Source organism: Lytechinus pictus, chromosome 2, assembly GCF_037042905.1.
Source record: "Lytechinus pictus isolate F3 Inbred chromosome 2, Lp3.0, whole genome shotgun sequence".
NCBI lineage: Eukaryota > Metazoa > Echinodermata > Echinoidea > Temnopleuroida > Toxopneustidae > Lytechinus > Lytechinus pictus.
Window position 1 is genome coordinate 33,819,477 of NC_087246.1, and position 136,187 is coordinate 33,955,663.

At 36.7% G+C, this 136,187-nt stretch overlaps 7 protein-coding genes across 9 annotated transcripts; 2 read left to right on the forward strand and 5 right to left on the reverse strand.

The window, feature by feature from the left end:
- The first annotated feature begins 376 nt into the window (after positions 1-376).
- Positions 377-35,365, forward strand: LOC129281135 (uncharacterized). The gene is made up of 14 exons (XM_064115510.1): positions 377-413; positions 5,983-6,149; positions 19,271-19,341; positions 20,113-20,363; positions 21,420-21,617; positions 23,039-23,144; positions 23,759-23,887; positions 24,249-24,295; positions 25,111-25,257; positions 25,754-25,814; positions 26,787-26,926; positions 27,239-28,620; positions 29,135-29,290; positions 29,889-35,365. Exons 2-14 carry the CDS (start codon positions 5,999-6,001, stop codon positions 30,332-30,334), a joined length of 3,285 nt encoding a protein of 1,094 aa, XP_063971580.1. The 5' UTR covers positions 377-413; positions 5,983-5,998; the 3' UTR covers positions 30,335-35,365.
- A 4,368-nt stretch (positions 35,366-39,733) lies between these two features.
- On the reverse strand, positions 39,734-53,655 carry LOC129254366 (uncharacterized). Of its 2 annotated transcripts, XM_064115512.1 has the most exons (6): positions 53,515-53,655; positions 50,028-50,072; positions 46,038-46,219; positions 45,131-45,251; positions 43,785-43,985; positions 39,734-43,156 (listed from the first exon to the last, which is right to left on the reverse strand). In XM_064115512.1, exons 3-6 carry the CDS (start codon positions 46,188-46,190, stop codon positions 42,912-42,914), a joined length of 720 nt encoding a protein of 239 aa, XP_063971582.1. In that variant the 5' UTR covers positions 46,191-46,219; positions 50,028-50,072; positions 53,515-53,655; the 3' UTR covers positions 39,734-42,911. The 2 variants fall into 2 exon arrangements, with proteins under 2 accessions (XP_063971582.1, XP_054748803.2); XM_054892828.2 differs by lacking the exon at positions 50,028-50,072 and having other exon boundaries at positions 53,515-53,654.
- A 4,325-nt stretch (positions 53,656-57,980) lies between these two features.
- Positions 57,981-73,332, forward strand: LOC129254365 (uncharacterized). Of its 2 annotated transcripts, XR_010297870.1 has the most exons (6): positions 57,981-58,156; positions 66,637-66,791; positions 67,389-67,506; positions 69,034-69,156; positions 69,618-70,851; positions 71,026-72,098. XR_010297870.1 is itself a non-coding variant. In XM_054892827.2 (5 exons), the coding sequence occupies exons 1-5, from the start codon at positions 58,138-58,140 to the stop codon at positions 69,842-69,844; spliced, it is 642 nt and encodes a 213-aa protein (XP_054748802.2). In that variant the 5' UTR covers positions 57,995-58,137; the 3' UTR covers positions 69,845-73,332. The 2 variants fall into 2 exon arrangements, 1 of the variants encoding a protein (XP_054748802.2); XM_054892827.2 differs by having other exon boundaries at positions 57,995-58,156; positions 69,618-73,332.
- Positions 73,333-103,042: 29,710 nt separating this feature from the next.
- On the reverse strand, positions 103,043-104,838 carry LOC135153216 (uncharacterized). The gene is made up of 3 exons (XM_064095610.1): positions 104,784-104,838; positions 103,881-104,251; positions 103,043-103,378 (listed from the first exon to the last, which is right to left on the reverse strand). The coding sequence occupies exons 1-3, from the start codon at positions 104,836-104,838 to the stop codon at positions 103,043-103,045; spliced, it is 762 nt and encodes a 253-aa protein (XP_063951680.1).
- Positions 104,839-104,872: 34 nt separating this feature from the next.
- Positions 104,873-105,385, reverse strand: LOC135153217 (histone-lysine N-methyltransferase, H3 lysine-79 specific-like). The gene has a single exon (XM_064095611.1). The coding sequence runs from the start codon at positions 105,383-105,385 to the stop codon at positions 104,873-104,875; it is 513 nt and encodes a 170-aa protein (XP_063951681.1).
- A 14,296-nt stretch (positions 105,386-119,681) lies between these two features.
- LOC129281119 (glutamic acid-rich protein-like) lies at positions 119,682-121,879 on the reverse strand. The gene is made up of 3 exons (XM_064095612.1): positions 121,514-121,879; positions 120,622-121,011; positions 119,682-120,107 (listed from the first exon to the last, which is right to left on the reverse strand). The coding sequence occupies exons 1-3, from the start codon at positions 121,877-121,879 to the stop codon at positions 119,682-119,684; spliced, it is 1,182 nt and encodes a 393-aa protein (XP_063951682.1).
- Positions 121,880-125,667: 3,788 nt separating this feature from the next.
- Positions 125,668-129,198, reverse strand: LOC135153218 (zinc finger BED domain-containing protein 4-like). Its single transcript, XM_064095613.1, has 3 exons — positions 128,950-129,198; positions 127,264-128,087; positions 125,668-126,712 (listed from the first exon to the last, which is right to left on the reverse strand). Exons 1-3 carry the CDS (start codon positions 129,196-129,198, stop codon positions 126,109-126,111), a joined length of 1,677 nt encoding a protein of 558 aa, XP_063951683.1. The 3' UTR covers positions 125,668-126,108.
- Between the last annotated feature and the right edge of the window lie 6,989 nt (positions 129,199-136,187).

Sequence of the window (136,187 nt, forward strand, 5' to 3'; positions counted from 1 at the left end):
GATTAAGGGTGAAATATGATTGTGTTCTTATATATTGTCGGATATTTTTTTATTGATTAGCAATTATCATTGGCTTGTGGAATTAAAATCAATTGTGACTTGCCTTAATTCTACATGTAGCTGCTTATAAAGTTGTAGGTAACTTCACCAACAGCTGAACAGCTCCCTGTTCTCCTTGGTTGGAAATGGATTGAAGGTAGTTCTGATGTGAAAATAATCTGGGGAAATTCTTGACAAATTACCTTTTCTGTGATATGAATGTGATTACTGATCCGTGGTTCAATCAAATCAGTGGAGGATGAGAAATAAAATGATTTTTTGTTGTCATTATTAAATGATTTTCTCAATTTTTTCTCTTTTCTTTCTCTTTAGGACAATGACGATGAAGCTGAAGAAAGACTAAAGAGAGGATGGTAAGAATACAGATTACATTTTTATTTTTTTGATAAAGGCTGTTTCTAATCCATACTAACAAGTTTTTCAAAGGCATTTAAAAGATAATACCATGGGGGTGTTCAAGTGATTTTTCTGTCACTTGTGAAAATAACATCTAAAACACAACCATTAAAAACAGTGAAATTTGTGTTTTGGGACTTTGTTTTTAATTTTGCAGAACCACAGTCACTTGATCAAGATATCTTAAACATCACAATTCATCTAAAAAATATTTTCCCCTTATAGACACATGAATTGCATTCACTCCAAGTTGACCTACATACATACTCCCTGGGTCAAACTCACTTCTCTGTAATGCACATGCACGCAGTTGGTGTGGTTGAATACATAGAATCAGCATAGATTGAAATCAATTAAATGTTTTCCCACAGTAACCATTTTTTTTTTTCATTTTTTATCCAGGATTAACACCAAAAATTGTTAATAGATTTATTTCGGATTCGTGTTTGTGATTGAAAAAAATCCATTGATCACACCAATAGCATATTAAAGTGAGTTCCATTCGTATTGTAACAAAAATATTGCATACTTGTATTTGACTCACCGTGCTTCTGAATGTCAACGGCCGGATCAATTTCTTATGAGCGACGGCGAATGATATACACTCCCACTCTATTTACATTTGCATAGTGATAAAATGGTTGTTTATTTGAAATTAATCTTTGCTCTTCCTGATTGAAATTGTTGCTTGTTCGGTCAGAGAGAGAGAGAGAGAAAAAAAAGACCACTCTCAAGAAGTTCTCTCGCACCCTTCTGATCACAAAAATAGGCATTAATTACAAGAACTTGTGCAGGCCGCAAAATATATACCTGAATGCACATCCACGTGAACAAGGTAACATTTTCACTCTGGAATTACTTATAACGGATGCGGACTCTTCTTGCATCTTGTAATTTGCTTTCACACTACAAATTTTCCTTTGACCTTATTTGAAGAATCCTTGCAAAATTCTTGTAGTTTTTAAAAAGTACCTATAATTTGAGGATGTTTCCTTTCAGGGAATTTGCCCATCTTTCAAGGGTTGATTTTAATAACTCAACTCTCAAATTGCGATTGATTGATTGATCTAGATTTGTGTATTTCAGAGATAGAGAAGTGAAATTGAATCAACACCCTTGTGTTTCTGTGATCAGGAGGTGTGTGTTCAAGAACCCATACCCTCTGTAATGTGTGTTGACTTTGACAATTTTCTCATTGTACTTTCTAAAGCTGGTTTACTGGAAACCGGTTCAGTTTGACAGATCACTTTGCTAGCGTTCCCATTTGATTACCCGAAAGTGGTTTTCAAAACCACTTCACGTAAAGCGGTCTAGTTGCTATGAGAACACTCTCATTGGGGTGACATGTTTTATGCGAAATTTGACAAAACAGCAGCGTAGGCATTCCACATACAGTGTGTGGAGTAGTGTGCTCATAATGTGCGAAGATCGCTTCCCGAAGAACGGTTGTGTCCTCACTTGCGCTAAGACCAGTTTAACGAGGCAATGCAATCTTAAAAACTACATCGCGATGTGGTTTTCCGAACTGGTTTGGAAGATGGCTTCCAAGACCGCTTTGACCATTCTTATTACTCGTTAAACTAGTTTCCACTGAACTAGTTTCCAGTAAACTAGTTTTAGGGCAGTATCGAGAATGGGGTCTTTGTGTGGAGAGGGTTTTGGAAAGTGCTTCCATGTGCATGATGACTATTCAATATTTGTATGAGCTGGGTAAAAGACTCACATATTTGCAGTTATTTGACTCGTGTTTTAAGCCTATCTTTTATAAAGAATAAATAACTGTATGAAGTATCATGAAACCATTGCAAAGTTTAATGCAAATACACATCTATAAAAAAAAAATGTGGACAGAGTGGTAATGTATGTATTAGTACATTGAACCGATGCTGGAACTAGATTTCGGTCTGTTGATCAGGAAATGAAATGTCAACTCATATTTCAGTTTTATAAAACAATTAAAAGCAGGAAATGCTTCCTTAATGGGTCAGATGCATAAAAAGTAGCAATTGCTTTTGCTTGATTCCATATGCTTAAAAATGAGCGAGCAAATGCTTTTGCTAGTAAGTTTAAGCAACCGCTAACTGACTACTAGCATTTTCTTGACGATTAAACTATTAAGCGTATACATAAAGCAAACATTTCACTTGTGCGTTTAAGCACTTGCTTGGTTTTTTTTTCAAGCTCCGTCAGAGCAGCTTGAGCGTTTGCTTGATCAGGGCGTTCATGTTTATGCACCTGAGAGAGAACCCCGAGGTGTACAGTAGCCTGCTTGTACATGTTTTCTTCCTAGTAAGTGCAAACCAAATGCCAAATATATCAATTTATCAAAAAGAAACAAGTTAGTTCTACACCACGTCCAAGGAAAAGATGTTATATGAAAGAAGCGGTAATTTGCACTGCCATACCTTTGCGCTCGAGTCCTGCCTTTTCTGTGAGTCTTGTTCGCACCAGCGTGACGTCGCTATTGTCCAAACCGCTAGCAATTGCTTTCTGAAGGCCAGAAAAGGGTTCAGGCACTAGCAAAGGGTTATGCGTATGAAATAAAGCAATTGCTGAAGCATTTTCTTTTGCTTGCCAGCAATTGCTACTTTTTATGCATCTGACCCATCATTACACCAAAACTTTAGTTAATGTTACCAGAGTTCTCTATTCTTATTGGAAAATATGAAATACTCTATGGTATGTTCTGTCAAAAACACCAAATAAGAAGCTTTGAGACATGTATTGTAGGCTATAGTCCTTTACGGTTAGGTGGTTTTAAATCAGTGATAAAATAAGAGAAACATCAATAAAATTTTGGTGAAAATCTACCAAAGAACAGGTAAAGAATTTTTATTTGATGATGTCACATATGCAAGCAGATCTTCCATATCACATAGAATACACTAATTTTTGCCTACATTTTTATTCATATTTTTCTCTCAGTTTTACTTTTATAATAATTATACATGTAAACTTGAGATCAGGACGTATTTCCTCTTGAATGTTGTGGATAAACATTGTAGATCATTCTACATCACATGGATATATTAAATGCGACACAGGGTGGCTACGTCACGTCACGCACTAGATGTAGCTGTTGTCAACCTCGTTTGAGCAGCATGCCAGAGGTGTTTGCCATGGCAACGGGGTGTGTACATTGCTAGTGAATGATTGACGATACACCAAGTTATACCATTTTAATTAAAAGAATTGGGTTACGTGATTGTCCTCTTCATTCAAAAGTGGGCTTGTAATCTTTATATAATGGCTCTACTCCATTTTAAAGGGATGGAATTTTTTTTGTTTGGAATTTTGGATTATACATCGAGAGAGGAGAATCGGGAGGATAAGAGGAGAGAGAGAAACAGAATGAAAGAGAGAGAAGAGAAGAGAGATGTTGTATCACAAATTTCATACATTTTCAGGATTGAAAATGCAGTTTTGTACTTGTTACTAAATAAATAGCAGGAAATGTACATGTAAATTACTTTAAAAAGTAGCAAAACAGGATTGTTTAACATGTACGCCTTTCAGGGTTTTACATGATTATGTTGTAGTTTATTCATTTCAGTTTAATCACTTAACCTCCCTGGAAATAAGCATAACAAAGAAGTACCAACTCTTTGAAAATGCTTAGTCTATCAACTTAGCCTTCAATGATGAAATATAAAACACAAATTTAATCATCTTAGAGGCTGTTCTCACTACGTTCCTAAAACTAGTTTACTGGAAACTAGTTTAACGCGTAGTGAGAATGGTCAAAGCGGTCTTGGAAGCGATCTTCCAAACCAGTTTGGAAAACCACCTCGCGATGTAGTTTTCAAGATCGCTTTGCCTCGTTAAACTGGTTTTAGCGTAAGTGAGGACACAACCGTTCTTCGGGAAGCGATCTTCGCACATTTTGAGCGCGCTACTCCACACGACAGGTGTAGAATGCCTATGCTGCGGTTTCGAATTTCGCGCGAAATGTGTCACCCCACTGAGAGCGTTTCCACAGCAACAAGAGCGCTTTACGTGAAGTGATTTTGAAAACCACTTTCGTGTGATCAAGTGGGAACGCTAGCAAAGCGATCTTTCAAAGTGGTTTCCTGAATTGGTTTCCAGTAAACTAGTTTTCGAAAGCGTAATGAGAACGGCCTCTATTACAGACAAGAGGGTGTATCATATCAGGGTTATATGAAGTCAATGTGGTTTGCTTTAAGAGTAAAACTAATGAAATTAGAATATGGTAGCAATGTTTATTTATATTAGTTTGTGTTGCTATGGAATTGAACATGACACTTATTTAGAGAAGGCCAACATAAAAGGATACAATGCCAGATATCATTATATGCCATGACAAAATGTGCATGTACCTTATTTTATGTCAGATTTTAGTCATCTCTATTATAGTCAACTACTGTACCTCAATAGAAAAGGCGATATCCGTATATAGGAGTTGCCAGGGCAACTCAATTTTGCTGACAAGTGACACAGTCTGTATTGCATCATTAATGATTGAGGATTTACACTGTACTGTTACACTTCCTCTTGATAAACTGATTGGAAATGTATCACTTTTCACAGACTACACTAAGCTACATAAATGACTTAATTGTAATAAATTATCAGGTGGATGAATTAGGAAGTAGACATTGATATAGTGTAAGCGAACAATATTAGTTAAATTTTCTGGAGAGATAACTCTTGGCAAGTATACTAGAAATAAATTGATTTGATAATAAATGACTTAGCAATGATTACTATTATTGTCGTTTTCTGTTCAGTTTAGTTGTTATAGTTTCTGAGGTCACACAATCGCAACAGTAGTGTATCTGTCGTGTGCTTGAACTTACCATATTGTTGCTATCTATAGATCAAGAATTTTTCATGTCACCCCAGCCAGATATCAGACATATTCACGTTTTTATGACCAGAGTATATTTGACAACAATAAGCACGTACTAGACATTGTCATATACAAGGTCGTATAGAAAACTATCGGAACATCCTCCACAGTCATAAGACACAGTCATTTTACTTGTATGTCTAAGACACTGTTCTCACTACCATCCTTAAACAAGTTTACTGGAAACTAGTAACATGTAATGAGAGTGGTCAAAGCAGTCTTGGAAGGGAGCCTCCAAACTGGTTCAGAAAACCTCCTTGCGATGTAGTTTTCAAGATCGCTTTGCCTCGTTACACTGGTTTTAGTGTAAGTGAGGACACAACCGTTCTCCAGGAAGCGATCTTTGCACATTTTGAGCGCCACACACTGTGTGTAGGATGCCTACGCTGCGGTTATGATTTTCGCACGAAACGTGTCACCCTGCTGAGAGCGTTCCTGTAGCAACAAGACCGCTTTACGTGAAGTGATTTTGAAAACCACTTTCAGGTGATCAAATGGGAATGCTAGCAGAGCGATCTTCCAAACTGGTTTCCTGAACCGGTTTCCAGTAAACTAGTTTTAGAACGTCTAATGAGAACAGAGTCAAATAGACACTAATGCACAATGCAGGTGTCACATTAAATCTCTTTTCTCTTTTTCTTTCTCTTCCACCACAGTGAGAGCTTCTTCGCCATGAAGGGTGCAGCCATGGTTCTCCCACACTCCAAAGATTCCAAAAGGCCCATCAAGAAACACCCAGGTTCGGCCCACCCTTCCACAAGTCATCCCGCTGTCCCTGTCGACCTTGACCTCATCCCCTCCGGGCCCCCGCTGCCAGAAGCTCGTAAGACACACGCCGCCGCTCAGAGTCATATTCAGAAATTATCTTGGGACACACGTTTTCAGATTCATATTTTATATTTTTTTCGGCCATGAAATATTTTTGGTGCCGTCTGTTCATTTGCATCTTCTATGGTTGTGATGATGGTTGATGTGGTGTTTGAATGGCTGTTTGAGTTTGGAACATTTCACATCACAATGGCAGAAAGTCATCAGGTTTTTATCTTCCTATCACCTTATACTTGCTTTTACCTCTACTAATATACCGGTAGTCCATCCCTATGTGTTTTGACTAATTTACTTTTGAATCAGGGGAAAATGTCTTTTATCTATTTAGGGGATATTTGTTCTAAGCCTGATGGTAATTAATAGGGGCGATTTTTATTTCTTGGGCTAAAATAGCACTCCATATTTTTATCTTATAATTGTTTGCCCATTTTGAATTATTTGGTACCACAGAGAACTTGCATATCACTAAAAAAGGAATGATTTTTACCATCTTTTCACTCTTCTCCTTTTCGCTGAGGTGCAATGGTTCTATGCATTTGGTCTTGGATTTTGTTACATCTATCAATATTTTTTTTGTTTTTTCATGATTGATAAAATAAATAAAGTCAAGTATATAATCCGTCTCTTCATTGGAATGCTATCAGGCAGGCCTAAATAAAATATAACAGATTAATTTAATTTTAGGTGAAACCTTTATTGTTTTGATACTTTATACTAATAATCTAGGGTTGATTTTGTAATTTACCATTATGAATTGAGAAATTGATGAATACCATTAATAAACAAACTGTTATATTTCTTTTTATCAAATATACCTCTCAGAGATGTTAATGATCAATGGCTAAGTAAATGAGTACATGTAGGCCTTAATTAATCAATGAAATAGGAGTAGTACATGATATAAATTGATGAATGACAAATTCTACAGTTAAAGTTTAAGAAGTGTGGAATAATTGAAATTGATACTGATAATAACTGTAGTTTTAGAAACAAATATTTTTAATCTTAAACTACATGATTCATAGCTCCCCTGGTCGTTTGATGAATCTGTACATTAACTGTGAAATGTTCCTCGTTCAAACATGATTGCCGTAACACAAGAGTAACTAATACCATCCACCCATATTAACTGTTGCCCAACTTATATCAAACTTACAAGCATGGGGTTTATGTTAACTGTCTAACTTTTCCCAAATTCTTCACCTGAAGTTTTTTCCATAATGTCTTCATCTGCGTTTCTACATCGCTTGCAGATTTTTACAAAGTTTTATATTTCAATAATAATCATGCTTTTATATATTTTTTTATTTTGTTAATTTTGATTTACATGTTACAATTCAAGCAGCACTTTAAATCAAGCAAGTAAATCATGCATTGCTTATTGCTCCGACATTGTATCATATCAATGGCAGTAAAATTTTATTTATTTGGGCAATTAAGTGATACTCATATTCTACAGGATGATACACATGGGGGGATGAGTTATTTATTTCATATAGCCTTCCCCCACACACTTTTGATTTGACCACTTATGTTATTTACAGCATACTAGTAGGAAATAATCCAGGTTGACTCTTATTTATTTTTTTGCCTCTTTGCAGCCCAAATCACCTCCAACATTCACAGCATCGCTATTGGTTATGACCCTCTTGGTGGAATTGCCCTAATCTGCCACAATTTATCGTTTTTGTTCTTCATTTTCTGAATTTCTATTTACCTCCTGATATAAAAATAATATCCATGATTAGTTAAGAAAAGGCCCCAAACTTAACAAGAAAATAGCCCTTGAAAACAAGGGATTATTTACCCCATGTAATTAATTTCTCCTTTGTATGTTATTTGATGTAAATTCCATCAAATGCATTTTTGCCCGAAAAGTTTAAATGAGTTGCCTTAACATTCAATGTATTATCAGACGCATAAGCTTCAGTGAGAAAAGTATTTTTACTTTTCAAAGATTGGAATTTGGGGGATTTATAGGTAGATGCAATGGCACAAAATAAAAATTGGAAACAAATAACTCGATTCAATTTTCTTTGATGGATTTCATCAAAATCTTCATTGTAATGTTTCTTTCATTTCTACTGCTATTAAAGGACAAGTCCACCCCCAATTAAAAGATGATTTGAATAAAAGAGGGAAAACTCAAATAAGCATAACACTGAAAATTTCTTCAAAAATTAGATGTAAAATAAGAAAGTTATTACATTTCAAACTTTTGCTTAATTTCACAAAACAATTATGGGAACATCCTGGTCACTATGAAAATGAGACGACTGGTGACATCAACCATTCACTATTTTGTATTTCATTATATGGAATATGAAATATTTTGATTTTCTCCACATTGTCATGTGAAGTAAAGTTTAATTCCTCCCTGAACATAATAAAAAACAAAACAAAGAAATTGTGAGAGACGTCATCAACTCTTTCATTTGCATATAACTGTTTTGTGAAAAATAAGCGAAACTTTAACGAGTCATAACTTTCGTATTTTACATGTACATCTGACTTTGATGAAATTTTCAGCATTATACTTGTTTGATTTTTCTCGACTTTATGTCAATAAACTTTCTTTTTATGATACCATTTGATGTGTGTTTATAATAGAGGCTAAAGGGAACGATCATATAGACTGGTATCTAGTTATTTTTAAATCTTTGGACCCCACTGCTTGTAAAGTTTGATATGAGTGTAAGATGCCTACAATGATAGACAAAAGAGAGAAGTTAAAAAAAAGCTATGATTTTGAATAAATTAACATCATAATGCTATTTGTATATTTGTTATAAACCATATATAACAAACCATCGCAAAATAACTAATGACTCGGCTGCAGTGTTGTTGCAATTGAGCTTGTAGTCTCTGATCCATGCTCTTTGTATTTTATTTTCATCTCATCTCTTGCATGTACTGACACCAATTATTTTTTTTATTTTAAGAATCAATTCATGGACTTATTTGAGGGAAAATAAAAAAGTAATTAATGAGGTTCACAGAGGTATGTTTATTTCCATGGGAACGTATGTATGTTGCGGTTTTACAATTTCCTTGACCAAGGCAATTTGTTAGAATCCTTGGGTGAGGTATTAGTCATCAGTACTATGTCCTTTGAATAGGATGTAAAACCACTGACCTTTAGGTTGCTTTAACAAGTGCTGATACTTTCTGCAGCATGCAGTTAAATAGTTTGGTGACATTTTTTTTTTAAACAGTAAAATCCCAGCAGAGCTTTTAATGAAGGCACGTACCACAAATTATTAATCAAATTTTTGCAGACGGACATAAATTTGTTGAATTTAAGCCAAATGGAAAGGAAATTATCACCCTCCTCACCAATATTGTTTGAATTAATTCTTTATGTAATATAAATGCAAGAGATTGAGAAGAAAAAGATAAACAAAGACTGGATCTGAGGCTAATGGGAGCTGTGCTTGAGGAGGAGATTTGCTTGCCATTTACATTGATCTTCAGTAATAGCATGGGATCAGTGAAAATGGTAGCATGATGTTGTATTGTTATCATTTGTGCATGTTGAACAAAAAAGCCAAGCAGCCAGACTGAACATATTTCTCTAAAAGCCATATTATGTAATTTAATTTTTTTTCTTGATATTATTGATTTATGTGGATATTTTTCTTTGATGTGTATACCAGAGCTGCCAAGTAGTACGATTTTTCCGTATTTAGTACGTTTTTGCAACCAAAATACGGCAGTACGTTTTTTCTTTAAAAAATACGTTTTTTTGTATTTAAAAAAAAAAAAAAAAAAAAAAACATTTTTTTTTTTTTTTTTTTTTTTTTTTTACAAAATTGAAATTTATTGAGAAAAATCATCTCAATTTCATAAAACGTACATAAATATGGTTATTAGATCAATGTAATTTCAGGTAACTTGTTTTTTTTTTTCAATCATTTTGTAAAAACCAGGGCGAGATATACACAAGTTTCAATGTTTTTTTTTTTTCATCTGCAAGAGCAGTGCACATTTTAGCTTGCATGCAGCTTGAGCTCCGTGATGGGCGAGTGCGCCAAGCATTTTATTATGAAATACACTTTTTTGGGGAAAAATACAAAATATTTATCTCACACGGTAAAAATACTGATTTTTTTGTCATAATACTGATTTTGGGGGATAAGAATACTGAAAATGCAAAATACAACTTGGCAGCTCTGGTATACACACAGCAAGGTTTCCTTTTAGTTGAAAATTGTCACCTCTCTTGGAAATTAATGCCCTAGAGGATTATTATCGAATTTGGTTTATAACATTTGTTGATGTTTGGATTCTAATTCAAGTTTATTGGTGGTGTTTTGGGAAATGGTTTGACTTGGTGTGTAAAAAAATATAAATTCCATGATCATGAAGATCATCTGTTTGTAACACTAACGTTATGCTTATTTGCTCAGAATTTATGTTTTTATATTGTGCCCCAGGAAATGAAACCGTACAAATACTAAATGTAATTCATACTTGCATACCCAGTGCATTTGGATCCCATGCTGATGTTGAAATGATAAAAAGCTGGGCATAGATGATTAATTGCTTTCTGCCATCTTCGTTCATTGCCAAATGTACTATTATAAAAGCAAACAAAGTGATTGCTTATCTGATTTGGTTTCTGTTTTTGTTCAGTAGATGACAGGCAATTTTCAATTGTAATCCATGCAGACTTCAGTTTAGAATTGCAGAGGGAAAGTTGTTTGGTCTTGTATTTGATAATGTTAGAGATTAAGATGTTTTTTATGAGCTTGTTTGTGTTTTATGCATGCAGCTGTCCAAAGGTTAATCACTTTCTAAAGGGCATGTTTGCTTTATTTATTTTCTGTTTATTTTGATATTTATTTTTAAAGCCATTTAAACATTTTTTGTTGTTTCATAAAAAAAATTGCATGGCTAATGATGGTATATATGAGTATTTTTTAATTCATTTTTTATTTATTTATTATTTGTTTAAATTTAGTTTAATTATAGTTAATTTAATTTGATGTAATTTAATTTTTTTATTTTTTCATTTATTAATAATCTTATTTTCTTTTTGAAGGGGATCTGCTTGGTGATCATTGTTCGTAAGGTTCACTATTCATAATAGAGGAGTGATGTTTGTGCAATATGCAGTCATGTCACACATTTTTAAAACATAGTCCTTGAAAACAGTGATCCTTGTGAACAGTTTGCCATTTCTTTTATCATTCAACATTGTTATATTTCAATGAAATATGTACTGCACACTTTTCTAGTATATTTGATTTGTGACTTAAAATTATTTTGAATTGGTAAAAGTTTTTTCCACAATGTATGACACAGGAGATTGATTGACAGACCACTAAATAGACTGATAGCAGGACAGATTGACAAAAAGAATGAATTTGAGAGAGTGAGAGGGGGGAGACAAAAAAAATAGTGTGGGGGAGGAGAAATAAGGGGGTAGGTGCAAGAACAATTTCAATAGATATTATCATCTATTTATTGTCATATTAACGTTTAAAGATGATTGCAAATTTTTATTGTTTATATTCAGTTTTAAAACTAAGAATTTTGAAAAAGCCAATATATCAGATAGTGTACGACAGATATGAAAAAAAAAGCGTAAAGTTACTCTAGTTGATTATGGAACAATCTCCTAAACATCCTGTCATATACATTGCAGCTCCCTATTCATTTCACAGGTGAAAAAGCAGGCCAGGGCTCAACATTAGCATTGGCCCTGGGCAAACAAAAATGAGAGTCGGGCCACAGAAATTCTGTAAAAGCCCACACTTGGAGGCCCGGTTGGGCTACCAAAGTTTTGATTAAATTGTTATGTTTTCTATTGTTTTAGGGCCACTAAATTGTTGTTACAGGCCACCCCAAAAAAAGAAATTGATGATTTTGGTGGACTGATTGGGCCACCAGGAAAAAAAGTAAGTGCGGAGCCTTGGAAAGAGTGAAACCCATAAGTACCACACTTGTTACATGTGCTTTATCAGAGCTGCCAAGTAGTACGATTTTTTTTTTTTTTACAAAATCGAAATTTATTGAGAAAAATCATCTCTATATGACTCTATTTCATAAAACGTACACAAATATGGTTATTAGATCAATGTAATTTCAGGTAACTTGTTTTTTTTTTCAATCATTTTGTAAAAACCAGGGTGAGATATACACAAGTTTCAATGTTTTTTTTTTCATCTGCAAGAGCAGTGCACATTTTAGCTTGCATGCAGCTTGAGCGCCGTGATGGGCGAGTGCGCCAAGCATTTTATTATGAAATACACTTTTTTGGGGAAAAATACAAAATATTTATCTCACACGGTAAAAATACTGATTTTTTTGTCAAAATACTGATTTTGGGGGATAAGAATACTGAAAATGCAAAATACAACTTGGCGGCTCTGCTTTATACAACTCTTCCTTTAATTTTCCCTTTCATTCAATCAGGTCATTATATTGCTATTTTTCACACATGGAGGTGTTCCTTTTAATTGGAAAATGGCTCCATAATTATCTCCAACAATAATACATGATGATTTTAGGAGGTTTCGGTATTGAATATCCAGGTTGTGTCATCTGTGCAGTAAATGCTTGTAACAGCTGTTAATTGATTTTCTTTCAATTAAGTGTCTTTGTTCTAGATACTGTCTCTGAACTAATTGATTTTAATTGAGCTCTCACATTATGAAGGAAGTTGAGTAACATTTTGGTTTATTTGCTGGGGGAGTGGGGGTTGTCATTTTGGTATGTTGCCTGCTTTATTGAAGCTTACGAAGTCTGATTATTTTAATTTTTTCTTGAACGTGTACAAGTATTTCATAGTATTCAATTACTCTAATGGATTGTATGATGTTCTTCAATAGTTGGAGAAAAGAAGCCTCAATTACCATGATGATTCTCATGTGGAAAGTTAGTTCTGACTTCTGTAATAGATCAGGAATTAAGGCAGAATTATGTTGCATTTAATAAGCTTTTGGTAATTTTAAGTAGAACCAGTGGGATTTCCGTTCATGCGCTAATATTACTGCAATTTGTTTGCACATTAATGTGGGAAGCTTCCTCCAGAACTGACCTGAGAATAAGAATCTGGTAGTTGATATGTTATCATTTTAATTATTTTTCTTGCAAAAAATGTCATATTAAAACTCAGGTGGAATTTCTTGCTTGGATATTTTCATGAAATTCAGACAATATGGCCCATATTCTGAAGTCAGGTTTAACTTTAGACCATGGTCTAACTCTGTGCTAAAATTATGGGAAACCAAACGTTTCAAATTTTGTTTACAGTGAATGCTTCTTATTTATCCTGTGCTCTTGTCTAATTCTTTAATGGTGATTCCAACTGTCATACATATCCTTCCCAGGAGTTCATAATGTTTTGGGAGTCAAATGAGCCGATATATTGAACCTCAACTTAAAACCAGAGTTTAGATTAAACCCGACTTCAGAATACGGGCCTATGTGACCATGTTGACTCAGTTTAATGGAAATTATCCTTCAGTACCTGCTACTCATCATAGGGTGTGTTAGATAGAACATACCGTTATTATAAAAGGACGTTGATGCGAGGTTGATTGAAACGGGAGCAATTTGCCCAGAATGCCATGTAATAATCCATGGTTTCCATGGAGATGGGATGAGATGTAAGAGGGGGAAGGATGGATGTGGAAACATCTAGGGGAGCATTTCATGAAACAACATAGTCAGCGATTTTCACTTATTGTTATAAGCTACTGAAATCCTTGCATCTGATTGGCATAGAACAAATTAGTCATTAAAAATCACAGAGTATTTGCTTCATTTTCCGCTAGAGGATTGGAATAGTAGTAGTGCATTTAAGAGGAGGGATGGGTTATGAGAATAGTGATTAGTTTAATATGGTAATATGGCAGTATTCTATTCCGAAGATTTTACCATGTGACTTCTCGATTGCAATTAGAATAGCTGGACAATGATAGTGTAATATTCTGCTTCTAGCATTTAATACATCGGAATATCTCTGAGTGCTTTACAGATATATATCATTATCCTGGTCATCAGAATCAATCTGGTTTACCCTAACACAATATCTGCACTTTCACCTCTCACTATAGGGAGCTTTTCAGCAAGAGTTTGTAACTCAAATGCTAGGCATACTACATTAGCATTCGCATCCTATCGGGTGTCCATTTAATACCTGGGTGGAGAGTGGCATTCTGATTTTACAATAAAGAAACGTGCAAGATATGTGTTTGAAAGGCCTCAATCAGGAAAATTATTATACGACAGGCAGGGGCAGTAAATTTCATTTTTTGGCGAGATTCTAAATTTCCCCCTGAAGTTCCCACTTGTTTAGAGGAAGCTTCAGACCATAGGTCCCAATCTGCTGTAAGCAGGGGTGTACGCCTGGAAACTAGAGACAATGCAAGGTTTGTAAATGTAATCGGAGGCTGGGGCTGGGGTTTATAATCGGCAACAACTGAAATAGCTCATCTGTCACTAAAGCATTTGTCATATGCCTAACTCATCCATTTTGCACAGCTAAATAAAGATTCTGCAGAGAAGTGTTGACATCTTTGAAGTAAACCAAGTAAAATGTTTATCTATTTAAATACACAAGGTAAGCAATCAATTAGGCTTATCCTTATCCTCTGTGAGGAATAAAAAAAAATTAAGAGACAAAGTTTTAAAAATGAGATGAATAGATAGTCTCGTCTCCGAGGAAAAGTGTTTTTTTTTGCTCTTCTGTTGAGGTGATGATGAGTTAATATGGGTCTTGAGTGTTTCCTATAATTTTTCATTTCCCACACGGAGGAATTTTGAAAATTCTGAAAGAGGGGTAAAAACCATTTAAATCAATCTCAATCTTGCGTACTTAGTTAAAAATCGAAGTATATTATGGATGAGCAATTATGAATCAATCTGCCTCATGCGGAGCCAGTCTAAGCGTGTGTTCATTTGATTTTCTAAGGCTAAAGTCACAATATTTGCAACTCAAATGTAAACTCTTCTGGTTAGCATTCAATTAAATTTCAACACTACTCCCTCTTTTAGAGTCTACCCACTATGTATCACAGAGAATAAGCAAGTTTGACCCATTTAATAAGAAGAGTTCATCTCACTTAGCATGTGATGTTTAAACATAGAGACGGTCCACAGAAGAGATTTCTTTGGTGTTAATTGTTTTTTTAAGACTTCAGTTCTTCTACACAATAACCATCAAGATGGCAACTTTTTGTCAGTATTTTGTGATTGCATTTGGTTTTCTTTTTTTTTACTGACACAAATTAGCTGGATTGCAGCTGCGGTTTCAGCTTCTGAGGTAAAAAGTATTGATTGAGCAAAGCCTCTCATGTTCTACAGACAAGTGAGTGTTGTTGAGTCAACCGATCACTAAAACTCTCATCAGAATGAGTTAAATAACAGATGATAACGTCTCTTACTCTCTTTATCTAAGGAGCTCTATCACTAGTTTTCCTATCATTATTCATTCGTTAGCACTTACCTCGAGGTATTGACGCCGATGAGCCATGTTCCATTTTTAGCTTTCACCTGAGTAGATTACTGTAGTGCATGGGGGTTATTAACCAAACGACCTTTTAATTTCGAGGGACCAAGTTTATCGAGGAAGAGTGTGGTTGTTATAGTACCATTGAAGAAAGAGATTGTATCAAATGTGTATTGATGCTTTGTTTTGTGTTTATCGGAACCATTGTTAATAAGACTTAATAAAAACAGTTAATATAACATTAATATAACTTACTAAAGGCAGTATTCAAGAAATCAAAATCATCATTCCAGCTACAATTCTAATCATAATTGCAAATTCTTATTTTAAGATAGGAACTAATTGGCAGATGTACATGTTTCCACTCAGCAATCTTAAATGTTTATTTTTTTATTTTTTTATTTTTTATAGATAATTGATAATTTCCATTTCTCTACCTGACAGCTTTCTTATATTGTTGATTATCTACAAAGTGATACAGTACACCTTTTATTCTGTCATGAGCAAACGTGACTGAACATGGATTGATGTATAGATATTTTAGTTATTAATGACACCCTTTACCCTCTCAATCTGCATTTTATTATCAAATATTCAGTTTTTTGGTCCAAGAATCTTCCCTTTTAATGTGAAATGGTCCCGGAGGGGCCACTTCCATTGACGAGTGGATACCATGCGCGACCAAGGGGTCTTGAAAAGCACCCTAAACACGTATTTTCCATATTCTGAAAATGCACCCCTTAACAAGTATTGGCGTGTGAAACTATACCCTTAACAAGTATTGGAAACAAATACTATTGGCAAGTATTCCCTGAAATGAACCCCTAAACAAGTAAAGCGATGTTTTATTGTTGTCACGGGTCCGTCGGTCGTCGGTTTTACCTTTACACACCATTATTATGATTAGTACGGCCCCACCTTCCACACCTCGCGCAAATCGGACTCTAAACACATGTTTGGGCAAAAAGGACATCCTTTATAAAACATTTTGATTTTGTTTTATCATCCCCGCATATTTGACCCCAAACACGTATATTTTTCCGAGCGAAATAGATACCCTTTTTTCAATATTTTTGTGTTTTTGACACCCTTATCACGTTACGTACGTAACGTGCCCTATCTTGAAAAAGACATCCTTTTTACGTGTTTTTTTGGTCGCGCATGGTATCCACTCGTCAATGTAAGTGGCCCCCCCGGGGAAATGGTGGAAGTATGTGGTTTGATAATTTGTAATCTACGGTCTTCATAGTCTGTTTGAATATATGTTTCTTCTCCTGCCATTTGATCATGGACTTACAAAAAGTTTGATTCACCTCATTTCTAGGGGGTGGGAGGCATGGTCTTTAAGGAGTGGTAGACGTAGGTATGGGCAGTATTTATCAATGTTACTTTAACACTGCCTTCTAGCTTTAATGAAATAATTTTCATAATCTCTTTCCTTGCATTGTTACAGGTGAAAGAATAAGGGGGATTTTCCCTTTTGCTGATCACCTTATCTTTCAATCTCTTTTCAGCAGTCTCTCTTCCTGTTGACTAAAATATTTGTCTTTGTTATATTATATCTTGCTTTATGAAACACCTCCATGTTTTAGTCTTTTTTTTAGGACAAAATAGATATTTTTTTACCTGATTGCAATATGATAATGCATACCTCATCTGAGTGTTTTCATTTAGCAGTAAAAAAAAAACTATTAATGTGCAAAAAATTGTATGTTTTCTAAAAGTAAATCAAAAGAATAACATACATGTTTGGAATGGTTTTAAAGTAGACCAGAATGCATAGCTATAAATAGTTAAAAGAGGAAAGGCAGACAAAATAGCAATAAAACATAATGAAAAAAAAAGAACAGTAAGATTTAAAGATTGGACAGTAGCCTTTCATAGTTTTATTCAAATTTTGTTTGATAAAGTTTCATTGAATTTAAATCAGTTTTGGAATTTAGAATTTCTTATATCACAGTGAGCCACATTTGTCTCACAATTTCTTAATTTTTAAGAGATGTTGATTTCTCACCTTTTAAAAAGAAAATACATGTTTTGGGAGCTGAATTTCATTATATTATTCAACTCAAGCCTTATTTATAAATGAAACTGAAGCTCTTAAACACTCTTACATGAGCATCTCTAGAGAAATTGTGCCACCTTATTCGAAACAGGATATGGGTGAAGAGATCCTCTTCAACTTTATAATCAGAAGATCGTCGGCTCCGTGCTCTGGTATGTTCATAAATTTGAATTTATTGGCTTGCTATTGACCCATGAACACTTGACCATTCCACTTGAACCAAAGGCCATTAGTTATTGCCTCTCAGTTTGTATGATAAAAGTTATGACAGATACTCTGTGCAGATGCCAAGGCTTTAAACTTCAAGTGGCTCTTCAGTTTAAAAAAACAATATTTACTTTTAAACAAATTAAGATGAAATAGTTTTGAATTATCTTAGATACATCTATGGGGAATATGAAATTGATTTTTGTTTGTAGAGACTTGTTCTTTAGTAACAGTATGGATTATGATATAGTTAAGAATTTTCATAATGAGATTGAGAGAGTAAGGATAGGGGGCTGGGGTGGGAGAGGGGATGAAAAAGTGTGAGAAAGTGAGAGAGGGAGGAGTTGGATTCAGAGACTGACTGACAAGGATAAAGTTAAAGACATGCAGAGACAGACAGACAAAGAGATAGCGTTGGACATATGGAAATATCACGTAATTGCAAGGATCAGCGGGGAGATTTTTTTTTGGGGGGGGGGGATGGGGTTGGGTCATGATGCACAGAAGTCGCTGTGAGTGACATGCCATTCGTGTACCTCATTTTGTGCTCACTCGCATTCAATGAAAACAGCTGTGCATCATCAATTCATACTTCAGATCGCTCTCTCCTCCAAATTTGGTTGTCCAACCCCTCTAAAGGAAGAGGGGAGAAAGTTCTTCACAACTGCTGAGGCACAAGGAATCTCCCTTTTGAATAAGTGTACATCAGGGTATTATATCATTTGATTCTACTTTGTAAAGGGGAATCCAGCCTTGGCCATAAAATGTTGTGTTGGGAAGGAGAAAAATAAACTTAACAGAATGGTGAAAGTTTGAAAGAAATCGGACAAGCAATAAGAAAGTTATAGCTGTTTTAAAATTGAGATCTGTAAGACCATGTAGATTTCAAATTGGCAACTGGGTAAGTAAATTATGACAAGGGGCAAGGACAACTTTCCCATAGGCCATGTACTTTATTATCAGGGATTTGTGGTTTTCTCCTAAGTATCCATTCCCCTTGGGCAGTAATCTAAATATAACCCAGGTAGTATATTATTTAATGTCCTCATGAAAGAAAAATATAATTTGAAATAAAACTTTTGGGAAAAATGACATTTCAGCCATAATATGTATTGGAGTACATGGAAGAGTAGTCCTTGCCTTACATCACTATGCCATCCCATATGCGGCCAATTTGAAGTCTCCATGAGTATAGTGATTACCAATATTTACAACTTTTAAAAATTCATAACTTTCTTGTTGTTTGTCCAATAATGTTCAAACTTTCACCTATCAACTTGTCTGATTTTTCTTTTTCTTATAAAAACAAGTTTTTATTTGGGTTGGATTCCCCTTTAAGCATTGAGCATCATTACTAATGAGTGGTATGATTTCTGTGTTGTAGTGGTCGGTGAACTCCAGCTTCATCTACAATGTATCTTCTGGATCCTGAGACAGGAGGACACCATCAAAATGGTAAGTGTCCTCAGTGCCCTCTAACACAAAGCGTAATCATTGATTGTCGTTTTTTTTAAATTTTTTATAATTGATTGCATTATTTGCAATCTGGCGTACATGTCAACTAATGATCAATTGTCAAAGCTTGATGTTTGGGGGCCCGGGGCTCTGTTGTACAACATTTCGTAATCGCACATACCGTCCAATCAAATTTGCAGTTGTATTTTCATATTGTTCATCTTACCAACAATCAACCAATGAAAATTGTTGATTGAAACTTCCAATTGATTGCAGATATTTGTGTTAGTTATTAGTAATCATAAGTTAGCAAATATTTTGTAAAAAGTGTACATTTGTCTCATGGACATTTATGAAGCAGTAAAAGCTATGTCTTTTTTAGCTTTTTGTGCATAGGTACTTTGTCAGATAATGTGAAATTATTCATAGAAATACAGGGAAATTATAGCAGAATGAAATCACTGTTTAAAGTGCCAGAGTAAATGGTGTTTATTCCACAAACATCAAATGTGTGACTTGATACTGATGAGTGTATGAGAGTATATTCATATTTCCCAATATTCTTTACTATTTTCAACTTAGAACTAAAGACAATAGAATGGGATGCCAAAGGCTTTTGCGGGGAGTTAAATAATCTAAATATATTCCCGGCTTGCCCCCAGTTAGAAAGATTGCATATTTGATCTAAAAAATGCAATATCATAAAAAATCGAAAAATCCCTATTTCAATTTCATCCCTTCCATCTCATCTCCCTCCTCCCCCCATTACAGGCTGTAAGGCTTGAGTCCTCTTCAGACAACTTCATCCGTTACATGGTCCTGGTGTCCTGCTTGGACACCCATCAGAACACCGAAGAGACCATCATCCTTGGTGTTGATATTATCCAGGACAAGGCTACCATTGGATTGGTTCTACCCATCTGGGCCGATAGCATCATCCACATGGGTGGGGATGGTGGCTTCTCTGTGACGACGGGAGAGAAGATCAACGTCTTCAAGCCAGTGTCTATACAGGCCATGTGGTAAGCAGAGACCTTTGATGACCTTGTACCTTGAGGACTTTGCTTCAAATCCTTCATCTTGGTGCTGTAGCGTAAAGCGTAATGATTGCGTAGATGTTTTTGTGATTGATCATACAAAATAAACAGTGCGGTCAATCATAGAACTCAGCCCAATAATCAATTGCTAAGCTTCATGTTAATAGCCCCTGAAAGTATTTAGCTCCCACCTTTTTTGAAAAACAGACCCCTTTTGAGCAAGCGCTATCTTGACCAAAGCCACAAAATATGCTCGAATGATTACCACACTTCCACAAGTTAAACAAGAGCGATTTATGGAGTTCATCATGCTTGTCAACGCATGGTCTTATTGCATCAATCGGTTACTATAGTAAAATAGCTCACCATCCAATCAGAATCAAGGTTCTAAAGTAAATGTACCATCAGTGGTAAGCTTTTAATATCCTTCATTCAATTCCTGGAGAGAAGCAGCTTTTTCAGAACTACTCTATTCTTTTATAATAGACCAGTTTGGATTTACAGTCAACTTCTTATTTTGAAAAAAAAGTTGTCATTTACCTATCTAGAGCTGCTACCCTCTGTTATACAAAAAAAAAGCATATGAAGAGTATTTTCCAAATCAAGTACATTTCCCAGTAGGAACATAGTTTTCTGCCTAATAAATTGAATTAATTTGTCTCTTTAATAGTTATCTTACATACCCATCTTATCATGATCAGTTGCTTTTTTTGCCTTAGGGTGGGTGACTCTTTAGAGCTTTTCTTAGGTTATCATGTAGGGTGACAACACTTGATGGAATAATCATCTTAGAAGGGGAGGGGTGTTGTTTCATGTCTATTTCGAACAATAAAATATGGATTTTCTTCATCATCTTTCATCAGTATATTGTAGAGTTCACAACCGTTTAAACCTCATCTCTTAATGTCTTTTCCTCTCTTTGGCCTCTCTGCTTTGACCTTCCTCCCTCTCTCTCTTGTTCTCTCTCTTCCTCTCTCCTCTTTCCATCTTGGTCCCCCTCCTCTTCCCCCCCCCTTCTCCATCTGCCCCCATCCCTATCAGGTCCGCATTGCAGGCCCTGTACAGGGCGTGTGACTTGGCTAGAGCGCACAACTACTTCATTGGAGGCCTTCATATGACCTGGATAGGCTATTACCAAAGCAGCATCTCCTCACCTTACTACTGCCTCAAGGAATGGGAGTACTTACCAGACGTGATATCACCACAGAGTGATGAGATAAACTACCTCTACAACAGAGAGTGAGTCGAACAGCCGCCATTTCGTCTGTGTCCCTTTGAAGGCATTCTTGATCCCTTTGATATAATGACAATAATATTAATAATGATAATGATGAATAAGATTTGTAAAGTAATGTGTCTATTGAATGGTAATACTAGTACTTACCAGACATGATTGCACCACAGAGTGATGAGATAAACTACCTCTACAACAGCCGCTATTTTGTCTGTGTCCCTTTGAAGGCTCTTTTTAAAGGTCAAGTCCACCCCAGAGAAATGTTGATTTGAATAAATAGAGAAAAATCAAACAAGCATTATGCTGAAAATTTCATCAAAATCGGATGTAAAATAAGAAAGTTATGACATTTTAAAGTTTTGCTTATTTTTCACAAAACAGTGATATGCACAACTCAGTGACATGCAAATAAGGCAGTCGATGATGTCCCTCACTCACTATTTCTTTTGTTTTCTATTGTTTGAATTATACAATATTTCATTTTTTACAGATTTGACAATAAGGACCAACTTGATTGGAACATATAGTATTTAACAATGGTAATTGCACATGTTCAGGGAGGAATTAATCGTTGTTTCACACGACAACAGGGAGAAAATTGGAATATTTCATATTTCACATAATAAAATACAAAAGAAATAGTGAGTGAGTGATGTCATCAGTCTCCTCATTTGCATACCGACAAGGATGTGAATATAACTGTTTTGTGAAATTAAGCGAAACTTTAAAATATCATAACTTTCTTATTTTACATCCGATTTTGATGAAATTTTCAGTGGTGTGCTTGTTGGATTTTTCTCTTTTTATTCGAATCAACTTTCTGTTGGGGTGGACTTGTCCTTTAAATCTTTGATATGAAGATAAATCAAATAATGAATAGGATTTGTAAAGTTAATGTATCAGTTGAATGGTCATACTTATCAGACATGATATCACCACAGATTGATGAATTAAACAACTTCTACAACAGAGAGTGAGTCGAACAGCCGCCATTTTGTCTGTGTCCCTTTGAAGGCATTCTTGACCCCTATGGTACAATGATGATATCAATAATGATAATTAATAGGATTTTTAAAGAAGCATACTGTATCTAATGAATATAGATATTTACCAGACATAATTTTACCAGAGTAAAGAGATGAAATTCTTCAATAACACAGGGTGTGTCAAGGGCTGCTATTTTTTGTCCCTTTGGAGGCATTCTTGACCCCTATGGTAATAAAAATGATAATGAATAAGATTTGTAAAGTCATTAATCATAATGGCTGGTAGGATTCAATATTTAAATGATGAGAACTTGTTAGCTTCATAGCTGTATGAGACTGCAGTGTTTGTAAAACCTGCCACTCCCCCCCATCCTTGCATACATGTATCTATAGTTGTTAACTATCTCCTTTAATTCTTTCTCTGTTTTTGAACTTTCTAGTGGAAGGTACTGTCCTACAGAAGATGAGCTGACCAGAAGATTTATATTCGTCAAGTTAAAAGAAGTTATGATCCAATGTGACCTTGAATCCGTTACCTCAAGAATGGTAAGAATACACAATGATTGTTTTTATTCTGGGCCCCGTCTTACAAAGAGTTGCGATTGATCCGATTAACCACAACTATGGACGGCCAGCAACATCAACATCTAAAATGAAAGTTTGTTCAAAAGACTTTCTGGATATAATGTATATTCATACATTCATTGTTTTCTTGAAAAGTCAGTGTGATTCCCTTTAGGAGATTGTGCAAATTTCCTGTAGAAAAAAAAATGGTATGAATGGAATTCCATCCAGTTGAGAATGATTGGATCAATCATAACTCTTTGTAAGATGGGGCCCCTTTTAATCTAGGATTAATCCTAGGAGTCATCAATTTGCCAAACTAATAAGTCCATCTTGTTCGTTGATTAGGACCAGTATAAGTGGACAAAGTATCACTCTAAGGGCTTACTTTTTTTTATTTCATGGGAGTTCAAAGTGAGAGAAATATTCTGGTCTTCATAAATTGGAACTAATTGCAACTAATCCCTGAAGAGTCAAAAATAGTTCTTTATTTTTTTTAAATGTGACAAACATCATTTTTCCTTCTTTCTCTCATTCTTCCTTCACTCACTGATTCTGTTCCTCCTTTCTCTCCTCTCTTCTCTGTGTTCTTACAGGTCAGGAGTAGTCTGGAAAGAGAGATAGGCAAAGACTTGAAGGAGTACAAGCAATTCATCGATAAACAGATCCTTCTTATCTATGGCCAACTAGACTCTGCTACAAAGATATTTGATCATATATACTTGGTAAGTATCATTACCTGAAAGGGGTACACAGAGTGAAATACATACAGTAAAATCAGACAAGTAAAATGCCACAAATTGAAAATGATGAAAATATATATTTTTTTTTTTAATTTGTGTTTTACACTATTTCAAAGAAATGATTCAATGTATGCTGTCATGAATATGCAGTGAGTGATGTCATGTCTCCAGTCTTCACATTCATGTTTCTTATTTTATGAAATGTTATGGTAGGCTTCATGCACCTTCCAAATATGATTTAATAAATATCTATTTCCCTAACCAGGTCTGTATTGAAATCAACATTCATTTAATTCCTAGTATACTTATTTTTCATAATTACTTTTTTTTCTTCAATTTTCAGGGTTCTGAGTGGAATGCCACTGATCTAGATGAATTAGAGGAGCATGGGTAGGTTATTTGTTTTCTATTTATATATTTCACTATTTTCCTTGTTGGATTTTACTGATTTCAAGTCCCAAGTTTGTCACATTATAAGTTTGCAACAGTTTGAAGAACAAATTTTTAGCAAACTTTAACATTTACAAATTTTGAGATAATCATTGTACTGTGTAATTTGATTTTTATGAAGTATTTACAATGATGTAGCAATTTGGGTATTACTCTCCCCAACAGTAAATAAAAATATCTGTGAGTAATACCTGAAATAATTTATTAACCATTCTTTATCATAGCTTGGAATAAATACTCGCAAACAAAATACATTCATCTAGATTGAACATCTAAATCTCAGTACATTCTAGCAATTTTTACTGCGTTACTGCCATTACACAGATGTAGCGTGTGATGTAATGGGGGTATTAATTCTGAATTTCAATTTTGATTTCGATTTCAGTTGAGTTTTTTTAATTTCAATTTCCTCCCAGAATGTTTTCAGTATTAAAATGTGCGCCTGTTTGATGTGGATGAGAACCCCTTGAATCACTGAATGCAACCTACAATTTGAATTTGAATTTGAAATTGAATTTGAATTTGAATTTGCATTTGAATTTGAATTTGCATTTGCATTTGAATTTGAATTTGCCTTTGACTTTGACTTTGCATTTTAATTTGAATTTGCATTTGAATTTGAATTTGCCTTTGACTTTGACTTTGCATTTGAATTTGCTTTGCATTTGAATTTGAATTTGCATTTGCATTTGAATTTGAATTTGAATATAGAGTTTCAACTGATCAGTATCAAATGTTTGTGTATCTTTCAACAGAGTTGGTTATATCTTGAACATCACCAAAGAATGTGACAACTTCTTCCCGGAGCGTTTCCAGTATTACAACGTGCGCCTGTTTGATGACGTGGAAGAGAACCTCTTGAATCACTGGAATGCCACCTACAAATTTCTCTCTAAAGCCAAGTGAGTCTCTCTTTCACAGTTGTGGGGTCTGATTCACAAAGTTATTTTTAAAGTTATGATTGACTTTACGAATGAAAGCCACATGCTTGTTTGCTACACTAGCCTCTTTAATCATTTTGATTGGCATCGGTTATTATATGTGACCTGTTTCCTGAAACTTGTTACAATTGCACATTTGCAATAACAGTTTTAAGCTACTGAAATCAATCGATTTGATTTGATTGGTCACCACATGATAAAAAGTTAATATTTCCTGAACAGGGACTATCTTCCTACTTCTAATTGTGCCAAATGACACTGTATTGAACCGAATAGCAGTTTACAGGGGCTCTTATCTAATTCACGAGGGTTATTATTGGCATGGGGGAGGGGTGAATCACCCTTAACCCCTGTATATTTGTTTTTGCCTGGTCACCATCTAATTCTGGTTGGACACATACTAAGTGCACGAGGAGTAACTGCAACATTGATGTCTTTGTGGTTTTCTAATTTACAGAGAGGCAGGCTCAAAAGCTTTGGTCCATTGTAAGATGGGTATTAGTCGATCTGCTTCTACGGTAAGCACCATGTTACATATTCATTACAATTGACAGCTAATGACAGCACTGGCGGATCCAGGGGGGGGGGGCACAGCCGGCCCGTGCCCCCTGCCCCCCATTTTAGAGGCAAAATTCAAATTTGTAATGTAAAAATGCGGTTAAAACACAAGTGTGCCCTCCCCCCTTTTGAAAGTGAAGACCCTTTTTTTTTTGCTTGTCAAATTTTTCCTCAGGAAAATGTGCCCCCCCCCCCCCATGGAAAATCCTGGATCCACCCCTGAATGACAGGGTTCTATTTCACAAAGAATTAAAGGGAAATTTCACCCTCGCGTAAAGTTGGTGTTGATTAAAGCAGAAAAACAAAAGGGTACATATCACCGTTTTATGATCATTTTGTCTCGCCTGAACAAAGTTTGGCACAGACCTACATGTAGTAATCATTTTTTCCTGTTGGTCGGTTAGTCTATAAGTCTGATGGTCTGTTAAAATTTTTTGAAGTTTTTGTTCAACTTGCTTTCATTTCTTTATTTTTTCATCAATTATGTTCATACTTGATACATATAATCCTTGGGTAATACCACATGTGTTCATGAGGATGATGGGGTTAAAGGTCATCTAGAGGTTAAAAGGTCAAGTTTTTGTGCAACTTGTTTTCATTTCATCTCAAAGTGATTTCAAAGGCTGTTAATAATGTACCTAATAAAACTGATAATACCAACATGTTTACATAGTACATATCACTTGCCAAATGCTTCACAATGTGCAGAGAACTGATTGCTATGCAATCACCAAACTGATAACCAAACTGACTCAATTATTGCAAAGATCATGCGCATGGGACGATGCCCACATTGCCAGCAAGACGATGTCAGCAAAAGAGGTCATTGAAGAGTAATGCCGTGCAGTGAACCATTATTTTTTTTTTATAGATAACTCGTAATATAATTATTTCTATCTTTTCCCCTTTTTTGTTCATCTTTGATTCGCCAGGTGATAGCGTATGCCATGAAGGAGTATGGAATGACTTTGGAAGATGCTTTGGCCTTGGTCAAAGCCAAGCGATCTATCATCAGACCTAATGAAGCCTTCATGAAGCAGCTACAGGTCTATGAAGGTATCCTAGAAGCAAGGTTAGTCTCAAGTAGTTTGGCCAATTTCAGTCCTTTAGGGACTACATGCATTTCAAAGTTTGACTTGGAGTCACTTCGGCAATACAGAAACTAGCACTATTCATTATTGCACTTTCCCTCATAAAACTACATCCCAATTTTTAAGAAGAATTGGTTAAAGGAAAATTGATTGGGGGATTGACTACTTAAATTTGTACTTACATATTTGATTTTAATGTTTTGTCAGTTTGTAGCTCGCCATTCATTTACACCATAAAATTTTTTCTGTAAGTAGATACTTGTTCATATTTATGTATTTTTGTCTTCCTCTAGCCGTCAGAGACACAGGATGTTTCGGTGTAAATCTGAAAGTTCTCTTAGCCGTAGTGAATCTGCTGAGTGCCTGACAAGTGGCAAGCCTCTAGACTCTGGCTCTACTGAAGAACTCGCACCCCGTGGTATACCCAGAAACAAGTCCTTCTCTGTCAAAGAGAGAAAGAAAAAGCTAGAGGAGCTGGAGTCTCCCGAGGGGGCAGTCGGAGGAGGTCCTTCATTTTTCATTGGACCTGATCCTACTCATCTCGGAGCAGGCAAATATGTGGTGGGCACCAGTGAGCCACGCTGCAAGGGTGCTGTTGGTGAGGACACGGGTGACAGCGATTGTGACGACATCCAGGTCTTGGTTCCCCCTACGGTCAGACCAAGTTCCATTGTGAAACTGCAGAAGGAAGGGGCACTAGCCTCAGGGACAGTCCCTTTTGTCGTTGCAACTGAACCTGAAGTGATGCCATTGACAGTACTTCCTTCCAATGAGCCACCAGTTAGTTGTGAGGTGGTCGACACAGTGGAAGGCTCCAGCATGGAAGATACTATGCTGAATACAAACAACAATAGTGCAAATGAACTTTCATTGGACGGCTCCGAGGGGGAAGCGTACCAGAAGATATGTGTGAAGTCTAAGATTACAGAAATTGAGAGTAGCGTGATGGGTGCAGTGGATTCAACAAAGGAAGGTGAGGATGGAGAGGAAAGTGAAGTAGAAGCCTACAAAAGGGAGTCCATTCCTTGGAATCCTGGAACAGTACTACGGCAGAAACAGGAGTTGGAGGAGAAGATGAGGGACGGGAGTCCGACATCGTCTATGTCGATGAAGTTTGATGGCGAGGTAGAGGAAGGAGGGGAAGAAGAGAAATTGGACAGTCAAGTTGTTTCAATTGTTGATGAGCTGGCCTCATCTGCGGCAGGAAGCATGCAAGGTTGCTCTACGGCTTCACCAGAAACAAACCATAAAATCAGAAATGTAAATAGGACTGATAATGGACAGTGCGAAAAGCCACAAGATTGTAGTGTGGACAATGCAGAAAATTCCTCAGCGCCTATGGATACAGCTGAAGCAACAGGCGAGCATAGATCGTCCGTCTACACCACTTCTGGTGAAGAGATCCAGCTCTCGATGGGCTTGGTGGAGCGACATAAGAGAGAATTTGAGCAGAAGAAAGCAGCAGAGGTTCTGCAGCAGGATACAGAGACTGATGCTGCAGTGGACAGTGCAGCGGCTTCACCCAGCCGTGATAGGAGCAGTCCTCAAGTGTGTGATTCCATTTTGGAAGAAGGAATGGAGGTTGATGAGGGAGTCTATCCAGACGAAGGAAGTCGCTGGAAGGTTGGAGACGTGAGGAGGCACACTATGGAACTTGAAGAGAGAATGGAGCTGGGTAAGTCATTTGATAGACTGGGGGACATTTCGCAAAGCTTTTTGTAAGTTTCCCTTTACAAATGACTGGTGACCCTTTCTTGTGCTAAAAAATATCTTGTCACGTCTTCCAGTTGTGCGTATAATAAACCACCATGGGCCTGTATTCATAAAACCTGAATAAGTATAATTATCTCCTAATTACATAGACCACAGTACACAAGTACATGGTTACTAGACTAATTTGTTAAATTTTAATTAATATGGGTCCTATTTGATACCAGTAAAAAAATTTTATGCATATATTTTTCAAGTGATGGCCGATTTTGACAACCTGAAGGCTTTCCAGAGTTTGTCAGACATAGCAACAAGCTATGTTAGCAAACTGGATTCCAAACATTTCAGCTTATCTATTATTAACAAGTTTCAGGGATTCTTTTTGCACAGGTGGATACTAAAGCAGATGTGACGGCATATAACCAAAATGGTTTTGATAAGTCGTTCTAATGATTTACTGGTTTTATTTCAACTCACAGCATCCTCGCCCAGCCCCACCAAGATATCGGCATTCCGGCTTGATCGCGATGGAGATGACCAATCGGGGCTGACCACGGAGGAGTTGAAGAATATCCAAGAGATGGACATTCCTGTGAGATCGTCTAGTCCTGTAGGTGCAGCCCTCGAGAAGCAAGGTGAGTACAGTCCCGTCAGGTGCCACGAGCGTAAACATTTTCCCATAGACGCGTCTGTTAAAATAGCACTCTAGAAAAATTCATAAAAAAATAAGGGTGAAGTTAGTGGGACTAATGTTTTGCAACCAGTTGGTAGGAAATGTATTTGATTTTTCATATCTGACCAGAAAAGGATATGTTGACTGGCTCATTTTGAAAATAGATCAAAATAATAAGAAAAAAAGAAAAAATATCTCTTTTATCACCTAAAACAGTAAACTAACCCTAATTCTTCCGCCAGTCAAATAGTTCCAAAAGCTAAGTGAATATGTCTTCCCCATTTGGAAAAAGGAAGTTCAGATGGCGAATCATGTGCATACACTTTTGTCAATCAGCTGTATCAAATAAAAATCTTGGGAATGTGTTGGGTCAAATGAATATCTTTTGTAATAAGGCTTATTTTACTCTATTATCGAACTCTATTATGTAAATATATCAGAAATTCATTTTTTTCTTGATGGAATTTAAATCATATCAAAATATTGAAATGAAGGATATTATTTTGCCTACAAATTTCATCCAAAATTTTTTTCTGAATGCTTTTCCTTTGTTTTAACAGAGGAATCAGAAGGCATGACAGGCGTTGCTGAACACGTCCATAAGTTAGAACTCAAAAGGTGTCGTTCCATAGCAAAGATGTCAAATGAGAAATTCAAAGCTCTGAGATCATCTATTGGAGTGACTGATGAGAAAAAGCCTGTCGCCAAACCTAGCTCGTCCGTAGAAGCTGCATGCAAGTCAGTGGAAGATGGACCTCTAGTTGAACTGAATCCAGACATGGTTAGACTCTTTACCAGTCACTTAGGAGAAGGGGCTACACTTGACGAAAAAGCCAAGGAAGAGAGGAAAACGCGCAAGAGCGAATCGGACAAGGAATCCACCAGCTCCTCACCGTCAAAGGTCAAATCGCAGCATGGCCCCTCCCATCCGTTGAACAAGCTAGCACGAGGGGGCGGAGGAGGGCGGGGCACAAGTGGACGAGGGAAATTTTATAGTACCATGTGATATCATTGTCTTCCATCCGTTGATCAAAAGTGCTCTGTTCAAGTGTGTGTCTTACAGTGTAGCTCTTTCGTGTAGATTCCTTTTGATTAGCTTTATGCTGTAAAAATCAATGTGTGAATACAGTATTGAAGCTCTTTCTTCTGGAAATGGGGGGGGGGTGTAGCAGAAATAAGGTAGCATGAATTGGTTTGGAGTCATGCACAATGTTTGTGAATGTTAAGAAATCAATTATGAATTGGTTTCTGTCCTTCTGCCATTTTCTCCTCTTTTGATACTTATAGGATGCAAACCAAGCTTAAGATTAGCATCAATACACTCAATATTTTAAGAAACCAAGTTCTGAATTTTCGTCCATTATTCATCAAAGTAATAATTCAGATTTAATTTTATTATCGTTGACTCATGCATACCGGTAGTCTCCCTTAAAAACAGATTCCAACCAACATGGTTTCACAAAATGCTTACAATGTTTGATTCTTTTATAGCACATGACACATAACTAAGATTGTCCTTATCACTGAGGAGAAAATATGTTGGGCTTATTGGCTAAATAGATTGTTAGACTCAACTATTTGTGAAGCACCCTCAATCTTCCTTGGATCTCCTACGTCTCAACACAATACACCAAAGAGTACCAACATTATGCATTACCCTATTTTCACCGTTGTTTCTTATTCGACAATAACATGTGGTGGTGTTTCATGAAGAGAACTTCTTGTGGGAAATTTTATAGGTTTTATTCATACATATTCCGTATGAATCAGTCCCTGGATCTTCTTGTTGTTCCCTTCTTTCATCATTTACTTCTTCTTTCTCTTCTTCCTCCTCCTTTCCCTTCTTCTTCTTTAGCTCCTTCTTTCACTCGTTATTCTTCACATTGTTCTCCTCCGTCCCCAACTTGTACTCAATCTTTTTATTCTTCTTCATCTCAACCTTTTCCTTCTTCTCTTCCTTCCTTCATCATATTGCCATTTTAACTTCTTCTTTTCTTGTCAAGGTGCTTCAAATTAATCTGAATGTCTAAATCTTCCCTCTTTTATAGCTGATTTCTACAACGTGCACATCCTTTTAACTGAAATTCATAGAAACTTGAATGAAATACTAATTGTGTTAGATGTCAGTTGGCTTTCTTCACACTTTGTTTTTGAACTCTGTCACGTAGATAATGTGAGACCAAATAATGCATTTTGAGAGGGCTGTATGAGAGTTCTATGATAACATAGACCTTGTAGATTTGGGAGTTAATTGTTTATCTTGCAATACGTAGGCATTTAGGAGAATATCCACTGCTTAGGACAAGATAATTGATGATTAGGAAGAATGTAAATGTTTGTATTTTTTTCTATGAAGTATTGAAAAGTGAGATTTTGACAAGAGATTCAGTGATCTAATGCAGAAAGATTTAGATGATGAATGATTGGTTATTACGCTTTTCATGTAAGCCTGACCTAGAGTACCATTAATATTTCATTTTCTGATTTAGCCTTTTGGTTTGAGTGTAAATGATGCATCGGTCCATGTCGGTGTAATGCTTTTGTCAAGTGAATTGGATATTTTCTATTATCATTTTATGTTAACCAAAAGCAGGAATTAGACCCATAGACATTCACGTTACTACATATTTCAATAATGTAGGGATAGAATTTTGACAAATGATAAGAATATTTATCATCTTAATCTAGTACATGTTTTGTTATTTTGAGTATTTTTATGAATAATACATAACAATTTATAGCAATAATCTAATAATTATTAATGACATTTACTATATTTAAAAAAAATTATGCATGTTCTTATAAACCATAACCTGAATTGACCATATATATTGTAATGCAACTCATCTTTGTAATTATAATCCTGATCTTCTTAAACACTCCAGATCTAGATGAAAATATAAAGTCAAGAATAATGATAAGAGACCAATGTTTTTTCTAGTCTTGCACCAAAAATGATGTTTTACCCAATTACGTATTTTCCATCTTCATATTTTCATGCCATGTATTAATTGAATAATAACTTTTGAATCTTTCTTTTATTTTTCTGCATCCTTTATGAACATATTTCTTAAGATGTTACTTCAAAGTTCAAGTCTCTGTCCAACTGATAACTTTATTAATCAAAATAGCTGAGAACTTGCCTCCATTTTGATTTTAAATTTTCAATGTAAAATAAATCAGGTTTATGGGAAATTTCAGAAAAGTGTAAGTATTGTTAACCAGTTTATCTAGGGGGGATGTATTATTTCTTTTGGAAATCTGTTTTCCTAACAAAATTTGGTTTCTTGCAAGATACAAATATAATAAGACAACCCCCTTCCCCTTTAAGTTTCCAAATGCCTTCTCTCTTTCCCCCCCCCCCCCCATTTCACTTGTATTTGGTTTTTGCCGGTCACCCCCAGGGCAGCATTTCATGAAATAAATGGTGATTTTCATTAAAAACTGTTCTAAAGCTACTGAATCCTTGCATCTGATTGGCTTAGAACAAGCTAGTCAGTCAAAAAATACTTTTTCTTTCATGAAATGTTCCCCAGATATCTGCCATTTTTCAATTTTCACCCTCCTTGCAATGTTTCAAAGATTCATATTCGTGATACCATTTGTATTTCATATGTTCTTTTTCTATAAAATCTTGCCAAATATAAAACATACTTCAATTTTTGCTTCCTTATATATATATATATATATCCCCTTTCTCATAACAGTTTTTATGGTTGTATTTATTAGCTATTTTATAAAAAGAAAAATCTTATGTTATGTGTTTCATTATGAATATACGTTTATGTCAAGATTACAAATTGATATATTCCATATATAGGTCTTGGTTGTATATATACATCATTGTAAGACAGCCATATGCTATTGTACATAGATAGATTTTGTTTATTTTGTTACTGTATCATATATGTTGTATATATTTATAATGTCCATTATAAGATCTGTTTAATTTTATCCGACTGATATTTGTTTTCTTTTTTATTCGTATCATCATTTTGCCCCCACCCAAGACACATGTTTTGAATTTCTATGTGATAATTGGATCATTTCACAATATAAAACATTTGTTTAAATGCAAATTGTATTTTCGTGTATTGCTGAATACGAGGGATACCATACATCAGTTGAAAATAAATGGATGTATATTTCAGCATAAAAAGTATGTAGTTAATGCATTCCAAACATTTGCAAATTGGATTCTTCTTATGAAAATACATGTACTTATTTTTCTTTTTTATGGTGATTTCTGATTGTCCAACGTGTATTTTTTTAAGGGGGATGGTAATACAGGATAGGAGTTAGTGTTGAGACAGTTTTTTTTCTTCTGATTAATGCGAGTAGTGGGTTTCGGGTTTGGGATGCAGAAATGTTTGAGATAGGGGTTTATACTTGGCTTAATATACAGAATATCCACAGTCCTGAGCAAATGTCATTGGAGTATCAAAATGAATCCTGAAATTAGTAGGGGACATTTCTTAAGTCTCTGTCATCTTTTTGGCATAGCTCTAAATACACCTTCTAGGGTGGTGCATTTTTTCACCAAGTGGCTAAAAAATAATAATGGTTATAGCGTTATATCAACGATAATATTAATCATGATGACAATATCGATTTGTAGTGCATACACAAAATGAAAAACAAAATCCTTTTTCAGTATGAAACGAATTCTCAAGTATGGAATGGGACGAAAATTTCAAGATATAATCTTTGTATCGGTTTCTGAAATGCAGTGACTGAATTTCTAAGATCATTCTTCAACGGAACTGTATTAAGGAAAAAAGATTATATTATGTTCGGGACCAAACCTGATTGACAGTAATTGTCACTACATGATCATAAGATTGGAATGTTTGAATGAATAGGCCAATATAATTCACAATATTGAACCTTGATCCCAAAACTTAGATAGGCTCTTCAAAGTTGATTCTGTTGAGCTATACTTCGAACTTTATATTTCAATCAAAGTTTTATGTCAAAATGAAATTATGGCAGTGTAGCAAATGTGAAAGGTGTATTGTAAGTTATGCAGAGATGTTGTATAAGGTACATTTTAAAGCAGTTTATAGAATATTTGTACTATAGACAGAAAAATAGAAACATTGGGAACAGTTCGCATATATTCCTAATAGGAGAGGCACCCCATTGTGATCCATCATTAATAACTCACTTCAATTTTGACCAAAATCGTATTCCATGAAATAAAAATTAAGATTTCTGTCTTAGCTCAAATTAGAGAATTCAAATTATTGTAAATGCAATTGATTTCGATGCGTTTGAAATTGTCTTGTAAAAAAAAATGTATCTATATGACCAAAACGAAGAGCACCTTTTTATGATGTATGTTGTTTAATCTAATGTTAAAGATCATAGCAATGTATAATCTTTTGACTATGCTTAAAATAGTTTCAACATTTTGGAGAAAAAGAATATTTTTTTGTTTAATAAATGATTGTAAAGATATAAATATAAAATTCCCTTAAGTTGTCCCCTCCCCCTGGAGGAAAAGTTATTGCACATTCCTGAATTGACAATCGTACAACCCCAATTATATTTATCTCTGTACAAAAAGGTTATGTCTTTGTTAGTGTGGTTGCATCTCAAATTTATTGCTACCAACAAAGCATCGGTGTGTAGAATTTATTTATAAATTATAACGCTATCTATGGAAGCATATTATGTGTGTGTTTCTGTTTGTGTAAAGTTGCAAAGCATCCAAAATTGTTCAATTCTTGTTGGAGTTGTAATGTAAGAAGTAACATGTTTATGTATTTTTGTGCTTTGGTTCTTACTGGCAAAGTAAATATAAAAATTCAATTTTATTTGCTGTAGTTATAGCAGGATGGCGTGGTCAGACATTGATGATAAATGGGAAAGCAGTGCAGTATAATAAATGTTGATTAAAAAAATTGCTATCATTATTTTATGAAAATGTAAATGGTAGAATCTATGGGTGGCAGTGCAGAGCGTCTTGGAGATTATAATAAAGGGACTTGGTTTGGAGACTAGCTGTTTCTGAATCTAGTCAATCGAAAAGGAATCTAAGAATGGTGTCATGTTTGTTTATTCTTTTGTTTGATTTTGAGAAGATATAGTTACCGTTACATTAAAGTTACTTTTTGAAAAAGTAGAAAATGTTAAAGAAAAATTATGTTTAGGTGAAATGTATGATAATTATCAACTTCTAGGTACGCATAAAAACAATTTGAATGAAAATATATGAGGTCTACCCAAATTTTGAATGTCCATGACAGTCAAAACGATTCTTGCACGAGTACTTCTAATCCCTTCTGGCAATTAAAAATCCATCCATGGGCCCGTAACACAAAGTTTAGCAATCATCGTAGAAGAATATCTTTATGATTGATGGAAGTGGAAGCGCTGTGATGTAGCGGTTCTGACTCTCGCCTTGTAATCAGAGGGTCGTGTGTTCGAATCCCACCATGGCCTAGCTTCCTTTGGCAAGGCGTCAATCCACAATTTGCCACTCTCCACCCAGGTGTTAAATGGGTACCCGGTAGGATGCGAAAGCCTATGTAGTATGCCTAGCAATTGAGTCTTGGAACTCTTGTTGGAATGCTCCCCAGGGAGTGGAGAAGGTGCATACATTGTATGCGGGCATGCAAGGATCCGATGACTGGGGTAATAATATATCTGTAAAGCGCTTAGAGACGTCGTTCTGATGTGTTAAGTGCTATATAAATGCGGAATATTATTATTATTATTATTGATTGTATTGACTACAATGTACCATCAAACGTGAAAATCAAGCATATGATCAATCGCTAACCTTTGTGTTAAGGGACCAATATCTTCCGGAACACTTGCACATAATAATATAATAGAATAGTTTTTGTATAGTGCATTACACCTTTAAGGGTCCCACTGCGCGTTAGGAAATGGAAGGAAGAAAAGAGGAGGGAAAGCTGCTGGTAATGCTTTGATGATATCGTTATCAGTTTAAAAAATATGTTTTCAATGCAGATTTAAACTGCCCAATTGTATTAACTTGCCATAAATTGTGTGGGATACTATTCTAGAGTTCCGGTGCTGCGTGCGCAAACCCTCGTTCGCCATAAAACTTTGTCTTAACAACTAGTACATTATATAAATCCTACATACATCAAGACTTGTAAGTCCTGTAAAATTTCAATGGGTTATATGTACATGGTTCTTGCTTTGAGTTCCTGTCTTTACACAGTCTACCGAGATCGTGATTAGAACTATTACAATTGCTTCTGCAATGTTCAGACTTGCACCAATTTGCTTTTCTGATATTTCTTTGCTTTTTTCAGGGGGCAGGGTTGGGCTCAATTACTTTCTTCAATTACAATTACATAATTGAAGAAGTGTTCTATTACAATTACTTTTCAATTAAGTTACATTTTTTTCAATTACAATTACCAATTACTTTTGTCACTTACCTGTACTTTCTAGGAAAGTCATAACTGAAACCAATTTTTATTCTGTACACATTACCACCTATTTCAACTTAATTTTAAGTTACAGAGAAACTTAAAAGAAGGTTTAGGTTAAAGAGAATGGATTCTGCCTGTTTTCATCTCTTTGAGGCTGAAGCAGTTGACATGAAAAAGGTCATGAAATTAAATCATAAATTAAGTTTATTCTAAAGAAATTGAATGTAATTAAAAGTAATTGACAGTAATTGAAGTCAATTACATTTTTTCAATTACAGTTACTTTCCCATTCAAAACTTTAATTACAATTACAATTACTAAAAAAAAAATGTAATTATGTAATTGATCAATTACCTTGTAATTGAGCCCAACCCTGTCAGGGGGAGGGGTCTTTTAGAAAAGCATGCTATTAGGACTGGATTCCCCTCTAAATACCTGATGTGAATTCATATCATCATTAACAATGCTATGGAGAGGATATTTCACACTACCTCCAAATATTTCAATAGCCATAGACACTCATTGGCTTTGTATTCTCATTCAAGACGATAGTCCCTACACTATATGAATACATGCACCAAGTAATGACAGCAATACACAAAGTCAAGATTTCTTTCATACAATCTTTTTATTGCACCATATTCACAAAACAGATACAAAAGAGTTACAAAAAGAGACCTTTTCAAATACCACCTCTTTGCCAGTTTGGTACAACGTACATGCATAATCTTCAAAAGCATGCATCTCCTCATTAAAATGTTAGCCATGTATGGTATTTCAATTTCTGAAATATTAATACTTGAATAAAAAATCCCTGTCTAAAATATGTAAAACATATCAGGATGAGTTTTTAAACAATCACATAATTATGTAATGAATGATTTTGCAAAAGATTATTAAGTGAACATTGCTTCTGATCAGTTAGATCGGGCAAATAAATCGAAAAATCACTCCGAAGAGGGAGTTGCAAGCAATTTACTCTCAATTTCAAATCCAAGTCCAATTCCATAATATCAAGTGTAACAGAGTTGCAAGAAAGTTGAAAATGAACTGTATATAATTTGTGTTTTCTTCATATGACTTGCCTTGATTGTGGGACTCACGATTGATTGAGATTGTAAATTGCTGACAACCCCCCCCCCCTAATCATAGTAAAACCTTCTACAGTGTAAATTAAAATGCACACGTCTATGAGGGTGTTTCAAGAAACTTGCAATCAATCCTACGTTAATGTCAGATCCCAAAATCAATCAAAAGTTGCCATTAATATTGATATTCTACATCTTGGAATAGAAAGACAAAGTGTAATCTTTCCTTTCCTTTTTTATTTTTAAATAGCTCCCTTTCCCATCTCCAATTCAACACAATCATGGCAGAATACAATCAATGCATTACAATACACATAAAAAAGTCTTCATGGCTTCTTCATTCATCGCTTTATGAATATGAAAGATAACTTTTTTCAGCTTCAACCATTATGGTAATGAGCACCGTTTGAAAATTTATATCAATAGAACAAGTTGAAAACATAATATTATGTCATCCTGGCAAGCTCCTCAAAGAATAACATAGTTAAAGTTATTCTCCATTCACCTCAATCTGCTTCATTAACACCTAATACTCTGTATTCTGGAAGAATTCTCCATGGAAAGTATATAACTGAGATGATATAGAGAAAGTGATATCGAAATCTATATTTTATCATTATGTTCAGAATGAAATGAATCAGTCATACGTAGACATACAAATACAAACAAGTGATATCTGTTAATACAACTGTCTGGGGTGACATGTTGGAATGAGAGCATTGCTAGATTTATATCTTAAGAAAAGCTTTGACTCCTTTCATGTATATCCTAACCATGCTTATACAAGTATAATTTTCGATGATACTCCCATTTCACATGCTGTTTTATTGAGTTTTCATTTCAAGGTCAGTCTATCTAAGTTTTAATAGCATAACAATTTGCTGAAATTAGACAATGTGAGAAGCAACAGAACATCTTACAGGTTCAGCCAATTAAACTGACCCATCAAATCAAATTACATATTTTTCTTACGACCAGGAGTGGTCAGAGATAATGGTTTTATCATGTGAGGTAATGAGAAGAATATGGGCAACATTGACTCGTTTCATGTATATCCTAACCATGCCTATACAAGTATAATTTTTGATGATACTCCATTTCACATGATGTTTTAATGAGTTTTCATTTCAAGGTCAGTCTATCTAAGTTTTAATAGCATAATAATTTGCTGAAATTAGACTAGGTGAGAAGCAACAGAACATCTTACAGGTTCAGCCAATTAAGGCAACATTTACAAGTACATAATGTCAAATTATCATAGAATTTAATTCTTATCATCTTGATGAAGAACACTTGTTGGCGAATTATCATCTTTCAGGTCTCGAATACATGTATCTCAAGAAAGCTGATACTAGAAATTGGGGATCCTAAAGCCCGGCTCACACGATGCGATTTGTTGCGATCCGATTTTCAAAGAAATCATAATAACATTTGACATGAACATTCCAACCAATAAAATCTTAGCGATCTTAGGTCAGAATAGTTGTAGGACTACTGAAATCAAAATTCAATGCAGTTCGAGCCTCAATGTAGGAATAAAAGCAAATTTAATTCCAAATCGTAATATCGTCATCATCGCCTGCGACTTGAAGCCAATTTGGACTTAACTCCGACAACAGGGCTTGTCGCAAAGCAAAATTATGATTTCATTATTCTTGACATTATGCCGAACTCCAAATAACTTAATTTTTCTTTTTGGAGCTTTCATATTTTATGCAAAATGTGATTTACAAAAAAATAATGTCGTATCGGATCGCAGTGTGAGACGAGCTTTAAGGAGAGGGTTGATTAAAAGACAGATTGCAACAAACTAGACTGTCAGTTATTAGCACTTTTAAAAAGGCATCACATATAAAAGCATGCACTCAAAAAATCTTTTTTTTGAAATGGTCTGTTGATCTGTTTACATAATAAGTCCCATTATACACATATACATTAACACTTGCAGCAGATTTTGATTCCATGTATTTATGATATTGGCAGAGTACATTAAAAAACAACAAACAAATACACTTTCCATGATTGAATAACAATGCACAACGACAGCATAGATACACATAATAAGGAACATTTATCTGCATAGTATGAGCCTCGAGAATAAATAATTCAATGCCAATTAAAATGTTATAAATTAAATTTGGCAGGCAAATACAGTATATAGCATTACTAGAGTGCTTAATACACATATGTGCCGAAGTGGGGGTTGTAAATGATACATTCCAGAAGAGGAGTTGGTACTTGGTACACCTTAAAATCTAATTGTTTGGCTACATCTGGTCACTATCATATTTTATAAACTCTGTGTAATAACCACTCAAAGTTTGAGATACCTACTTATTACCAACTAGAATAAAATTGGTTCAAAGGATGGATTGCATTATTTTGTCTTGTGCATTTTGGTTGCTATATCAGGCAAGGCAAGAATGGATATGAATGGATACCTTCCCCGGCAAGCCTCAAACCAAGGAAAGATGGCTTGTTTTTTATTATCTAGAAGACAGATCTATGTACAAAGATAAAAGAATACCATACAAAAAGAATGATTTATGTCTTACATTTGCATAGTGAAGTGGTATTGTTTCATAATTATCTTGTGTGATTGAATCAAATCAGGTGTTGAACGGTAAGAGACAAGGGGAGATTTTGGGGCAGGCAATGCCATTTGGGGGGTGAACTTCCCTAGATCCTCCTTCCTGCTTAACTTTATGTGTCCTTTCTTTTGTGACACCCTGGATTCGACCCAATCAAAATGAATCTCAATTATGGAAAGCCAGTGAGGACGTAATAATTGAAGGTATGACACCTGAGCAGAGCCCGCCATAGACAACTGTGTTGTTGATTCTATCAAACGGTGCGATGCTTTCGAGCTACTGGTTTGCATATTCCCGAGGGAGTGGAGAGTGCCCAAATAATGTGTGTGGGCAAGATTGCAAGATTCTGATCAAAGAAGTACTAACAATCTGTACGTGTTACATGTCCCTTTCAAGTTAGTGATTATTACCTGGACAATCCCTACGGAGTGGAGAGTGCGCATATACTGTGTGTGGGCAAGATTGCAAGAATCAGATCAAAGAAGTACTAACAATCTGTCTGCCCCTTTCAAGTTAGTGATTGTTACCTGGAAAATGCTAAGAAATATTAAAACTGGATTATCTACTCAAATGTCCATATAATGATCTTTGATTAAAATAATACATTGAACTTCCTTTATTTCAACGTGGACATTAAATTCTTGGATATTATGAATAAATATTAAAATCTAAATACAAATACCATAAAACTATATAAATACTACTATAAAATGAAACACAATGTATGAATAATTTCACTATCTATGGATCAGAAATTTACATATCATTACCTAATCTATGATTAAAAAGACAAGAATACAAACTAATTACCTGGATTCCACTGATGAGGATGCAATTCTTTCTGAAATATTTTCGTGTTTTCAGAAAATATAAAAATGGTAAAATGGTACAACATAGAAAGGGCAGTGTTCTATTTTTTTCAGTACGAAAATTTTTTACTTCTTGTCCAATTCTAGCTTTTACAAAAGACCTTTGCAATAATCAAAGTATACAGAGTAAAAACAGAAAATGGAATTGTTGAATAATACAGTGTATAACTTTTAGGCATGCTCAAAATGTTGGCTAAACTTGCCTCTTAGTTGTGCAACCAATAAATTATCAAATCATATCGCAAGGATAATCTCTTTAAAGAAAACATCCCTAATCCAAATACATTTATCTATGAAATAAAAACATGCACACACAAATCAAACTGATATTTGGCAATATAAACAAAAGATATTTTTCAAACTCATCACCATTATGAACACACCGACAACCGACAACATTCTCAAGAGCACAAACTTAAACTAAAGCAATATGAATATTGATGACAACTCAAAATTATTGCAAAAGCAAACACAACAACAACAAAAATTACGGAACCCAAACAAACATGTACATGTATACACCAGGAAAAGAACGGAAACAGTTCCCCAAAATACAGCAATCGACCCCCCCCCCCAAAAAAAAAAAAAAAAATGAAGCAACATCACATAACTGAGAAAAGGGATGAAACTAAAACCACAGTTCTGGAGTCAACTTCATATTTTCATCTTTTCATCAAAAACCAAACTGTAAAATGAAGCTACTAGACAGAGTAGTGAAGAGTCTAATGCTAACTTTCTGTTCTATATTTGTGTAAGGCATGCTGATATTCAGGGGCGTATCCAGGGTATATCAATGTGGGGGGGGGGCAACGTAAAAAAAGGGTTATCACCATGCTGAGGAGCATTTTCCCATCGATTTTTTAGATTAACAATAAAAATCATTCCTTATGGCACCCTTTGCCCCCCCCCCTTCCCCCTGGACCTGCCCCTACCGATATTGTATAGAAATAATCAACACATCAACCCTGTTCTCTCCTTCTTGAAACAGATGGAATATTGTGAATTTTCTTGATTATATGCATGATATAAACTAAAGTATAAAATGCAACCTGAAAATATTGTGGGCCACAGGCATAAGTAGAGAAATTATACCAAAGTCAATGCCACCCGATGGGCACACACAGATTTTACAAATTGATCCAGATTTTAATTTTGATTCTTGAGATAAATCCATTCTTGTAAAAGAATATATATGTATATCAACATTTGTAAGTAAAAAAAAAAAAAAACGAATCCAAATACATATCTACATGTAAAACCTGTCATTTATACACCATACTGGTTGGTAATTTGTTAAATAATCCTAGCACAATCTAATACTTCAAATTTTAAGTGAAAATTCATCTCAAAAGTTGTTTTAGATAAAGAAATATTTGGTATTATGAGGTGGAACAAGTCAGGCAACTGGAACACTTCAAAGTTGTGAATCTCCATAGGAAGTTCGAGACTTTCCAAAGCTTCATAACTTGTTTACTTTCTATATCCCTGTCATCTCTTTTCATCAAACTTGGTTACCCCCTCCCTGATATTAAATTCACTTTAATCATGTGACTTCATGGAATTTATCACTCAAGCCCCCCCCCCCTCCTTTTCCCCCTGTTTTTTATTTCATCACCTTAACTACTTGGACTCTCGTTTAGAAGCACGGACTAGATCCACTTTATCTTCGATGATGGATAGCTGCTTGCCGAGATCGTTGAGTTCGTGCTGGACGTGGGCTATTCTCGCTTCTATCCGGTCCAGTCGGTTGCCGTCACTGGGCCCAACGAACCTCCAGAGGGCGTAAACCATGTAGCAGCCGGAAAGGAGGAAGGCGGTGAAGACGGCATTGTTGGTGATTAAGGAGACGATGAAACCCAGAAGACCTACATTTGAGGTGGCAACAAAAAAGGTGAATTGCATGAGATGCTAATAACGACATATGAATCAATTGCCCAACTATGATAATTAATATTGCAATATTTTGATTGGATACACCCATCACCATCATGAAGTTCTGTGATATCTGTGAGGTCAGTGATGGAAAGAATTGATGATGTCAGCAGTTGTCTTTTTATCCTGTTTCATTAGATGCCTTTGAAAATAAATGACATCCAGCCAAAATCCACATACAAATTACAGTAAAAATTTGTTGAGCATGTAAATTCAAAACATTACTATTTTAACGGATCATGGTGACTTAATTCAAAACTTAATTTCAAACAAGCACGCATGAAAAAATGTGTCTGATTATATACTGAATGCTTTAGTAAAATCACTTTCAATTTTCCAAGAAGATGGTACATTATCAAATTTATAACGGAAGCTGCTCGATTGTGATGTAAAAATCCAAATTCAATTACTCTATTTATTCTATGATGGATTTTCACCAAATCTTCCTTTGATATGTTTCTCTCATTTCTGTGCTTCTATTAAATCTAGGACGTCAGGTTGCGATACCCCTTTGGTCATTTCAAGGATCATTTTAAAAGCACAAAAAGTTCCTCGACTTACCTAGGAATACAAACAGTTCATACATGCACCACGCTGGACCGTAGAGGGCGTGAACCAAGAGAGACGTTGCTATGACAAAGAAGGTGAAGCCTGATGAAAAGTAATGATAGCCCAGGTATCCCGTCATCACCCAGACCAAGAGGAGTACAGCATCAAGGACAGTTTTCTCCATCTTTTGTAATTCAGCTAATAAATCAGGAGCTGAGGATCAACAAAATAAATAAAGATTAGACATATTAATGTCCCGTATTCTGAAGTCAGGTTTAACTTAGACCATGGTCTAACTCTGTGCTAAAATTATGGGAAGGCCCAAAAGTGTCAACATTTTTATTAAGCTGTTTGTTTCTTATGTTAACTGTGCTCTTTCCTGATTCATTAATAGTGAAGACAATCATCTATTTATACTTCCTAGACAATTATGAATGATTTAAGAGCCAAATGAGCTGAAATATGATATCTCTACCATTAGTGATTTATGTAACAATTGGCTATCCATACTTACACCACAACTTTAAACCTGAGTTTAAGTTAAATTTGAATTCAGAATACGGGCCATTGAAAATTAAAATTCATGGGAAATATTTCAACATTGCTCAAATGTCATTCCCGTTTGTAGTTTAATGTCAGTCTCTTATTCTAAGTAGTTAAACTAAACGATGATGTTGATAAGGAAGATGGCGATGATGATGATAAGGATGTTGATAATTGTGGTGATGATATTGATGATGGCGACACTGCTGTTGTGATAATGGTGATGAAAACGAGGGTGATGATAATTAAAAATATATTGATGATATCAATAATGAAGATGATGATGGTGATGATGATGGTGATGATGATATGATGATGATGGTGATGATGACGATGATGATATTGATGATGAAGATAATAAATGGTGATGATATTGATGATGGTGATACTGCTGCTGATAATGATGAAACTGATTATGGTGATGAAAATGAGGGTGATAATAATGTAAAACATATTGATGATATCAATAAATGAAGATGACGATCAAGTACAAGTTATATTCAGATTTAAAATAACTTCTGAGACCTTTGAATATTGATCTTAAAATAATCACATTATTGCCCCCGCCCTATACTGTAGCTACTTCATAGTAATCTTCTTCAGTAGGCCTATTCAAATACCTCTGCTGCCCCTTTTGACCTAAACAGTCCCTTACGACGAGATACAGTTTTGAGATAAGGATGATTTATCCACATTGTATTGCATGAAATTAAATATATACATCTGGCTTGTTAGAATGGTTCCAAGTGTAATTTGTGTGAGTTATGGGCACTTATGCCATTATTGATCTGTATTTGAATTAATTACAAACTTACTTTTAACATTAAATATCGCTATGGTGATTTTATCTACAAATTTGACAGCATCCTGCATTAGTCTACCATCCTTGAATTTCTTGAAAGTCAATGAGGACTGACGAGTAGACTTCTGCCATGCCTGTTTGAAAAAAAAAAAATCAAAACATCAGTATGCATCATACATGTCAACTTCAAAATATTTGAAAACCGGGAAAAAATCATTGGTCCTAGTAACTTTTTACAGCTTTGAAGATATGAATAGGTTATTCAAATGCTAAGTCAATCATAACTGAACACACCCAAGGGAGTGGAGAATGTGTATACATTTTATGCAAGAAATACTGATTGAACTCAATGACTGGGGAACTGGTTAATGGTAAAGCACTTCATGTAATAAGCTCCTTATGACTAATTTGATTCATAATTATCAAGACCTTGCACTACAACTGGCTTGAATACTCCCCAGGAAGTGGAGAATGCATATATGTTTTATGGAGGTAAGACTGATAGAATCCAATGACAGGTTTTTATGATGATAGGTAAATACATAGTGTGTTAAGCACCTAGGTAATAATTGGATCCATTATCAAGACCTCACAATATAACTGGATGGAATACACTAAAGGGAGTGGAGAATGCGTATACATTTTATGTGCACATGACGGGAGTAATGGTTGTAAGTACTTTATGTTTTAGGCCACTTACAAAATTGGATTCATAATTATCAAGACCTCACAAGGCAACTGGCTGGAATACTTCAAAGGGAGTGGAGAATGGAATCTAATGAATGTGGCACTAATTAGCACTTTAATGTAAACACCTTATACAAAAAAAATTAAAACCTTCTGATGGAAAGGCAAAAGTCATCATAACAATTACACCACAACACCTCAACCTAAGTTCCCCAACGGATGCACGATCTTACCTTTTGAGCCTCTCGGACCACTTCGGCATTGGAGACGTCCCTCCAGGACTTATTGACACTCTTGGAGATGGAGCCGGTGGCTTGGTAATTGTTCCACATTAAGAACAGGGTCATACCCATTAGTATGGACAGGATGAAGAGACGCCAGGTCATCGTGGAGGTCGGATGGGGGTCACTAAATCCTGTGAGTGAGAGAGAAAGGGGATGGGTTGTTATGTTATGGGAAATGGAGATTGAATACTTTCATCTTCTGCACAGACTATTAAACCATGGACCTACTAGAGATGATTAAACCAAGAAACTGCACTACCAGTAGAAATTGCGCTTCTAGAGGATATCAAGGTTATTTTACACATTTTATTATATTCACTACAGACCCATCACTATCAGCCTGTATTTTCTAATTATTTCTGTTCCAGCAATTTATCACAATCAGAACAATCTCAAGATTATTTGTAATTTTTTAATTATAAAAACCAATATAAATTATAATTCAATTACAAACATAATATATCGTATATGAAGGTTAGGACCAAAGTAAAGCCGAAGCTTGAGAAGATAGGCCATTTACATAAGATGTATACAATATAATTACAAAAACAATTAATGAAAACAAAGAATTAGAAACAAGTAGGGGATAGATAAGGAATTAAATAAACACACATTTAATAAAAACATTGGAGTAGCAATCTTGATCAAGATGCAATTAGGCCGTTTGTGGGCTCTTCCCGAGTTTAAAATCCTGAGTTAATTTAGAATGTTTTTTTAATTGCATGTATTTGGTAATATCCTGCTAATTTGCATGTGACTCGGATATGAATTCATGGTATGGTACCATTCATTCAGGGTATCAGTCCTTGCACAATATTCAAACATTGTACCTTAAGCGCACATGCTCTGTAGCCCCCCCCCCCCCTTCCACTAAGGCTGACAGGAATGGGGTTAATACTTGAATCTCAATGAGGGCTTATTGGGCTAGAATCTTGAGATTACGAAAATACAGGCTAATGGAAAACTACCCTGTATCATACACCACACAGCGACTCTGTTTCATTAAAAGGAAGAGGTGATATCTTTCCATAACCATCACACATCCTGTTATAAAAGCTTATATTGAATGAATTCTTGACACTTTGACTGTAGTTAAAGGGGTAATCCAAGCTGAAATTAATATCTACATGTACATATCACAGCAAAATCAAATGATCAAAATGCTGAATTTGATAAAAGTCTGATAAAAGTAAAGGAATTGATTCTTTTTTTATTTATCATTATTTTGTGATTAAATGCACATCATCCTGAATATGCAATAAGTGGGCTGATGATTTCATGTCCCCAGTTTGTTTATTAAATGAAATCTTGATATAAAACCCCCTTGTAAAAAAAATCAGTATTATGTTTGTCTGATTTTACTCTTTCTGTTTATATAGGCTATTTTCAGCCAAGAAAACCCTTTAATTCATGCATCTGCCTTTACACCTTCATTTTGAATTAGCCATTTCAACTCTGATTTATTCATTGGGCTGTTCAAAACTTCTGTCATCGTAATTTTTATATGAAGACTATTCATATTCAGCTCATGGAGGCTTATATTTGCATTTTATACGATAAATTGTGTTTCATCTTCATGTTAAGGTTTATTCCACGCTCTAGCTCTGTACAAAAGCATTGAGACTTTATACATATCTTCTTTTGTCTTTCTTTTTAGATCTTTAAGAGCACTGAGATTGTAGGAATACAAATAAGTATAAAATGATCAGCACAAGTTTTTATTACATTCATCAGTTTATGCATGTATTTTGGGGAAAATAGAACCAAAACAAAAGAAAATTATGTGTCTTTTAAAGGACAAGTCCACCTCAGAATATTTTTGATTTGAATCAATAAAGAAAAATCAGACAAGCATAATGCTGAAAATTTCATCAAAATCGAATGTAAAACAAGAAAGTTATGACATTTTAAATTTTTGCTTATTTTTCACAAAATAGTTATATTCACAATTTAGTCACATGCAAATGAGAGAATCGATGATGTCCCTCACTCACTATTTCTTTTGTTTTTTTATTGTTTGAATTATACAATATTTCAATTTTTACAGATTTGACAATAAAGACCAACTTGACTGGAACATAAGATGTTAAACAATGGTAATTCCACATGTTCAGTGCAAAATAAAAGTGTGTTTCACAGGACAATGAGGAGAAAATTAGAATATTTTCATATAATAAAATACAAAAGAAATAGTGAGAGAGTGATGTCATCAGTTCCCTCATTTGCATACCGACCATGATGTGAATATAACTATTTTGTGGAATTAAGCAAAACTTTAAAATGTCACAACTTTTTTATTTTACATCCAATTTTGATGAAATTTTCAGGGTTGTGCTTGTTGGATTTTTCTCTTTTTATTCAAATCCACTTTTTGTTGGGGTGGACTTGTCCTTTAAAGGAGAATGAAACTCTTGGAGCAAGTTAGCTTTTGTGAAAGCAGCAAAATCAAAGAATAAGATCAACAAAACTTTGAGTAAAATAGGACTAGCAATAAAAGAGTTATGAGCATTTGAATGTCGAGATCACTAATGCTATGGAGATCCTCCTGTTGGCAATGCGACCAAGATCTGTGATGTCACACACGTACAACTCTCCCATTTGGACACTGAAAATATACCCCAAAACATCTCTTTTTGCTCATTCTAATCATATGACAAACGATTCATCAATGATATAATGTTGTGAAACCTCTGTACTTGTCATCTCATAAAGAAAACACCTCACCTTGTGATAGACTCTATAAAAGTGAGAATATAAGTGAAATAAGTACTAAAGTAATGAGGGAGTTGTACGTGTGTGATATCACAGATCTTGGTCGCATTGCCGTTGGGAGGATCTACATGGCACTAGTGATCTCAATATTCGAATGCTCATAACTTTCTTATTATTCATTCAATCTTCCTCAAACTTTCAACAATATGTTTCTTTGATTTTTCTCTTTGATATGAATTCAGCTGGTTTCAAGGGTTTCATTCTCCTTTAAAGTAAATGGGGGAAAACAACAACAACAAAGCAGTCATTTGATGATACCTGGCGCCCACAGCGGAAAAGATAAATCCAATGATTGAAATATAAACTAATGGTTTAAGCTAAGGTTTCACTACTGTACTTAGCATAACCTTCTCATATTCTGATTGCACAGCTGGACCTATTGACTGACGTACATTACACATTGCATACATACCAGTGTAAATTACCACCTCCTAGATTCATATTAAAGGGCCACTCAATGCTGAAATAACCAATCAAAGGAACATCGTGCAATGACAATTCATGTCTAACAATGGTGACACCGACAAATGATGATGATGATGGTGGTGATGATGGTGGTGATGATGGTGATGATGGTTAAGTAAATGATGGTTCAAAGTTGATGATGATGGATGGTGGTGGTGATGAATGATGACGATGATGATGATAATAATGATGATGTTGATTATGGTGGTGATGGTGATAATGAGTTTTGATGATTTTCTCCCCCTTCTCTCCTTTCCACTCACTCCTCCATTGCATAATCCTTGTTTTTCTCCTCTTCCTCATTCTCCCTCTCCCCTTCCTCTCCTCTCCTCTCCCCTCCCCTCCCCTCCCCTCCCCTCCCCTCCCCTCCCCTCCCCTCCCCTCCCCTCCCCTCCCCTCCCCTCCCCTCCCCTCCCCTCCCCTCCAAGATGATTTTCTCCCCCTTCTCTCCTTTCCACTCACTCCTCCATTGCATAATCCTTGTTTTTCTCCTCTTCCTCATTCTCCCTCTCCCCTTTCTTTTCTTCCTTTCCTGTCCTTTCCTTTCCTTTCCTCCCCTCCCCTCCCCTCCCCTCCTCTCTCTCTCTTTTCTTTTCTTTTCTTTTCTCTTCTGTATAAATTCTACACTATCATGGGCTTTAGCTATGACAAGCACATTATTCATAAACAGGTATGCAAATTAATTGTATTGTACACTAATACAGTAATGGGACAATTGGCACTTGGGATTGTAAACTACTTTGTCAGCTGGAATGAAAATCAAAACATTGTATAATTTGAAATTAAATCATATTTCAAACACATCAAACATTCATATCACAATTGAATCATGTCTGTTCTTGCAACTTTTCTTGTGACTCGGTAAGATAACAGTTCGCTAAAAATAAATTATCTCAAATCTGTATTCTGAAAATTGTCCTATATGTAGCCTGTAGGCCTACCTCTGAACTGACTTCCCTTATTTTATCACCGACACGCCCAATATTTTATCATCAACCAATCATTACTGTTTTTATATGCTTACATCAATCAATAAGAGCATCATATATGAGCAGCTGCCCAAAATGCATTTAAATTCAAATTTTTTAATGGTTCTTTACTTTGTTTTTTTCTTTCAGGAGCGGGAGTGAAATGATATGTTTATTGATATACAAAAGGTAAAATAAAACCGATTTTAATTTTCTGAGAAAATGACTTTTCATCAATTTTTTTACCATATGTGGGACAGCTGTTAGCATATAATATATGACATCACATATCAACAAATTAAAAGTCTATAATATGAATGTTGTTGTTGTTTTAGCTTACATGGCATGTATCATTCAGCAATGAATATTTGCACCAGATAATAACCAGATAAGATAATAACTTGTTATTTGATAGATTTTCCTCAAGCATTTAAAAACATTTTTTGTTATTTTTTCTGCTATTTTTTAAATAAACTTTTCGTCAGGGTGAAATTCCCCTTAAATCAAGATGGGCGAAAAGGTAAACATGTGGAGCAGAAGAACAAAGAAGAGAAGGAACCCAAAAAAGGAAAAAGAAGAAAGAGAAAAATATATGAAAATATATGGGGAATTAATTCAATAAAGAGAAAGAGTAAGAGCTTGAAAGGGAAAAAAAGAAACCTGAAAGAAAGAATTTTATGAGAAAAGAAGGAAGAAAAGAAGATGTTAGAAACTCTAGTACCAAAATAATGAAGTCAACATAACAGCATTGACCTCATAGGCGACAATAGCACATTTATGGGTGATGCATTAAAGTCGGCACCCACGGTAACACACAAATGCACACGATTGCACATCTGCGGGATGAATTGTCCAGTGATTTTTTTTTCTTTCATTAACTTTTTTGAGTGAAATTAGTTATTATTGCAGTTTAGATATCACAAATTATATCTAAGGTATAAGTTTTGATTAAATATCTGTGGATTGAAAGTTTGATTACTCTGGCAGCTTTTTTCAACCTTATTGAGGTCCCAGTGCCCCCTAGAGTGGTTAGAAAGTTTGAACAAGACAGAAAGAGAAATAAGATATTCTGTCTGAGCTTAGAAAGAAAAAGAAGGGGAGGTGGAAAAATAAGAAGATGAAGCATAAACACCAGAAACAGACACAGTTCACATAGGGAAAGAGTTATAAGTTGAGGGAACAAGTTCTAAGTCTAGCTTGGAACAAGTGAAAAAAAAATGTCATGTCATCTTAGCCGCTAGGGCTCCGTTCATTTTCGTCACTCACTCACTCGCGTGTGCGTGTTTACGCTTTGCTTTAACTCAATATTGAAAGTTTGAAACCCTAACAAAAAATCCTGTGCATAAAAGGTGGGCCTCAGAAAGTTGTTACTTACAATGTTATTATCTTAGGTGTGAAAGTGGGCCTAGAGTAAAGCGCCCAAATATCGGACGAAAATGACTTTAACTCCATCCCCAAAACTACAGGGACCCATACTGGTGGGGGACTTGCATGCATGTGATACATGAACATATCTCCTATTGAACTGCACACACAGTAGACCCAGTTTGCTGTTCTTAAAAAAAATATCCAAGGGCTGCAGGGGTTAAATCCAGGGGTAAAATCAATGATTTTGACTTCCAAAGATTCTTACGACCCTCGCTAATTTTGGTCTCCAAAAGATTGATGACCAAAAAACCATGTTAAGGGGGAAGTGATTTTCACCAGAAATATTGCCGCCGATATCTAAGCTTACCAATATCGCCATGTTTGATCTATCGCCAAAAAATCTGCAATGGCCGAAATTTGACACGCTTCCAAATATGGCACTCTCCAAAATACAGTATCGGACATATCGGCTGATTGAATTGGAAATGCATGCTGTTAATGCACGTGCTTTTCAGAACAAAGTCGCGCACAGCTGAGTGAAGATGTCCTATGTTTAGAGCAAAAAGAGGTCCATTTTGGTAAGTATATTATTTACTGATTTCTGTATCAAAATTGAGAGTAATAATCAAAGTCGGCATTCCCTCAGCAAAAATAAGTTGTTTTCTTAACAATCGAGCAATTACATATTTTGGGGTTTAGAGCGTGATTTAAATCGCCAAAGTTGATTGCGGCGATTTGGCAAAAAACAAGCTTCTGGTAGTATACCTAAGCAAAGCCTAAGACTTAGTTTCCGTTTAGATCTAGATCAACTACCATATTTTTTTCAATTCTATTTTTCTGACATTAAATATTCAACATTTTTTGTACCACAGAAATACGCATGATTTTTATTTGATTCAATTATGTTATTTTTGCTTTGGTCCAATTATGCATAAGTGTGTGATATTTGTGCTCTTTATTCTATACGTTAATCAGAAAAGCTAGATCTAGCTCAAAAATGTCTAATAGCGTGTGAAAAAAATTGTTATTCTTATTTCAAGAAAATATCACATTTTCTTTGTGAATTTGAAGAGAAATGACTTTCAGACTGACAGAAATGTAACATTTTTGAAAAAAATCCAATTGTTGGCTGCAAAAAAAAAGAATGAAATTAGGTCAATTTTCAGCATTTCTCTGCCATAGACTGTGTAGTTAAAAAATGGACACACACAATTCCAAATTTTTAGCTTCCGAGAGCTGTTATAAATTCATCATTAATGCCAAAAACTTATCCATAAAGAGTCCAATAGGATTTTTTATGATCTTTCTGATGGTATGATTTTTATAAAGATTTGGAAACCAGATCACAATGAAAAATTGTGCAAAACAGACATTTCATTTTCCCATAGAAAACGCATGGGGAAATGGCAATCTCAACACACACACAAATAAGGGTTTGCAATTTATCTCTAGGCCCCTAATTCTAAATCCTTATTTAAATTAAAATGATCATATATAATTATAAACTTGTCCTTACTGTCTGTCAAAAGAAGCCCCTGAATTTTCTCTTTCCATACATGCCAAACACAAGTTAATAATCAATTCAGATCACATTTTTCTAGCAGCCTGAAATTCCTGAAAAAAATGTGCCATATTTTCCCCTAAATCTGCCTGTTTTATGCTGACACTTTTCAGTGTGGCTTCAGACACCCTATATCTAATCCAACATAAAACTACACACGTGGGTCCAAGTGCCCAAAATTATAAGGTGATACTGCACTGATAGATCTAACTCTAAGATAAATACTAGGGTCTAAATGAAAATTCAATCATATTTCATCATCCAGACATCAAAATTTCGATAAATATCTTACCTAGATACTTCTAAGTACACTTGATTAGTACAAAAGTGATATTCTTCTTCAAATCTGGACTCGGTCGTGGTTTCGGAGACTTGCTGGGGATGGAGATACTGCGACCAAGCTGCGACGATCGATGACCTCATGACGCGCGAGGTCAATTCGGGAAATTCCCAATAAAAAGGGGCGTTCCCCTTTTTCACAGTTCAGTCATAGCCCTTGTCTTCGGCTACTAATCTATAATCCTATATTCGAAATTTGCGATTGAATACCCGTTTCCATCAATAATTTGCTCTCAATCATGACTTATTAATAAATAGACAGTCGGCTATATTTTGAAATTGCAGACAGACAGTCGAAGGTTGTAGTTTGTCACTGATTGAACATTTCTCAGAAAAAAGGAGGAAATAATAAATTATTAAGGCTCCTGATTCGGAGATAAATCATGGTCTACAAAGCTCATATAGGCCTTCTTGACACGTCGACATTGTGATATAGAAGAAACATTATGTTATTGGATCATGTTATCCCGAGGTTTTTACCTGACTGCTAAGAAAGCACGAATGCCTGTGAGCAAGCAACCAGGGGACCGACGGCTTAAGGTCCTCTCCGAGGGACCTGGTAATGAGGATAAATGCCTTACCAAAGTGCACTAGCGCACCACTTGGGAATCGAACCCGGGTCACCGGAATCCGAAACCCCTGCTCTACCGACTGAGCTATCGCGCCTCTTAAAATAATTGAAGGACAAGTCCAGAAAAATCCAACTAGCATTATGTTGAAAATGTCATCGAAATCGGATGTACAATAAGAAATGACATGGCTTAATTTCACAAAACAGTTTTTGGCCTATACACATCCTGCTCGGTATGCAGATGAGGGGACTGATGACATCACTCACTCACTATTTCTTTTCTATTTCATTATATGAAATGTGAAATATTTTAATTTTCTCCCCATTGTCATGGAAATAAAGTTTTATTCCTCCCTGAACATGTGGAACTACTATTGTTTTTTTTTTTTAAATTGGGTTCAGTCAAGTTGGTCCTTAGTGTCAAATCTGTAAAAATTGAAATGTTGTATAATTCAAACAATAAAAAACAAAAGAAATAGTGAGTGATGGACATCATTTGCATAACACTAAGTTGTGCATATAACTGTTTTGTGAAAAATAACCGAAACGTAATGTCATAACTTCCTTATTTTATATCCGATTTCGATGAAATTTTCAGCATTATGCTTGTTTAATTTTTCTCTATTGATTCAAATCAACATTTTTCTGGGGTTGACTTGACCTTAAAGGAGAGCTATGATGGATCTGAAAGCAACGAACCACTTGCCTTTTCTCTGATGAACGGAGCATAGCTTTAAAGATCAGTTACATCACTGATCCGGCACCGTATTGCAGCTGAAGCGGTTTTTTTTTTTTTTTTTTTTTTTTGGGGGGGGGGGGTGAATTTCGGTACTAAAAGCTAGTTTTACATTAAAGGGATAGTCCGGGCTTATAATATTTATATTCAAATAAATAGAGTAAACTTCACAGAGCAAAATGCTGAAAATTTCATCCAAATCGGATAACAAATAACGAAGTGATTAAATTTTAAATTTTATCAATATTTTGTGAAAACAGTTATATGCACATCGTCATGGATATTACTTAGGTGGGCTGATGATGTAATTTCCCCTTTTTCCCTTTTCTTATGTAATTATTACATGAAATCATAATTGTTTCATTTGTTCATATATGTGTAAATGATGTGTCTCCATTGTGATGAAATAAGTTGCGGCAATAAATAACTAATGCACTTAATCAGATGTCAATCCAATTGTGTTAGTTCTTGGTAGAAAAATTGTGAGTAAACTTAATTTCATATTATAAAATACTAAAGAACAAGTGGGGATATGACATCATCAGCCCACCTAATGAATATCCATGAAGACATGCCTATAGAACTGTTTCACCGAAATGCAAATCTTTAAAATCAAATAACTTCATTATTTGTTATCTGATTTTGATCAAATTTTCAGCATGTTGCTTTGTGAATTTTACTCTATTTATTGAGATGTAAATATCTCCAGCCTGGACCATCCCTTTAACAAGAATTTCCTTCTAAAGGACTGGACCCAGAATTTAATGTTTTGTTGTATTCCATTATTGATTTACAACTTTTGCCATATAGACCTATATACCTCGCTTCACACAGGTCATTTGCTGTATATTAGTCAATTCATTAAGTTACATCAAGAAGATTCTCATTTAAACCTCCTTGGTTACATTCAGTTTCCACATTTACCATACTAAGATCTTTAAAAGAACGTATTTAGATATCAGGCCTGATTATATATAGGTAATTTATGCAGCTAAGTTCAGAGTAACTTTATGGGCAAAGCTCGGGGCAAAGCTGTCAAATAACTATAGTACAAAACAAAATGTGATATACCGCTGCGATAACACATTGAGTCCGATATGAAAAGTTTTGGAATACTAAATTACTGTATATACACCAAGCAGTAATGAGGGAGATAATTATTTTTCAAATAAGTAACGTAAAGCAAATAAATTTGGTTATGAATTTGATTTTGAATGCAGTTGTGTGCAATAGGCCTATATGTTTTAAAATAATTTTATGTGTGCATTTGCACCTCGAATTTTTCCGAGGATAATGGACAAATAACAAACAATGGAACAATAAAACTACCCAAGTTTGAGGTCAAAATCGAAAAAAATTGGGGTGCATAATTATGGAACTCTTGCCCGACATGGATTTTCCAGCTAAAAAAAATCATACCCGCCCATATGGCGCAGTCACATTTCCCCTACGACGGCCGTACGGCGAGTTGAAAATCGTGACAGCCGTTTTAACATTTTTTGTACCAGTTACATATAGGTGGTTTGAATAAAAATGATTTTTTTTCTCACTAAAAAAGTTATTTATCCCCTAAAAAATGGGTAAAATCATCTCCATGCGGGTAGGCCTATAATATGTCGATCGGGGCATTTTTATTTGTGATGAAAATTTTGCCCATTCTAAAAGGTCAAGTCCACCCCAAAAAATTTTGATTTGAATAAATAGGGGAAAATCAAACAATCATTATGCTGAAAATTTCATCAAAATCAGATGTAAAATAAGAAAGTTATGGCATTTTAAAGTTTCGCTTATTTTTCACAAAACAGTGATATGCACAACTCAGTGACATGCAAATGAGACAGTCGATGATGTCCATCACTCACTATTTATTTTGTTTTTTATTGTTTGAATTATACAATATTTCATTTTTAAAAGATTTTACAATAACGACCAACTTGATTGAACCGTATAGTATTAAACAATGCTAATTACACATGTTCAGGGAGGAATTAATTGTTGTTTCAGGGAGAAAATTGAAATATTTCATATTTCATGTAATAAAATACAAAAGAAATGGTGAGTGAGTGATGTCATCAGTCTCCTCATTTCCATACCAACAAGGATGTGAATATAGTGTTTTGTGAAATTAAGCGAAACTTTAAAATGTCATAACTTTCTTATTTTACATCCGATTTTAATGAAATTTTCAGTGTTATGCTTGTTGGATTTTTCTCTTTTTATTTGAATCAAATTTTTGTTGGGGGTGGACTTGTCCTTTAAAGGTCAAGTCCACCCCAGAAAAATGCTGAAAATTTCATCAAAATCGGATGTAAGATAAGAAAGTTATGACACTTTAAAGTTTTGCTTATTTTTCACAAAACAGTGATATGCACAACTCAAATGAGAAAGTTGATGATGCCCCTCACTCACTATTTCTTTTGTTTTTATTGTTTGAAGTATACAATATTTCATTTTTTATAAATTTGACAATAAGGACTAACTTGACTGAATCATATAGTATTAGACGATGCTCATTCCACATATTCAGTGAGGAATTGCATTGTTTCACTTGACAATGAGGAGAAAAATAGAATATTCCCTATTTCATATAATAAAATCAAGATATAGTGAGTGGATGACGTTATCATTCTCCTCATTTGCATACCCACAAGGATGTGCATCCCATGTGCATATAACTGTTTTGTGAAATTAAGCAAAACTTTAAAATGTCATAACTTTCTAATTTTACATCCGATTTTGATGAAATTTTCAGTGTTATGCTGGTTGGATTTTTCTCTTTTTATTCAAATAAACTTTTTGTTGGGGTGGACTTGTCCTTCAAGTAATTGCTACTTATTTTTTAACCTAACTGGACAATATGCTTCCCGCATTGTGTAAAATACTGCTCCAAATTGGTTGGACACATAATAGGCCTACTCGTGCTGGTTAAAATTTTACCCCGGAATTTTACCCAATGTTTTCTACAGCGTGGATCTTGCCGCACAGCTCCGTCCAGGTACCGCCCATAGAGTTAAATACGTACTACCGCCGCGCCTCGATACGCCACGGCCACACCTTTGGGCCACTTTGGGCCACACACACACACACACACACACACACGGGGCAGATTTGCGCATGCGCATGTTTAAGTACAAAATGTGCAACATGCTGTCAGACATGTCGGATACGACCGGACCGGGAACTGATTCTCGAAAGTATGCCATGAAATTTCATTTACTCAACTAGGCCTTTTCTGTTGACCATATAGAAACCGGTACATCGTTGATGCAATGTCGAGTTTCTTGTCAGGTAAGGGGGATAAGTGAGTAGAGTAGGAATATGATTAAGAGAAATTGAAATGAGTCGTAATCTCGCCTGGCGTTGGTGCGTTTTCGCACCCGTCATGCCCTGCGGAATAGAGCTTAAGGTAACATTCCCTGACTCCGCGCCTGCTGCTCTGGCGTGTAGGCGGTGGAAAAAGCTCAATTTCGTCGGCTGGTGCGAAAGTGCACTAGCAGTGCACATACGTTCATAGACAGCTGGCAGCCGTCTGTTTCGAGGAGTTTTTTTAAATTTTAAAATTTTTTTAAATTTCTCCTCATAGTCATACACAGACGGCTCGCTATCGTGCAGCCACCATTAGGGGACTTACAATGCAAAATCCCCCCGTCGGGGCTCTTCAATTTTTGTCTTTAATGAATCAAACAAATTGAAAATTAACGCGACCGAAATGCAAATTAATAATATTCCCTCTAAGTTGTAAATCGGATCAAAAATCAGATCGAAAATCGGATCGGCAGTTAAGCTTCTAAAATCGAAATCGAATCGAAAATCGAATCGGCGATGTTTAAAAACAAAGGAATACATCAAAATGTTGTTCGCGGTCGCGCGCATCTTCCTGACAAAGTCACAAAGACGAATGCATTGGAATGGAAGTCGCCAACATGCGCGATCGTTTGGAACATATTTTAAAGCCAGGGGTTTTGAGGTGTTATTGCTTTAAAATAAACCGAGTGATTTTTATTAGAAAGATAAACGAAAGACGCATCTTCCGAGCAAAGGCGCAAAGGAAAATAAAATGAAAATATTTCTCATAGATCACAGGTTAATGAACGATCGGCGGAACATCTTTTAGAAGTATTTTTAGATGCTAGCGATTTAGAATTATTGGAATGATCTCTTACGACGCATCATCTTAAAGTCGCAAGTGCAATTAAAATGAAGTAGAAGACGCGAGCACGCACGATGATTTGAAATATGTTATTAAAATGTTTTGGGTAGCTAGCGTTTTCAAATCAATTTGAAGTTCACGGCGGGGTCCGCTATCACCACGAGGTATAAGAGAAGATGTCTATCATCATAAAGGGGGTAAGAGAGTAGCGCAGTGAGCTCCGTCGGTAATACGACCTTTCAAAGTTCACGGCGGCATCCGCTATCACCACGAGATTGAAAATAAAATGTATATCATCATAAACGATGTAAGAGAGTAACGCAATAAGCTCCGTCAATAGTACAGTCTTTATATGGTTTATGGCGGGGTCCGCTATCACCACGAGGTTGAAGAGAAGATTTATATCATTATAAAGGGGGTAAGAGAGTAGCGCAGTGAGCTCCGTCAATAATACGACCTTTCAAAGTTCACGGCGGCTTCCGCTATCACCACGAGGTTGAAAATAAAATGAATATCATCATAAACGATGTAAGAGAGTAACGCAATAAGCTCCGGTCAATAGTACAGTCTTTAAAAGTTTATGGCGGGGTCCGCTATCACCACGAGGTTGAAGAGAAGATTTATATCATTATAAAGGGGGTAAGAGAGTAGCGCAGTGAGCTCCGTCGGTAATACGACCTTTCAAAGTTCACGGCGGCACCCGCTATCACCACGAGGTTGAAAATAAAATGTATATCATCATAAACGATGTAAGAGAGTAATGCAGTGAGCTCCGTCGGTAATACGACCTTTCAAAGTTCACGGCGGCACCCGCTATCACCACGAGGTTGAAAATAAAATGTATATCATCATAAACGATGTAAGAGAGTAACGCAATAAGCTCCGTCAATAGTACACTCTTTAAAAGTTTATGGCGGGGTCCGCTATCACCACGAGGTTGAAGAGAAGATTTATATCATTATAAAGGGGGTAAGAGAGTAGCGCAGTGAGCTCCGTCAATAATACGACCTTTCAAAGTTCACGGCGGCTTCCGCTATCACCACGAGGTTGAAAATAAAATGAATATCATCATAAACGATGTAAGAGAGCAACGCAATAAGCTCCGTCAATAGTACAGTCTTTAAAAGTTTATGGCGGGGTCCGCTATCACCACGAGGTTGAAGAGAAGATTTATATCATTATAAAGGGGGTAAGAGAGTAGCGCAGTGAGCTCCGTCGGAAATACGACCTTTCAAAGTTCACGGCGGCATCCGCTATCACCACGAGGTTGAAAATAAAATGTATATAATCATAAACGATGTAAGAGAGTAACGCAGTGAGCTCCGTCGGTAATACGACCTTTCAAAGTTCACGGCGGCATCCACTATCACCATGAGTTGGAAGAGAAGATATCTATCCTCTTAAACATCGCCATAGATAATACCGCGTCTTTCTCCCTGAATAATGCGACCTCTAAATAGCTAGCACCTCAAAAACAATCTTGAAATATGTTGTGAGCGATCACGCACTGTAACCAGATCTACGCCGATTTTTTTTTTTTCGATTTTTTTCCTTCAAGGGGCATGATCGAAGATCTGCAAGTGATTGCCGATTGTGGTGAAATCGAATGGAATCGGTTGCCGATTGCAAAATCGGTTACAAGCTTAATTCCCTCTTGGCATTAATTGCCCAAAATCGGGGAAAATCGAGTTAAAAGGAACAAAAACAGTGACTTAACTCGGCTGTCGCGCAACTTCACTGCCCTGTTTTATCCGAACTTAGTACACATAAACATATGGCCATTGAGTCCCCTGTACAGATCGCGCTAGAACTTCGGTCTCTGTATTTTGTGAGTGAACCAACGGAGTTCAGCTGAACAACCAACATAACAGAGACCGAAGCTTTTGGTCTAATACGTTCATAGACTGGCTGCTGTCTGTTTCGAGGAGTTTCTTTTAACATTTTAATTTTATATTTCTCCTCGTACACAGATGGCTCGCGATCATGTAGACAGGAATAACCATCGTTTCTGGGGATTTATCTAAGTCTAACAATTTCTGACATTTTACTATTATCATCAGTAGAGACTAGAGGCGCACGGCCAATATTGGAGACTGTCTCCAATGTGGGAGATTATCTCTGATATCAGAGACTTTTGTAAAGAATTTGGGTATCCAATATCAGAGACAGTCTCCAGTTTGGGAGACCAATTTCCTTTGTTTACATTTGCTGCAAAAGGATTACCTTATCAGCAAATAAATATGTGATAAGCAGATTCCTCATTAAAAATTACCCCTTTTCACCGTCTACCGTAAGTAACGGTCTATTAACCGCACCTTTTTCTCAGCGGGATAGAAGCAAAAGTCGGGGGTGCGGTTTATCCACGGTGACGGGTCTGAGCCAGGCCGTCGTAACCCCTCTCGAACATGTAAGACGTCTGCCAGTTCACAACACATCGAGTGGCTGGGCATAGCCGCCCAGGGCAATGTTGTTTAGAGGGGTATGAGCCGCGGGTAATGAGAAGCGATTATAACAAACGCACCCACCTTCATGACACTAATTTCGACTTTATTCTCGGTTCAAATAGCCAGGCGGCTTCTAGAGAGTAAAAATCATTTACTAACGTAAGGTTACTCTCATACGAAGCCAGGCCTTCTATCTCATACCCACACAAAGGAAGCCAAAACCTGAAACTTTCACCCCCGCAGGGTTGGCATATTTCCCGCTTTGGAGGCTTATTTCCCGGACGCCGGGAAATAAGCGGTATTTACCAGTATTTACCGCTTTTTTCTGGTATTTACCACTTTTCACCGGGAAATATGATTTTCCACTCACTTTTCTATAGGGATTGTCAAATTTTGAACATCAAAACAAAGGTGGTGAGTATGGTTGCTCTGGTGTGTACCATTTGTGTGAGGGTGTGTGTGTGTGTGTGTGTGTTAGGGTGTTTGTGTGTGTGTTTATGTTTGTGTTTGGGTGTTATCTGTGTCTGTTATCATGAAATGCTGGAAAAATACAATAAAATACTAAAAAGATCTCAAATATACATCTAATTTAAATATGATGTTCTTCATTAAGTTTTTTGCCTATTTATTGACTCTATTCAGATCAGTTAAATCTGTCATTTGTGTACATTTTTTGGAGAAAACATACCGGTGTATATTTATTGTCAATTTCAAATAGTACTCAGCTAACTACATTCACTGTATATCTCATTTTTAGGGGAAGGAATTGGTAAAGCACATTTTTTTGGGCAGGGGGGCATTTTCTATCTTTTCGTCATATAGTCACAGTTGCAATGTGTGAAAAATTGTGTAGACTCAATGTGATTCAACTTAACCCTATCTAGGCCGGGGTATTTTTGGAGTTCATATGGCGGGGGGGGGGGCCTCCCAGGCCCCCCTTGAGATCTCGGCCGTCGACCACGCGATTGCGCCGAATATTGGCACGCAGGTTGTCTGGGATATAATCTACAAAATTGTATAGTAATTTATTTCATGCTAATTGTTATTAAGTAATTATGCTAATTTATGCGTAATTAGTATGCGAAATCATACTTTTTCCTCTAACTCCATAAATAAAGCTTCAAATGTTCTATTTTTTGGCATAGAAACTCTTTGTGGTGTTCTTAGCAAGTTTACATGAAAAAATTGTGATATCAGATCAATTTCTTATGTATTATATTGTTTTTTGCAATTTCTTATATATTTCTTTGTTTTTTGGACCCTTTGTTTTTCATTGTTTTTTCAATGAAATCCGTTCGGGACTCTTCTAAGATCTTAAACAGCATAAAATACATACATTTAGACCAGCAAAACTAAAAATAATCATGATTTATGATTTTTGGTTGAAAACACAATTTCTATTGACTTTGTACACAAATCACGTTTTTGAGCAATTTTTGGTCTGACATGCACTTACATAACGTTGCGCGATTTCGGAACCGCATACCCGGGTGACGCAAAGTTGGTCTCAAAAGTTGCGCAAGACTTAAAAGTAAAAAGTCAGCGAGTAGCGCGGTCAAAAAGATTTGCGCGGCGAAAATATCGCGCGACTTGTTGAGGGGGGGGCCTCCGAGGGCCCCCCCCCCCTGGCCTAGATAGGGTTAATAGCCACTTTAAGTATGGGATTTTTTCGGGCCCCACCTTTAGAAAAAGGCCTAAATTCCCCCAAATGACAATGAAATACATAAATATTATCATTTACATTTGGGACCCCATTTTCATTGTCAAATTCTTCAATTTATCTGTCATCCTCATTGATGTCACTATCTCTGCTATATCCTTCATCATACATGTATATCGAGGATATCCTTGTCTCAATGTGCACCAGACGTTCTTTTGAAATTTTGTTGATCTCGCTATGACTGATTAAAAAGAGAAGCTATTGTAAAGGGAAACAATGGAGCGTGCTCCAAGATTGATTTGTTTACAATAGCTTTCAATCAATATGAATATGACAAACTGTACAAGTAATTTATTTTACATTTCCCAATTAAAAATTCAGTAGCTAAAGTATGTCAATTATGTTGTTATTGCATTCATTTTATATTTCTTACAGGAAACAACTTTTGACACCTCTTTCCACTTTTGTGTACATTTGTATAAGTCATGCTTTTTAATATTTGTGTATGCTTCAACAAAGTTCTTTTAACAAATTAAAAATGGCATAATCCAAGTTGTGTAATTTTTTAGGCTACAAAAAGATCTTTTTCTGTAAGCAATATCAAAATTCAAAACCAGCAACCACTAGTACACACTGATACATGTACACACTAAAACTCCTTACATACAGTAGAATTCTGAGCTTTATTCACACTTAAATAACAAAAATCATATTGAGAAATATTTTTCCCGTTTTTTACATATTTACCGGACGCCCATCTTATTTACCGGACGGTATTTACCAGTATTTACCACCGGTAATTACCGCTACCGGTATTTACCGCCCAACCCTGCACCCCCCGAGATTTCTACTTTCCTTCTAAAAGATCTAGCTCTAACTTCCCCAACGTTACGCGACGCTCGCGTCCGTAACGTTGGGGAAGTACAATAAGAAACAAGATGGCGGCGTAAACATCGGGCAAGTCTCTTCCGTCTTTTCACAATATTTTTTCATTTTTTTGATGAATTCTTGTTTTAAAAATAACAACGAGAGCGTAGAAATGTCGGAAATGAAGTTTTATCCCATGTACATGATTTAGAGCTAGATCTTTTAGAAGGAAAGTAGAAATCTCGGGGGTGAAAGTTTCAGGTTTTGGCTTCCTTTGTGTGGGTCTATGAGATAGAAGGCCTGGCTTCGTATGAGAGTAACCTTACGTTAGTAAATGATTTTTACTCTCTAGAAGCCGCCTGGCTAGGTTCAAAGCAGCGAAGTTCCCTGGCTAAGTCCAAAGAGAAGCCAAGCATACCGGTACTCGGTAATATTTTGTCACAGCTGAGCGAGCGCGAGAGTTGAGTTAGCTGAGCTAGCTTGCGTTGTATTGTGGTTATAGTGCGACTTAAGCTGGCGCTATTCATTTTAACCCTCGATCCCCTCCAAAGTCCCGTTTCGCGCCAGCTTATTTTTTCTTTCCCGTTTGCTTTTCATAAGATACCATGTACACCACGCAACGAGAGTGACGGCATGACGCAGTCAAAACAACTGTAAAAAATGCCAATTTCTTTGTTTCTTGAACCTTCCTGTAATCCCGTATCCAAAATTCATGCTAAGACGTCGAATGCTAGACAAATTCTGAAAGTGATTGTGAGTTTGTGATGCAAGAAATGTGAATGTTTCTTCCTCCTACGGCGGGAAAGACACAGATCATTATTTGATAAGATGTACTGGTACCGTATCGTAGTTTGCAATGTACAATAACGGCAGTGCTGTGTGTGTGTACACTGTGACTGTGAGGTGAGTGAGTGTGTAAGTGGCCAATATTGTCGGGACCTTTCTTTCTTCCAAACATTTGTAGATGAATTGATCAAGAACAGCAGATTTCCGCATACCGGTAATCTCTTTGGATACTTTGAAATCTTTAACTTAGTTTTTGTTTCTTCGTACCTCAAATATAATGTGAGGATTTTTTTTTTTTTTGGTCCAAAGTTGGGGTGCGGTTAATCCACGGGTGCGGTTTATAGTCCGTTACTTAAAAATTCACCGTCTACTTTTGTTTTGATAAGGATTTTTCTTGTCATTCACACACAAAACAAATGGGCTTCTGACCTCAGTGAGACAAAATTTTGAGTGGAAAAAATCATGCTTTTGTTGGTGTTGTTTCTTTTGTCTTTTTGCAAAGCAAGTCTCCAATAAGGGAGATTGTCTCCCATATTGGAGAGTCTCCCATATTGGCCGTGCGCTTCTACTGATCATCCCCATTCACCGACGGTAGTGTGTTACTGTTACAGAATACAGTGTTAGTGCGAGCCTGCATGTGTAACTTTTAATCATGATCATTTCTCCCAATTCGGTCGACCAGGTTTCGTCTCAATTTTTATTTTTTTGTAAATTCTAAATGACATAATTTATATTGTCTTGAACGAAGGCCCACTATTTTCGTTAGACTCTATCTTTCTTTTGATACTATACATATTCTTGCAAGAAAATATACGTTACCGATGATTATTCCTTATTTTTTAAATTTTTCTGCAGGAGAGGAAAAAATGGCAGCCGTGTGTTGCTGCCCTCTACGTTCAACGAGTTGTGCTTTTTTTCAAGGCTTTCCGATTAGAATTTTTGATCCTGGCTAATCAATGCGAGCGACAAATTCCGAACGCACGCACATGCAAGCGCAAAGCAGCGGCACAAATCGCGATATATAGCGACTGGTAAATATGTCTGTAAGGATGATGACGTCATCCAAGACGGCAACTTACATTGACCAACGAAAGGATCGAAGATGACTATGTTTTGATCATCATTTGAAAGGAATTGGCGGTATTAACTGCGGTCTAAGGTACAATATTTCTGAATTTTATATTTTTTTGTAAATTTGGATGTAATTTCTTTTTTATAATGTGATTTGAAAAACAATCCGAAAATCAGGTTTCCGCCGAATGTTAAATCTAACGTTACTGCTAAATGCGTCGTCTGTACGTACGGGCCTCCAAGCTCTCCAGTCTATGTATTGGTGAGTGGAGCCAACTAGTCTTGAGGACTGCATGATGATGTTTTTTTTATATTTTGACATATACTTCTTCATCATGGAGTCTTGAACCGCCGGCCATATATGTATAAGAGACACATGTAAACAAAGATGGATTTCACTAGGAAATCCATAGAGGGTGAAATCGGTTTGTAGGGTCGAATTTTATTTATCTATGAACCTTGATGCGCCTAATGCGTATAAAGGGATAAAGATTATTTCACTATAAATGGTAAAAAGAGACGTTTCTTACCAGACCGATCTCCTGTAGATCCCTCGATCCGTTTGTCATACAATACAACCTGACCCTTGAACCGCTTCGTTATGACGTACATCCGATTAGCGATGCGGGTTTGAAGAACAATTTATAGATAAATATTATTATTTCACAAATACTAAAATTTAATATGTGATTATAAATAATTAGTAGTACCCAGTTGGTCATGCAGAGCCATTAAGCCAAATTACAGTTGTTTCTTTTAACTGTCTATATTTTGTTGTTTTTCCTTCCAGCTAGTGAGAGTGGTTCTTCCACCAGTCCATCATTGAGCTTTCAGATGGTCATTAGTGGGATTAAGAAGATGTATCCTGCAGTAAAGAATATTTCCACAGCGGAGGTGGAGGAACTCTTGAGACCCGAAGAGGCACAGTCAGGACTTGTAATCGTGGTGAGTCCTTCCTTTTAAGATCTAGACCATGACTCCATTCATCTAAAGGTGTTCTTTTCTAGGAACCAAAATGTTTAAATGATTTGTAAATCTGATTGATGATTCAGCTGATGTGAGCAGTGAGCTTGTAGTATAAATGAGACACCTCATATTTTCCCCAGTGTTTTAACAAAGTGGGTATTTAGTAATTTCTATAACCAATGTCAGTTTTTGGCAAATTATAAAGTTTGGATTTATAACAATAATAATGATCTACAAATAAACTTAATATAATTATTGGGCTATTCTACAATACATTTTCCATGTATCACCGTATGTGAGACCTTCATGAAATTTTCTATCTCTGATTTCTGGTTCTTCTGACAGTCTGTAATAGCCTACTCTCAAGTGATCATGACTTGGTCAGTTTATGAAGTGAAGTAAAACTTGGGAAAAAATGGGGGTCGGATGTACAAAACAGTTTAGATTATTTTACAGATTTGCCCTATTGCTTTATTAATTTTGGTGCAAGGCCATTTTCCAGTAGTTTGTAAAGTCCATGCGTAACAGTACGAGCGGCTTTATAAAAGAGCTCTCCCTGTTCATGAATTGTTACAGGATGCAAGACCTGAAGCAGAATACAATGTCAGTCACATCCCTTCAGCTGTGAGGATTGATCCAGGGAACCAGAACATGGATGATGTCAAGAAGATTATTCAAGATCAACTCGTCAAAGGTTAGGCATTATGTTTGTTCGTCTGATTGAATTTATTTTGCATTCAATTACGCGATTCAAATTGATAAAGTGTGACAGATGCAGAGCTGCCCACCAGGACATTTTTTCTTTAAAAAATACGATTTTGTAAAAAATATATATATATATTTTTTTTCAAAATCGTAATTTATTGAGAAAAATCATCTCTATATGTCTCTATTTCATAAAACTTACACAAATATGATTATTGGATCAATATAATTTCAGATAACTTTTTTTTTTTTCAATCATTTTGTTAAAACAGAGTGAGATATACACGTTTCAATGTTTGTTTGCTTTTTCAACTGCAAGAGCAGTGCACATTTTAGCTTGCATGCAGCTTGAGTGCCGCGATGAGCGTGCGCGCCACGCATTTTATTATGAAATACAGTTTAATTGGGAAAAATACATTTTTTTTTATCACAGAATACAATTTTTCATTCCCAGAGGTTGGCGGGTCTGCAGATGAAATGCCTAAACCTATTTTATACAGTATATATTGACACTTAAGAAAAAGATTTACAGGAATTTTACTCTTGTACCACCCCCCCCCCCCCCCATTAAAGAATAATTATTATTTGTGAACATAAGATGCACTCATTGTGAGCAGGCTGCTTGATATCGATGCCAGCTTTAAAGTAAATAAGCATCATAGAACTGAGAACAAAAGTGTAAAAAAAAAGGTCACATAGGTGTAGTGCAGGTGTATTAATGGAGCGATTGAGCATTTTTGTATAATTGGTACATTCTAAAAAAAAAAAAGCATGGTTAAGTTTTGAATACAATTACATTCCTTCACGTTTATAATTTCGTGGAGCTCTATAAATTGCTCTCCTTATTTTTTGCTCAATTGAGCTCCTCAGAATCGCTCTCCTTGAGGAGCTCAAATCAATTCAGTACAATACATGTATGATAAATTGTAGATTTTTCTTTACATCGTATATACAATAGCTGTGTAACTATTAATTAATCTGTGATGAAACAAGGCCTGGGTCAATACGTTTACAAAATATCGCGCTCCTGCTTAAAAAAAAAATTGCTAAAATTTCACATTTTACATCTTTAAATCCATGAAATGGCCATCTATTTTCCATAATTCCTTGAAATTATTTTGATTTAGTTGAAAATTATCAGAAAAATGAAGAATATTCACCTCTTTCCCGACTCCGATTTGAACTTACACTCGGTAAATATTGTAGACTTCCATGGTGTTGCCATGATAATCTACATATAGGACTACAATATTTACTGAGTTGAATATTCTTCATTTTTCCGATAGTTTTCAACTAAATCAAAATAATTTCAAGGAATTATGGAAAATAGTTGGCCATTTCATGGATTTAAAGATGTAAAATGTGAAATTTTAGCAATTATTATTATTTTTTTTGGAGCACGATTTTTTGCTCTCATGATTTTTTTTAGGAGCGCGGTAGGAGTGCCGGGCGCTCCTCAAAATGAAGGTCTGCAATTAGAGTTAATCATTTCTATTGTTACTCTTTGATTTTGAAGATGATTCAGCTAGTCTTGATAACAAACCCATCCAAGTTGTCATGTACTGTTCTGTTGGCTATAGATCATCGGCATTGGCAAACAGACTGAGGCAAGCACTCAAAGCTGAGAAGGACAAGACAGGTAGTTTGATATACTACTAACCCATTCAAGGCAATATTGATATTTAATAGCTTCTAATCGGTACCATTAATTTGTATTTATCATTCTTGCATGAAAAGAAAATTTATTAAGAATGCATCCAACATAGTTATCAGCAACTTGAATAGGGGGTCCTAGATATTTTATTGTTATGGATGTTAAAAAACTTTTTTTTTACTCAAATCATCCGTGGCCACTAAGCACAAATGTAGCGCACAGTCCAACCAACCATGTTCTTATGCCAGTAAAATGTTACAGGAACTGTGCAAGGATGTGAAACCTCAGGCCAAAAAAAAAATGTTAAAGACAATGGCCTGTATAAAAAAAAAGTACAATTTGAATAGAAACAATATAGTTATAGCTATGATGCTCAAGTAAATACTCAATCCACCTGCTACTAACAGACCCTCCTTTATATCTCCCATTTTGTTTTCAATATGCAGATACTGCTACAAACCATTCAATTTCACAGCCAACAGAACCCTCTAAAGAGAAATGTCCAAGGATCAGAGTCTTCAATATGGAGGGCTGTCTATTCAAGTGGGCCAATGAGGGCCGTCAGATGGTGGATGGGCGAGGCAACATAACAGAGTTTGTTCACCCCTACAGTATCATGTGGGGTCAGCTGATCAGTAAGGATATTAGGAGGTGGGAGGGGCCTCGTATGTAAATTGAGGTCAGTGTATTGTCATTGAATGGATTTTGAGTGGGTGTGGCCTGATATTTGAAGTCAGGTCAGAGTATTTACTGGATCCTTTGCAATTTTGAAAATGATTATTTTCAAACAACCTGAAAATGCTGCATAAAATTTTAAGAATGTAATATATTTATTGATAATGCCTTCACGAATGCACTGCAAAAAATATGGTATATGATTTGATTTCATATTTGTCATCAATAGTAAAATCTCTTCTTTGATTTTGAACCACTAGGTATTTAGGTATCATCATATAGAGCCTACAGCTCTATATGATGATGGGAATGAGATATTGTTATTAGGATAGCTGTTGATTGCACTTTAACTTCAGCTACATAACAATATTAACTATGATTTGCCTTTACTGGGAAAAAAATTACAGAATACCAGTTTTCTTTTTTTTAATGATCAAATTTGAATAATGGATTCGACATGTCATTTTTATTGTTTGAAAAAGTGTAGAGCATATATGTTGAAGCTTGCAAAATGTTATATGATATTCAGAACTGAAATAGAAGTGTTCAGGATTACTCAGGAATAATGCTCTGAAAATGCTTGCATGTTCTATTGCGGCGTTGCACTATACCTACATACTGTATGAGATGTAGGTTTTGCATGTGTTGAAAAGAATAACCAAATCGAGTTTCAGAGCGTAACCATTGATATCGTGCAGTCAGTCCGCATTGTATACATAATTTCAATTTATTAAAGCATACATCAACATCTGCATGTTGGTAGAGCACTCATAATACAGAAAACTTAGCCGTCATTTGTGGCATTCTTGGTAAGAAAATTCGAGCTCAACCCAACCCAAGATGTAAATTGGCAGTTTTCTTCTCTAGCTTGTTTTTGACGACTGTCAAGTGGTGAAGTTGCTTCTGTAGCTCCAAAGCCTTTGTTGTTCTCTTCATTCTGATTTGTTGAAGGACGTATTTGACAAGAAGTTTTTCTGTAGAAAAACAACTTCCTTTTTGATCCAGGTGGGTGTTTCATAAAGCTGTTCGTAAGTTAAGAGCGACTTTAAGAACGACTGGTGGTCCTTTCTTGTGGTAAATGGTATATACATTGTTCATGGTTTAGCGCGTAAGAACGGTTCACCAGTCGTTCTTAAAGTCGCTCTTATCTTACGAACAGCTTTATGAAACGGCCCACAGGACTTAATATGCATTTCTACTGAAGTGCTTTTTTCCTCTTTGGTATCGATTTTTCAACAATAGTCGAGAGAACCGCGGCAAAACTTCTTTGGTGCCTCGGAAAGAACACTCCATGATCTTTAGATGGCTTTACGTTTGGCGCTGTCCGAGCTGTATGCTGTTTCTTTAGTCTGGACTTCTGTCGTCTCTCCTGCTTTCTTCTCAGCATATACTAGTAGTTCTTTCCTCCTCTCGTTGACTGGCCGTTTTTTCTGCGTACTCATGGCAGCCCTCTGTTTCCGTCTTTGTTCTTTCCAGATATTAGCTTGAGCTGATTTCCCTTCCTTGTCCTCTTAGTTGCAGATCCAGATGACGTCCCAGATCTGGCTTAAATTATTGTGGTGATAACAAATGAAGTTCATTATACTGACATCAAGGTCAACAAAGATTTAGTTTCACACAAAGGTGCAAATTTCATTAGTAGGTCATTATTATGTAATACAGGGAAATAGGTTGCTCAATCATTATCAATAAGTAGAGTAAGTACAATTTGTGAGAATTCATGTACAACAATTAACAATGAAATACAACAACTAGTAACTCACTCCAAATAGATCATCTTTTCATAGATGGTGATCCATACATGCATCCTCTTTATGTTTGAACTTGAAAGCTTAAAATGTTCAGTGAAATCAAGGAGATATCACCTCTAACTCCTTGGTGAAATATAGCTGAAAAGATATCACACTAACGATGCCTCTAGCTCTATTTTTCAGTTAACTGTGTACCTAGATCTTTGACCTCCATTGGCGAATATCAAATTATATCATCCTTTATGGTGACACATTTCTATTCTTCCATTCTAGCTACAACAAAATGACTACAAACTGTTTATAGTCTACAATATATTCTATCAAGAATGTTAAGCAATTAAAATGTTCAAAATGGCAATGTTAGAAAAAAGGTTTATGCTAATACACTAGCTGAATTAATCGTAACAGCCAGGTCAATTTCCTTGCATTATTGATTTACAATTCAATTGTCTTTACACATAAATGTTTCAAAAGGCATCTAAAAAAAACAGGATAAATTGCAAGACACATAAAAAAAACTATTATACACGGTATACATGTAGAATACACCGCCTTTGCTACATGTATATTGCCCCTAACCTCAAATTTAGTTTGATAGGATATTGACTTACATGTACATGTATGAGCAGAACATTTTTGACATAACTAAACCAAAACTCTACTCTTTCTAGAGTTTCAACTTTACATCACAGAGGATTCTTAATGTATGACTACCTTGTAATTGTGACGAACACCTGAAATTTTATGGGTTAATCTCTGACAATCATCACCTTAGAAGAAAATAGTCCTTGGGTATTGCTGCATCAATACCTGGAATTTCGCTGAGTATTTGCTATACATACGGACGGATGGATAGGTTGATGGCTCCAGGATCAACTTTTGTGGTTGAGGCATACAAAATTTTCGAGCAAACCTTGTTCAGTTCGAATCGTTTTCTGTATTTGATCACTGACCTACATGTACCAACATGAGATAGTCCCCAAGGTACAAATTCAGGCTGAAATCAAACATTGTCACTTTCCATCTGCAATTTAAATGAGCACAAATTAAATCTTATATTATTCCAAGGTGTACAATCTCTGGAGGGTGGGGTGGAAATACAAGCTACATGTATTAATTATGTACTATAAAAACTAGCTTCCTAGGAATGAAATGAGACTGAACGGACTCCCACTATATGTGGTCTCACACTAATACCCCTTGCAATAACTATGCAGAATACAGTTTATTGCAATATGAGAAAAGGACTGGACCAAATTAAGTAGTTGATGATTTAAAGTTGTGCTATACAAAGCTTAAAAATAAACTTACCAATGAAATAAGACATTCTAGGGCTTCAGCATGAAGGACTTCTGCTCGGTATTTGGTACTATTCAATTAATAAACAACATAGGAAATAATTACATTACTTCCATTGCACTTATTGGAGCTGGAAATCCCTAGCCCTCCAATTTAATGCAAAAAAATGAGTGTAGTCCTTTCATTTTCTCTGCTCCCATAAATGGAGGAGTAAAATCACTCACCAGGCAACACTAAGGTTACTCCAAATAACTATATTAACATTCATGAAACATTTACAAATTTGCAAAAGAATTACATGTACACGTAAACCAATCCATCACGAATCTTGTACCACAAACACGTGTTAATAATTTAATCTCAAATCTTGTATAATAAATGTCTTTCTATCAATTATCAAAATCCTCAAGTGACAAGTGCAGATCTTTTAAAGGTGAAAAAAAAACAGAATATGAACAAAATTAGCTCAATGGTCTTTCACTTCCTTTATGACTTTTACCATTTTGTCCAATGTCAAAGTTTGCTCCTTCTTTTCCTACCAGTCTACCAAGTCAACCATGGTGAAAGATGATGTGTTCTATAGTGTGGTCCTTGGGTACAAGTCTACGGCCACCTGAGATCAATGCAGTACATTATCCACTCTGTATCCATAACATACATAGAATATTCCATGTGTGGGGATCATTCCCTCCACCTGTCATTCACACCTACAACAACACTACATGTATGTGCTTTCCCTGAATACAACACAAAGGAATTCTTTGCGAGGAAGTTTATGGACATGGCAACACTGGGCACTGACTTGTCCCTTCCCTTATCTGCTCCAAGTCAGGGAAATATGACATCAACACATTGATTGCATGCATGTACATGTATGTATTCGTGACGAATTGCATTTAACGACGGAATGCATTTAACTGTTCGAAACAAAAATACATTTGTTGTTAAAGCTTGAAATTCAACATTTTCATTTCATCAGATGTAGATTAAATTGTCAGTGTTTAGCTTGCTGAATTTATTTAGATATATGTAGAGTACTATGATAGAATAAAACGGTACATTACCTGTAAGAACTTAACAAGATTTTGAAAAATCCGAAGCCAGTCTTCCTGTGTTGGCACACCACACAGTGCCCTTGCCTTGCTGTTCTTGTTAATGACTTCCACAGTACAATGAAGAAATAAAACAGTACATTACCTGTAAGAACTTCTCAAGATTTTGAAAAATCCGAAGCCAGTCTTCCTGTGTTGGCACACCATGCGGTGCCCCTGCCTTGCTGTTCTTGTTAATGACTTCCACAGTACTGTGATGAAATAAAACAGTACATTGCCTGTAAGAACTTCTCAAGATTTTCACAAATCCGAAGCCAGTCTTCCTGTGTTGGCACACCACGCAGTGCCCATGCCTTGCTGTTCTTGTTGATGAATTCCAATATGAAGTCCAGGTGTCCCCAGAGATAGATAATGTCTGGTGCACCCTGAGAAACTCCGGCACTGCTGGTGGGGCTGCCAAGAAGTTTGACAGCTCAACTAACTCAATAAGCTGATGGTTCCTACTATGAAAGATAGGAGCGAACTTCACTCTCCCTACAGAGTGTTATGTAATGATAAGACATATCTCACATATTTAATGATATTAGATAGCCAGAATGGATCTTCATCTCATCGCAGAGCAGCGATACATTCCTCTGGTATTCATTGCTGAACTCAATTCCATTCACAAATTGGTCGATGACGTCTTGGTGAACGTCGGGCTTTGCATCCGTGTAATGAGTGTATTTGTCCCGTCTTCACAGTGTTAGGTGTCCCCAGAGGTAGATAATGTCTGGTGCATCCTGAGAAACCCCTGCACTGCTGGTGGGGCTGCCAAGAAGTTTGACAGCTCAACTAACTCAATAAGCTGATACTTCGGATGATTCCTACTATGGAAGATAGGAGTGAATTTTGGAAAATTCGAACCCAGTGTTCCTGTGTAGGCACACTACACGGTGTCCCTGCCTTGCTGTTCTTGTTGATAACTTCCAATATGAAGCCCAAGTCTTCACAGCGTGTGGTGTCCCCAGAGGTAGATAATGTCTGGTGCATCCTGAGAAACTCCTGCACTGCTGGTGGGGCTGCCAAGAAGTTTGACAGCTCAACTTACTCAATTAGCTGATATTTTGGATAGTTCCTACTATGGAAGATAGGAGCAAACTTCACTCTCCCTACAGAGAGTAAAAGTGAAGGGGGATAAAAAGAACAAGTAATGAGCTTGACTATTGTAAAAATTGTTATTATAATCTTTATCTTTAAAGGTCAAGTCCACCCCAGAAAAATGTTGATTTGAAAAAATAGAGAAAATTCAAACAAACATAACACTGAAAATTTCATCAAAATCGGATGTAAAATAAAAAGGTTATGGCATTTTGAAGTTTCGCTTATTTTTCACAAAAGAGTGATATGCACAACTCAAATGAGTCAGTCGATGATGTCCATCACTCACTATTTCTTATGTTTTTTATTGTTTGAATTATACAATATTTCATTTTTTACACATTTGACAATAAGGACCAACTTGACTGAACCATATAGTATTAAACAATGCTAATTACACATGTTCAGGGAGGAATTAATCGATGTTTCCCTTAACAATGAGGAGAAAATTAGAATATTTCATATTTCCTATAATAAAATACAAAAGAAATAGTGAGTGGATGATGTCATCAGTCTCCTCATTTGCATACCAAACAGGATGTGCATATGACTGTTTTGTGAAATTAAGGGAAACTTTTAAATGTCAACTTTCTTATTTTACATCCGATTTTGATGGAATTTTTAGTGTTATGCTTGTTGGATTTTTCTCTTTTTATTCAAATCAGCTTTTTGTTGGGGTGGACTTGTCCTTTAAGTATACATTAATGCTGTTTTTTTTATTGAAGATTTATAGATTATTGTACGAATATTTTGTCCACAGTAGGACAAAATCTGAGGGATTAGAAAGTGTTGTCTTAGACACCTAGGTCTATGCTATTTGGTTGGCTGAAGATTATGGGTAAAAGCTGAAGTGAAAGAATAATCCAATTCATAATGCACAAATAAGAAATAGATTTGAAAAAAATCACTTTCTGCTCTTCTGTTAAATCCCACATGTTTAAGATTATTCCTTGCGGTCTTCAAAAGATGTGGAACGTTACAGAAAAAAGTAGATCCTCCTTTCTTCAATGGGGTTCACTGAGAAGTTTGCACCCGCTTGGTGACAAAGTTTGTAAAATTTCCTGTTGCAGTTAGCACCATCAACCCTGCTGTTTCAAACTGCAGACACTGTCTGGAAAATGCACTCATACAGGTCACCACTCCCAAGACTTGATGTTGGGAATAATGCTACAGCTTGCTTGTGAGATAGGAATATGTGTCTCACCATTTTCATGAATGCATGAGTTGCCAAGTCATTTGTAGGATTCCATCTTGTTTTCTCAAACGCCCTCAGTTTGTTGTTTATGGTCCCCACATCAACAAACCCAGATAGAGATCCAGTGGACGCAGAGTATACCACACCAGAACGGATCTTCATCCCATCGCAGAGCAGCGATACATTCCACTGGTATTCATTGTTGAACTCGATTCCATTCTTAAATTGGTCGATGACGTCTTGGTGGATGCCGGGCTTTGCATCCGTGTAATGAGTGTATTTGTGCAAAGTCCTGACGGCAGGCAACATCAAGATGCCACTTTCCTTTATAAGCTTGTAGCTTGCCGGAGACTTGCTGTGGATGGCAATAGCCCATCGGAAAATGGAGGAGTGCCATCTGATGATCCATATGTCTTTTATCTTCTGAGCCTTCATTTGTTCCTCCCACAGCAATTACTGTGTGCAACTTGCAAGCTGCACCATCCTTGTTCTTGCTTCCAGTCAGCGGAGAATTTACAAGTATGCCTCTTCCAAAGATGTCTTCATCAAGTCTCCTCTTAATTTTAGTGAATCAATGTACAATCAGCATATCTAAGTATTTGTCTTCGATAAATACATATGTACTATTTTTTAAAGGAGTGATGGAGGAGTTTACGTTTTCAATTACTGTTTGATTTTTATGCAATGCTTTAGGTGATTGCATGGTCCACTATTGAGATATTGGGACCCTCACTGCCCCTGAAGAGTTAACGTGCAACAGGTACCTACCTTTCCTGTACTGGCACTTGTTCCTTGCTGGTAGATGCGATGTATCTGAAGATTAAAAAAAACAATGGAAAGGAAAGTACAGTGGATAATACTACATTTCAGAGTGCTGTAAAATTCTATTTGCACATGAAGAAAAATGTAGATCTTGGCAGCTCTCAGGAGGATGGCAGCATTATTATTAGACCTTTATCTATAGGCATGGATGCTTTGCCGTGTGGTGTCTTCTTTGAATGACAAAACAACTTCATGTAAAGTGTGTGAAATCATTTCCATTACCTCCATACCGACTGGGGTGTGCATATTTTTTTTTTAAATGTTCAAAATATTGAAATTTGATAACTTTCTTGATATTACATCTGATTTTGCTGAAATTCTCAGCATTATGCTTATGTGAAAAATAATTCGACTTACCAACCGCCTAATAAATTAAGAGCAGTCAAAACCTGCGCTGGTACTGGGAGTGCATGACTTCTGTCTGTTTGTCTTTCCAAATCTCCTTCAAGCATCATGATTATGTAACAGACCGTTTCCTTAGAAAACCGGTATCGGGCTCGGAATGGTGCATCCTCATACCAATCAAGTGGATTTCTGGCATCTCGGAGTCCTCTCTTGGGTCTATGGACTTCTTGTACATGTATCTGTATGGTAAGGTGAGGGTGAAATACATATGTGATGTATGAGTCAAATTCACTTTAGTCAGGCATTTGATGTAGTCGACTGGGGTCATCTTCATGAAATCATAAGAGGTAATCCATAATTTATTCATTTACATGTATCCAGTCATTATTGTGTACTTTCATTCACACAAACAAGGATGCTCAGACGCAGTGACATACAACCAAAAATTGAGATGCCTTTGAATATATCCATCACAATCAATGAAGTTAATCGGTATTTATTTTCAGTTCAAATCATCTTAATTCTTTTTAGTGATTTGTCATGTGACATCACTTTGTCTCTGATATTTTAACAAAACATATTTAACTTCATTAATATGGTTATGTTCGCTGTTCCAAGAAGTTTGATTAATACCATACCGGTGTAACTCCTTGGGCATCTGAAGTGTGGCAAGATCTTCCTACCCAAGACAGCCTCACCCAGTCTGTTGCTGGCCTCAATGACTGACTGTAACTGAGGGGTTCCTCTTTGGACACATCTGGAGCTGAAGTAGCACGATTTTGGTTCCATCTTGCCACACCTTCCAGGAGGTATGCCTGAAAAAGAATGTTGTTGGCCATTGTCCCTGAAAGAAAAAGTGAAATATTTGCCATTGTTAATGTGACTGTTTTTTAATTAATCAAGTATAAGGAGCCAGACTGTCTTTCCTACATTACACATTGCCAATGTTGGCAAATAAGTGGCATGGGCAATCATATATATATCAATAAGTGTGTAGACACAATGTGAACTCATGTTTAATTTTTTTCAATATATAAAGACAAAGAGTATTCAGTAAACATTGCAAATTTAATTTCAACCGCAGAAAACCCCTGATCTTGTGACATTCAATCCATGCCAACATAGTAGTCAGCAGAAGTTAACTCTTTCGAGTAAAGTGATTCTTTCACCACAGTTGTAATTTACCAAGTACACTAATCAAGGACAAATGCATGATGTTGGCCATTGAAATGTGTTTGCACGCCTGTCCAATTTTTGTTAGTTTCTATGGGGGGTGGGGGTTCTTACAAAGCAATGTTGGGGTTTGTTGAATAAAAAGTGTTATTTATTACCTGGAATGAATTCAATGAGATGGTTGTGGAAACTTTCCACGGATGTTGATCCTATCTTCGGGCACATCTGTAAGTTGTAAGTACGATGTTGCCCTTCTTCCTGATGCCATTCTGGATGTACAACTGCACACCGGGAGGGTCTTGGATGCAGGCCACATGTTTTTAGTCTGACACATTATTCAAAAGGCATAAATGATTTGTGTTAAACATACCTTCTTCCGACTGAACAGGGATATTCGCCGCTTGCTTCCTCCAGAACCCAGCAGCGTAGGAGACATGCAAGTACACGCATCAGCTAACGTGATCGGCCGAGGGTCTTTGACTTCATGTTCCTTGCTCGTACTTGCCTTCTCGCTGCGTAGGAACGCAACTGTCATGTTGGTAGAATGCACTGTTTTGGTATCAGAACTTCTGCATGATGCCACTGTTAGAGTCAATGTTGTTGGTGTTGACTCTGCTAGAGGAAGTGACTTCTTGACGAACCAGTCATCAGGGAATGGCTGAACAGCTTGGTGTAGTCTGGGCACAGCATTTGGGAGAAGACATGGCGGAAGCTTTCTATAACCATACTTATATTGCATGACTTGCGACTGGTCATACTGTTCCCTCTCAAAGTGCCCACTGCAGACATGTACACGGACCCTTTTGTTCGCATGGAATCCTTTCAGCCTCAGCTGTATAAAATTGACCCATGCTCATCTGATGGATCCCTGTTTTGGCATTTCATGGATAGCAAAGCCATCGTACATAGTGTTACTGCATCCATAAAGCACACATCTATTTCCTCCTACATGCTTCACCTTTTGCTGGGTACATCTCCTGACCCTCCAGGATCGTCTGCTCCTTTGTCACACTTTGACATGATGATGATATCGATAGCTGTGGTCTATGAGGAAAAAAACAAAACAGATTTCACTAGTACAGGAGAGTAGGTGTTTAACTCTAAAAAGACTGGGGGGGCTGTTGAAATTTTTGGGCAATAAATCCACTACGCAAAACTTTTGACCGCGTCGCTCATTTACTTTATACTTTCAAGTTGAGCGCAACTTATGAGACGAAAACTGCAATACCCAGGTATACGGTTCCAAAATTATGCAACATTTGGTAAGTGCATGCAGACAAAAAATTCCTCAAAAACATGAATTTGTGTACAAATGTTTATGGTCAAAATAAAATCCCTGACAATTTCCATAAAAAAATAAAAAAACAAATAAATACATAAGAAATTCAGAAAATATGTCTGTGAAGCAAAATTGCACTTTAAATTAAAGGCATAATCTAATAATTAGAGCAAACTTTAGATTTTATATAAATTAGAATTAGCATAATTAGCTATGAGATTTTTCACAGAACGTGACCTTACAGTATTGTAAATTATGCAATGATTAATACGCGGGCAAATTTTTGTTGCAATCGCGTGATCGACAGCCGAGATCACAAAAGGGGGCTGAATCAGCACCCCCCACCCATTGCTCATCTTAATACTTCCTGTTATCGGAGGGGGGAGGGGGTGGGGCAAACGCTTTTCCCATTTCATGCATCTCATGCACCATCATATTCTATGGGACAAAAATGAGGGAATTCTTTTTGGGGATCCTTCGACACCCCCATCAAGCAAGAGCCAACCCCTGTCTCCTTTCCTACTTTAAAAAAAATCTTAAATTAATAAACGAACAAACGGCTGGCCAGTACATCAGACTACTCAACTATTGGCGTAAATCCCGGGGGATGGGGGATATACCCCCCCCCCCACTTTTTGGAGTGGGGGATGGCGTGTACAAGTATCCCCCCCCCCCCCACTTTTTAACAGACTGACTAGGAACCAATCAGACTATCAAATGCAATCTATTTTTGGTCCCTAGATCAATCATATGTCTTGTAGTTAATTGCAAATTAGTAATTGATTGCCAATCTTCTCCTTGAACCAAGAATCTTAATCTGATTTGCTACAGCTAACATTGATCTATCAGTTGTAAAATTGGAACATAATATTAGCAATTGATCGCAAATATTTTCTTGCAACACCCCCTTCGTCTATCAAATTAGCGATTAATCGCTAACCTTTGTGTTACGGAACCCAGATTAACAATTAATCATGACAAGCTTTAGCTTTCAAATTCCTATTCAAGATTTTTCTAAAATAGAAAAAATATGAAGATGGTTTAACTGATGTAGTAAAAGTAAACTTACAAGTTCCATATGGACATTATTTCAATGGATTTGAAATATGCAGTGATGGGAGAAACTTAATTTATACCTCATTCATTATGAGACAGTCAAGAAAGCCAAAATGTGCAACATAATTTGTAGGATCAAATTATAAATAAAAGTGGTAAAATGGGTAGTCATTATGGCACTACGACAGAATTCTGTCACGTCTGTCCATGCAATGTTATTAAGTAATATAAAAATTACATACTCATATAGCGGGTAATTGAAGGATGAGCATCGGTCACCAGTTCATCAATCTGCACCCCTTCTTGTTCAAGTTTGTGAAGACCCCGCTTCAGTCCCTCCAACTCCATAAGTGGGCTCTTCCCCCCGGTTTCTCTCTTTTCAACCACCTGCACGTCAACTACGTCTTTCGTGTCATGTGCCATGAGAATGTATGTCAGGTACCGCGCACAAAATCCTGGTGAATCATTGCGACCATCACCTACCCACAAAAAAACAATTTTGAAAGCATTACAAATGTGAAGTAAATTTTCATTATTTCTCATTTCATTTCCCTACAGACATGTACTCAAATACAGTTTACATGTTTAGAAGAGATGAAAGGGACTGGCTATTGAATAATCTTGTGAAAAGTACACCTGTTAGTTGTTCTTTCTACTTAGGTTCGATTCAATGATCATCTATTTTTGAGTGCATGATTTGTTGACCATCTTTCAAAATTTTCAGCACTGACCTATCAATCAAAAGCTGATCATATGCAAAAGAAGAGCATTCCATTACATCTTCAAGAGGGGAGAAAAAAATGTGGCCGACTGACTGACCAAAGTAAACTGCATCCTTATGCAAGATGTTTGGTTGGGTTTTATCATATTGACACCTGCTATAGATTAAGCCCTAGTATGACCTGATCGATGTACATGGAGATGACGATCCTGATTTGGTCAAATTTGTACTGTTCAAACTTTAACATATTAGACATGACTGGCAGAATATAATGAACACCTAAATGGCAATAATTATTTTGAAAATTCTATGCTATTCTATTTCTAAATATTTGTTACTTGTCTGTCCCTACAAGAAAAAAAAAACATTGTTCAAAACAACAAACAATAGAAACACAACTACAGATTTTCTGAAAATATGAATTCAAGTTAATTAATTTACAAAAGGAACCAAATAGAAGCAAAAAAAGTCACCTTTCATAAATGACACAATTGAAATAATTATTTATTACTTACCACAAAGAACTATCCTTCCCTCCTTGTGTTTGGACAACACAGTTGCCTGCACTTCCTCCCATTTCTTCTCGATGGTCGGGGCAATGTACTTACGCTGGTGTGCATAGAAAGTTGAACTAGATATCATGTTCAGGGACATGCATCTGGCTAACAGGCTCACCTTATTGAAATTATTGCCTGTCATGACAATAGCCGAGGCCAGTTTCATGTCTCCCACATGAGACCTTTGTAGGGTTTCCTGCCCACACCAGCTTGTAACATGGCCATCCGAGCAAACCTGTCATAAATAAAAGATAAAATAAGTTAAGGAAGAAAATATATTTTAAGTAAATCAGTAAAAAATAAAAAAAACACCATACTTCAAAATTTATATTTGAAAATGCGATTGAAAACCAAAACAGTGGTTATTTTGGCTCGCTCGCTTCGCTTCGCTCTCTCGTCATATTTTTGAATTTCTATTATGAAATGTGATTAAAAACAAGAAAAGTGGTTCTTCTTGGCTCGCTCTCTTAGATCGAATTGATGTGTGTGTGTTTTTTTGGGGGGAAGGGGATACCCCGTCCCCTCTGGCTATGTAATGACACAATCGATCCGCATATTACGGTTCAAGTCTTGAAATCGCGTTGATCTGTCATCATCTGTGGGATTACCCAGTAAGGTGAGGGACTGAGGCCATGCGGCCTGTTATCTTTTAATTGAACAAAGAGTAGGCCTAGATATAGAATACTAACCCTCATCCTATTTGGACGAGCCCCATCCTCAACGTGGAAAGCATTTGTCGTTGCTCGTCCCTTTTCTACTTTCTTACGATTTGTCTCCATTAACTTTTCTTTGATCGTTTTCAAGACTGCTTTATCAGCCTCCTTGTGTTTTATTTTGAGTGTAGAACTCTTTTCCCTAGCAATTTTGAGAAGCTTCTCTTGTTCACAGGGGGATTTTGAGGACAGCCACTTAGAAAACGTTTCATTTCTCTTTACCATCTGTATACTCGAATGATAGTGAAGAGAAGCATTTGCATTAAAAGCTTTGTTGACACTCGACCTATCCGACATGACAGCCATCATTTTCTTAAACATTTCTTTACAAGCCTGTTCTTTTTCACTTTCATCTACAATTTCTCTGAGCTCTTCCATCATTGCGATAACATTGTCTAGCAATGTGTTTGAATTTTCGACCGCCACCGATGCAAATCCCCCAGACAACGTTTCCCCGCTATCTAGCGTTATTTGCTGCCCTACAATTTTTTCCATCCCTGGAAGTGCCATCCCCATGTAAAGTCCACCCCTCACATTTGGAAATGCCTTCCCTAATCTGTATCTTACTCAGAACATGAGCCCGATCCATGAAGTTATTAGCTGTTTTTAGCAGTCGCACGACCGATGTCGCCCGCACAGTGCGCTGTACTGTGATACCTAATACTATTAAACCCTTATCCTATTTGGATGAGCCCCATCCTCAACGTGGAAAGCATTTGTCATTGCTTCCTCCAACAATGCCAAGATATCAATGCCACATTTACTTTGTTTTTAATTCTGAATTTAGTTACCGGGAATTGTTTGGCTCCCCCCCCCCCCCCCCCCGATAACAGGCAGAGAATGTAAGAGGAGTGGGAGCAGAGGAGGAAAAATTTGAAGGAAACGTCAGAGCTTCCGTGCTTTGCGCAGGAGGGGGAAAACTCCCCCCTATAGGGAGCGCCTTTCGCGTGCTCAGTATTAAGTGTTTCGCCTTTTCGCGTGCTCACTACCGCCCCTAAAATGAAATCTTTCTGGACTTAGTTACTAGGAAATATTTGGCTCTACCCCCCCCCCCCCCCGAAACAGGCAGAGGACGTATTAAAGGAAAAGTCCACCCCACCAAAAAATTAATTTGAATAAAAGGAAATAAATCCAACAAGCAAAACACTGAAAATTTCATAAAAATCGGATGTAAAATAAGAAAGTTATGACATTTTAAAGTTTCGCTTAATTTCACTAAAACAGTTATATACACATCCTGGACGGTACGCAAATTGGCAGACTGATGACGTCACCCACTCACTATTTTTTTTTTTATTATATGAAATATGAAAAATTCAAATTTTCTCCCCATTGTCATGTGAAACAAAATTTTATTACTCCCTGAACATGTCAATGTGGTCTTTATTGTCAAATCTGTAAAAACTGAAATATTGTATAATTCAAACAATAAATTATAGGAACTGCTAGTAATTAGAGCAACATGATTTAATTACATTGAATAAGCACACAAATTCTAAATAATGTGCAAATTTTTGTTTTGATCCAAAATCAAGATCTAAGGGGACCATAACAACACCATCCTACCCCATCCCCCCTTGGACCGACAAGACTCATTATACCCTGTAACGACTGGAGTTAAAACGTGTTCTTCCATTTGTTACGAGAAAAGTGGGCTTACCGGTCTTCTTCTTGTCATCCTCATATTTTTTTGCTCTTTTCTTGAGGTCGGACCATGCCTTCCTCACATCGTCCCCACCCCTGGGGCATCCGGTCGCTGACAGCTGCCTAGCAATATCTTCCCATGCCTGCTTACGCTGTTCAGAGACCTGCATTCAACAAAGGAGGAAAATGTATTGTCTTTTTCATGCATTTGAAATTTATTACAGTGGCATTGCAGGAAACAACACACCATACACTTGTAGAATAAAAAACCAAGTGGAATGCCTCTCACAGTCTCGCCTGCATTACTCAATTCGGTCATAAAACTGTTACAAATTATGACTAAAGCATGACACTTTTACTAGTGTTCATTGGTGTCGGAAGCAAAAAAATTTAGGGGAGGTCCACCTGAAATTTTGGGATGGATGCAAGTAAAAATTTGACAAGCCCCCCCCCCAAAAAAAGTTATCAACCTAAATTTTAGAAGAGGATCAACTAAATAAGGTCATCAACCTAAATTTTAGGGGGGGACCACAAACATTTCAGGGGGTCTACGTGAATTTAGGGGGGAACGCAGGAAACAAGATTGACAAGCAAAAAAAAAAAAAAAAAAAAAAGGTTATCAACAAAATATTTAAGGGGGGGCCGTCCCCCCCACCTCAAATTTAGGGGGGGGGGACACGTCCCCCCCTGCTTCCGCCGCCTATGCTAGTGTTTTATCTTGCTATAAGCTTCATTTTAAAATGATGTCAGTCAGATTTCACCTCTGCTGACCTCTAGAGGTAAACTACCTTAAGGTCAACAACCTCAAAATATCAGAATATTGAGGCTTTGCATCATTAGTTCATGGTAAATATGGTTATGTTGCAAAAATAGTCATTGAATATTGACTTTTAATGTCTCTTGATATTCTAGAGAAAATAGTGAGTATAATAATTTTGACCCCATGAGGGCGGTCCAAAACAATAATTCATACTTGATTACCTTTTATGTAAAGTTCAATGACAAAGGGTATACCTCTTGATACTTCATATCAGAAGCGGAATCAGCCAGACTGAACACAATCGTTTTGAGGGGTGAAGATTGTGCTAAAAAATATGGCCCCAAATGGTATTGTGTTTAATTCTGGCTAGATCTGTGCCTGCTTCATATTTCTAGAAAGAAAAAGGTAAATATCTTGCCCTCTCAGTGGGAGACAAAGGCTTTCCGAAGAGCACGGACCTCTTTTCCCTAACATATGCGCACAGAATTTGGACATGCTGTTCGGTCATATTTTCATGCTTTCGTTTGGTTGGCGTTTTCTGCAAAGAAGAAATTTTATTTTAAAAAACCCAAAAAACAAAAATAAACACTGATATATAACCATGAAATTAAATCACAAAAAACATTAAGAATAATTTTTTTAAATCCACTCGTCAATGAAAGTCCCCCCCCCCCCCCGGGTCTAGTAGATCTACTTTTGCTTCAAAAATTTCAATTACAAACTACAAGTAGATCTAAGCCTACATCAACAAATGTACTCGAAAAATGTAATTAATTATGTAACGGATCAATTACTTTGTAATTTTTGGTCTAGATTACGTCAAGGAGAGGGGGCCTATGCATTGTAAGACGTTAACTTCCATATGTACCCCCCCCCCCCCCCGCTAGAATTGAAAATAAAAATATGGAGGTTGAAAATAATATATCTAGCCCTAATCTAGAGGTTGTATGGTGGGGGAGTGAAAATTCAAAATACAAAGACGTCTACCAAAATATGTCTTTATTCCGTCAAATTTTCAACGCATTTTGTAAATTGTTCATAGACATCGGTTTATTTAGTCAGTAAAGGGTCTTGAAAGCCTAGACTTATTTATAATGGCTTAAAACCACTACCGATCATCGGCCTCTCTCGCTAACGCAGTGGGAAAAATCTTGAAACTGCATTGGCAACGACCCGAGTTAGAGTCCCAATCAAGGTAAGAAAAAAACTTAAATCTAGATCTAGAGTCAAAACTGAAGCAAGTCTCAACAATCTTTTGTTTTTTGTGGGAGGGGGGGGGGGTACATATGGAACTCTATCAAATCATATGATTTTCTAATGATAAATTGACCCAATTAAATTGGGCATTTTTGACATTATCATTGTCAATTCTCTTGAAAATCAGTGGAATGAACCAATGACTCTTTACCGCACTGAAACTAAATAAAGCTCGCTGGCTTAAGTCAAAAGGCTAGATCTAGATTCTAGAGTAAGTCTAGATTCTAGATCTAGATCTAACTTTGAACGTCCGACGTTAGATTTTCTTCTCCGACGGGTTTAGAGTTTCTCTAGACAGTCAACATTGAAATGAATCATGAATGATTTGGTGATCGACCTCAGACTCAGTCTGACTCTGACTCACTGGCCCGTATTCTGAAGTCAGGTTTAACTTAGACCATGGTCTAACTCTGTGCTAAAATTATGGGAAGCCAAAAGTGTCAAAATTTTTATTAAGTTGTGTGTTTCTTATGTTTACTGTGCTCTTTCCTGATTCATCGATGGTGAAGACAATCATCTATTTATACTTCCTAGACAATTATGAATGATTTGAGAGCCAAATGAGCTGAAATATGACATCTCTACTGTTAGTGATTTATGTAACAATTGGCTATCCATACTTAAACCACAACTTTAAACCTGGGTTTAAGTTAAACCCGACTTCGGAATACGGGCCACTGAGTCTGAGTGACTGAGCATGGATTGATAAGACAGAGAATATCGATATCATAAATAAACAGTATCTGAAATCATAGTATCATCGAGAATCTAAACAAATAGACCCAAGTTAAAAATTCTGTTATGACATAGAACGTCTAGCTACTAACAACAGCCTGCATCCCTTCCCTACACGGCCAACCCTACGCCAGAGCTCCGGCGGAGAGGGACACCATTACTCCGCTAAACTACGCTGTTAGCATCAGCTACAATTGGATTTGTTTGGGCGAAAACCACCGCGCTGTGGTGATTCGCCGGGGGTCAAATTATACATATTTTTAGCAGAATGGATGAATCTAATAGCTATTATTTCAAAAACTTTATGTCATACAATGAACAAAAATAACGTATTTTTTCAAAGAAATTACCTCATTTGGTGAAGCCATTTCGTTGACGTCGCTAGCAGACAATTGCAAGTGTACACGGGCGCAACTTTTTTTTACCCAAATTTCAGTGCGCATCCTCGTTCACGAATATTCATGATTATTAAAACTCAGGTTAACAACCTGAGTTTTCCAAAGTCTTTATGCAATCGATTTTTCAATCTCAGGTAGCCAACCTGAGAAATCTACGGAACCCGAGTTTTCAACCTTAGAAATCTCAGGTTAGAAAAAAAAATTATGCAACGGGCCCCTTGTGTTTTATTTTGAGTGTAGAACTCTTTTCCCTAGCAATTTTGAGAAGCTTCTCTTGTTCACAGGGGGATTTTGAGGACAGCCACTTAGAAAACGTTTCATTTCTCTTTACCATCTGTATACTCGAATGATAGTGAAGAGAAGCATGACATCTCATTTGCAGCTTTTCATTTTTGTCTCGCCTGCATAGCAGAGCGAGACTATAGGCGCCGCTTTTCCGACGGCGGCGGCGGCGTCAACATCAAATCTTAACCTAAGGTTAAGTTTTTGAAATCACATCATAACTTAGAAAGTATATGGACCTATAGTCTGGTAGGGAGGTAGGGTTCCCATGCACCCGAATGATATATTTTTTTAACCTACATTTTTGTAATCCTTAAGATGTTTATTGATTGAATTTTGATGTTCCCAAAACGAAATATTGTCCCATGGGGTTCAAATTCAAGATGGCGTCCAAAATGGCCGCCATATTCATGGGATTTGGATTTTCGTACATAGATTCCGACACAAACATTCATTGGCCACAAAATTAATGTCATATGAAAGATAAATAAATTTTCTACAAGTTGATACTATTCATGGGTGATGAAATGGTAATTCGGCTGAGATTTTAATAAGAAAAGTACAATTTTGAGAATTTTTTCCAAAAAATTGAAAATTTGTGAAATACATGATTTACCATAAATCTAAGGAAAATAAAGGAATCGCCTCGAAAATTTCTAGAAAACTTTCCTAAAATACAATTATTAAGTGGACGAAATTCCAAATTGATATCATTATTAGTCACAAACTTATTATGTCTCAAACTTGAAATTCAATTTTCAGAAATTTAGCTTTTTTTAAACTGCATATCGGAGACTTGGATATATTAGTGTATATTGTCACATTTTCAACCCAGAAAATGGAAAAAGGCCTTCATAAAATGCGAAATTATCGATTATTTTGTTGGTAGAATTTACTACAATCCCTTTATTCTTTGATTTCAAGTCGGTTGATATAGTTTTTAAAAGAATTAAGACTTTTGGCCAAAATTTGTATGTTTTTGGTTTAAAAAAATTGCACATGCACTGTTATTGATCAGATTTATTATGAATATCAGTAATAAATGCACAATCTCAACATTCGATATGACAGATGATGTATCAACGAGAATATTGGCAGGCTTCATGCCACCATGAGTATCTTCATTTGCTGCAGATAGAAGGAAAATATGCTGAATGTATTAAGTGATTTTGCGCTAAAGTGAGGCCAAAAAGCAACGTCGGTGTGGCAGTCACACCTATGAAAACGATTGCAAAGTGATGAATGGTATGCCATTCTAATAATACAATAGCTCTGATCAGCCTTTCGCATCGATTGTGTTGGTATGACTAACACACCGTAATGTACAGTATATAATGTGCATGGTAATAGAAATGTATCTGATTCAGAAGGATGTAAAGGACAAAAAGGTGTTTCTGTTACATCATAAAGAAATTTATTTATTGAAGTCTTTTGGAAACATTTATAAGATACACTAGCACTGCAGGTAATAGAGATGAAGTTCTGACATATCAATACATAACTGAAAGGAACATGTCAAAGCTACCCCCACCTTATCTGTATTTTGAATCTATGGCCTGTATTCCAAAATCAGGTTTATTTTCCAACACGTTCTAACTCTTTTCTAAATTTATGAAGAGCCAATATTCTGTTTATTGTATATCTCTTATGTTTACAACTCTGTTCCGTTTGCTTTCATAATGAAGGAAAAAACCTCAATTGAATTATAAATCTCAGACAACTATGAACCATTTGGGGGTCAATATTAATGGAATTTGCTCTCCACAGTAAAAATCATTGGGGGTAATTCTGTCGTCAGTCAAAAAGTGATCATAGTTAAAAACCATAACGTAGTTCAGATGACCGAAGATCTGACATGGTATGTGATGGTCGTTTACCAAAACAAAAGAAATCACGATCAAAATCAAAACGTCGAAAGAACTAACCAGTCAGCGAAATGGACACAGCACACGATACTATCACAGATCCTGATCATTATCAGTCTAAAGGCAGTCTATCCAACTTTGCATAATTTGAAATAATACATACCAATGGACCACACACAGTTGTAAATTCAGAAGGCACAGTAGCATTTGCTAACATTTACATATGCCCACAGAGCCGGTCAACATAAGCTCTACCTAAGAGTTGACTCAAGTGCAAGTACTAACACTATCATAGTCCGTACGCCGAGGAAATATAAAGTTCAAAGTGGGAATCATTAGTGAAACAAACACCAGTCAAACTTGAAGCTTATGGTGAGATTCCAATCAAATGTAAAGGTACACTAATTTGACATAAAATGTTACAGTCCAAAATGTTCAACATAGACATTCTATGTACCAGATGTCAAGGTTTCAGCTATCCTTGGGTTGTTAGGTTGCACTGACCTTGGAATTATCACAATTTACTCAATGTACAATTATGGCACACCAACACCTAACCCTAAACCGGAACAAATACTTATCACAAGTGATGAGGATCTCGAACAAGCATTTCCAGAGCAGTTCGATGCTATTGGTAGTTTCAAAGGAAAAAACGATGTTTCATGTCAAGGACATCGCTAAACCTACCATAGACGCACCACGCAAGTGCAGCACATTAATTGTAGGACAAGATCAACGTGGAGGAACACGACAAGAATCGGTACTTGTTCATGGAGACGGCAAAGCAAGAAGGCTCAGTGTTCAACAGCTCCAAGTGCACAATCAAGAAAGAAGCTATCAACTTCTTTGGCTCCAAGTGCACTAGATCAGATATCTACTCAGATCCTAGCAAGGTAGAAGCCAACACATTACCCAAGTACTATTACCCAAGGACGAAGAGGATGATGTTCAGAAATGCCTAATATTGTTCAAATACCTAGCAGAATATATTCCTAATTTGTGGGAAAAGTCAGCACCACTTCGATAACTTCTCCACAAAGAAGTACCGTTCATCTGGGACGATGATCATGAACATTCCTTGAACAGCCTGAAATGTGCAGTATCATCAGGTGCATGCCTACAGTTCTATGACCCAGAGAGAGAGAGAACTGTCGAGATGGATACATCAATGAAAGATCTAGGAGCATGCCTTGCTTCAGGATGGTAACCTGCTGCGTTTGCATCCAAAGTCTTTCCACTGCACAGTCCAACTACTCAAACATAGAGGGAGATCTTAGTCCTAATGTTTGGTATCAAACGCTTCTATAATATCAGTTCGAGAAGGAATTCACAGTCATAATCAATCACAGACCACTGGAAATTATATGGAAAAAAATTCTTACAAGTGCACTGCCGCATCTACAGCGATCGCTTATAATCAAAGTCCAAGGAAACAGGTTTCAAGTCAATTACCGACCTAGAAACAACATGATTCTTTCCGATTCATTGAGTTGACTTTGTAATCCCAAGGAAGCATGCGATGTACCGTTAGGTGTCAGAGTTAAATCCATCTGCTCTTAGGAAAAAGATTCGCATATGCGATCGACTTATTACTCTTCAGAAAACACAAGAGGACAGAACTTCAGAGAGAAACAGCTAATGATCCAATACCTAGATCATTATGGCAGATAGTTACTAAGAGTTGGCCTGAAACAATCCAAGAGTTATTGAAATCCCTTATGCAGTATTGGTCATATAGAGATAACATCGGATTATCACATGGAATACTCTTCACGGGAAGTCAAGTCATCGTACCGAAGTCACCGAGGAATGATATCCTTGGACAGCTTCACCTAGGACACATGGGAATCGAAAGTACCAGCTGACTTGCTCGTGAGACGGTGTTCTTGTCAAACATCAACGAGGACATCGACCAGTTGATAAAGCAGAGTGAAACATGCCAGAACATCAAGCAAGGCAGCAGAAAAAAGAAGTGGAATATCAAGCACATTACTTCTTCTCCACACTATCCAAGATCAAACGGATTAGCTCAGAGGATGGTTCGTACAGTCAAGAATCTGTTGACAAAATGTTCTCAGACTGGCCAAGACAGTCAACTAGCAATGATGAACCTGAGAGCAACACCAGTCGAAAGTTACTTTAGATCACCAGCAGAAATGTTATTTGGTAGACCCATCAGAACCACATTATCAAGTCACTATTTCTCGAGAGATTCTACTGCCACTCTGACTCATTTTCTCTTGAATAGGCAAGGCAAGGTGAAGGAAGTGCATTATCGACATGCAAGTTCTGATCTACCACCTCTGCATGTAGGACAGCCAGTGAGAGTTATACATCCAAGATAACACACTTGGATACCAGCTAAAGCATCCAAAGTCTGTGAGGAACCCAGGTCTTACGAAGTATCAAAGCCAAACGGAGGAATCTTGAAAAGGAACGGATCACACGTGAGGGAAATTCCATCCACCATCCCCACTCCAAAGCAGGAATCGAAATTAGCGGTCGCCCGGGTGACGTTGGCAACCAAAACTGCCATCATGGTTGCCCGGATGGCAACCAAGAAAATTCCATGTTTTTTTTTCTCAAAGAGAATAAAATTATCTTGAATTTTGCAGCAAGCAAAATTGCTTTTCCAGTCCAAAGTTTACAACTTCTGGATCAGGAATATATCTTTCAAGATCACATTGGCACAAAGTTTTAGCTAAAAAAGATCGCCCACATGTAGCACATGAGCCTGCCAATGACTTCTAAGTTTGACTGCCTGTTTGTCAAAGTCCTCCCTAAGAACCATAAAGCTTGCATTTTGACATGATATAAGTTAATTGTTAGAAGTTGTAAAATGCAATTTACAGGAGGCCTTTTCCGTGGTACTGATTCGTCACCACATTTTCTACTTTTGAAAATATTAAATAGATTAATAACACAGCCATACACATCTCAATGTTCCAAAAATGCCTTCCCCTTCTTTACATTGGTCAACAGAAAGAGTTTTTTGTCATTTTTGGCACTTTAATGTATCAGAATTGTTTGATTTAAATTGTAGAGAATAAAGATAACCCACTCAATTAATTTCTCATACTCAGAATACCCTCAAAATATTTGTAAGAGTTCTTTTGTCAGAATCCAAGATGGCCGTCAAAGTGGCGGCCAAGGGACAATATTCAAGTTTTCAGAACATCAAAATAGATTGAAAAGGTGAAGGTTAGAAAAACTTATCAATGTGGTGAAAAGGGGTGGTAAAGATAATGACAATATAGTAATTTAAGTCTGTAAAATGCAGTAAAATAATCAATTTCTTAATAATTGTATATTAGGAAAGTTTTCTAGAAAGTTTCAAGGCAATTCCTTTATTTTTCTTAGATATATGGTAAATCAAGTATTTTGCAAATTTTCATTTTTGGGGAAAACAATTAAAAAATGCACTTATCTTATTAAGATCAGCCGAATTACCTTTTCATCACCTATGAATAATACCAACTTGTAGAAAATTTATTCATATTTCATATGACACTAATTTTGTGTTCGAAGATAAACCTGATTTAGGAATACAGGCCATAGATTCAAAATACAGATAAAGTGGGGGTAGCTTCGACATATTCCTTTGAGCTGTGTATTGATGTGTAAGAACTTCATCTCTTTTACCTGCAGTGCTAGTGTATCTTATAACTGTTTCCAATAGACAATATTTAATAAATTTCTTTATAATGTAACAGAAACACCTTTTTTTGTCTTTGCATCCTTCTGAATCAGATACATTTCTTTGATCATGCACATTACATACTGGACATTACGGTGTGTTAGTCATACCTACACAATCGATGCGAGAGGCTGATCCAAGCTATTGTATTATTTGAATGACATACCATTCATCACTTTGCAATCGTTTTCATGGATGTGACTGCCACACTAAGGTTGCTTTTTGGCCTCACTTTAGCGCAAAATCGCTCAATACATTCAGCATATTTTCCTTCTATTTGAAGCAAATGAAGAAACTTATGGTGGCATGAAGCCTGCAAATATTCTCGTTGATACATCCTCTTTCATATCGAATGTTGAGATTGTGCATTTAATACTGATATTCATAATAAATCTGATCAATAACAGTGCATGTGCATTTTTTTAAACAAAAAAACACACAAATTTTGGCCAAAAGTCTTAATTCTTTTAAAAACTATATCAACCGACTTGAAATCGAAGAATAAAGGGATTGTAGTAAATTCTACCAACAAAATAATAGATAATTTCGCATTTTATGAAGGCCTATTTCCATTTTCTGGGTTGAAAATGTGACAATATTCATTAATATATCCAAGTCTCCGATATGCAGTAAAAAAAGCTAAATTTCTGAAAATTGAATTTTCAAGTTTGAGACATAATAAGTTTGTGACTAAAAACGACATCGATTTGGAATTTTGTCCACTTAATAATTGTATTTTAGGAAAGTTTTCTAGAAATTTTCGAGGCGATTCCTTTATTTTCTTTAGATTTATGGTAAATCATGTATTTCGCAATTTTTCAATTTTTGGGAAAAAAATCTCAAAATTGCACTTTTCGTACTAAAATCTCAGCCGAATTACCATTTTATCACCCATGAATAGTATCAACTTGTAGAAAATTTATTTATCTTTCATATGACACTAATTTTGTGGCAAATGAATGTTTGTGTCGGAATCTATGTACGAAAATCCAAATCCCATGAATATGGCGGCCATTTTGGACGCCATCTTGAATTTGAACCCCATGGGACAATATTTCGTTTTGGGAACATCTAAATTCATTCACTACACATCTTACGGATTACAAAAATGTAGGTTAAAAAAATATATCATTCGGGTGCATGGGAACCCTATCTCTCTCCCCTACTACTAGTTCATGAAACTTGGACATAAGGTCAATCAAGTATTACTGAACATCCTACCTGAGTTTTAGGTCACATGACCAAGGTCAAAGGTCATTTTGGGTCAATGAAATTAGACCATGTTGGGAGAATTATTTTCAGTCACGTGACCAAGGTCAAAGGTCATTTAGGGTCAATGAACTTTGGTCAAGTTGGGGGTATTTGTTGAATTACTATCATAACTTTGAAAATTTATGGATCTAGTTCATGAAACTTGGACATAAGGTTAATCAAGTATGAGTGAACATCCTGCCTGAGTTTCAGGTCACATGACCAAGGTCAAAGGTCATTTAGGGTCAATGAACTTTGGCCGTGTTGGGGGTATTTGTTGAATTACCATCATAACTTTGAAAATTTATGGATCTAGTTCATGAAACTTGGACATTAGGTTAATCAAGTACCACTGAATATCCTGTGCGAGTTTCAGGTCACACGACCATGGTCAATGGTCATTTAAGGTCAATGAACTTTGGCCGTGTTGGGGGTATTTGTTAAATAACCATCCTAACTCTGAAAGTTTATGGATCTAGTTCATAAAACTTGGACATCAGAGTAATCAAGTATCACTGAACATCCTGTATGAGTTTCAGGTCACATGACCATGGTCAAAGGTCATTAAAGGTCAATGAACTTTGGCCGTGTTGGGGTATTTGTTAAATTACTATCCTAACTCTGAAAGTTTATGGATCTAGTTCATAAAACTTGGGATATAAGAGTAATCAAGTATCACTGAACATCCCCTGTGAGTTTCAGGTCACAAAACCAAGGTCAAAGGTCAGTTAAGGTCAATAACAATAAACTTAGGGCATGTTGGGGTAATTGTTGAATTGCTATCATAACTTTGAAAGTTTATGGATAGAGTGAATGAAATGTGGACTTGGGTGTAGTTGACAAGTCTTAAGTCACCGTTCAAATGTCATTTATGGTCAATGAACGTGGTATTATGTCATTATATGAATGGTGTTTTTGTGAATGATTATTTTATAGTAGTTTTCAAAGTTAGCACTGCTGCTATGTTAAATCGCGTAATGCAGGCGAGACTGCCAGAGGCGTTCCACTTGTTTCTTTCAATTCAGCACTCTGTTCTTTCCCATATTTTCCCTCAGGCAGGAAATCTGTCAGTTGTTTGTCAGTTACCATGACAAAACCTTCCATGATTTTTGCAACACCTGCTTTGTCATTTCCAATTCCCCAATGAGTTCGTCCCAGAGTTCACTATCATCAAGAACGAATTCAGGGAACACACCGATCTTACTTTCCAGCACCTCAGAACTATCATCCTGCCACTTCTTTAATTTCTCTTACATTGTTTGCACATATTTATATTGCTCCAGATAGTGGACATTGCTATGGAGCATTTGCCAGAATGGACCAGTTATTGTGAAGTATACTAGCCCTAGTGCCCTTATAATAGCAATTATTTCCTCACAACCTGAATCGTGAAGTACACTTTCAAGCTTCAGATTTAAATCTCCCTTATAGTTTTGCAAGAACGTTTTGATATGTTCACGATGTTTAAACAAACCAGCAGCACCCATGAAAAAATTATTAAATCTATTCATGCGAAAACTCGTCACATGGGACTTCATTCCAAGATGCTCTGAACAGAAGGAATCCCACTGGTCCTTACACCCATTCTTTTGGTCTCCCCGGGGTCCAAATACATCACAAGCTGTTCTTACAAAACGAGCACTTGCAGATTCACTTGCGGGGAATCTGGAAAACTTGCCGTGCCTGTCTCTACCTAATCCATTCCCCTGTTCTTCTATGATCTTTTTTTCAAATTCTTTAAGAACAGTCTCACATTTATTTGATAATCCCAGAAGGAAGTGAGCGTTACAGAAGAGAAATTCCAAATCGACTGAATCTTCTCCAAGTAAAGAATCTCGGTATTCAGAAAGTTTGGCTTTAAAAGCTTTGTTGACACTCGACCTATCCGACATGACAGCCATCATTTTCTTAAACATTTCTTTACAAGCCTGTTCTTTTTCACTTTCATCTGCAATTTCTCTGAGCTCTTCCATCATTGTGATAACATTGTCTAGCTATGTGTTTGAATTTTCGACCGCCACCGATGCAAATCCCCCCAGACAACGTTTCCCCGCTATCTAGCGTTATTTGCTGCCCTACAATTTTGTTTCCATCCCTGGAAGTGCCATCCCCATGTAAAGTCCACCCCTCACATTTGGAAATGCCTTCCCTAATCTGTATCTTACTCAGAACATGAGCCCGATCCATGAAGTTATAAGCTGTTTTTAGCAGTCGCACGACCGATGTCGCCCGCACAGTGCGCTGTACTGTGATACCTAATACTATTAAACCCTCATCCTATTTGGACGAGCCCCATCCTCAAAGTGGAAAGCATTTGTCGTTGCTCGTCCCTGACACTGCTTCCTCCAACAATGCCAAGATATCAATGCCACATTTACTTTGTTTTTAATTCTGAATTTAGTTACCAAAAATTATTTGGCTCCCCCCCCCCCCCGATAACAGGCAGAGAATGTAAGAGGAGCGGGAGCAGAGGAGGAACAATTTGAAGAAAGCGTCAGAGCTTCCGTGCTCCCTATAGGGGGAAAACTCCCCCCTATAGGGAGCGCCTTTCGCGTGGAATTGTCTCCTGTGCTCCTCTGGTACTTCTCCTACAGTGCAAAGCAAGCTCATGCTTTGAAATGTGCCGCAAGATATCAGTCACTGACACAATGATGTCCTTTGCCCGTAGCTCCTTCATCTTGGCTATTTTCAAGGCATCAAGTTCAGTAGGATCCCACAAGAAGATACAGCGACTCAGCTGATTTAAAAATGAGCTGTACAAGGGATGACTCTCTGAAGTGCAACCGCCTGAAAACGTGGGTGGAATTGTCTCCTCTACTCCTCTGGTACTTCTCCTACAGTGCAAAGCAAGCTCATGCTTTGGAATGTGCGGCAAGATATCAGTCACTGGCCCAATGATCTCCTTTGCCCAGAGTTCTTGCATCTTGGCTATTTTCAAGGCATGAAGGTCATTAGGATCCCACATGAAGATACATTGACTCGGCTGATTTAAAAATGCACTGTACAAGGGATGACTCTCTGAAGTGCAACCACCTGAAAATGTGGGTGGAATTGTCTCCTCTACTCCTCTGGTACTTCTCCTACAGTGCAAAGCAAGCTCATGCTTTGGAATGTGCGGCAAGATATCAGTCACTGGCCCAATGATCTCCTTTGCCCGGAGTTCTTGCATCTTGGCTATTTTCAAGGCATCAAAGTCCGTAGGATCCCACATGAAGATACAGCAACTCAGCTGATTTAAAAATGCACTGTACAAGGGATGACTCTCAGATGTGCAACCGCCGCATGAAGTGCCAAATATCCAACCTTATAGGCACATCATTCCACAGATGGAAGAGTTTTCTAACTGGCATGGACCCGCAGCAATCTCTATCAACATAGAGAGTCTCCGTATTCGGTATCCCTGCAGATCTGTATCTGGCCATGATACCTTCTTAGCAAAGAATATTAAGGAAAAATGTAAATCAATATAATAGTAGGGAGGACGATGAAATTTTTAATTTGTGAAGGAACCCTAACAAGTTTGGCATCATTGGAAAGCTTGTAAAATGAGAAATAGAACGGTGCTAAAATCAGCTCAGTAACTTATAGACTTACAGATATATTTCAAGTTAAAACGTAGAAGATTCAGCGTTTCATTCTGCCTGTTTTTAAATATAGAACGTCAGATTTACAACAATCCAACATCAGCTAGCAAAATTAACTTGAATTTTTAGATCCATCTACCCAAATTTGGTATCATAGGAAAGTTTATTTAAAAAGACATCTGATGGCATTTAACCCATTGAAGGTGAGTCTCTAGTATACTCTGGCTGGAGTCATTGGAAATGCTTGTTATATCAAAATCAGCTCGTTTTCAAAGGGTTTAAAGTAAGATGTTACTTCGCAGTTTTGCCAAGATAAGCAACCTTTTGTACAAAGAAACGTGATGCTGACTTCTTGGGAAATATGAATTCTGAGTCTAGTAACTGGTCTAATTGTAATTTCACTTCATCTATCCTTTTTCTTTTGTTAAGGTTCTGGTATGTTGATCTAAGAATTTCAATCTTATATTTGTATGCACTGCGAGAAGGTTTTTCCAATGCATCATCTGATTTAATGACTTCATTAATGGCACCAGCTATTCCATGATTGTTAATTAGAGTAATCACTTCTCTATCCTTCATCTTGGTACTTAAATTCTACAAAATAGTCTGTTTGATTTTATGTTCAGTAAAAGTGTGAACTTCATAAATATTTCCATCTAACTTCATCATTTCCATAACCTTGCTGCGAGTAGGCCTATTCTATATTCTATACGGTCTTCTGAACAACATTCCAAGTTGGTATAAATGTGTCTTTGTTTCTGCACCATCACTTTGCTTAACATATCTAATGCCTATATCTAGATATCAAATCCTTTTCTTCTAATTATAAAATAATCCTAAACTTTCCTGTTTCCAACCCATTGCGCCACTTCAATGGCCATTCCAAGCTCTCTCCACCCCGGCCTATTTCTTGCCACTAACTCCTAGTAATATCTGGCCTCGAGATTTTATCTCCCAAATATTAGACTAACAAAGTCCTTTTTATACCAACAACTTTCTATGTTCAACCTGGTCCATAACAAGACATAAAAACTTAACATTCCAACCATTCTAACTCATTGCATTAGAATCATGTAAATGTTCCAATTAAATATTTGGAAAATAACTTAGAATTAATACACTACCACTGTCGCTCGTCTTGAACTCGACTATCATAAAGCTGCCGAATTTCATTCCTTGTTTGGGATTGAATAGAAGAAATATAGAAGAAAACATGGTGAGGACTGCTTAAATTCTTCCCTATCCGGGATTGAATGTAATAAACACTGAAAAAAACATGGTGAAGACTGCTTAAATTTGTTCCCTGTTCAGGATTGAATATAAGGAAACAGCTATGAAGTCATCTCGGTTGGACAGGACGTTCGGTAGACGGTGCCCAGTGTACGCGATGATGAACAGTGATGGCTGGTATGGAGTACTGAGTACGCGATGCATGATGACAAGACAGAGTACTGAGTACGCGATGCACGATGGCAAGTACAGAGTACCGAGTATGCGATGCATGACGAACAGTACAGGGTGTGGCAGGCGTATCGGCAAGTGAAGACCGGCGAGCGAGATGAGTGTGGTGCAACTGAACTTGATTCATCCATCAAGACGTTCCTTATTCAGGATTGTCAATTGTTCTGCTGGATTGGTGACAATCCTTATTCACGGTATTTTAGACTTCCTTCTGCCGACTGCTGTAACTGTTGGCGACGTTCCTTATTCAGGATTGTCACTTGTCGAACCTCTCATTTCTGCTGCCGTCCAATATACTTTGTTTGAGCTTGCCCTCTCGATACTTCCAACGCCAGCCGATTTCGTCGTAGGGAAGGGGGGTCATATTCTTCCATGCACTATACAATAAAATCTACATCCACATTCTCATTTCAATCGACTTCTCTGACTTAAAAACAGTCTACACCATTTTCAGAGACACATCATAAAATAACATCTGAATATTAATCTTACAACTACATAAAAATATTCATCTCGTCATTCAGGCTTCAAGCCTAAAATTTCTATAAAGAACTTCGAAATTCCAGTTCTGGCAAATTTAATTAAAAATTCCTTTTTATAGAGAAAGGGGGATATTATGTAACCTTAAGAAGTTTAAAAGAAATATTCCTCTCACTATTCTTGCCAAGGTCAAACGCTTGGACTATCAACTGTAAGAATGGACTAAAGAACAAACTCAACTGTCTTGGGGTTCCCTCTGAACAAATACTCTCTAAGATGCAAAGTGAAGAAATTTTCACCCCCTGCCCCTTTTATACCCCTAGCTATCGGCCCCTATCGCCTGACAAAAACTTGACTTGCCCGCTTACGTGATTGGCCAAAAGTTTGTGACGTCATCACCCACGAAATACAGACTGAACCATTTCCGGTAGGGAATAATCACTTCTAGTGACTAAAATAGGATCAATTTATCATAATAGGGAAAAATAGAGCATCAAGATCCTCACTTCAAAGACATTTACAAGGTAAGTGACAATTTATCGAGAAAACTCGCTCCGTGCATCGCCGTGCACGCCATTAACCTAACCTTGTCCCACGTACTAAATCCTATGTATTGCTGTGGTTCTAAGAATAGCACAATTCGCCTCTGTTACTATGCTCATTGACTGCTGTAGTAAACACACTCAGCTGATTTTACTACGTTCATTCAAGATTCAAAACAAACAACAGCTGTGAGTGGTGGCATTGTATTAAAGTGAAATTTTGAGAAGATTTTGTATAATTAATTCTGGCTGGAGGTAAGCACAGATCTAAATAGAAAATATTAAAAGAAAATTTTGAAAATTTTTTTGGGTATTCTTCACACTGCCCCCCTCTTACTAAATCGCTGTCCCAGCGATTCAATTTAAAACACTTACTAGGCCCTATTCCAAAATATACAAACTTTAACAGATTCAATCGAATTAATTTCTTGAAACATTCAGATCTAAGAATGGAATACACAGTATCAATACAATTAAAATCGTTTCATCACTTCTTCAACAAATCATCTTACACTTTCATTCACATGTATATACAAGGTAATAAGATGATCGCATCAACTCGGCTTCATCAGTCTCTTCGCATGTCATAATAGTTGGCTAGTAATGATAGACCATTCGATGTCAAAATATGCTTGTAGAAAATTTGTACTCAAATTGTCAAATTAAAAGCTACTTCTGTTCATCGAAATGGTATACTGTCTTCTTTTCTTCATGTACCCTCCTCTCCCCGTAGGCTGTTACATAAGTAGTTGTGTACACCTCCACTTTATTTACTTGTATGTATCCTATCCGTGGCTTTTTCACCTTCAAGGTTATATCCACGTCCTCCTCAGTGGTTACCCTGAGTTCTCTCTTATGTGACGTGGAGTCCTCAGCCACCCCCTGACTAGATTCTCCTTGATGCATGGGGTCCTCTTCCTCCTCCTCAGGTTCTTCATCCCCAGAGTCCCCTGACTCTTCCTCCGAGCTCTCCTCTTCCTCTGCATGGAGGTCAAGTGCGTCCCTATTGTCTTTTTCTGTTTCCCCTGACTGTTCTTCCGTCTTCCTCCTCCTCCACAGGTACTTCCTCGAGCTTCTTCTCCTTCCTGTCCTCCTGTACCTCATCTTTCTTCTTTTCCTTCCTGTCCTCTCCTTCACGCTTTCTTTCCTTCCTGTCATCTTTATCTTCCTTCCTTTCCTTGCTCTCCCTTTCTGTCTTCTTTTCTTCCTCCCACTTGTCCCTTCTCCTCTCTCCTTCACGCTTCCTCAGATGTCCCGTCGTCGCCGCAGTGTAGTTTATATACTTCGCCTCTTGTTTTCTACTATTGTGCATCCTCCCAAAATGCCTGGTCATCTCCGACCTCCCCTCTGTCTCATATGAGCAATACGTGCATCTGAGGGTCATGGTGGCCTCGTGCTCCTGCATGTGTTGCTGGTACTTGTACCCCTTGATACTCTTTTTACAAATGTGACAGTACAAATAAGGCATAAGGTAGTTGTCATAAGTGCTTGTTAATCGTCAGACCTTATGAGCTTAATATTTATATCTATTTGGCATCACCCTTTTCCTAGTAGGGTTTCTCCTTCCTGGATCAGACGTCAACCAATTTTTCAGTTTAGGACCAGTGTAGACTTTCAAGCGGTCAATGTGAATCACTTTGGGCTTACACCAGGGGTGTGAGCGTTCAGATTTTTTTTTTTTTCAGCTTATTTTTGGCCTTCCTCTGTACAAAAAGTATGGGAGCTCTTTCTATTTCAGACTTTTTCAACACTTCAGCTTTTTTCAGATCTTTTTATTTGTAACCACTCACACCCCTGGCTTACACGTATCTGATTGCTGTATGCGGTACACAACATCTGACAATCTTTCAATAACCATATATGGGCCACTCCATTTATACCGTCCATCAACTTTGGACACAACCTTCTTCTGCGCAGTACTCCATGCAGCCAAACCCAATCACCCTCAGCAAATCTTCTTGGGAAAGTATTACGATCATAAGATATAGCCTGCTTTTCAGCAGCTAACTCAAGTTTCTCTCTAGCCATTTCATGTGCATCTCTAATTCTATCTCGAAGTTGCTCGGAATAATCCATTTCTCTCTTTCTTCCTGTCCTCCTGTACCTCATCTTTCTTCTTTTCCTTCCTGTCCTCTCTTTAACGCTTTCTTTCCTTCCTGTCATCTTTATCTTCCTTCCTTTCCTTGCTCTCCCTTTCTGTCTTCTTTTCTTCCTCCCACTTGTGCCTTCTCCTCTCTCCTTCATGCTTCCTCAGATGCCCCGTCGTCGCCGCAGTGTAGTTGATATACTTCGCCTCTTGTTTTCTACTATTGTGCATCCTCCCGAAATGCCTGGTCATCTCCGACCTCCCCTCTGTCTCATATGAGCAATATGTGCATCTGAGGGTCATGGTGGCCTCGTGCTCCTGCATGTGTTGCTGGTACTTGTACCCCTTGATACTCTTTTTACAAATGTGACAGTACAAATGAGACATCTGCAGTGAAGAAAAGAAAACACAGGTAGTTGTAATAAGTGCAGGTTAACCGTTAGACCTTATGAGCTTAATCTTTGTATCTTTTTGGCATCACCCTTTTCCTAGCAGGGTTTCTCCTTCCTGGATTAGACATCAACCAATTTTTCAGTTCAGGACCAGTGTAGGCTTTCAAGCGGTCAATGTGAATCACTTTGGGCTTACACGTAGCTGATTGCTGTATGCGGTACATAACATCTGACTATCTATCAATAAACATATATGGCCCACTCCATTTATACTGTACATCAACTTTGGACACACCCTTCTTCTGCGCTGTACTCCATGCAGCCAAACCCAATCACCCTCAGCAAATCTTCTTGGGAAAGTATTACGATCATAAGATATAGCCTGCTTTTCAGCAGCTAACTCAAGTTTCTCTCTAGCCATTTCATGTGCATCTCTAATTCTATCTCGAAGTTGCTCGGAATAATCCATTTCTCTCTTTCTTCCTGTCCTCCTGTACCTCATCTTTCTTCTTTTCCTTCCTGTCCTCTCCTTCACGCTTTCTTTCCTTCCTGTCATCTTTATCTTCTTTCCTTTCCTTGCTCTCCCTTTCTGTCTTCTTTTCTTCCTCCCACTTGTCCCTTCTCCTCTCTCCTTCACGCTTCCTCAGATGTCCCGTCGTCGCTGCAGTGTAGTTTATATACTTCGCCTCTTGTTTTCTACTATTGTGCATCCTCCCGAAATGCCTGGTCATCTCCGACCTCCCCTCTGTCTCATATGAGCAATATGTGCATCTGAGGGTCATGGTGGCCTCGTGCTCCTGCATGTGTTGCTGGTACTTGTACCCCTTGAAACTCTTTTTACAAATGTGACAGTACAAATAAGGCAAATCTGCAGTGAAGAAAAGAAAACACAGGTAGTTGTAATAAATAGATGCAGGTTAACCGTTAGTCCTTATGAGCTTAATCTTTATATCTATTTGGCATCACCCTTTTCCTAGCAGGGTTTCTCCTTCCTTGATTAGACATCAACCAAATTTTCAGTATAGGACCAGTGTAGGCTTTCAAGCGGTCAATGTGAATCACTTTGGGCTTACACCAGGGGTGTGAGGGTTCAGATTTTTTTTTTTTTTCAGCTTATTTTTGGCCTTCCTCTGTACAAAAAGTATGGGAGCTCTTTCTATTTCAGACTTTTTCAACACTTCAGCTTTTTTCAGATCTTTTTATTTGTAACCACTCACACCCCTGGCTTACACGTATCTGATTGCTGTATGCGGTACACAACATCTGACTATCTATCATTAAACATATATGGGCCACTCCATTTATACCGTCCATCAACTGTGGACACACCCTTCTTCTGCGCTGTACTCCATGCAGCCAAACCCAATCACCCTCAGCAAATCTTCTTGGGAAAGTATTACGATCATAAGATAAAGCCTGCTTTTCAGCAGCTAACTCAAGTTTCTCTCTAGCCATTTCATGTGCATCTCTAATTCTATCTCGAAGTTGCTCAGAAATAATCCGTTTCTTTCTTCCTGTCCTTCTCCTCTACCTCCTCTTTCTTCTTTTCCTTCCTGTCCTCTCCTTCACGCTTTCTTTCCTTCCTGTCATCTTTATCTTCCTTCCTTTCCTTGCTCTCCCTTTCTGTCTTCTTTTCTTCCTCCCACTTATCCCTTCTCTCTCCTTCACGCTTCCTCAGATGTCCCGTCGTTGCTGCAGTGTAGTTTATATACTTCGCCTCTTGTTTTCTACTATTGTGCATCCTCCCAAAATGCCTGGTCATCTTCGACCTCCCCTCTGTCTCATATGAGCAATATGTGCATCTGAGGGTCATGGTGGCCTCGTGCTCCTGCATGTGTTGCTGGTACTTTGTACCCCTTGATACTCTTTTTACAAATGTGACAGTACAAATAAGGTAGAGACTATATTGGCGTCGATCCGGCAGGTCATTAATATTCATGAGCTTGGAGATCTCGTTCGACCGCTGACGTTGCTCATTAATATTAATATTACGGTAACACATTGGGAATCGCGGGTGCGCCTCACCGCTTTACTGTATGTCGAGTGCAGTAACAAAATATTTTCAATCCCCATTTATATCAATGTGCATAAAATAGGCGTCGATTCAGCATCTTTGGCGCTAATCCGGCAGTTTTTATGAAATAAACCAAAATAATGACAATGAACCCAAATCAATGTGTTGGTTTGTCCAACTTGATGGAGCAGACAGCATATGGAGCTAGTAAAGCAGAAATCATTAGAGGAAAACGATTCACAACTTGTGTATTTTCAATATTCCCCATTTATATCAATGTACATAAAATAGGCGTCGATTCAGCATCTTTGGCGCTAATCCGGCAGTTTTTATGTAATAAACCAAAATAATGACAATGAACCCAAATCAAAGTGTTGGTTTGTCCAACTTGATGGAACAGACAGCACGGAGCTAGTAAAGTAGAAATCATTAGAAGAAAAAGATTCACAACTTGTTTTTTTTCAATTCCCCATTAATATCAATGTGCATAAAATAGGCGTCGATTCAGCATCTTTGGCGCTAATCCGGCAGTTTTTATGAAATAAACCAAAATAATGACAATGAACCCAAATCAATGTGTTGGTTTGTCCAACTTGATGGAGCAGACAGCATATGGAGCTAGTAAAGTAGAAATCATTAGAGGAAAACGATTCACAACTTGTGTATTTTCAATATTCCCCATTTATATCAATGTACATAAAATAGGCGTCGATTCAGCATCTTTGGCGCTAATCCGGCAGTTTTTATGGAATAAACCAAAATGATGACAATGAACCCAAATCAATGTGTTGGTTTGTCCAACTTGATGGATAAGACAGCATGGAGCTAGTAAAGTAGAACTCATTAGAGGAAAAAGATTCACAACTTGTATAATTTCAATCCCCATTTATATCAATGTGCATAAAATAGGCGTCGATTCAGCATCTTTGGCGCTAATCCGGCAGTTTTTATGTAATAAACCAAAATAATGACAATGAACCCAAATCAATGTGTTGGTTTGTCCAACTTGATGGAACAGACAGCACGGAGCTAGTAAAGTAGAACTCATTAGAGGAAAAAGATTCACAACTTGTATAATTTCAATCCCCATTTATATCAATGTGCATAAAATAGGCGTCGATTCAGCATCTTTGGCGCTAATCCGGCAGTTTTTATGTAATTAACCAAAATAATGACAATGAACCCAATTCAAAGTGATTGCAAATTAACAAGGTTAACATTTTTCTTTTCTCAAAATATCACAACCCCTACAAGGAAAAAATCAAATCCAACAGACATTTTCCCGCAAAATAACAACGTCATACCCGGGGAAGGGGGGGGGTTGGGGCCCGTTACATTGACGAGTGGATACCATGCGCGACCAAAATACACGTAAAAAGGATGTCTTTTTCAAGATACGTGACGTGATAAGGGTGTAAAAAACACTAAAATAATGAAAAAAGGGTATCTATCTCGTTAGGAAAGTTACGTCGTGTTTAGGGTCAAATTTGCGGGGATGATAAAAATTAAAATGTTTCATAAAAGATGTCCTTTTCCCCAAAACATTATGTGTTTAGAGTCCGATTTGCTCGAGGTGTGGGGCCGGTGTGTAAAGGTAAAACCGACCACCGAATAAAATATCGCTGTACTTGTTATTAAGGGGTTCATTTCAGGGATTACTTCCCAAGAGTATCGTTTTATTTCCAATAATTGTTTAGGGTAGGGTTTCACACGTCAATACTTGTTAAGGGGTGCATTTTCAGAATGGTATCCACTCGTCAATGGAAGTGCCCCCCCCCCCCCCCGGACGTCATTCCATTTGAAGACGAGGGAGGAGGGGGACAGCCAGGAGTTGAGGACGGCGAAGAAATAGAAGAGGGAGAAAAGAAATCTTAACTAGAAGGGGAAAAATAGAATGAAAGAGAAAGAAAAATAATAAGGAATGAGAGGAAGGAGAAAGAAACAAGTGGAATGCCTCTGGCCGTCTCACCTGCATCACGCGATTCAATATAGCAGCAGTGCTGATTTTGAAAACTACTATAACTCGCACAAGATGTTCAGTGATACTTGGCTACTCTTATTTCCTCGTTTTATAAACTAGACTAATACACTTATAGAGATATGATGGTAATTCAACAAATACCCCCAATTTGTCCAAAGTTCATTGACCCTAAATGACCTTTGACCTTGATCATGTGACCTGAAACTTGCACAGGATGTTCAGTAATACTTGATTACTATTATGTCCAAGTTTCATGAATCAGATCCATAAACTTTTAAAGTTATGATGGTAATTCAACAGATATCCCCAATTCGGCCAAAGTTCATTGACCCTAAATGACCTTTGACCTTGGTCATGTGACGTGAAACTCATGCAGGATGTTCAGTGATACTTGATTAACCTCATGTATAAGTTTCATGAACTAGGTCCATATACTTTCTAAGTTATGCTGTCATTTCAAAAACTTAACCTCGGGTTAAGATTTGGTGTTGAAGCCGCCGTCGCCGGAAAAGCGGCGCCTATAGTCTCACTCTGCTATGCAGGTGAGACAATAAAAAGGAAACGAAAACATGTGGAGATGATAATTAATTTGAAGCTAACACTGCAGTGCTAAATGTGAACAAAATAACTTGGTCCAAAACACATCACATAAACTCACAATACCATATCACATATTCATCTACCACTACAGGATGCATACCACTGAGACACGGGGGGGGGGGGGGGGGGGGGGACAATTTGAGTTTATCAACATTTGAAAACACAGAACACAATGAAAACATATATTGTATTTACACACCTGAAACAGTGATTCAACATCATGTTTCATTTATTCATTTCATTCTTCAGCATCTTGAGAGTTTAACATAATTTATCTTATAATCACTTGCATCTTCATGAAAAATGAGAGAATATTTTAGCTCAGTTTTCACACATATTTCTCTAAGGGTAAATAATGTCTAATTTACACTGCTCTTTGTACAGTCTCCCACCCTGACAGTTGCCTGCACGACAATGCTGGTGATTCACACTTTGATAGGTTGGAGATGATTGTGTATAAATGATAGTACATAGAATTTTGATCTCTGTTTTTTTATCGCTGTCAAATTAGTTAAATATCAAACTTGGCAATTGGTCCCCACTAACCCATTGAATTCAACCTAGAAAGAAGAAATTTCACAGCAGTTTAGTCAAATACATTTGTACTAGTAAAAATGTCTTTATCATCTAAAATTTTGTAGGATTTACCATAACTGTACACTATCCTCAACAGTTGGATCCTTATCATCTGATTTGTACATGTACAAGCAATGGGTCCACCATGTTTACACATTTGGTAGTATTTCTATTGTATACCCAGTGGTCACTTTGAGGGAATGTATGGTAAGAGTACAAAAGCTTTCATCTACTGGGTGGGCGTTTCATAAGGCTGTTCAAAAGATACAATTGACTTTACAAATGACAGTGAAAGCTCTTGTGCAACCAGTATGATAAATGAGAATAATAGTACCAAAGAAAATACCCCCAGTTGTTCTTAAAGTAATTTGTAACTTACCAATAGTTTTGTGAGCCTCCCCGTCCATATTTCTCTCCTGGGCATGGAGTAGCAAATTAAAGTGCTCAATCATTTATTTATGACACCGCCACACTGGTGTTAATGCGGATTAAGCATTTGTAAGTAATACTTTCCCCTTAAATTGATCAAATTTGTGTTACCATGGCAAGCGATAAAAAATCTTAAAAGACCCACTCATTAATACTGTAAGTTGGAAAAATCATCACTTATACATTTTCAAGTTTCTTCATATTATATCCGTGTAATGCTTTACTTTCATCATAATTATTCTTCTTTCCTTTATTTGCTGCTACAGATATTCTTACAGAATCAAGAACGTGTGATTTTAAACTCGTCCAACATTTTCTTATCACATGTTTACATTTAATAAATTACAAGCCAATCTGAAAGACTACTGGAATGACTATTTTTATTATGTGTTTTAGTTCTACAGTATTCACTCAGTGAAATGAATGTGTGGCTACACAGCAAATAAAGAAATCAGATAACGTACATTTTACTTCAAATTATGCCAGAAAATGTAGTATTCATATTAATCACATGATGGAAAAATCCTACAAAGTTAACAGACATGTTTTAACTGGAATTATTTCAGAATAAGAAGAGCTTCATTGACACTAAAGATAAAACAATTTTGCAGTTTATTGACCACTTTACCAATTTGAGATTCCCATCACACTTTTCAAACATTTAAACTTTGTCATTATTCATGAAATTTTGTTAAAATTTTCAATAATCTGTTTCTCTGATTTTTTTGGTTTCCTTCAAAGTAATTTACAAGGGTTGGATTGCCCTTTAAACAATAATTCACTCGCCCTCTACCTTTAACCTCATATGATCAGAACTGTAGCCAAAGGTCAATAAAAATGCCTTCACTCATTCTTAAGCATTACTACATTAATGCAATATTTGACCAAAGTGTAATGGAATCTATTCATACCATCATTCTCCAAGTAATCATGGAAAGAATAAGTGGGACAAACAGATGGACTGACAAACAAAATGCCCCCAGCAGGCCATCGCCTTTGTTGGCCGACGCATACAACATACTAGATTACATCATAAATTGTCTTAAAGAAGACCTTAACAGCGTAATTTCAAGGATTTAGAACAGTGCTCCAAAATTGGTATACCTATAAATAGTATATGGAAGCAAAGCCATGGCCTGTATTAAAGATCATTCAATTTAGTTTATGAGAAAAATGTATTGTAACCAAATTCTCTCCAAGATAATCTGAACTCATCTTGGAGGCGTTTCACAAAGAGTGTTGGACTAAAATTGGTACTTGAATTCCCATTTGCATGTACAATATAACGCATCAGCTCATTGGTCAGATTATGCACAGGGTGAGTGTGCTACCAAGTATCCATCAATGACACAAAGCGTTAAACAACATGTGCACGTTTGCGTCTAAGTTTGACTTTCAGTCACACTTAAATCTTTGTGTAACACCACTCTGGTGATATATGAATTACACAAACGTTTTCATTAAAAAATCAAATCTCCAGGATTGTTAAGACATCGCCATTAATTTTGAGGGTAAATAAAGAGCATTTTCTGGAAATAAAAAGCTCCATAATTCATTCAATTGTGCTCAAAATCATAAATAGAATTGTTTGCTTCACAATATGCATGGATGTCAAGGCATATAATTAAAAAAATGGAAATGTCATTATAGGTTTATAGATGCATTCTGTCTGTTCTGTTCGTATCACAATGAATCCATTTGCGATACATTTACATGCATTCATTGGAAACTGGAGTGGATTGGTCATTAGTACTTTTTCTTCACCTATATCATGAAAAGCAATGTCTCTGAGCACGACATTTAGGTAATTCTAACCAAACCAACATATTTCTCATTATTATGAAGCAGTAATAGGCTAATGAAGAAAAAGATTGAAATTACTTCCATGCGATGTGTATCAAACTAAATAATTACGGAGGGTTGACCAAAATGGCCTCTCATCCTGTGTATATCATAATCGTATAAATGTCATATCCGTGGCTAAAACCTTACAGGTATATAGCATAGTAAACAAAGTGTTGGCTGAGTTACAACCCCCTTATCATGGACAAACAAATGACATAAAAGAAAGTAAATTATATCCATGCAATATGCAGGGAAATAATTAATTACAGGGGGTTAACCAGAATGGCCTCTCGTCCTGTTTAATGTCACTCTATTCATACTGTGCCCTGCAAATGGGGCACTCATAGTCTCCTTCTGGTGGCTTGGTTAAAGCGACGCACTGCAGATGCATCCACCTCCCACAAACATCACACTGGGTCCATGTATTAAACTTCTTTTGCACATTTCCTTTCGCACCTTTTCCAAGACACTCAAGCATGTCACAGACCTTTCTTTGATTTACTGGTGCCACTGCGTGGCTCAGGAGAGCATTCCACACATATATGCGCATTGCTGCAGCATAATGTCCAACAGTAGGAGGATCTATTCCTTGTACCACAGCTAGTGCATTCTAGAAGAGAATGAATTAAAATATATTCCACATTAAAGTCATTGTTAGATCTTATTACATATATTGACCTTAAAGATAAACTTTATTCTATTAATGAAATTTCATTACAAAATAAACTGGTTCAGGGCACTCACTAAATGTTAATTATACACTGCATTTTGTCTGCCTCTCCAATATTCCTCCCAGGCCCCTACAGCTCCACCTTTTTGTCAAGATCCATTAGACGGCCAACCTCAGCACCCATCAATATCCATGAGCAAAAATGGAAAATTGATTTTGTAAGATAATTCAAAGGAGTACCCTGCATCTACTCAGGGTACTGAAAACAATGGGCAATAAATCATTAAATGCCTAATAATAGTTGCAACAAATGTGCATTAAATCAAAGCATCATAATGAAAGTGATAAGCCAAGGCTCCACATTAACTTTTTTTGGTGGTGGCCCGTTCGGGCCACCAAAACCATCAAATAATTTTTTTTGGTGGCCCGATATTAAAGTTTGGTGGCCCGAAAAATATAAAGAAAAACATTAAAAATGAATAAAACAAACTTCTGAATTTATTCTGCAGCCACTACCACTAAGTTCCTTTCACTTTATACATCTTAGTGTAGTAGGTTTCACGGTACACCATGTATCTTTCTTGGGCATATGTTGGTCCTGAAAAGGACCACCCAATCTCGACGTTTCGACAAGTGTGTTCTTGTCGTCCTCCTGAGGAGGAAGAAGCCATTACATATATTTTCAACAGCTGTGGCAACAGTCTATTCTGACTGGAATATAATTAAAAGCCAAGCATATAATTTTCACTTACCTTTTGGGAATGGCACATTTCTATTTTTATATCCTTTAGTTTGTATTATTTTATTTTCAGTAGAAACATATTTTTTAATCAGGCATATTCAATGGGAAGGGGTATAAATGGTTTAACCACTGTCAAAAAAAAATGAAAGAAAAAAAAAGAAAACGGAAAAAACTATATTGGAAAAAAAGTGTGAGAAAAGTCCTTCCCTATATTTGCCAAAATGTTGGGAAAAAAAATCACATTTCATATCAATGAAATGCCTTCCCAAAGTATTTACTTTCTCAAGAGTGGTTTAAGAAGTCATTTATAAACAAGAAAGAAAGAAACTGTCTGTTTGTTTAAGGCTAGAAAATACACAGCTTCGAAAGAAACCAAGTATCAACATACATACAAATGCACACGTGGGACTGTGATGTACTTGCCTATGTGTTTTTATGTGTATTAATTCATGTGGAAATCGGTCTTTTTTAGTCAAAAGAGAGGTCATAATTCCTCTTCTTAATACTTGCAAATAATCAGGGTACACCAGATTTTCGTAATATAGACTGTAGAATTTCATTTCATTGGTGTAAAAGGTGACTTTGACTTAGATTTTCAAAGTTCTGTGGAAGATTTCTCAGCAGCAACATTTTTTATCGCAGCTCCTCGAGTCTGAATAGGCTGAGCTGGATCTAGAGCACAGCTGTATGCAGTGGCTTCATGCAAAGCTCACGCCAGCCGGCCGGCGCGGCTGGCTGGATAATAGCTACTGTATGCTATAGCTGTAGGCCTAATATGCAAACTGTGTGTGTGTGTATTTGTGTGTAGATCAACAAAAAAGGCGCATGACGAACTGGCTTGCAATTTGAGCTGTAGAAAGTTGATAAATGCGTGCAAAATTGGGAGAAAAATTGCGCTACTTTGAAAATTATTGGTTGCCCGATTCGGGCCACCAAAACTTAACATTTTATCAATAATGGTTGCCCGAGGTGAATTTTTGGTGGCCCCGGGCCACCGGGCCACCGCTAATGTCGAGCCCTGGATAAGCACAAGAAGTATGATTGCAATGATATCCGATGCTTAGGTTGGCCTTCAAATGATCTGAAAGAGGTGGGCCTAATGCCATTGGCGTAATGACATCTGTCCGTGCTGCATTTCATCTTGTAAGTTTATTTAAAGGACAAGTCCACCCCAACAAAAACTTGATTTGAATAAAAAGCGAAAAATTCAACAACCATAACACTGAAAATTTCATCAAAATTGGATGTAAAATAAGTTATGGCCTTTAAAGTTTCGCTTCATTTCACAAAACAGTTATATGCAAAATTGCATATCTCGGTCAGTATGCAAATGAGGAACTGATGACATCACTCTCTCACTATTTCTTTTGTATTTTATTATATGAAATATTTTTATTTTTCTCATCATTGTCATGTGAAATGAAGTTTCATTCCTCCCTGAACACGTGGAATTCCATTATTTTAACATTTTGTGCTTCAGGCAAGGAGGTCGAAATCGTCACATTCGTAAAAATTGAAATATTGTATAATTCAAACAATAAAAAACAAAAGAAATAATGAGTGAGTGACATCATCGACTCTCTCATTGGGATGTAACTGGCTCGTTCATATAACTATTTTGTTAAAACTAAGCGAAACATTGAAATGTCATAACTTTCTAATTTTACATCCGATTTTGATTAAATTTTAAGCATTGTTCTTGTCTGATTTTTCTCTATTGATTCAAATCAACATTTTTCTGAGGTGGACTTGACCTTTAATTTTCTATGATTCCTTTACTTATATCCAGATAATTCTGGATCATCATGTGTCACTACAAGATTAAGATATCACTGACCTAGCTATGATGCATATATGCACTAGGTCTCATGAAACTGAAATTCACAAGACTACATATCCCATCGCCCAATGACCTGTGACCTATGAACTTTAACCCCAAAATCTAAACAAGATTATTTATTCATGGTGATTCATTCTTGTGGTTTACTTATCATATATGAAAGCTAGATAATGTACATGAAATGAAAAGAAACAGAAATATAATTTATTTTGGGGGTATTTATATAGAAAGGGTTTGTCAGGCTCATGATATCTCCCAAGCACTTTACAAATTTATCATTATCATGGTCACAACTTAGCCATAAGAAATACACACATATTTTGTACCCATTTTGTACTTGGCATGCAGAGAGTGCCAAATGTGGAGTTGCATCGTGCTATAGTATTCTAATGTAAAGGTAAAACATTAAGCTCTCAACCTTTCGATAGAAAGTGAAGTAAATAAATGACTATACCGCAATATCTTGACATATTGCTATGGGGAAAGAAGAATTATGGAATTCAATGAAACCTAGTTTGCAACAAGTACTTGTCAGTTTGTTACAGCTGCTTAAAAAATCTACTACATGATAAAGGTTCAATATCAATTTCAGTTACGTTTTCTTCATTATAATTCAATTTACCTGACCTCTAATTGATGATTCATTAGTATATCAAATAGATTAACTTTACAAAGTATTATTCTCACCAGCATGACAAATGCCCCACAAGAATGACTATCTGTCTGCTTGGCAGATTTAAGATGCCCGATCGTCCATTCTTTGCCATGGAGGTCACCGGTTTCTATGCCTCTGTGTTGCATGTAGCTTCTGTGATTATAAACAAACAGAAAAAGATAATTCTACAAGCAGTACATTTTCATTTGGATGACATTAAGAAAAAAAGTACTGGGCAATTCCACAGGTTGGTGAAAAATTGCAAATTTAGCATTACAAATTTCAACTATTCTTTTTTTGTCCTGCAAAAACCATGAAATTTGTGGAATCATATCAAAGTAAATCTGTTACCAATCTTTAAAATCTACAAAGTCAATGGACTCATAATTTGAGCCATTTTCTTGCTAAAAGTTTGAAAAGGGCTATGATGTAACAGTGCCTGTGGGGATAAACAACCTTGGAACATGTAAGATTTAAATAAAATTTGATCTTCAATGTTCCACAAACCATGTTCCATTGTGGAAATACAAAACAAAACCAATATGCTGAAAGTTGTTAATGAAATCATTTTCATGTACAATATGAAACCTGATGCCTCAAAACCAATTAGTCACTAAATTTTTATTTTATTCTATTTTTATTTACTTCCATTTTATTACTATTATTATTTTTTTTTTTTGGGGGGTCGCTAATCTGAAACCCGAATTTCCAAGCTGTCAAATGATATATATAACACTTTCACTCAAGTTTACTAGAAATTATATAAAACTCATGCTGAAATATTATTTACAGCTGTCAATGACATCTATATGCGGACATACTTTGTAACTCCTGTGTCAAGCTGCAATGGAAATATTACAATATATTGCAAATTCATAGGCACACACATCTCACATTTCTCAGTTGTCTTTGTGCCATTGATCACCTAACATACTGCCAAACAACCTGAAAGGCATATCTTTGGGGCTAGGGATAGCAACTACTGATACAGACAATTTATATGTCATGAAAATTTTGATAATTGCTGAAATCTTCAGCAAAATTTGAAATAAATCCCAGTTCAAGGGGGGGGGGCATGACACCATAAACACCATGCAGAATCTATTACTTTAATCTTATGTTGCCTCAATTGAGAGATGAATAGGTTATTTAGGGGCATTTCACTGTATATATATATATAAACCTGAAAATGAGAAAGGCACATATCATATGTACATATATAATTATTTTCCAGGTGGAAAACCAAAACAATCGCATATATGTTTAGCAATAATCCTGATTTTTAGCCTATATTTCAGAGACAAAAGCATTGAAAGTATGCAATATAAGATTCACATATATTCAACAAGTGGAAAAAAATTATAGAAAATGATATATTTCTATAAGAAATATTTATGCATATAATTATACCTTAAATTCAGGGAATCTCAGAACTTCTTTCATAAGTATTCTCGCCGGACATCCCTTCTTCCTTGATCCCTGAAGCCTCCTCCGTCTCTTCTTTGACCTTGGATGATCACTCTAAAATTGAAATTAAATAGAATACTGTATTAATTTTCATTCCAATTCAATAATTAAAACCATTACCAATTCAATTTACAAAAAAATATGCCTATATTCATGTCACAAGCAGTGTGTTACGATGTGTCCATCATAACATAACAAACAAAATAACAAATGTCAACAGATTCCTTTGGTTGGTTCAAATATATGTACATACCTAATTAGTGTATGGCTTCAGTAGTGATGATGTTAATGCTTTAGTGTTTAAAGCTTTGTATGTTCAGCGCATGTTCAGTTATAAATTTTCCAGTCATTTTTGTGTGTTCAGCTTTTAACATTGATAAATCATGTACTCATAATTTTCATGTGCTCGATTGTCCATTATATAAACATGAATTTAGTTTGACATAATACTCTTTCAGCACCGCTTTGTTCGAATTACCCGATAGATATTTCATTTGTACATTATTAATGTTTTTGAGAACGATACATCATTCTTCGTCTTCTTCTTAATATCATTATCATTCTTTTTCTTCTTCATTGTCTGTTCTTCTCCTTCGATTATTTCCCTTCTTCCTTTTTTCTTCTCCTCCCCTCCTCTTCACCTTTCAATGATTCCTTTGTAATATTTCATTGATGCTTCTGTTTATTCTAACAATTTTTTTTCATTTATTGTTCGCTCAAAACTGCTTTTTTAACATTATATTATGTTCCACATGGCCCCAATAGCAATCAGTCTGTAAACTGTTTGGGCTTTTTAATCGTGTATAAATAAAATCAATCTTATGTTATCTAATGAATACAGTTGCAGTCACGCTCAAACTTGTGTTGATTTTAGCACATTTTAACACATTTCCCCGAGTAAACAGTTGTCAAATTATAAGCCATCTTTTTCACATCCCATATTAGTAGGCCTATACTTCTTTAAGCATACATGTAGGTCAACAAGAGCCCCTGGAGGCAGGATTTCACCCGGATTTCACAATCTTCCCATTGGGCAGAGGCGTTCATCCCACCAATGAAAATATTGAGGGGGGGGCAAACATATCGGTTCCCCCCCAATAATTCTGCATGTTCTACTGAAAACCTGTACAGAAAACCTTGCAGAATTATGAAAATGTTTTGCCAACATGTTCAATATTTTGTGTTCACACACACATTACTACCCCCACCCCCCTTAGACTTTGGACTTACCTTTAGTTCTTCCTCTCTAGCGGTTTTCTGTCTATAAGCAGCGCATTGGTTTTTATTGCGCCCATACATACAATTCATTTTGTATGTACCAACATGAACAATGATGAAAGGCACTCCATCATCTGGAATTACTGATGACGATGTCTCACCTACATCATGAAACCTCACTAGGCCTAGATGGTTTACACCTTTGAAAGAAATAAAACAGTAATTATGAAATTGCTGCCTATTTGATAAGATTGACTTGGAAGCTGTAAATCATGAACTTAAAGGTCAAGTCCAGCTTAGAAAAAGTTTATTTGAATAAATAGACAAGAATCAAACTAGAATAACGCTAAAATTTTATCACATCAAATGTAGAATGATAAAGTTATGCCATATTAAAGTTTCGCTTAATTATTTTTCAAAAAACAGTTTAATGCTCAAAAAAGTGATATGCAAATAAGAAAATCGATGTCACTCACTATTTCTTCTATTTACTGCAGCGCTTCTCAACCTTTTTTTACTCGAGGACCACTTTGACTCTCAAATTTTTTTTGAGGCCCACGTATTATGTCAATGTAGATTATTCTCTGTAACCATGGAAACTGTTATTAGATCCTAGTACAAAGATACTTGAAGGGGAAGATCGGACACTTCCACGATTTTTTGAAACGCCCGATAAATCCTTATTTAGGACGCCCATTAAGGGCGCCCACTTGAGTTGAGTAAGTAAACCCTCGCATATTATTGGCACGCGACAGTGTAAAACAATATATTTATGGGGAAAATGAGAGAAGGGAGTTTGGAGACGGCTCAAGGGTGGCGCATGGAAATAATTCCACGTTTTATTTCCAAGAAACCTCAGAAAATATATTTATCTCAAATTGAAGGGGGAAATAATTGAGAAAAAAATTGAAATGTAAAAATCATCAATTCCTTCAACCCTTCACCATTTCTCTCAATATGTTTTGTAAGGTCAAAAAAGGTTGTTAGTTACTCAACACAGTAGCCTGTAGGGCACTCTTCTCGAGCATTTCATTACATGGTCTATGTACCGGTACTGTCCGATCTTCTGCTTGTAGTATCTTTGAATAGTAGTAGATCTAGATATCTTTATTTAAGGCAAGTAGTACTAACGTAGTAGTAGTACCGTATGTGACACAGTCAATGAAAGACGACAGTTTTAACGTTACTCCCCTTTAACGTTAGGCCTAACAAAATGAAAATTCTTTAACAATCTGCTGCATGCATGCGATATTTCTGCAGAAAGTTCATAGAAAGTTCATGAAATGATAAAGTTCTTAATAGGCAAAGAGCTGCATTGTAAAGGCGGTAGAATAGTACATTTTAATCCAACCATTATAACTAACAAGTTGGGCATACCATTTTGAGGAACATCATCTAACGTTAGAGCATCCTTCTTAGCGTCAGGCCGAGGCCCCGGCTCGGTGGCATTGCCATTGTACCACTTGTAGAGATCGAGATGGAGTCCGAAGTTTGGGCTCTTCCTCTCGCCAACAAATTTACCCCTATCCACTTCATACAGTTTAATGAAATGTTCCGCTTCACCTAATGAAGAGACCCAACCATTAATATGTTGGTTTGGGTCCTCCCGAGACCATACATTCGTCCAGGAATCCTCCATGACGACAGTCGACGTGACAGAGTCTCACATGTCTCGCTCGATTCTAAATTGGCGCGCGTTTTATACGTCATGAATATTCATGTCCGTATGCTACCGGCAGTTTACTCATGAATATTAATGACCTGCCGGATCGACGCCAATATAGTCTCTACCTACAAATAAGGCAAATCTGCAGTGAAGAAAAGAAAACACAGGTAGTTGTAATCAATAGATACAGGTTAACCGTTAGTCCTTATGAGCTTAATCTTTATATCTATTTGGCATCACCCTTTTCCTAGCAGGGTTTCTCCTTCCTGGATTAGACAATTTTTCAGTTCAGGACCAGTGTAGGCTTTCAAGCAGTCAATGTGAATTTACTTTGGGCTTTAATGCAGGCTGCTGATTGCTGTATGCGGTACACAACATCTGACAATCTATCAATAAACATATATGGGCCACTTCATTTATACTGTACATCAACTTTGGACACACCCTTCTTCTGCGCTGTACTCCATGCAGCCAAACCCAATCACCCTCAGCAAATCTTCTTGGGAAAGTATTATGATCATAAGATACATGTATAGCCTGCTTTTCAGCAGCTTACTCAAGTTTCTCTCTAGCCATTTCATGTGCATCTCTAATTCTATCTCGAAGTTGCTCGGAATAATCCGTTTCTCTCTTTCTTCCTGTCCTCCTGTACCTCATCTTTCTTCTTTTCCTTCCTGTCCTCCTCTCCTTCATGCTTTCTTTCCTTCCTGTCATCTTTATCTTCCTTCCTTTCCTTGCTCTCCCTTTCTGTCTTCTTTTCTTCCTCCCACTTGTCCCTTCTCTCTCCTTCACGCTTCCTCAGATGTCCCGTCGTCGCTGCAGTGTAGTTTATATACTTCGCCTCTTGTTTCCTACTATTGTGCATCCTCCCAAAATGCCTGGTCATCTCCGACCTCCCCTCTGTCTCATATGAGCAATACGTGCATCCGAGGGTCATGGTGGCCTCGTGCTCCTGCATGTGCTGCTGGTACTTGTACCCCTTGATACTCTTTTTACAAATGTGACAGTACAAATAAGGCATCTGCAGTGAAGAAAAGAAAACACAGGTAGTTGTCATAAGTGCTTGTTAATCGTCAGACCTTATGAGCTTGATCTTTGTATCTTTTTGGCATCACCTGTTTCCTAGCAGGGTTTCTCCTTCCTGGATTAGACATCAACCAAATTTTCAGTTCAGGACCAGTGTAGGCTTTCAAGCAGTCAATGTGAATCACTTTGGGCTTTAATACAGGCTGCTGATTGCTGTATGCAGTACACAACATCTGACAATAACCACTATCAATAACCATATATGGGCCACTCCATTTATACCGTACATCAACTTTGGACACACCCTTCTTCTGCGCTGTACTCCATGCAGCCAAACCCAATCACTCTCAGCAAATCTTCTTTGGGAAAGTATTATGTCATAAGATTTAGCCTGCTTTTCAGCAGCTAACTCCAGTTTCTCTCTAGCCATTTCATGTGCATCTCTAATTCTATCTCGAAGTTGCACGGAATAATCCGTTTCTCTCTTTCTTCTTGTCCTTCTCCTCTACCTCTTTCTTCTTTTCCTTCCTGTCCTCTCCATGCTTTCTTTCCTTCCTGTCCTCTCCTTCATGCTTTCTTTCCTTCCTGTCATCTTTATCTTCCTTCCTTTCCTTGCTCTCCCTTTCTGTCTTCTTTTCTTCCTCCCACTTGTCCCTTCTCTCTCCTTCACGCTTCCTCAGATGTCCCGTCGTCGCCGCAGTGTAGTTTATATACTTCGCCTCTTGTTTTCTACTATTGTGCATTCTCCCGAAATGCCTGGTCATCTCCGACCTCCCCTCTGTCTCATATGAGCAATACGTGCATCTGAGGGTCATGGTGGCCTCGTGCTCCTGCATGTGTTGCTGGTACTTGTACCCCTTGATACTCTTTTTACAAATGTGACAGTACAAATAAGACATCTGCAGTGAAGAAAAGAAAACACAGGTAGTTGTAATAAGTGCAGGTTAACCGTTAGACCTTATGAGCTTGATCTTTGTATCTTTTTGGCATCACCCTTTTCCTAGCAGGGTTTCTCCTTCCTGGATTAGACATCAACCAATTTTTCAGTTCAGGACCAGTGTAGGCTTTCAAGCGGTCAATGTGAATCACTTTGGGCTTACACGTAGCTGATTGCTGTATGCGGTACATAACATCTGACTATCTATCAATAAACATATATGGCCCACTCCATTTATACCGTCCATCAACTTTGGACACACCCTTCTTCTGCGCTGTACTCCATGCAGCCAAACCCAATCACCCACAGCAAATCTTCTTGGGAAAGTATTACGATCATAAGATATAGCCTGCTTTTCAGCAGCTAACTCAAGTTTCTCTCTAGCCATTTCATGTGCATCTCTAATTCTATCTCGAAGTTGCTCGGAATAATCCATTTCTCTCTTTCTTCCTGTCCTCCTGTACCTCATCTTTCTTCTTTTCCTTCCTGTCCATTCCTTCACGCTTTCTTTCCTTCCTGTCATCTTTATCTTCCTTCCTTTCCTTGCTCTCCCTTTCTGTCTTCTTTTCTTCCTCCCACTTGTCCCTTCTCTCTCCTTCACGCTTCCTCAGATGTCCCGTCGTCGCTGCAGTGTAGTTTATATACTTTGCCTCTTGTTTTCTACTATTGTGCATCCTCCCAAAATGCCTGGTCATCTCCGACCTCCCCTCTGTCTCATATGAGCAATACGTGCATCTGAGGGTCATGGTGGCCTCGTGCTCCTGCATGTGCTGCTGGTACTTGTACCCCTTGATACTCTTTTTACAAATGTGACAGTACAAATAAGACATTTGCAGTGAAGAAAAGAAAACACAGGTAGTTGTAATAAATAGATGCAGGTTAACCGTTAGTCCTTATGAGCTTAATCTTTATATCTATTTGGCATCACCCTTTTCCTAGCAGGGTTTCTCCTTCCTTGATTAGACATCAACCAATTTTTCAGTTTAGGACCAGTGTAGGCTTTCAAGCGGTCAATGTGAATCACTTTGGGCTTACACCAGGGGTGTGAGGGTTCAGATTTTTTTTTTCAGCCTTTTTTTGGCCTTCCTCTGTACAAAAAGTATGGGAGCTCTTTCTATTTCAGACTCTTTCAACACTTCAGCTTTTTTCAGATCTTTTTATTTGTAACCACTCACACCCCTGGCTTACACGTATCTGATTGCTTTTTGCGGTACACAACATCTGACAATCTTTCAATAACCATATATGGGCCACTCCATTTATACCGTCCATCAACTTTGGACACAACTAATGTTGTAAATCGGACCAATAATTGGATCGAAAATCGAATCGGTAGTTAAGCTTCAAAAATCGAAATCGAATCGAAAATCGAATCGGCGAAATGAAAAAACAAAGGAATACATTAAAATCTGCTGGCGGTCGTGCGCGCATCACAAAATGTTGACAAAATCGGCCGCGATCACTGCAGTCAACGGCGATATTCGTTAGCGGATGAGTGGATGAAGTTTTGGGGTGGAAATGTAAAAAGTAATAACAAACAAAATATTTACAAAATCGGCCGCGATCATACAGCTAGCAGCGATACTCGTTAACGGATGGGTGGCTGATGTTTCGAGGTGGAATTAAAGATCGTAAATGTCGGCATTGATTCATGATGTGAAAAAATATCATTTTACTGTCTTCCGTAAATTTGTGAGTCGCGCTTGGTATTGGGGCGCCCCTGCGTGATGGTGATATTAAATGATATTCTCAATATTGTTGAAGATTTATGTGAAGGTGGAGACATTTTTTTGTGTTTTGTTGATATGATATGAATTGATATTGATGTGAAATGATATTTTCATGACGATATATTGTTACGAGTCACGCTTGTACTGGCGTGATACAACAGATTAATAATGATTTTTGAATTGTGGCAGACTCTGTAACTAATCTGCATTTGGTGTGGAGAGTAATCATATCGATATGATTCACGAATCACGATGTGAAAACAATATATTTTTATGGATAGTTACGGGCCATGTTTGTTCTTGGTGATATCGTGGTACAACTCTCGAAATTGTTGAAGATTCCTAACAATCTCTGAAAATTTTTAGGTGGAAAGCAATCATATCGATATGATTTACGATGTGAAATCGATGTACAACTTATAATTAGAAATACACTTATCTTCTGAAAAATATACGATTATGCATCACGCATCATGGCGTGATGTGGTGGTATATAATGATAAATCTTAATATTCTAGAAATTTGCCTAAAGGCATTTGAGGTGAAAAGTAATTATATTGTAATGATTTATGATGTGATATCATGTTGTGTTTTTCATGAACAAAGCCTCAGCGTGATACAATAATATAAAATAATCTTTAAAAATAGTTGAAGATTCGCAACATCTCAAAAGACATTTGATATTTGGTATTCATATGATCGTTATAATTACCTTCCGAAAAATATAGGCCTACTAGTACTAGTCACGCTTGCTTGGGCCGCCCTGGCGTTACATGGTTGGATCATTGGATGGAAATATTGATCTAAAAATTGTTGAAGATTGTAACATCTCTAAAACATTTTATGTGGAAAGTAATCATATCGCTATGATATACGATGTCAATCATTTCTTCATTTTAATTATCTTCATGAATATGAAGTACATGTAGTCGCGCTTTGTTCTTGGAGCGCCCCGGCGTATATAGAATAATATATCATACAATTTTTGAAGATTCAAAGACACTGTCATATTGATGTGCTTTACTTTAAGATATTATGATGAGCCAGCCAAAAATCACTCACGTTTGTTCATCGTGAAGCACTGGTATGCTTAGAATAGTAATTGCAAATGTAGAATAAAAAATCAAGAGCGGCTGCAAATAGTGACTATAGTTGATAAATGGATTGAGATAAATCCGTAAGTATTTGAAGCTTACATACATGTACATGATTAATGATTTCAATATTTTTTTCAGATCATTTAAGATTTGAAAATCAAATTGATTGGTGGTTTTGATCACTAATCAATACAGCAAGCCGCTATGAATTTCGATAATTCATTTAATTAAGAGTGAACCACCTAAATAAAAAAAATTGGTCTCCAGATACCTAAGGCAATTCCTCATGGAACGGCCGCGAATTTATTGCAAACAATTCATTTCATATCATATTAGTTTTTATCGAAAGGTTAGTCTGTTTTAGTGTTTATTTTCCGATGAATATGTATTTTAGTCTTTTTAGAAGATGTTTTTATTTTTAGTTAATTTATTCTGGCCGTGGATCTGTAAAATTAGTGAAAATCTGTCAGATTTTGAGTGGTAACCCCCCCCCCCCCACCCCACCATACGAAACAGGTTCGTACCTAACTTTCGAAATTATGCTAAGAGGTCATAATAATGCCTGAAAGGGGGAAAACTACAGTATAGCTGGCGAATGAAAGGAATCATGTCAATCAAGTGAAAGCGAAACGAAACAAATGTGTTTGTTTTGGGTTGTTACAGTTCTTATCTTAATCCACTTAAGATAAAGTTCTCATATCACCACTCTCTTGCCTCTTGGGCATGATTACCAAAATTATCTAACCGCAGTCTGAGATAATTTCAAACACCACGCGAGTGTCACCCTTTTATTTGGGTGTTTGGAGGTCGACCGGCCAGCATTATCATAAATCTTGGAGTCATGTCACGTGCGAAAAACACGTGGCACGGTGGCAAGGGGCAGTTGTTTACATACAAAAAGGGAGAGTGAAGACTTGCAGAGCTGGACGAGGGAAGCTGAGCGGAGGAAATAAGCAGATCAGCTAGCGAATATATTTGCCGGAATCAGATGTTCTCTCAAACTACTTGTACCAAAACTCTGTCATGTCTGTGATGTAAATTAAAAAGATAACTGCGATAATAGTCACTGCACTGCTCGCTCTACTTTGCTTTTCAATGGAAAATTAAAATAGATTTTATTTGCGTGGAGTAAATGTTTTTAGGTACATGCACTCTTTTCAAGAAAAAAATCCACCGTTCTAACTTATAGATATATTTATTAATAACGATTTCATTAAAAGCTTACATATAACTTAAGATACCATACCTTCACTGTTAAGTTTCGCTCTTCCGTTCATATACACTCATTCTTCATGTCACCCACCCCACCATTTTTTCCTTGTTCACACTCCTTTTCTCTGCGTACCCCCCCCCCCCCCCGCGGCCTCTTCTCTTTTTCTTTCGCTTTCCCCCTCTTTCGCCATGTTCGCCATTTAACTTACAAATCAATCACTCACTAGAGATGATAATGATAATGACAAGGAAAGAAAAATAGCAGAGGGCTGCTTGAGAATAAATGGATGTATTACAGAATGAAGCAATGATGATATCAATTTCAAAGAAGGATTGCTATAAAAACTTTTTGTTGTTGTTGGTACATCAACGAATTTACTTCTATCCACTAATCACATTTTATAAAAATTTTCTTAGGCATAGGTGAAACAAAAAATGTTTAGCCTAGATGAGTCCATATAGCACATTCCTTCGTGACGTCGTTTTGTTATTTGTGATCAGATTCTAATGAGATTTTCAGTGTTCTGCTCGGTGAACTTTAGTCTATTTATTTTAAAATAAATTATTTTCAGCCCGGAGTACTCTTTTACAAGCAAATCCTTTTTAAATCTGAAAATTTACTTGAGATGACTAAAGTCTGCATGTATTCTGTTTTAATACAACTTGGGTTGATCATGGACTAAAAATGACGATCATGGACTTACAGTGACTTTTCTACAAACTGTATCTTATTTAAGACCAAAAAGTTGCCACACTTTTATTGACCATAACATGTAACACTAACATTAAAAATGATTATTTTGACTTCAATTCTTCAACACACGTCAAAAGTAAAACATGATTTTGTTTCATCAATTCTTTGAAATTGAAGTTGCTGTTTAACGTTATAATATTCAGCAAAACATAAATAAACAATACCGGAATAGACTGAAAGTTTTAGAAATGTAGTTCTATTATAAGAAATGGACGTAATGTATGAAATCAGAATAGATTCATATTTTCGTTTACGTTTGTTTCAATTTATTGAAGATAGTGGCGATTAACCTTGATCACAGCCAACTTGTTGAGATTCCCTGATTTCATAGCACATTGCTTTTTAGTGAGAATGTTGCCAGCCAGAGAAAACATTCTCTCCGAAGACACACTTGACATCGGACAAGCGAGGTATGACATAGCTATCCGCGAAAGAATTGGAAATGACTGTCTGCTTTGTTGCCAGTATTTCAGTACTGCTTGAGTGCTCGCTGTGGTTTCCATTGCCGGTTCGTTGATGTAGCTTGTCAATTCGGCGTTGACGCGCTCCTTCACAGAAAGCATCTGAGCCCGATCGGCTGTACCGTCGTCATCGTCGTCAGTAGCTGCAGCCACAATACTCGCCATCAGTGACGCTTGGCTCTCAACAGCAACATCGTCATCGTGTACCTCATGAGCTTCGTCATCGCTGAAATCACCCACTGGATCGTCCGGTTGAAAATCATCCCGGGGATATTGCTGTGTGTCGCTGAGATCACCTTCCTCGTTCTGCTGACCTATCTCATCATCCTTTGCCATGAAGACAGCTGCCTCGACCAGGGACGCGATCACTCTATCAAGTCTTTCTCGTGGCACAAACTTCTTTTTGTACCTGTTGAAGATAAGCAAACACAAAAGAAAAAAAATCAATTAAAAGTTAAATTAAACAGCTGAAATATCACCTTAATAAACATGCATGATAGGTCTTAGATAGGTCATAAGATTTTTCAACAAACAAATTAGGAATATAGCTTTAATGAATAGAACATTTAAATATGAATCCCTGTTATTTAAAAATAGGAAAACTATCATTGAGTCTTGTAAATAGCAAACTTATTGTAATTATGTTAAAGATCATACAATATAATAATCACATTGAAATAAAATGATAAAAATGATAAACAAATCACTGCTGGTAAGTATACTTTAAGTTCTACCACATCACGGTCTGCATTTATAGCTTTTTAAAATGTATTATTTCACAACTTTAAAAATTTAGCGAAGTATGAAGAATTTCATGAGTCAGCACAGTTCAACAAGAATTATAATGAAAACAACGGTATGTTTGGTAAATTGGTATTTTTTTCATATCATAATTGCGTGTTTGTTTCTTTGTTTTGTTTTTTTTGTAATAAAATTGATAATGAAAAGTTGAAAACTCACCGTGGGTCAAGAAGAGTTGCTGCAAAGTAGACGTGACAGTTGCCTTCTCGGAGAATTCGATCCGCTGTTATCTTATTCAAACCATTCAGCAGCAGATCCTTGGTCGAACCAACACCTTCAGCCGGAGCGCCTGTTACCGACACCGACGGACCCTTCGATGTCGGGACGTAGGAAGATAGGGTCGATTTCTCTTGGCTGCAAATCAACGTCGCCTCATGGAATGGCCGAAGAATCTTGACCAGCTCCTCCATGGCGTCACATACATCAGTCCAGTAATTGAAGACGTGAGGGAGGACTATGTCGTGGTGAGATTGCATCACCCTATCTTGGATCAACGCCTCGACAGCCAAGCGTTGCGGCAAGATGGACTCAAGCATTGTTAGTACCGAATTCCATCTTGTCGGGACATCAGGATGTAGATGTAAATGCTGCCTCCTTCCTGGGTAATGAAGCCTTTGCAGTTCTTCGAACCTGCGTTTGATTGGGGTGGAGTTCAGGACTTTGGAAACCACCTTCCTGAGGATGGTAAGCCCGTCGGCGACGTTTCGTTGGGTCTTCACGGCGTGTTGAACTGTCAGGTTTAGATTATGGGCAAAACAAGAAACCCATCCGAATATCTTCCCTTCATCCGCGGCGTCGAGCAGTGCTTTTTTTACGTTTGCTCCGTTGTCAGAAACTCCGAAAATAATGACACAATCCTTTCCCCTTCCAACCTCTCCGCACCACTCGCTGAAAACTTCCTCAAGTCTTTGTCGGATGTTATTCGCTGTGGCCGCCTCGGGAAATTCCTCGATGCTAACCAGTGCACTGCGTTGTTTCATTTCCTGCAAAATATGAAGGGGAAAATAAAATCAATATTAAGTAATATTATTCGGGTAAATATTTTTCGTCATATGAGGCAGTCAATGGGCCAACGGCTTTACACTAGCATATGATTTTCTACGTTATAAACGTCTGAAAGAAAGAGTAAAGTAAAGGTCTCAATATGTATTTCATTTAATTTCGTAAAACATTTAAGTGGTAATCTCAGCATATGTATAAAGTCGGCAGAATGACCCGACATTGTGGCAATGGATTTGCTGTGGTGATATCCTAGGCGGTTCGAAACTTCGAAAAAGCTTGAAAAAATAACTGAAAAGCAAGTGAACGGGGAGAACATGAAGGAGTTCAAGAATCAAGAGTATGCCTAATATCCATGGACCATTGCATTTATAATGCACAAGTTCAGAACTTAAAGTATAGATCGGACCTTTGAGTTTGAACCACCAATCAAGGCACTTGATTTTACTGTAATAGGTAAATAACGGGGGAGAGGCGGATTGACAACGTAACTCTGCCCTTACCATGATACAATTCACTGTACATATTTTTTGAAAATCTTATAGTAGCACATGAAATAATGATCGTGAAAGTCAGACGGCAAACAGAAGGATCTCAACAATCTGCACTATTTGAGTAGAACAGTATTAATTCTAATTTCGCAAATTACATCTTGGAAAGACGCTATAAAATTTCATATGCATAACATCTGACTGTTAACTTCTAATTATCATGAATATTTGGAAATTAGGTATTGGGAAGTGATACAAGTACAACTTACAAGTTAATTTGGCTCTATTATCACAAATTATTTTCGAAACTTGTAAAACACGTTATTAATTGATAAATATGGAAGGTAAAACTTACGTTATTTTGCTCGTCGAACACAATCCAGTGAAGCGTGACACACATATATTCAGTGTGTTGTCCGCTCCGCCACATGTCGGTTGTAAAACTGATTCCTCCCACAGTGTTTGCTAAGTCCGCCTTCAGGTTCCTCTTTACTTCGTGATACAAGCTCGGGATGACGCTCTCCGAGAAGACAGGTCGTGATGGAATTTGATATCGGGGATCGAGTGCACGAACGAGATCTCGGAAGCCAACATTGTCCACCATATTGAATGGCCGAAGATCAACTGCCAGCATCAGTCCTATCTTTCTTGTAATTTCTATCTGCCTCGGATGGTTCCTCCCATATTCTGATTTATTGGCAGGGAGGAAAGATGCCATCGAAGTTTGTTTACTTGCCGTGCTCGGTTGCGCTGATGAAGCCGACGACGATGTTGCCGATTCGCTAGTTACTCTTTGAGCAGGTGCCTGGGAACTACAAGGAAGCTGCAAACACCCTCGCATATGCCTCGACATATTAGTAGTATTATAAGTGTGTTTGCTTCTTCCCCTTGAAAAAGATCGTTGGCAATGGATGCAAATTGCTTTCCCCTCATCACTCGGATCCACCCTAAAGTGTTTCCATACTTCGGACCTTTTAGTTTTGCTATTCGATTCCATGATGACAACCCTCTAAGAAAATTCTAAGAGTGATGACCATCCATGCTTTCTTGGGATATTTATAGAGGACCAACCCTTGTATAAAACAATGATCAAACTATTCTCCAAAAGGAAGTGATTTTAGCACTGTCGGCTCCTCAGATATTTTGATTAAAATATTTACAGCAATTACTCACAAATCCCCATTACTTTCAGAGGAACCGACTATTAAGGCTTGTTTCAAAACAGAGATTAGCGAGAAAAGTTCCGAAAACTCTTTTTCCTTCCGTCATCATTAAATTTTTGTGCACAATATAACATTTGTTTCCATGTTAAGAATTAAAAAAAGATAACCCTTCTTTGAAACGTTTGATTCTTCCGAGACCACATATTTTCTCTTCTGGAAATTGTTTTTGCAATTTTACAGAACCGCTTTCGGCTCCTTTGACTTTAAATATATTTACACCAATTAGTCACGACTAGTATCATCGGAACCGATTTAAAAGTCGTGTCTTGTTACAAAATCTGATAAGCAAGAACAATTTCTAGAGTGCCAGAAGTGCAAAATTTTTGCTTCATTAAAGGAATAATTCCACCCCAACAAAAAAAAAACGGTATGGAGAAAGAGAGAAAATGCTGGAAATTTAAGTAAAGTCAGATTAATTTCGCAAAGCATCATATGCACACACTAGTAGTTTTACAATGAGATAAATTAATGACATCACACAGCCACTTTTTTTTTTAATCATTTTTATATGAAATATGAATTTCTATTTATTCTCCATAAATGTAAAGGCAAAGCTTCTCCCTGAAATGTGGAATAGTCAGAAGTTAAACTTATTGGCCCGAATTCACAAAGGTCGACTAAAGTTATACCCGGGGTATAAAACGCGTCATTTGACGTCATTTTAATCCATGGACTAAAGTTAGCACCTAGGGGCTAACTTTTGCGATTCACAAAGGTGGACTAAAGTTATACCGGGGTATAAAACGCGTCATTTGACGTCACGATTTAGTCAGCTCTTTGGGGTGGACTAAATCGGTGGATTAAAGTTAGTCCACCGTTTTAACCAATCAGAGAGCAGCATTGTGATTGCTGAAAAGTTTGCCGTAAGAAAAAAGTTTTTTGGACGGAGACGAGATTTGGTGTGATCGGCTTATCTAAAGCTTAAAATTTCACGACTTCAACCGAGATTGTAAGTAAATCACATAATTTTTTGGAGCTTAAATCATGACGGAGCCTTCAGTTCCATCAGTAAATATTATTGATAGCTTTAACTTTCCAAAAAGTATACTCGAAAACTTGAAATGGTATCTGAATCATTGTTATCGTCGCGTCTCTAAGGTGCTCAGTCCCAGCCATGTACTTTTGTGTGCGTTCATATCTATGAGCAGTGCAGTGCAGTGCGAGACGCAATGAATTTGCGTACACTACACAGGTCACAGGCAAGGGAGGCGTGATTGAAAGGCCGATACTAGTTATGCCAGGCAGTGATTTTGAGTGATTCTCGATTTCGTGTGATTTTCATGAAATTGTTGTTGTCTACGATACCCCTGCCACTCCTCCTGGCTCTGCCAACACAATCTACTGTGCATCTAATTTTGTCTAAAGCAAGGGCAAGGCAAGGCCAGGAATGGAGGAATCCTGGCAGGATAGCAGCAATACAAATACAGAGCCGGTATAGACATTCTACTACTCTGGGCTGGCTTTGCCTTGGCTTGGATAGATGGTCAAGCTATGAAGCTTACCTGGTAGCCATGTTAGAGTTAGTCCTACAACATCGTTGGAGTAAAAAAAAATGTATAATAAGGGTCACCTCTTAGACTAAGGCTCGTTCGTAGGATGAGTGGGCTAAGCCCTGATTCAATTATTTTTGGAAATTAAAAAAAAAAAAGATTGGGTTCCACTCACCGCTGTTTACTCCAACAGCTATAAATGAGCTGATTTTACTTTTACTAAAACTAAGTTTTACTGACCTTCGGCATCGTATTTGCGATCACTTATAGATTTACGGTGTCGTCAAAACATTAAAAAATAATGGAAATCCTAGGCCTAATTAATAATTTGAGTAGATCTAACTGAGGTCTAACTTTGAAAATTCTCTCTTTTGGGGGTTATTTTCTCTACCCCACCCTCTTTGTTTCAAGTATTTTTTTTTCACACGGTGTCCTTCCAATGTTAAATTCACATGAGACCACAGACAAGTGCATTTGATCTTTAGTCCTCTACATTTGTAGTAGACCGATAAATAGGTTTATTTCTGTCAGGGATATGCTCCCCTGAGAGTTCATGTGGCTCCGCAGCATCCCCTCCCACAAAAAAAAAATCAGAAAATGTTACAAGACTTCTCTGAAACAGCGGATTTTATCAATCTACATTTGTAGCTGCTTTATTATTATTTTTTTATATACTTTGACATTGCAGTATGATTGATGAATAAATATTTTTTTCATTATTTTTTTTTCTTCCATATCAGCAACAGACCATACATACTCGGCAGATTGTGATCAATCAAGACAAGGCAAACATGGCTCACAATTTTGAACTGCTGTGCCGTCTTGCAAGAGAGTGAGGTATGCCTTATCAATTCATATTTAAAAAAAATTAAATGTCATTAAAATGGCCTTTTTGAATAAAATATTATTTCCGGGATTTGAATTCATCATGTAATTGTAAATGTATCATGTGACATGTATGTTACTTTTTCATTCTTGTCATAGTAATTGACAAAAAAGAAGAGGGGGGGGGGCCTTGCTTGTGTGTTATTAACATATATATTTGTCTACTGGTCACTAGTTTTTTTTTTAAGGCTTGTTGATCTCCAATTAATCCTGACATTTTGTTGAATATTTATTTAAAAGAGAGAAAGAAAACATTGTCAGTCTGATGAATGCCGGGGGGGGGGGGGAGTAAAAAAAAAGGTTTAATGAGACTTTGATGAAGATTCATGAAAATATGTTATTCGAAAGTCACTCGCAAGCAATAACCTCTATTTGTGTAAACAAAGTTCCATAAAATTAGTGCCTTGCCTTCATTATTAAAGCCAATTGAAAGTGATTCACTTAATCAGTTTTCATAGAAGCATCTCTAAGACGTGCATGGTTTTATCAATGATGATGATCAGCAACATTTGGCAGGTTTTTTTTCTTCACTTTTACAAGTAGGTAAATAGAAAAGCTACTCATGTCAATTAGAATTTTCATCCTATGTTTTTTTAAGGATTTCTGTATAATCTTTCACATTCTGTTCCTCATTTTAAACACTTTTGAATTAAATGAAATTCAAAGAGTAAATTGCCCGTTCATGGTGACTCTTCAACACAATCTTTCAACTTCCATGCAGATTCAGCAACACATAGAAATACCACAGCATGGATTAAGAGACAGGAATAATCCATTTGAATACTACGAGGATGAACCTCTCAGAGTGGGGTACCAACAGAGAGGACCACACATTGCCTGTCATGTTACAGGTTTTGACAGGACTTTGTTTTTATGCCATTGGTGAGTTTTCATGTGCAAACTATAAAGCAGAAGGTAATTGGGGGGGGGGGGGTCAAATTATGTTCTATGAAAGTGATTCTCCAGGCCAAAAATAATGAGATTTTGATAAAGAACAATTCGACTAGCAAAAACCATCAATATTGGATGGAGAATTATGAATTGATTCAGTTTTAAAGTTTTACATTACTTGGGGGAAACAGTTCTGTGTATCTCATATGCAATATTCATATCCCCACTTGTTCTCTAGTGATCTGAAATTATAATCATTAATTTTTTTCCTCCAGGAATGTAAAAATGGGGTTGACTGCTAATTATATATTTAAGATAGTTATTGCGAGTTCAGAATAATGTAAGGATCAAGGATTGGAAGTATCTAGTCATGAAAATTAAGTTTTATGTTTTGCTTAGCATGAAGATTTTCCATTGAGTAATTGTCACCAGAGCAAATATCATTGAACCCTTGTACATTCATGTGTGGAAAATGTGTGGATGTGACATCATCAGGCTACTTCTTCCATATTCATGATAACATGTACATGTTTTACAGAAATAATTAATGCAAAATCTAATATTCATTATTAATCATCCAAATTGTATGATTTTTTTTTTTGCTTTCAGCCAGGAGAACTAGTAACCCCTTACATGGGAGGGGGAGTGTTGGGGGTATTTCACAGAAAGGTTTTTTGGGGGCCAATCCGGGCCATGTCTACATCAGGAGTCCTGATGGGGAACAAGCCATGTACTTAGCAGGAAGAACAGGTCTTCTGTAAATGTATAGGTTGGTATACTCAATCAGTTTTCAATGTGATATTCTCTGTATTCAACATCTACTAGAGGTATGTGATAATGAAGAAAAAATATATTGGCCCCTACTACATGTCTTTTACTGTCTTTTATCAAGTTTCAATCTTGTTGTTGGTCAAATTTTTTTGTAATTTTAAACTCTTAATATGTGAAATAAGACAATTTTAAAGATTTCACTGAAGAAAAAAAATATAGATAATCTGCTAACTTTCCTATTGCAGGAGAAATGAAAAATAGAAAAAATGCATTTTGCTTATTCAGGTAAAGGAGGTATTAATTGCTTGATCAATGAAGATATATTTCCAGAAAGAATACCGAAGAGAAAATTTTCTAATATTCATTTTGTTTTGATCCTTATTGCAGGTATCCGTTGCTCCCCTCTTTGATGAATTCCTGCCTGCATTCTGTTGTCAATAGAAAAGGACGGTGTGCTACGGGTATTAAGCATTCCATTGGATTATCTGTGCATGAAAGTGGACACTTGTGATAAAAATATGGTAGCTTGGTTGATAGGATGTATTCATGCATTCCGATTTATCATTAGTGATCAAATGACCATTTTGCTTTTTAAAACCCAAATTCACAACATTTTTCTTGTTTGACAAAAAGTTTGGGACGTGAATTCCAGGATATAAATGACACACATGATGGGCTAATGTACAAGCAGGGACACGAGAGGTATAAGCAACATTTTTTTTGCTTAATTAAGTTTGGCATGAGATGGACTTGGTCTTTTTTATGATTCAAGTCGATTTTATACCAAGTTTGTTTTAATCAACAATCAATGTTTGAAGCCTCATGATTTCAATTTTAAAACCTCTTTGTTAATTAAACAGTCATTTTTCTTAGCATATGCAGATTCTTAATTTATCAAATTTAAATTATAAAATGTCATTTTTGCTGAATATCCTTTTTTCCACCTATTTTCATAGACCCTAAGATACATTTCTGTAGTAAGCACTATAAATACATTGCAAGCTATTATCATTTGTTTGATATTACTATTTTATAGAATCATCCTTTAATTTCTTTCAGAAATATATTTGACAAATTACTTGTGATATTCATGCTTTAGCTGTAGAGTTTAAAATCTTCATTAAACTTTTTTTAATCCATTGTTTATCTATTTTTATTCAGAGTTTCTGATGCATTGTTAAGAAAACGTAAACAGTCTATTCAATCTTCGTATCATTATGTAAAGAATATAAATCTACCTTAAAAAGTAATGCACTAAATAAACTGCTCTGTCTACTACACATGTACATATAAGTTTTGATTTTAAAGGTCAAGTCCTCCCCAGAAAAAATTCGATTTGAATTAATAGAAAAAAATCAACCGAGCATAATGCTGAAAATTTCATCAAAATCGGTTGTAAAATAGGAACGTTATGACATTTTTAGATTTGGCTTATTTTTCACAACACAGTTATATGCACAGATCAGTGACATGCAAATGAGACAGTCAATGACGTCCTTCACTATTTCTTTTGTTTTTGTTGCTTGAATTGTACAATATTTCATTTTTTACAGATTTGACATTGAGGGCCAACTTGATTGAACCAAAATTATAGTATTAAAATAATGCAAATCCCACATGTTCGGGGGGGGGGGGGGGGGGGACTAATCTTGGTTTCACTTGACAATGAAGAGAAAATTTGAATATTTCATCTAGTAGAATAAAAAGAAATAGTTTGCATGCCGACTGGGATGTACATATAAGTGTGTGGTCAAGCAAAACTTTAAAAATGTCATAATTTAATATCTTTACATCAGATTTTGATGAAATTTTCAGTGTTACGCTTGTTGGGTTTTTCTCTTTTTATTCAAATCAACTTTGTGGGGGTGGACTTGTCCTTTTATATCGTTTTCAAGTAATTGTGTCAGGAGAAAACAAAAATGAAATTCTTTTATCAATTCTGTCCATATGCTGCATGGTTCATCGTTCTTGCAGGAGGCAAAAAATAAATTTATATAAGAAAGACTTATTTTATTTACTTTCAGATAAAAATTGTGCTAAGGAGAGATTAAGGTTATGTGTAAGGCAGGGGTGGTGGTAATGGTATGTTGGTTAAGGTTGTTTATGAAGAAAGTCAAGTGATTTCTTGCTTGTGCAGGAGGATATACTTCAAGAAACTTGTTGTAGGGTATAATGCAAAATTATAATAGAATTTAATTGAGAGAAAAGTATTTGGCACGTTAAGATGCACAATAATGTACATGTGATTGAAGCAAATGAGAAATGAAAGGAGTAAAGGTAGCTACATGTGTCAATGAGAGAATGGCCAGTGGTGTTATAGCATAAATCTTTGT

Excerpts from the sequence above, each read along its gene's own strand:
- LOC129281135 (XM_064115510.1), top strand. The coding sequence starts at position 5,999 with ATGAAGGGTGCAGCCATGGTTCTCCCACACTCCAAAGATTCCAAAAGG. Across the intron at positions 20,364-21,419 it reads GTGTCTATACAGGCCATGTG|GTCCGCATTGCAGGCCCTGT; the intron begins GTAAGCAGAGAC and ends CATCCCTATCAG. Across the intron at positions 21,618-23,038 it reads AACTACCTCTACAACAGAGA|TGGAAGGTACTGTCCTACAG; the intron begins GTGAGTCGAACA and ends TGAACTTTCTAG.
- LOC129254366 (XM_064115512.1), bottom strand. The coding sequence starts at position 46,190 with ATGACCTGGCGTCTCTTCATCCTGTCCATACTAATGGGTATGACCCTG. Across the intron at positions 45,252-46,037 it reads TGGTCCGAGAGGCTCAAAAG|GCATGGCAGAAGTCTACTCG; the intron begins GTAAGATCGTGC and ends TTTTTCAAACAG. Across the intron at positions 43,157-43,784 it reads TGAACTGTTTGTATTCCTAG|GTCTTCTGGGTTTCATCGTC; the intron begins GTAAGTCGAGGA and ends CCTCAAATGTAG.
- LOC129254365 (XM_054892827.2), top strand. Across the intron at positions 66,792-67,388 it reads AGTCAGGACTTGTAATCGTG|GATGCAAGACCTGAAGCAGA; the intron begins GTGAGTCCTTCC and ends GAATTGTTACAG. Across the intron at positions 69,157-69,617 it reads AGCTGAGAAGGACAAGACAG|ATACTGCTACAAACCATTCA; the intron begins GTAGTTTGATAT and ends TTCAATATGCAG.
- LOC135153216 (XM_064095610.1), bottom strand. The coding sequence starts at position 104,838 with ATGGCTAGAGAGAAACTTGAGTTAGCTGCTGAAAAGCAGGCTTTATCT. Across the intron at positions 104,252-104,783 it reads GCAGGCTTTATCTTATGATC|ATTTGCCTTATTTGTACTGT; the intron begins GTAATACTTTCC and ends TCTTCACTGCAG. Across the intron at positions 103,379-103,880 it reads AGGAAAAGAAGAAAGATGAG|ATGTCTCATTTGTACTGTCA; the intron begins GTACAGGAGGAC and ends TCTTCACTGCAG.
- LOC135153217 (XM_064095611.1), bottom strand. The coding sequence starts at position 105,385 with ATGTGTTACCGTAATATTAATATTAATGAGCAACGTCAGCGGTCGAAC.
- LOC129281119 (XM_064095612.1), bottom strand. The coding sequence starts at position 121,879 with ATGTCTTATTTGTACTGTCACATTTGTAAAAAGAGTATCAAGGGGTAC. Across the intron at positions 121,012-121,513 it reads AGGAAAAGAAGAAAGATGAG|ATGTCTTATTTGTACTGTCA; the intron begins GTACAGGAGGAC and ends TCTTCACTGCAG. Across the intron at positions 120,108-120,621 it reads GGAAGGAAAAGAAGAAAGAG|ATGCCTTATTTGTACTGTCA; the intron begins GTAGAGGAGAAG and ends TCTTCACTGCAG.
- LOC135153218 (XM_064095613.1), bottom strand. The coding sequence starts at position 129,198 with ATGGTGGACAATGTTGGCTTCCGAGATCTCGTTCGTGCACTCGATCCC. Across the intron at positions 128,088-128,949 it reads TGTTCGACGAGCAAAATAAC|GAAATGAAACAACGCAGTGC; the intron begins GTAAGTTTTACC and ends CATATTTTGCAG. Across the intron at positions 126,713-127,263 it reads GCAACTCTTCTTGACCCACG|GTACAAAAAGAAGTTTGTGC; the intron begins GTGAGTTTTCAA and ends TATCTTCAACAG.